The 144,179-nt window shown below is 42.4% G+C and overlaps 2 protein-coding genes across 5 annotated transcripts in view; one reads left to right on the top strand and one right to left on the bottom strand.

The window, feature by feature from the left end:
* Nucleotides 1-263, top strand: part of odc1 (ornithine decarboxylase 1) — a 5,666-nt gene extending 5,403 nt beyond the window's left edge. Inside the window, 1 exon segment of the mRNA NM_001005441.1 lies at nucleotides 1-263. This exon segment is cut by the window's left edge and continues 154 nt beyond it. The gene's annotated coding sequence lies outside the window, so the exon portion shown is untranslated.
* Nucleotides 264-24,736: 24,473 nt separating this feature from the next.
* On the bottom strand, nucleotides 24,737-87,622 carry hpcal1 (hippocalcin-like 1). Of its 4 annotated transcripts, XM_031901744.1 has the most exons (7): nucleotides 87,137-87,618; nucleotides 65,833-65,892; nucleotides 51,606-51,682; nucleotides 31,367-31,769; nucleotides 28,858-28,963; nucleotides 25,766-25,860; nucleotides 24,737-25,655 (listed from the first exon to the last, which is right to left on the bottom strand). In XM_031901744.1, the coding sequence occupies exons 4-7, from the start codon at nucleotides 31,742-31,744 to the stop codon at nucleotides 25,458-25,460; spliced, it is 777 nt and encodes a 258-aa protein (XP_031757604.1). In that variant the 5' UTR covers nucleotides 31,745-31,769; nucleotides 51,606-51,682; nucleotides 65,833-65,892; nucleotides 87,137-87,618; the 3' UTR covers nucleotides 24,737-25,457.
* Between the last annotated feature and the right edge of the window lie 56,557 nt (nucleotides 87,623-144,179).

The raw sequence follows: 144,179 nt of genomic DNA, 5'->3' as shown, positions 1-144,179 counted from the left end.
CTGTAGTTCAACTGCAACTTTAGTCTTGGGACCATTTATTTAAATTTAACTCATTCTTTTTTTCTAGATTGTATTTGCCAGCATTAATGCAACAAAATGGATGACTGTGAGATGGGGTCACATTATCTGTGTTCCTATGGAAACTTTTTTTTATGTTTTTTGAAGTATATTGGAGATGCAAATTATCACTCAAGCATTTGTAGCTTGTGTATTGCCAGTCAGCATCTTCATTGACCAGTTTTACAAATAAAGTGTTCAAACAACTTGTGTGTGGGCTTCACCATAACTGGTTTGGGGTAAGTGCCAATATACCTCTATGGGTGTGGGTGCCTACATGCACCCAGGCACATCCAGACTTAGGCACACAGCCCAAGGACTTGTGTATGGAAAGGCCTAAATTACTATTTATAGGGCAACTGCCCAAGTACACTGGGACTGGCAATTAGTTTTGTGGCTGATGGCTCAGGCTGTGCTCCATGTTAGCCTATTGTTGGGTAGTTCACTAAACATGGCTGCCCTAAGGATCACAGCCCAATGTTAACAGGTCTTCAGTAGCTTTGCTTAAGTTTGAATATCCCCCCCCCCCTGGTAATTAGCACAAGATTATCTAGTGCAGCTAAGCATGTGCTAAGCCTTGCATTTATCTGTCTTCTAATGGGGAAAGAAAACTGTCGCACAGGTATCTAACAAGCATCTGCAATATCTTTGAGTGGATGGTCTGAGGCCCATTTTACAGTCAGTGTCCCTAAACTTATGGGGAATTGAATGTTTGTACTGTTGAAGAGCTAAAAGCTTGCTGTGTGTATTTAGCAGATGTACTGTGGGGGGTGGATTACAGCTGAAAAGGGGGTAAATGCTGATACATATGTTAGAAAGGAAAAGCACAAACACACAACACTGCCTCTAGTGGCAGCCATGACTGTTACCCTGGCCCATGTTAAAGGGGTGGCTCACCTTTACAACATCTCTGGAGTGGCTAATATTTAATTTTTAGGTTTTTTGTTTTTTTTTAGTTTAGTTGCCTTTTTCTGACTTTCCAGCTCTCAAAAGGGATCACTGACCCCAGCAGCCAAAAACTATTGCTCAACGGAGCTCAAGTTGTATTGTTACTGCAACTTATTACTTATCATTCTATTCTGCCCCTCTTCTATTCATATTCCAGTCTTTCATTCAAACCACTGCCTGGTTGCTAGTTAAATGTGTCCCTTAGCAAATGATACCTACTGAAGTTGCAAACTCAACCAAAATAATTAAAAAAAGTTGTTACAAGTTGTACAATCTCAAGCTCCCCCATCATAAGTAAATTTTCAGATGAGCAACCCCTTTTAAGTAAATGTACCTGCTGGCCCAGGGCCAACACTAGGTGGGTGAACACTAGATGAAGAATAGCTAAATAGGTGCTGAAAAGCCCTGCTCTGGTGTAAGGCAGCATTAGGTTTGGGCTATAACTACAGCAGCTAAAAGCCACAGCTCACACATGTTCTTACACGCAAGCCTACTGCTATAGGTCCTGGCATTATGGGCTCTGCTGCCCCCTGGAGGCAATGTGCAGGATATCACAAACCATAGGCTTGTATTTACCTAAAGGGCTATGTAATAAGGACTGGCAACCAGTTATTTCCCTATTGCTGCTGCCAGTGTGTTCAGACCAGGATATATTATATAAATATCAGTTCTCCAATAGGAATGCCTTCCCCTGTAATGTAACCCTCCTCCCTTACTGACGCTGCTGCCTAGGGCCATGCCACTTGGGCTCCCATGGGCTGTTAAACTGCACCCAGTGATATCATGTGGGTAAAGGAAGAGGGGAAGTGAGTGGCAAGTTGCCCACCTCACACAGAAGCCAAACCCTAGTGCAGGCCATGCAAGTGCATTACAGGGACTCTGTGCTTCCATAGTCAGGAGTGCAAAACACCAGGTCCAGGTTCCATGGTATCCAAAAATAACTGCAAATGGCTTATACAGGTAACAGAACCTGGGTGTGACTGGCCTTACTGAGTTCAACCAAGATATAGGCCTGCTTGGTTGCTAGTGTAATTTGCACCCTAGCAACCAGCTAGCTCCTGACGTTCCTAGCTGGAGGGCTGCTGAACAAAAAGCAAAATAATTTAAAAATCACAAATAAAAATGAAGACCAATTGCAAATTGTCTCAGAATAGCTCTCTATCATACTAAAATTAATGTAAAGGTGAATCAATATTTAATAGCAAGCTTTCCCAGAATGAGTTGGAGGAGACAATAGGGTGGCACCAGGGCCACGTGAGCGCAGCATTCTGCGTACAGAGATCTTGGAATAAATTCTGTACTGTCCCTAACAACTTGCCCCCCCCCCAGTGATGATTTCTTCTCCTCCCTAAAATGGTTGACAGGCTGATACTTTGCTGCATTTTAACCACAGTTTAATCACTGCTAAATCCTGTACTATCCCTTTTATATGTCAGGTGTAAAAGGTAGGGAGATGCATTATTATTGTTTATTTTAAACTCACTGGGGGGGGGGGGGTCAAAGACTTGGTGAGAGAGGGCCACCCAGTGTCGGACTGGGGCCCCAGGGGCCCACCAGAAAACCTTGGACCATGGGCCCACTCTCCAAACTATTTTTCCTCCTTTCCTCACCCAACCTCTTTATTCTTCTAGTCTCTTTTATTTACATGCTAGCATCTATTCCATCTATTTCTTCTCTTTCTTCCCATTGAGAAATAGAGAATGACCATAAAGCAGGCCACTGACACCTGGGCCCACCGGGAGTTTTCCTGGTATCCTGGTGGCCAGTCCGATACTGGGGCCACCCCCCCACCCAGAAAACACTATGGCGCTTCAGATTAAATTACTGTGCTTATTGTAATGCTGCTCATGCCCACCAGATGGCGCCAGTTTTCTACCAATGTAACAGTAACACTAACTCCTCAACAACCAGCTTTCTCTATTTACATTATTAACCTGCCCCCATTGCAATGGTCCATACCATTTCGTGCTCACCCCCCAACACTGGTGGCCCCTGTTAACCAATTAACTGGACATGTACAGCAATATTATCTGCATCACAGTAAAAACATTTCATGCTGCCCAGCACTTGCTCATAGGCCTGTGACTGCAGGGAAGCACCAAACGCACTGGGTGTTTCTACCATGTTTTTAAGTCATGGCATTGGGGTGTACACACCAGTGTAGTCAGTAACCCTAATTGCCTGTGGTTGGAGGAAACCAGATGCCATGGAGGAAACCCATACACTGAAGGTCTCCTGCCTAAAGTGACAGCCCTCGGATGTCTCTATGGTACTGCTGCCTGATACTCTCCTCTGGGGGGGTGGGTACAATGTGACATGCCGCGGGCAGAAGTGACATCCTGCCCATTACGTTATGGCATCACTTGTGCGGGTGGGTTCTCAGAGGCCCAGTTACCCCCAGACACACTGCATTCTGCCCTAAACCTTGCCCACTGTTCAGTGCCTGATATTTGGGACTGTCCTGCCTAATTTGGGACCATTAGGGCTGTGGCACACGGGGAGCTTAGTCACCTGCGACAAGGGAGATTTGTGGTGCCACAGCCCTAATGGTCCCAAATTAATCTCCCCGAAATGCCATCCCACCGGGGAAAATGTAAATCGCCGCCACGATTTCCCCCGAAAACGTGGAAGTTTCCTCTCAAAGCAACTTCCGCGATTTTGGGGAAATTGTGGCGCCATGTATGCCATCCCACCGGTGATTTACATACTCGCCGGTGGGATGGTATTTTGGGGAGACTAGTCGCCCGTGACAAGGGAGATTTGTTGTGGGCAACTAGTCTCCCCGTCTGCCACAGCCCTTAGGAGGGATGCATTTACTTTAATAAGTAGCAGATATGGCAACCATACAACCATTATTATTATTATTAACATACATATTTACACACAAAGCAACCAATAACCGATACAAGCAGTGAAGAAGGCCCTGTCCAAAAGAGCTTACAATCTATACCATGTAGAGGAGTTGCCGGCCAGTCACCTACTGTCATGGGGTTTTTTTTGGTGTTGTTTTATCTTTCCAACAAAAAGCATCCCTGAAATTGTTTTTATCCTAATGCTTAAGATTGTAAGCTCTTCTGGTCAGAGCCCTCTTTACTTCTTGTATTGTCTGTTTTTGTATGTTTCTTGTATGTTTATTACAGTGCTGCATAATGTGTTGGTGTTATACATAATAATAATAGTAATAATAATAATAGTAATAATAATAATGTGCATTTGCTCTAATAGTTCAAACCCTGATAAAAACATCCCGGCGCCTGTATATCTGCGGTACGAGGGGCCAGATGTGCAGCGTGCGCAGAGTGAGCCAGACGCCATTCGTATCGTGCTTGGCAGACTGACAGCTTCTAATGTATTCGCATCAATGGAAATCTCTGGGAAACGGTACATTTATGCAACACAGTTAATTCCTCGCTGAACCTTTGACACATTGTATTCGGATGAAACACATTTGAGCAGCAAAACAAAAGCGAAAAAGAGCAGCAAGGTTAGAGGAATAATTATAATTCTTGTTAATTAATCACAACCAGGATTTAATGTGCTCTTTTGTACAATTCTACAAGCAGCTCTCGGGGGAAATATTATAAAGTTTTAGAAATCCGAATAATTCAAGAATCTTATTTGTACGTTAAAGGATAAGTAAACCTTTAAAATAAATGAATGTAAAATTAAGTGCGTTTTTGCAATTTACATTTATTATTTCTTTCTTGAAAGATTCGAAGATATTAAAGGAGTTGTTCACCTTTGAGTTAACTTTTAGTAAGATGTAGAGAAAAAATGAAGACCAATTGCAATTTGTCTCAAAATTTTACTATCATTCAATTTTACTCTTTGTTCAGCAGTTTGGTTTGGAATTTCAGCAGCTATATGGTTGCTAGGGTCCAAATAACCTTAGCAATTAGGGAGTGGTTTAAATGAATGACTGGACTATGATTAGGAGAGGGTCTGAATGGAGAGGTAAGTAATAAAGAGCAACGGTAACAATTAGATTTTAGCGTCACAGAGCAATAGTTTGTCAGCTGCCGGGGTCAGTGACCCCCCATTTGAAAACGAGTCCCAACAAGGCAAATAGTTAAAAAACTATAAAAAAAAATGAAAACCAATTAAAACATTGCTTACAATTGACCTTTCTACAACATACTAAAAGTTAAACTACCCCTACCAACCCACTGTTAATTTGAGTTCATTTTGCTATGGTGCAACGTATTGGTCAGTTTGGAAGAAAGACAGAGGCTAATCTAACATATCTGAGTTTTCTAGTACTTTTACTCACCAGAAGAACATCGGACCAGCTGCTAAAATTTCAAAGTGGAGAGTTGCTAAATAAAATGCAAAATAATTGAAAACCCACAAATAATAAACAATGAAGACCAACTGCAAATTGTTTCAGAATCGCACTCAATGCAACATATTAATAGTTAATTTATAGACGAGCAACCCCTTCAAAACCAATTAAATTCTGGCTGGGTGGACATAGTACAGTGACAACATATTGTGTTTGATCAGTGTGTCCCCCTTACCACTACCTATTTAGCACTGGGCAAGCTTGATGTGTTCTCACTGTACTATGTCCTCCCATAGCCAGGGCCAGACTAGGGGGGTGCTGGGCCCACCAGGGCCCGCAGCCCCCAAGGTGCCCTCTCCTGCCACGTCACCCGCACCCACTGCAGGGGACCCTGCCACCCGCCCGATGTCCCTTCCTGAGCGCGAGTAAGTGAAACACATCAGAGGAGGACATTGGCACCCGGGGAAGAGGCAACAGGGATCATGTCTGGGCCGCCCAGTCCAACCCTGCCCATAGCTAGATTTGAATTGGTTTTATTTGAAATGGCATTGTCCCGCGCCAGGCTGTGCTTACAGGGTTGGTGTTTGCTATCTGTGCTTATACAAGTGGTGTTTTGTCTTTGATTTTACGGAAACTCATTAAACATTAAGTTTAATCTTCCAGCAGGAAACCATTTTGGCACAATTACCTGAACTGGCCCAATGGAGGGGAAAGGTTGGGGGTTTAATCCCAGATCCCTGTTCCCTTAAAAAGTTTTGGAAATATTTGAGGAGCACAGCTTTCTGAAAAAACAACAAATACCATCTCCAAAAAGCCTGAATCAACATGGCAACATGGCATACTCACCAGTATTATATTAGTAGCTTCTCTAACCTGCTACAAAGGCAGCCACTGTGTAATGTATCCGCCAGTACAGCCGCCTCCCGGAGAGAATGAAATGGCTCTCGCTGTACAAATACACTGTTTGTTTTGCCTCCAATAAGGATTAATTATATCTTAGTTGGGATCAAGTACAGGTACTGTTTTATTATTACAGAGAAAAGGGAATCATTTAACAATTAAATAAACCCAATAGGGCTGTTCTGCCCCCAATAAGGGGTAATTATATCTTAGTTGGGATCAAGTACAGGTACTGTTTTATTATTACAGAGAAAAGGGAATCATTTAACCATGAAATAAACCCAATAGGGCTGTTCTGTCCCAATAAGGGGTAATTATATCTTAGTTGGGATCAAGTACAGGTACTGTTTTATTATTACAGAGAAAAGGGAATCATTTAACCATGAAATAAACCCAATAGGGCTGTTCTGCCCCCAATAAGGGGTAATTATATCTTAGTTGGGATCAAGTACAGGTACTGTTTTATTATTACAGAGAAAAGGGAATCATTTAACCATGAAATAAACCCAATAGGGCTGTTCTGCCCCCAATAAGGGGTAATTATATCTTAGTTGGGATCAAGTACAGGTACTGTTTTATTATTACAGAGAAAAGGGAATCATTTAACCATGAAATAAACCCAATAGGGCTGTTCTGCCCCCAATAAGGGGTAATTATATCTTAGTTGGGATCAAGTACAGGTTCTGTTTTATTATTACAGAGAAAAGGGAATCATTTAACCATTAAATAAATCCAATAGGGCTGTTCTGCCCCCAATAAGGGGTAATTATATCTTAGTTGGGATCAAGTACGTTTTATTTTACAGAGAAAAATGGGAATCATTTTACAAAAAAATGAATTAAATGATTAAAATGGAGTCTACATGGCCTTCCTGTAATTTAGAGGTTTCTGGATAACAGGTTCCCAGAAAATGGATTCCCATTCTTGTAATAAAATCTTGGTCTGTTTGGGGATCACTAATGACATGATCTCAGACTAAGGGGGAAAAGGTAATAAATGGTGCAATGTTTGGGCAGGTCTAATACCCCATACCAACCAATCAGACGTTTGCTTTCATATGGCAGATCAGTAAATATTACCTGCTGACTGGTTGCTAGAACTGGTATGAACTTTGTTGCTGTTATGATATTGTCTCATTTGAGCTCATTATTATGCCCGGAACAGAACGTGCCCCACCCTGAGTGTCCCCTACCTAGGGTTGTCACCTGTCCGGTTTTGACCTGGACAGCCCAGTTTTCGTAAGGGTAGTCTGGGTCAAAAGCTCCTGGCTAGTTTTCCAACTTAGGAAAATTGGGCAGGACTCACTGAGATTGACCTGGCGATCGGGCATCATAGCCCCACCCAGTGATGGCGGTGCTCCACTTTTTCCCCACCCTGTGATGTCACCGCCCACCTCCTGCCTGGCAAAAAAGCCAGCAGAGGTGGCAACCCTAACCCCACCTGAATGTGACCGAATGGAGTCATTCCTAGCAACTGAATGTGCCTGATCTCCAGCAGTGCTCTATAGCTCTAGTCTCCCTCTCCTTCACATTATTCACTTTTATTCCATGTACCACTGACGCCACCAGTAAATCACAGGTGAAACCTGTAAGCGGCTCATTTATTTATGAGTGAGGGCAATTGTGTTCAGGTTCTACAGGGTCTCATTGGGCTCCTGTTTCCTGCGCATTAATCCCAACTGATTACCTAAGAGCCATTGGGGGGAACGGATAAAGTCACATTAATAGTTTTCTACATTTCTGACACATGAAACAATTATTTTTGACAATTGTGGCAGCGAGAGGGAATTTATACAGTGACATTTCCTATCCCAGCAGCGAGGTGAGATCATAGCACTGGGATAAGAGAGGCTCGGCACATACCCGGGAAGTGGAGATATCACTTATTGCTGTGACCTTTCCAGCTCTATCTGCTTAGATTCATGCCAAAGAGATAACTAAAACAGAATATGGAAAAGTGAAGAAATTTCATGCAAAGGGAAAGGTTTCCATCCTGTTATCATGCTTATTTGTATAGCAGCCCGTGTCTCTTGCTGAATGAAGCAGCTGATGTTAATAAAGTGATGGCCCTCCATACTGTTACATGCAGAATATCAATATATATCAGTTTTTTTATTTTCCAGGGCTGTCATGCCTTCATTTCTAAAGGTGACCAAATATTGAATAATACGGCACAGCAATTTGATTTATTAACCATCTACGTACCACTGTACATATGTGCCCCTGGGGAAGCATATACTGTGCTGTTATCCCATTGGGCCACAGTAGGGAGATAACAATAGTAACTGATGTCCAATTTTAATATATGTTTGTAAAACTTGTCCAGTAACTTCTACTTATATCACTGGATAGCAGGGAGTCCTTTTGAATATAAAACCCAGCCTGGAGAAGCCCCCAATACAGTGTGGAAGCGCCACTGGCAAGTCTGGAAGTAGCAGGGTTTGTCCTTCCTTTGTGCATCCCTTGAGATGTTCTTGCAAAGAAGCAATCTGTGCTTGGCCCATAGCTAATGCTTTGGTCCTTGGATTCACCAGTGCGATGGCCCAAAATACAGTGCATTTGTGTCTGCCCTAACTGGTCTGGGTAGATAATGTAACACACAGATCAGTGGAACCAAAATAGCTAAATATTGCTATATGCGCAGTCAATGGGGCATGACAATGTGTTGAATATCAATAGAACTCTGTACAGCAAGCACAGCACCCTAGGGTTTCTCCGAGCCCTTACACAGCAGGCATGTATTCCTCTCTACTAAGCACAACTTTTATACCTATATATAACCTGCCTAACTGCTAGTTGATCCTGAGGATGGCAACCCCCCCCCCACCTGAAGTCTCTCTAATTTGCTGCATTGTGGGAAAAATTCCTTCCTGACTCCAAGATGGCAATCGGACCAGTCCCTGGATCAACTACTGAGGGTATAGTGTCTAAGACCCAGTCTCTGTTCTTTTATATCTTGATTTTCGCTTAATGTCCAGGGTTGACAGGCTTGTCATTGGATAACCTGTGGCTTTGTCTAGAGATAGACCGGGGATAACTTACTGGATGACGTAGTTGGCCAGCTTGATATATTGCAGTATATGGACAAACATTCGCTGTTTTGCTTAAAGGGGAGGGCATATGTTGGTAGCTTAATGCACAGAATGGCTTAATGCCCTATATATATTGATAATGGGAGAGTTCAGAGGATGTCTTGTTTCTGTCTGTATGAATCTTGAGGTCACAGCCTCATTGCACCCCCGCCTAATGGTTTAAAATATAGAGGTGAGCACAACTTTCCCTTTTTTTATATGAAGCAAATGAAAACCCAAAAACATTAACATGAATGAAATGAATGTAAAATTGTACAATGTGCTCTTCTGAGCACTTTTGCAATTTACATTAACTATTCATTTGTTACGCTTCTAATAGAATGACTTTGAAACAACAGTGCTGCTCAGTTGCGTTGAACAGTCCCGGCAGAACATTAAGTTAGTGAGCAAAGGAAAGTCTTGTGATGGTGCCCTGCTTAGAACTGGCCAGAGGAATGTCAGGCGACTCTTCCCTGCTCACCAACTTAATCCGAACAGAGCAACGAGTCTCTCTTAAAAAGAGCTCTCTGAGCAATTAATTTTGGCAAAGCATTTAATTACCTATTCATCTATTAAGTGCAATAATTCAGTACAAATGAAAGATAATAATAAGGCATGTTCGTCCTTAAAAGGACAGTATACTGACCAGGTACATATTTAGAAAATTATACATTTTTTCAAGCCCTTTGGAAACCAGCGCAAGTTTAGCTATAAAAAAGGCAATTTAACCTGTAAGTACAGTTATCAGCATTGTACATGGGGCCTGGGTGACGAAGCTGCTGAAGAAGCAATCTGCAATCTAGAGAGCCATGAAATCACAAGTCACTCCAGACTTTCATAGATTATCATTATGAAAAGCAGTTTTGGAGAGGAGTCGCTCAGATTTCATTTTCGCTAACAGCACATCAGATGCAGGAATCAATAGTTCTCTAAGGTGCAGACAGGTGATGAACATAAAGGCACGGAGGCTACTCAGCAACCTGTCATTATACTGACTAACAGAGAAAGCCCAGCACCGCTGGCTCAAGTTTATTTGCTCAATGGGTATCACAGCTTGGACATTGCAAATTATATATTAGGGTAACAGTGGGAAAAGCAGAGCTTGATTAAATGTCAGAGCATCTTGCTTTACTCTGTTCTCACTTATCTGTGCAATTAGGGACTTGTGATTTTCATCAGCGCTGTTATTAAAGCAAGGAGAGTGCAGGTTATTGCAAGACCAGCTTTTAAGAAACATTTCCTCAGGTTGGGTGGGCTGTCATTAGGGCATGCAAGCTGGGAAACATAGGAAAAGTTAGTACAGGTGCCGCCATGGGCATGGAAGGCTCGGGAATAGAAGATAAAGTAGGGAGAGATGGTGCCTATAGTAGCAGTGGGATAATAGCCTCTGGGAAGGGACTGTGGCTGTGGGATAGCAGGTATAGTAGGGAGAGATGGTGCCTATAGTAGCAGTGGGATAATAGCCTCTGGGAAGGGGCTGTGGCTGTGGGATAGCAGGTATAGTAGGGAGAGATGGTGCCTATAGTAACAGTGGGGGGATAATAGCCTCTGGGAAGGGACTGGGGCTGTGGGATAGCAGGTATAGTAGGGAGAGATGGTGCCTATAGTAGCAGTGGGATAATAGCCTCTGGGAAGGGACTGGGGCTGTGGGATATCAGGTATAGTAGGGAGAGATGGTGCCTATAGTAACAGTGGAGGGATAATAGTCATTGGGAAGGGACTGGGGCTGTGGGATAGCAGGTATAGTAGGGAGAGATGGTGCCTATAGTAGCAGTGGGGGGATAATAGCCTCTGGGAAGGGACTGGGGCTGTGGGATATCAGGTATAGTAGGGAGAGATGGTGCCTATAGTAACAGTGGAGGGATAATAGTCATTGGGAAGGGACTGGGGCTGTGGGATAGCAGGTATAGTAGGGAGAGATGGTGCCTATAGTAGCAGTGGGATAATAGCCTCTGGGAAGGGACTGGGGCTGTGGGATAGAAGGTATAGTAGGGAGAGATGGTGCCTATAGTAACAGTGGGGGGATAATAGCCTCTGGGAAGGGACTGTGGCTGTGGGATAGTAGGTATAGTAGGGAGAGATGGTGCCTATAGTAGCAGTGGGATAATAGCCTCTGGGAAGGGACTGTGGCTGTGGGATAGCAGGTATAGTAGGGAGAGATGGTGCCTATAGTAGCAGTGGGGGGATAATAGTCTCTGGGAAGGGACTGGGGCTGTGGGATAGCAGGTATAGTAGGGAGAGATGGTGCCTATAGTAGCAGTGGGGGGATAATAGACTCTGGGAAGGGACTGTGGCTGTGGGATAGCAGGTATAGTAGGGAGAGATGGTGCCTAAAGTAGCAGTGGGGGGATAATAGCCTCTGGGAAGGGACTGTGGCTGTGGGATAGCAGGTATAGTAGGGAGAGATGGTGCCTATAGTAGCAGTGGGGAGTAATAGCCTCTGGGAAGGGACTGTGGCTGTGGGATAGCAGGTATAGTAGGGAGAGATGGTGCCTATAGTAGCAGTGGGGGGATAATAGCCTCTGGGAAGGGACTGGGGCTGTGGGATAGCAGGTATAGTAGGGAGAGATGGTGCCTAAAGTAGCAGTGGGGGGATAATAGCCTCTGGGAAGGGACTGTGGCTGTGGGATAGCAGGTATAGTAGGGAGAGATGGTGCCTAAAGTAGCAGTGGGGGGATAATAGCCTCTGGGAAGGGACTGTGGCTGTGGGATAGCAGGTATAGTAGGGAGAGATGGTGCCTATAGTAGCAGTGGGATAATAGCCTCTGGGAAGGGACTGGGGCTGTGGGATAGCAGGTATAGTAGGGAGAGATGGTGCCTATAGTAGCAGTGGGATAATAGCCTCTGGGAAGGGACTGGGGCTGTGGTATAGCAGGTATAGTAGGGAGAGATGGTGCCTATAGTAGCAGTGGGGGGATAATAGCCTCTGGGAAGGGACTGGGGCTGTGGGATAGCAGGTATAGTAGGGAGAGATGGTGCCTAAAGTAGCAGTGGGGGGATAATAGCCTCTGGGAAGGGACTGTGGCTGTGGGATAGCAGGTATAGTAGGGAGAGATGGTGCCTATAGTAGCAGTGGGATAATAGCCTCTGGGAAGGGACTGGGGCTGTGGGATAGCAGGTATAGTAGGGAGAGATGGTGCCTATAGTAGCAGTGGGGGGATAATAGCCTCTGGGAAGGGACTGTGGCTGTGGGATAGCAGGTATAGTAGAGAGATATGGTGCCTATAGTAGCAGTGGGATAATAGCCTCTGGGAAGGGACTGGGGCTGTGGTATAGCAGGTATAGTAGGGAGAGATGGTGCCTATAGTAGCAGTGGGGGGATAATAGCCTCTGGGAAGGGACTGGGGCTGTGGGATAGCAGGTATAGTAGGGAGAGATGGTGCCTATAGTAGCAGTGGGGGGATAATAGCCTCTGGGAAGGGACTGGGGCTGTGGGATAGCAGGTATAGTAGGGAGAGATGGTGCCTAAAGTAGCAGTGGGGGGAAATAATCTGTTTTGAAACAAATGTTTCAATGTGAAAACAAAAATCCTTGGGAGGTTTAACTATTAAGCTTCCATGTGGTACAACACTGGGCACGAACTTCCATGTGTAAATGTACTTAATGTACCTGGCCACCCCTTAAGGCCAGAGTTCCATTTGTACTCAGTACTCAATAATTGCAGAAAAGTCACAAATGAAACTTAAGTGTATGAGTTGAAGTTAAAGCGGCTTTAAATGGAAATAAATGTTGCATGAAAACTTGTAATGGTGGATCAGGCTGGGGAACAACTATCCATGTACAAAAGTCATATGTAGCGAATGCTGAACTCATTTGAACCCCCCTCCACACCTTCCATACAGAAGCCTTATTATAAATGTAAAAACACACTCACACTGTGCTACAGATTAAAAGGTTTAAAAATGGGCAGTTTTCACACTTCAAACTCCCCCTTCTAAAGCTGCTCTACAAAAAATGTAAAACCTAAAAATAATAGTAGAGAATCCTGTTAATTGTAGTTTTGTTTGGGATACTTAGAAAATACAAGGGTCAGACTGGGGGGTGCAGGGCCCACCGAGACTACTGCCCCAGGGGCCCTGCAGGTGCCCCCAACGGCCGGGTCCCCTAACCCCCCCCACAGGGTCCCCTACCCGACGTCCTCCCCGGAGCCTGTGTAAGTTTAACGCGTCGGGCAGAGGGAGTGCCAGCAAGGGTCGGGTCTGACCCTGATAGCAAAGCCAAACTAATGGCAGAGTTAAAGGAAAAGGAAAGGCTAGTAAAGAGTTAGTGCCCTTAAGTCTCCCCATATTTCACCTTTTCAGAAGATCTGAAGCCAAACAGGAAGAAAAAACGCTGAGCTGTGTATAGAAATTTCCCATAATGCCTCACTCCTGCACAGACACAGACACTAACTGAACATGCTCAGTTAGTAAGACTATGAGGAAGCTTCCTGCTGATTGGCTCAGATCCACATGGGGGGGGGGGAGTGAGTTCTTAGCATTCTTGAGGGAGGAGAGAGCAGAGAACAGAAAGCTGTGTGTCTCTGGCCCAAGAATTACAGACAAGAAATCTTTTGACAGAGAAGTCAGTGCAGCATTTCTGTGAGTGCTTATGGCTGTATTTACATAGACCTTTCTGATAAAACTTACTTAGTTTTTACCTTTCCTTCTCCTTTAAGTGTTTGGCCGTGGGTTGTCCTGGAACAAATACAGCGAGGGGATGTTATTATAAAATGTATAAAGCGCAAAGGAGTTAACAATGTAAAGATTTGGAGCAGGGTAGGCCCTTCCATCCCACAATGCTATCTAAGTAAACAGCCATGATTAGATGCCTTTACAGCACAAAATGCCCAGAGAACTGAAGGTATGCCTGCAGCTTGAGATTAACTCTTTATTAGCCTTTCCTTCTCCTTTAAAGGCAAATTATACCTCTGAACCGCTCATATGTAAAGCTCTGTGTGCATATAGTGTGCAGGGTTTATTTGTGGGTTTCTACTGCTCCTACAGGTGTGAACAGGGGAACAATGGGGGTGATTACAGCCTGAGCCTGAGGTGTGAACACTGCAGGGGAAAAACAATGCAGGGATTGAAAGGTGTGAACAACACAGGGGATTACATGTTTAAATGATACAGAGGGATTACAGCCTGAATCTGAGGTGAGAACCATGCAGGGGGGGCAGTTAATCTCAGTACTGATACCATTTAAATCTTACATAAAGGTAAGCCATCAAAGCAGCCAGACAGGTGGGGGGCCACACAAAGGGGGGTCGCGGGCCGCCAGTTGGACAGCACTGCCCTATGTGTTACATTTTTACCTTTAAAATGTATAAATAAATAAACTAAAATCTGCAGAACATGTTGCAGAGTCTGTTGAAGAGAAAGAACCAAGTGGATAAAGGGCAGATTCCATTGTTGGGGAGATCCAGGCGTGACTGAGTGAGTGAGGAAGGCTCTGAGATTCGGTACACAGATAATGCAGATCCCTAAGGCCATAGGAAGAGAATAACAAAGGCCTGAGGAGATTGGGCTGCATTCCCAGGAGACCCCCTGCCACCTTTTACCGTGTAATTAAAAACTTCTGGGAAACTGATTCTATCATTAGACTCCTCAGACTAAACCTCCCTCGTCTATTTAAGGCCGTACAATGTATTGTCATGGTAACCCCTGTCCTTGTGGGGCAGTCCATTAGAGGAAAGCACAAAACATACCTCCATCCAACTGTAAACAAGCAAAGCCTCATATGTGGCACTGAACAAACACAGTTTGTGGGAAGCCTATCAACTCTGTCACTATCAGCCTCAGCCGGAGTTTTCTAGTATTGTCATTAATCTTTTTTCACATATTTATTAACCCGGCCTTAAGTTGAAAAGGAACTTTAAAGGGAAAACTATACCCCCAAAATGAATATTTAACCAACAGATTGTTTATATTATATTAAGTGGCCAAAGAATCTCACCAAACTGGAATATATATATCAGTAAATATTGCCATTTTAGATCCTTTCCCTTGAGCCGCCATTTAGTGATGGGCTGTGTGCTCCCTCAGAGATCAGCTGACAGGAAATAATGCAGCTCTAACTGTAACAGGAAGTAGTGTGTAATACAGGTATGGGATCCCTTATCCAGAAACCTGTTATCCAGAAAGCTCTGAATTACGGAAAGCCCATCTCCCATAGACTCCATTTTAACTAAATAATTCAGAATTTTGAAACTGATTTCCTTTTTCTCATTAGTAATAAAACAGTACCTGTACTTGATCCCAACTAAGATATAATTACCCCTTATTGGGGGCAGAACAGCCCTATTGGGTTTATTTAATGGTTAAATGATTCCCTTTTCTCTGTAATAATAAAACAGTACCTGTACTTGATCCCAACTAAGATATAATTACCCCTTATTGGGGGCAGAACAGCCCTATTGGGTTTATTTAATGGTTAAATGATTCCCTTTTCTCTGTAATAATAAAACAGTACCTGTACTTGATCCCAACTAAGATATAATTACCCCTTATTGGGGGCAGAACAATCCTATTGGTTTTAATTAATGTTTTATTGATTTTTTTAGTAGACTTAAGGTATGGAGATCCAAATTACTGAAAGACCCCTTATCCAGAATACCCTTGGTCCCGAGCATACTGGATAAGGGGTCCTATACCTGTAGTAAATTGGCCATATTCTATTTGGGATTACCCAATGGCATATTAAAAAGCTTTACATATGAGCTTTTTTATCCAATACATTTTTAAAGAAACATTGTTCAGGGTTATAGTTTTCCTTAAAGACATCACAAGGGGTCTGGGCTACAGATACACTATCCCGCCAATGATTAAGGGCAGCTCTGTAGAGTAGAGCATTCAAATCAAACATTATGTGTGCTGTGCCAGGGCAGTGATAACCACACACCCGAAGTGCAGCCCAGTTTTCGTCTCAAAATGGACTCATTCTACAGCGTTCAGGCCAGCTCTCATATCACTACGGGTCACTAAATGGGGAAACAAGTTTGGTGTTTTTGAGTCAATTAGAAAGAAGACAGGAGAAACTGCAGTCATTTTATAGAATTAAAGAGTCAGTTTCAAGGTAAAAAAAAAAGAAAATATTCCCATGGAACGCACAGTGCCAGCATAATAACAGTGAATAATGAATATGAATCACAGAATGTACTGCCTCATACGTCAGCGCCACCGCGATCAGGTCCGTCTCAGCAAATATCCAGTGTCCCACACAAATAATATGGCTGTAATATAATAATGTCATTTCCAGACCCATCAGAATAGTATTAGCATTATTATTTTGCCATTATTCCCTTTCCTACCTCACTGCTCCCAGCTAAAGCAAACTACAATATATTATTAATTAAATCTATACAGAGTCGCACTGACTGAGTACCCGGCATCTCCCGCTGTGCCCAGTCCCTTTCTCATTTCCAACACAGGGCAATGTAACATCTATAACATTTAGCACCATGTACAGGTAACTTTAGTGATGGTGGATCCTTGGTACCAGGTTCCTGGGTGGCACTAGGAGGCCCAACCCAACATCAAAAGGCTCATATACATCCGCAGACACAATGGGCAGTTTGTGCTTTACTCCTCTGTGAGTTACACCGCTTTCATTAAAGGTACTTGCGTCTAAATACACTCCATGTACGTATAATACGTATAGTTACGCTTAGCGGCAGTTCTTCCTGCCTTCCATGCCAAACTAACTACTGCTTCACCTATTGAGCAATGGCGCTCAGCGAGCCCTGGAGCAACAGTCACCTCATGACCAGGAAGTAACTCCAAGGTTTCCAATAGACACAGCGCACTTGCACCTGAAGAATCGGGCATAGACATCACAGAACCAATACTGTATTAAAAACTTGGCACTTCTATATAATTTGGACCTCTCCAACTCTTCCTCAGTCTCCATGCTGTCTCTGCCACCTGTCCACTACTTACCCTTTCTGTTGTTTTCATGTAAGGAAATGACACCAGTTTAATGCACTGGGAACTAATTGCTAGTGTAACTATAAACTCTACCCATGGTCAGGCTAGAGCTTAAGGCTAATGCCAGAAGAGGAGTAGGGCGGATATTTTCGGCAAGAGAAAATTCCACCCTACACCTGCTACTTGTGCCTGCACCCGAATGAATGGAATACGCTTGGGTGCAGGCACATGTAGGCGAATTACGCATAAAAACGCGAGACTCTCAAACTCTTGCGTTTTTATGCGTATTTTCGCTACATGTGCCTGCACCCAAGCGTATTCCATTCATTGGGGAGCAATGAGAATGATCTCCCATATGCTAAATCTATTTTTGTTTTTTATAGGGTGGTCATTTCAGTGTTTTTATTATAGTATTTTTATATTAGTGTTGTATTATATATTATTTACTAGTTCAAGCCATGGTTGGACTGGGGTGTCCAGGGTCCACAGGTAACTGTATCCTGTATCCACACTAGCCCCCTGCATGCCACATCACTCTAATATGAGGCCATGATCAGGGAATAAGCGCCTGGGCCTGGGCAAGTGGAGAGTGGGACTGGGGCCCAACAAGGGCTGGGGGCTCACTAGGTTTTTTTCCCAGTGTCCTGTCCAACCCTGGTTCCAGATGACTTTGCAAACACACACAGATTGCAGTCTTCTCCACTGACCTCTTCAGTATTTAATACAAGGGACTCAGGATGTTGCAGTTCAGCAACTGCTGTAGAACTACACGTTGAGGTTCTCTTTCCTACGACAAAAATTAGGATCTGTACAACTGCGCCGTCTTTGCCTTTCTTCTCTCCGCCAGTGTATTCCCAGCTCGCGCTTTGCTTAATGCTAATACCCAGCACCTCCTCCCTGATCTCATTAAAATTGTCAATGTCAATTAAAATGACTTCTCCAAATCTTAAAGGATTTAACAGGCCTGGCAAGCCCATGCTAAAAGTTTCAGATTAAATTAGGGTTGGAGCTGACTTACTTAGATGCCTGTTAATATCTGCTGTCCAATTAGGCATTTCGATACGGGCCTGATAAAATATGTGCCAGAATCCCTTCAGCCGCAAAGCAGAAACAGGAGAGATCATGAAAGTATAATAATATGCCTAAGAGTTTCTCTCATTTCTGTTATTCTGCAGTTATGTCCCAGTTCTATGATCATAACATTGTATGTTACAATTGTTAGATGACTTGTACATGAGATATAATGTATCCCAGGTATAATATAATCCCTTATATAATTACAAAAGCAATGTTGGGGGTTAGAATAGTGATGTGAAATTTGCATCATGACTTATTTAAACCTGTACATTATATAGAGAGTAATGTTTTAAAATAAAAGCATTTGAGTCTTAGGGGGATCATTTATAAACACTGGGCAATCTGGAACCTGGGCAGTTACCTATAGCAACCAATTAGTGATTAGCTTTTTTTTAAGCCAGCTGCGTTTATAGGTCTATAGCCTCAGTCAGGTCTGAACTGGCATTTAAAATAGGCCCAAGCATTTCAAGGGCCACAGTGGCCCAAACAACTCCCCATCAGCTTTATACAGAGACTGTCTATGGCATCTTACAGCCGCCCCTCAGGCATTTGCCTGAACCCACAGATTGCCAGTCTGGGCCTTGGCTCATCTGACCTAGTGGCTTCTGGGAGGCCAGGTCAATCTGCAGCTGCACCGTTTCAGTATATGAATTTGAAATAAGTTACTATACCAAAATTGACATGGTAAGGGTCCCATGTTAGAGCATTGACACCATCAGGCTAAAAGTGGACACGTTCTGCAACAAGTATTGCAGTACAGGTATGGGACCTGTTATCCAGCATGCTCGGGAACTGGGGTTTTCCGGATAAGGGGTCTTTCCGTAATTTGGATCTCCATAACTTAAGTCTTTTAAAAATAATTTAAACAATAAATAAACCCAATAGGACTGTTCTGCCCCCAATAAGGGGTAATTATATCTTAGTTGGGATCAAGTACAGGTACTGTTTTATTATTACAGAGAAAAGGGAATCATTTAACCATTAAATAAACCCAATAGGGCTGTTCTGCCCCCAATAAGGGGTAATTATATCTTAGTTGGGATCAAGTACAGGTACTGTTTTATTATTACAGAGAAAAGGGAATCATTTAACCATTAAATAAACCCAATAGGGCTGTTCTGCCCCCAATAAGGGGTAATTATATCTTAGTTGGGATCAAGTACAGGTACTGTTTTATTGTTAGAGGGAAAAAGGAAATAATTTTTTAAAATTAGAATTATTTGCTTATAATGGAGCCTACGGGAGATGGCCGTAATTTGGAACTTTCTGGATAACGGGTTTCCGGATAAGGGATCCCATACCTGTATAATGCAGGGAAAATGATATGGAGGAGGTTACAAGGTTCTGTCCAGAGAAGCTGCCTGAGGGACACACCTGATCCCACCGAGGAAATAACAAGCCTTCCAATCCCGAATAAAATGCCCCACAAACACAGAGCTGATCAGAGACAGATCCAACCTCCCCCACAGAAACAAGGTTAAGCAGCTTAGGTTTGGGCATCATACACAAACTATATACACAATATATTTATAACCATTAATGATAATGTTGTAGATGGAACCACTGAGAAAACTATTCGCCCATCTTTAGACCTGTGTGGGGCCCGAGGGGAAGGCAAGTGATACAGTGACCAATTCAAAAATCCAATCAACACTTCTCATGTTCAGTGAGATACAAGTCTCTCTCCTTTGTGCCTGATCTGAATGGAAACCCCTGGGGCCCCTCGAGACCAACTCATCACAAGCAGCGCACAGAGCAAACATGATATGCCCTTTGTGTCCACCGAATCTTGTTCTGCAGAATGAAGCTGCTCAGTTAATTTAGGACAAACAGACAGCAAGAGCTCACAGAGAAAGTACAGGCCTTTATTTCATGTTTTTATTGTTCATCCATGGCCACTGGAGTTGACTGTGATGCAGTTGGCCAGCCTGAATGTATTGCAATATACTGTATGGAGATACAATCTCTGTTTTGTTTAAAGGGGAGGGCATTACTCTGTCGCTTAAAAGAGAAGGAAAGGAATTTTGGCATTTTACTGCCAATAGATTAGCCACAATAATACTAGCTAGAACACTATATTAATTCTGCAGAAAGCTTTACCATATCTGAATAAACAGCCCTAGAAGCTCCCTCTGATTGTTTAAGATAGCAGCTGCCATTTTAGCTTGGTCTCAGTAGCTTCCTGCTGCAGCTTTGGCTGCTGGTAGCTCAGATCACAGAGCACAGTTGCATGGGGGAGAGAGAGATGATGGGAGGGGGAGGAGAAGAAGGAAAGGGGAGAGAGGTGCAAATTGAGCAGACTCGTGGCGTGCCCTGAAGGATTTTTCTGAGAGAGTAATTCTCACACAGAAGAACATGTTTACACAATAGAAGAAAATAAATCCTGTGTTTCTTTTGATAGAGGACTCAGTGCAGCTTTTCTGTGAGTGCTTATGGCTGTATTTACATAGACCTTTCTGATAAAACTTACTTAGTTTTACTTGGGGGGCTGAATAATAACTAAATTAGGGTGGTCCAGGCTGTGGCATTTGGCTTTCATGGTTGCTGTACCCTGGAGGTTGTATTCCTATAATGGGCAATCCTTTTTTTCAGGCACTCTCCTCAGTTCGAATTTGCTCCTGTGCTTGGGTCACTGATACCCCCTCTGTAGGACTATCCTAGTCAAATAAAGTCCATGAATACAGGATTCAATCACTGGTACTGGAAGCCAATGTGGTTCTGGATTGCTCTGTCTCCTCTTCATGCATGAAATCCCTGCCCAACACACTGGGCACCTGTGTTACATAACACGCCGGGGGTGCTCCTTAGGTGTTGTTTATGTTCTGCTGAATTTAAAGGTATTAAGGCATCAGGAGCAGCCCTCCAGCAGTGATACAATCTTAATTCTATTCTTGCTTTGTGCCTTTATTCCAAATACCTTTGAGTGCAGTGATATTCTAAGCACTTTTGCAATTTACTTCCCCCTAGATTTCAAGATTTTAGCAAATTTGACATTGCTAACATAATGAAACTGAAACAACAGCGCCACCTCCTGGTCAGTGCTCCCAACAGGAGAACATCTCAGAAGAAATGGAAACTTTTATGATGTTGCTCTGCTTAGAAATGACCAGAGAAACGTGTCTCAGAAACTCAGAAAAGTTTCTGCTGCTGTATAATATCAAGGACACTGCTGTTGTGGATACAAATATATCAAAACTTGATTATATATATATATATATATATATATATATTATATATATATTACACACACAGGTATGGGATCCCTTATCCAGAAACCCAATATCCAGAAAGCTCCTAATTATGGAAATCCTATCTCCCATAGACCCCATTTTAATCAAATATTTCAGATTTTTAAAATTGATTCCCTTTACTCTGTAATAATAAAACAGTACCTGTACTTGATCCCAACTAAGATATAATTACCCCTTATTGGGGGCAGAACAGCCCTATTGGGTTTATTTCATGGTTAAATGATTCCCTTTTCTCTGTAATAATAAAACAGTACCTGTACTTGATCCCAACTAAGATATAATTACCCCTTATTGGGGGCAGAACAGCCCTATTGGGTTTATTTAATGGTTAAATGATTCCCTTTTCTCTGTAATAATAAAACAGTACCTGTACTTGATCCCAACTAAGATATAATTACCCCTTATTGGGGGCAGAACAGCCCTATTGGGTTTATTTAATGGTTAAATGATTCCCTTTTCTCTGTAATAATAAAACAGTACCTGTACTTGATCCCAACTAAGATATAATTACCCTTTATTGGATGTAAAATAATCCTATTGGGTTAATTAATGTTTTTTTGATTTCTTAGTAGACTTAAGTTATGAAGATCCAAATGACGAAAAGATCCCTTATCCGGAATACCCTTGGTCCCGAGCATTCTGGACAACAGGTCCCCCCCCTCCAACACACAGTAGTTCTGCCACTGCCGACCTTCCTGCCCAAGACACACAACTCAAGCAGGACAAACATCCAACGGTATTTTATTTAAAACAATATTAGTTCTTGGCATCAGGCAGTTATTACGTAACACTGGAATGCACAAGACATTTGTATTTTTTTAGTTTTTTTCTCTTTTGTTTGTTAATTCTGACAGCAAGAGCATCGCGATTTAAAGCAAAGTTTATGACAGTAAAAGCTGTGGAATTGATCCAGTTCATTTCCGAGTCACAATTCATAGGGGAGGGGGGGGAGGAAAGGGGTGTAAGTGTTACAGAGAAGCACCTGGCGGAATATCTTTATATTCTCAAGCGTAATTGGCTCCGGAAAGTGACAACAGACTGTCCGTTCAGCAAAACGTTAGCATTCAGTACTGACACAAACACTCATGCAGCGATAACGGCCAATGTACATGGATCATCACAGCGACAGTGTGCGATCCCGATTGGGCTCATCATGGGAACAAACACAAGGGGGCGCTGTACAACTAAATCCAGCAGTAAAGGGAATTTTAGCTAAAAATGAATTCCTTCAGACTCACTGTACAACTATATACCTTTCTTCATTGCTCCTTGGGACTTGTTCTAGATACTTTTCTAGTCGGCATCTTTCTATCCTGGTGTTAAAACAAATGTTTGTGTCTTTAAAGGGGAACCTGTCGCCCACACATAAAAAGCTGTATAATAAGTTTTTTAATTAAATCATCTATACCTGTTCTAAATATATCTAAAAATCTGAACTGTCAATCATATATTGCCTGCCCCGCCTCTATGCCTTCGGCATAGAGGCGGGGCAGGCAATATATGATTGACAGCTCAGATTTTTAATTACAATTACTTTCCATTTAGCACTTCCTAGATATCACCTACATGGCAAATGCATGCAATTTTGGGGCGATAAAAATCTTGCCTTAATAACATTATCTTTAAAATGGCGCCGGCCTGCTGGCTATGATTGTAAGTTCCAAGACTAAAGGGAAAACGAAAAAAAAATATTTACATAGTCTAAGTAAAGTTTATTTTACTCAACTTAAGGTCCCCATACACGGGCCGATTGTAGCTGCCGATATTGGTCCCTTGGAACGATTCAGCAGCTTATCTGCCCGTGTAGAGACAGGAACGTGGGGCGTGGCCGACCAATATCTGGCCTGAAATTGGCCAGATATCGATCGGGCAGGTTAAAAGATTTAGTCGGATCGGGAACCGCATTGGCTCGTTGATGCAGTCCCCAAACCGACTGCCCCATTGCCACCATTGTAATTCGATTGTTTGGCCCCAGGGCCAAATGATCGATTTAGCCTACATTTTCCCAATATCGCCCACCTGTAGATGGGGATATCGGCAGAAGATCCGCTCGCTTGGCGACTTCGCCAAGCGAGCAGATCTTCACGTGTATGGGCACCATAACATGATAAAAAAGGATTGGGAATTATTTCTTAGGGTGACAGGTCCCCTATAAACACTTTCTAATGGGGCGCTGTCATTGGCTCCATTGATTGCTCCTTACACAGAATCACGTGCGCTACTTTAGTTACCGTTCTAGTCTGCATCTCTCAAGCCAGGCCTAACAACACTAAGTGCACATGATTTTCAGCATAAGAAGAAGTCAAGGGGGTTCAGTTTAAAGTATATTTACTCACTAACTGGGAGCGGTCATGGAATTATCCTCCATTTTTATTAATCTCGTGTTTCACTATCAAGTTTACATTTTATACATATATTTATGTTACAATTTCTGCAGGTTGATTTGCTGTGCGTCGGCTAAGGGCCCTCTCAGCTAAGTCAGCAGCAGGCACTTCCAGCCAGAGGCGCTGTAAATATGAAATTTATGAATTTCCTTGTGTCTTTAAAGGAAAAGTAACAGTAAAAATTTTTAAGTAAAAAACCTGCCCCAATAATTGCCCTATCCTGCACACCATGTATTATTTTGAATGCTTTATTAGAAAATACCTGCTAAAACTTGGCTTCCGGTCATTTGAAATAGGGCGATATGGCGATGCAGAGCAGAATCCACTATGCGACTGATCGATCCTATTCCGACTCCTTCCTATACAGAAGGGTTGCTAGGATCGATCCATTGATTGTCGCATAGTGGATTCTGCTCTGCATCGCCATATCGCCCTATTTCAAATGACCGGAAGCCAAGTTTTAGCAGGTATTTTCTAATAAAGCATTCAAAATAATACATGGTGTGCAGGATAGGGCAATTTTAGTGTTACTTTTCCTTTAAACTCCTTCCTCCCAGGAGGGAAACAGAGGCTGTAACACAACTTCTAGTAAATACAACAAACAAGCACACAATTAACCGACTCAGAAGGATGTGGTTTTCCTCCGAACAATCTACTACTCTACACATTCTCTTCCTTTTATCTCCCTGTTCTACTCTCCTGATCCTACACCAGGGCTGCCGAACTGTAGCCTTATGGGAATTTGGGGCCCACAGCCTGCACAGAGGCTCCACTGACTCCTGTATAGGACATGGAGCTGTATTATAATCCGGCTTCCCACACATGTGTTATACCTCACAGCAATACTCTACATTAGCTGCCAAATCATTTAAAATAATAAACCTTTATTTTTAGGTGAAGTTCCCCTTTAATCACTTAAAAACACCTAAAGAAATCCTTGGAGGCAATAAAAGTGACAAAGTTTACTCCATATCTAGAAACCCGAAGCAACTAATCAGCACGTAGCATTCACAAGTTAACTGTTTGAAGGCAAGCAGCTGACTGGTTGCTACGGGTTACTAGACCAAGGGCAAACTTTCTGACTTTGATTACATTACCCCATAAGCCCTGTGGCATTGAAGAGTTTAAGCATGAACAAAACGAGCACATATTCACAGGAGAAATATACAATAAACAAATATGTATAGATATATCTATTTCTATATATATAAGACATTTATTATTAAAGAACTTTGAAGCAATTTGCTTCAAAAAAGAAGCAAAAAATCCAAAACGTTATACTCTTGTGCTTTCAAAATTGAGTCCATATCACTTAGATTGGTTAATTTTTGTTACAAAGCGAAAATCACGATCTGCTTATTATATTCAGAGTTCAACGTAGTGTGGTGGCACCTCCGCCATATTCCACGTGTAGAGAATCCAGGGCAGGGGTACAAGTCCTTTGTATCTGCATGTAAACATAGGTCTGAGTGGGACGGGATGCGAGAGAAGGAACGCCGGCTACCGGAGTAATAGAGAGAGGGGAAAGGCTGTTTCCTTTCTAATACAGAGAAAACAATCTGGCGACGGGGGGGTTGGTCTCCACTACAAGTAGAGGGACGATGGAGAAGGCATCCACTTGCAAGCAAAGCTTGAATGACAAGCCACTTGGCCTGTAGCAATAGTCCGTATGGCTGGGGGTGGGTTAGAACTGGCTGGTACTGCTTGGATCACACTGTAGCAATCGTACAATCGAAGGGTCGCTCTTGGCACCTTTAATAAATTCTTCAAGGGAAAGTTTACCTAAAGTAAGAAAAAAAAACAAAAAAAAAACAGAAGCTGAATGTTGTTGTAATGATGTTCAGTTTGTCACACAAACAAGTTTAGGCCTCCTTCCCCCCAATGTTTCTCACTCTCTGCAGATTCTGCCATCCCTTGTCTCTGCCATTGTTCTTCTTCCCATAATCCTCCTTAATGCACTTTAGTCCAGTTACGTAGTATGAAAGAGCTGTCAGAGCAGAATGTTTAGGGATTAGAACAAGTATGGGCTGTGTTATCTGGAAACCAGTTATCCAGAAAGCTCTGAATTACGGGAAGCCCATCTCCTATAGACTCCATTTTAATCAAATAATTCAAATTTTTAAAAATTATTCTGTTTTCCTCTGTAATAATAAAACAGTACCTGTACTTGATCCCAACTAAGATATAATTACCCCTTATTGGGGCAGAACAGCCCTATTGGGTTTATTTAATGGTTAAATGATTCCCTTTTCTCTGTAATAATAAAACAGTACCTGTACTTGATCCCAACTAAGATATAATTACCCCTTATTGGGGCAGAACAGCCCTATTGGGTTTATTTAATGGTTAAATGATTCCCTTTTCTCTGTAATAATAAAACAGTACCTGTACTTGATCCCAACTAAGATATAATTACCCCTTATTGGGGGCAGAACAGCCCTATTGGGTTTATTTCATGGTTAAATGATTCCCTTTTCTCTGTAATAATAAAACAGTACCTGTACTTGATCCCAACTAAGATATAATTACCCCTTATTGGGGGCAGAACAGCCCTATTGGGTTTATTTCATGGTTAAATGATTCCCTTTTCTCTGTAATAATAAAACAGTACCTGTACTTGATCCCAACTAAGATATAATTAATCCTTCCTGGAGGCAAAAGCATCCCTATGGGGTCATTTAATATTTAAGTGATCTTAATATTTTAGTAGATCCAAGCATTATGGTCCCATACCCGTATCTGACAGTTTGGCCAGGGGTGAAATCATTTGATTGGCCCAGTTTAGCCCAGCCTATGGGTGTACATATATGTGAAAGATTAGTATATGGCCATCTTAAAGGGGTTGTTCACATTGAAATGAAATATTATTGTGATATAGACATTAATATTAAGAGACAATTTGCAATTAGTCTCCATTTTATATTTTTTCCGTTATTTAGCTTTTTGTTCAGCAGTTCTCCAGTTTGGAATTTCCGCCGATACATGGTTGCTAGGGTTTACCTTAGCAACCAGCCAGTGGTGTTAATAGGAGATTGGATTGGTATGAACAGAAAAATAAGGATTACAAATGAACAATAAAAATAAAATTGTAGCCTCAAAGAGCAATAGTTTTTTTGTCTGGCAGGGTCAGTGAGCCTCATGTAAAAACAATGAAGACCAATTGCAAAGGTGCTGGGAACAAGACAAGTGACGGAGCAGCATGTGCTACTACTCTCTCGCTGGGGTAAGGTTCCCACAGCATATACTGTACCTTCATTTCTACATGACTTTAATAACTGCAGAGATGTGGATATACAATATATATATAATAGAGTGTAAGTAAAAGCTGCCAAGCCCCTCCCCCTGCTGCAATGAGCCGCACAAACACTCACAGTAAATCACTGCTGAGCAGAGCCTTACGGCTGCCACAGAACATGCGGGTTTTTGTTTTTTAACATAATAAATTAGAGAAGGAAAAAGAAGTCAAAAGTGTGGCTGAACATGAGGTCCTCTCCTAAATGGCATGTCATTATCTCCCGATAATAGCCCGTTTCCATGGAAACCTGCTTATGGAGATCCAAAAGAGGATAAATGGCAAAAAATATAATTACAAGAAAACTGCTCTCCTGTAGAGGTTTATAATTACCGGCTACTTTGCCTAGCGAGTAACCAGCGCATTGCTCTTTAGCCCCCCCTCCCTTACTTGCTGAGCCCCACTGTTTGTTGTACAGGCACCTGCGAGACAGGGGCAGCAGGGAGGGCTCCCTGTATCTACTTACCCCCACACCCCTTGCATTTATCCCTAAGGAATAAGGGGGGGGGGGGGGAGGTAGACTTTGGGTTTTTGGGATCCCACATGAAGTGGAAGCTGTCAGTCAGAGCCCAGTATGGATCACTGCGCATGAGTGGAAGCCCCGCCTCCCTGGCGCACTGAGGAACAGAAAGTACACACTGCATGGGGAGAGGGTCGGGAATGTCCAACAAAAACATAGGGGTGTTTCCGTTTAGATGAAATTGGTTATAGAATGGCCAGACCAACTTTTCAGTTGGTCTTTTTTATTTTATCATTTTTGAATTGCTTTCCTCTTCTATCTCCTTTAAAAAAGGGGGTCACTGACCCCATGGGCAAAAAAAAAAACTATCGCTCTTTGAGGCTCCAATTTCTTTTTTATTGTTACTTTTGACTTAACTTCCTATTCAGACGCACTCCTGAACCTTAATCCAGTTTCTCAAACCACTGCCCGGTGCTGCCCAAACAGCTGGGAATATTCCAAACTGGAGAGGTGCGGAATATAAAGCTAAATAATTGAAAAACCACAAATAATAAAAAATGAAGACCAACAGCAAATAGTTTCAGATTAGCACCCTCTAAAACATAATAAAAGTTAAAGGGAGACTATACCCCCAGAATCAATTCTTAACCAACAGGTAGTTGATATCATATTAAGGGGCCTATTAAAGAATCTCACCAAACTGGAATACATATTTCAGTAAATATTGCCCTTTTACATCCTTTCCCTTGAGCCGCCATTTAGTGATGGGCTGTGTGCCCCTTAGAGATCAGCTGACAGGAAATAATGCAGCTCTAACTGTAACAGGAAGTAGTGTGGGAGTAAAAGGCAGAACTCTGTCCATTCATTGGCTGATGGGGCCTAGCATGTATGTGTGCCTTGGCTTGTTTGTTTGCACTGTGAATCCTATGATCCCAGGGGGCGGCCCTTAGTACTTAAAATGGCAGTTTCCTATTTAGGATTACCCAATGGCACATACTACTAAAAAGTACATTTTTATGAAAATGGTTTATTTAGATGAGGGTTTTACATATGAGCTGTTTATACAATATATTTTTTATAGAGACCTACATTGTTTGGGGGTATAGTTCTCCTTTAATTAAAAGGTGAACAACCCCTTTAATGCATGTACTTAACTAGTCAATGAAATAAAACATAGGCCCAAATAGCCAGACAGAGTAGTGATATCAGATTAGGCCCCTCCCCCCACTTACCATCATTATTTGTGTCCATTTGCTTAAATATTTTGTCTGTTCTTTTCTCTGGAGTGGATTCATCTTCTGGCATTTTCATCACTGATGAGACCATCTTGTATATTGCCTGCAGGGGATACACACAGAGTATATTACATTGAGGCCTATAGTGTGCATAAATAGCCCCGGGTATCGCTAGGGGGGTTTGTTTGTGAAAGCACTAAGCTACCTACAGGGATGTCAATGGGAATCCTTAAAACAAGAACTTGTATAATGAATAGGTATCCCCCTGTCCTGGTAACATTGCCCAGCTGAGCAGGGTGAGAGTGCAGGGGCCCTTTAATAAGTACAATCATGATATAGAAACGTGGCCCTGCAGAGTGATTCCAAGATCAGTGACTGCCCAGCCCGGACTGGAAACCTGTGCATTGTGGGAAATGCCAAAGGGGCTGCTGCTATAGACAGTCACTATTGGGCCTGTGGGGGGGAGGGTACCTATCAAAGGGCTACCAGTGGTCTGATGGGAGATGGCTAAGCAGGTAGTGCCGGGCTCAAAGAACAAGTACAAGTGGCAAGTGAGACTTCACTGATCCCTTTATATACAAACATCAGATATACAGGGAATGCTTACAGGCTATTATACTGCCTAAGGCGGATACTGGGTGCTAAACTGTACATAGCCTGATACTGGGTGCTAAACTGTACATAGTCTGATACTGGGTGCTAAACTGTACATAAGTCTGATACTGGGTGCTAAACTGTACATAAGTCTGATACTGGGTGCTAAACTGTACATAGTCTGATACTGGGTGCTAAACTGTACATAGCCTGATACTGGGTGCTAAACTGTACATAGTCTGATACTGGGTGCTAAACTGTACATAGCCTGATACTGGGTGCTAAACTGTACATAGCCTGATACTGGGTGCTAAACTGTACATAGTCTGATACTGGGTGCTAAACTGTACATAGCCTGATACTGGGTGCTAAACTGTACATAAGTCTGATACTGGGTGCTAAACTGTACATAAGTCTGATACTGGGTGCTAAACTGTACATAAGTCTGATACTGGGTGCTAAACTGTACATAGTCCGCTTGTTATTTACTCATTTGTTATTCCTTGTAATACAGAGGGGCAGAATGAGACCCACCTCCCACTGCCCTGCGCCACTTTTGGTTTAGACATTAAGGAGATGATCAGATTGTACCACTAGATGGCAGCATAAACCAGGTACTGTGCGGGCCACAAGGGTGTTTTACTGATGGGATATGCAGTGGTCCCCAGTGTTCTCTAAAAGTCATACAAGACCCCCAGCTTAAATAATGGGCGTGGCCTACTTTTAGTCGTGAGCTTGCCCCCTGACTTGTTACACTGCTGTGCACACTGATACGCCATAGCCTGACAGAAAGGAACAGACAGCATTCTATTAAATAAGCAGCCGTTCCCCAAGCCATAATATGCACAAACTGAGCCACCCATTAGAATAACATGGCACAATTATATCACATACAGGCTGCAGGCATATACACAATAATACAGCATAAGTGTTATACAAACCTTACAGGACCAAAAAGGAGAACCAGCAAGAGGTGGGACAGAACTATAACATTTTCCATAACATGTACAAACAGACCAGCCAGCTAGAACCCTAGCAGGAAGTGCATGTGTCCAATATATCAAATACTGTTCAGTGGCTGCTATTTTGCTGCTGACAAACAGGAAGTGAGAATACAACAACAACATCCTTTTTGTGGGCCTAGTCTGAAATGTGTCTACTACTGCTCCAAATAATATACACCATTAAAGGAGGCATGTTGTGTAAAAAAACAAGAATTATACTCCTCTAAATACAAAAGAAATGAGCTTAAAAAACCTTGTGTTTTAGGATGATTTATTAAGGGAATCCCCCAAATCCCTACTAGTCCCTCCCATCTGTTCCACGTCCTGCTGCTTCCTTTTCCAGTGCAGAGGAGCTGGTGGCACTGTACTGTAGGATAGGATAGGAACCAATCAGCAGCTAGGCTGACCTGATAGGGAACTGAAGCCTGTCTCTGAGTGTCTGCTGGACTGTGATTGGTTATCCCCCTCCTACTGTGCTTCTGGCAGGGACCATTAGAACACGCCCAGCCCTCATTTAAACACTGGCAGGCACTATAGAAGATCTAAGGGAAGCTCCAATACAGGGGCCATTTTTAAAGATAATGATCATTTTTTTGCCCATAGTGAAACCGGCACCATATTTTATTCATTATTGCCCTCCATGTATTCTATAGAGGGGTAAACGTGAGACAGTGGGATAAAACCAGCACCCTCTCCGCCTACAGTGACTCTGCAGAGCAGCCACTAGGAAAGCAAGTGCATACTCACAACAAGCCCTTATGAATTTATGTTTTTATTAACCCTGCTGGGCAAATGAGTGCCCTTTCCTACATATTGGGGCTCATCTTACGTTGTATAATAAAATCTTTCTAGCACATAATTGCAGCCCTCCAACAGACAAGTAATTCCATTCAATTGTTGCTCTTTACCTGCACAATTTCCAGCATCTCCCCGCGGCTGATGTAGCCGTTGCCGTCGAGGTCGTACATGCTAAACGCCCATTTCAGCTTCTGCTCCAGCTTCCCCCTGGAGGTGACACTAAGGGCGATGATGAATTCCCGGAAGTCTATTGTCCCATCCCCGTTAGTGTCGAACGTACGGAACACGTGCTCTGCAAACTTCGAGGCATCTCCGTACGGGAAGAAGTTGGCATAGATCTTTTTAAATTCTTCGACGGTTAAGTGCCCGGTGGGACAATCCTTCAGGAACCCTTTGTACCATTCCTGCAGTTCGTGGTCTGTGAACTCTGTGTTTTCCCGGAGATCCTGCAGCACCTCAGGCCGTAGCTTGCTGTTCTGTTTCCCCATTCTGCAGCTTATTTAGTGCCCAAGTCTGTGAAAGAGATAAATATAGTACTTATAGTATTTTTAAAAAATTGCCACTGTCATTCAATATTAAGCTAACGATATGCCCAGCGCTAGTTTATATATCCGTAATGTGCAATTTATGGTTCTACAGTAACCTCCGTACCACCAACCTTATGTATCTGGAGCCTTTTGCACTTACCTTGGCACTGGGGCATGGAGTATAAAGGGCACTATAGCTATTCTGCCTCAGGTTTATGGTATTATTATGTACAACACACATCCATTCTGCCAATGATTGTCCTGTTGGCCTGGCAATACCCCCAGTAGTGTGATACCATGCTCCATGTGCTCCCTTTTAAAAGATGGTAATGCAATAGGAGGTTTATGGAAGATGATAAGAAGGCTGGCCAGCCAGACTAAAGGACAATGGAGAATTGAGGCAAAGACATGAGTAGCAATAAAATAGTTTGAAAGAAACACCTCCATCCAATCTAGTGATTTACAATGGTTTTAAAAACTTGACCAGAACATCTTGAAGATATGATCCAGCAAGGGATTTAATACGTGCTTTGTTGAGTGGCCTTTTGAGTCTTAACAGATTGGCCTCTCAGCAGACATGTAAGCCATTGTAATGGCATTCCAAAAATCACCACAAATAGGCAACACTGTGAAAGAGACTGTCTAGTAGAAGTGTTATCTCTGAATAACCACAGGCAGACAGCTTGGCACCCTCCTTCCATGGAATGTGATTGGAACATGTGGTGAACTTGCACCCGGTTACATGAAAGGAGCCCCTGCACCAAAGGTAAAGGGGTGGGGAGTGTGCGCATTTGATACTGTGTTATGTTACGCCTCTCTGACATGATCTGCTTGATCCATTCTGCGATGGACATTTATGGTGAGGTCTTGTCTCTAGTGAAGAAGGTGAAGAAAATGTTGTCGGAGATTCTAAGTTGGCTTTAGATGCTACAGCGCTAGGGATGTGTTTTGATAGGAAAGAGACAAAAGTCTTCCTCAGTTTTATTTTCTTAGATTTGGGTAAAATGAAAAATCTCATAATGAAAGTCTAAAAATACTGTGGGTCTGAAGGTTTGATCAGTTCTGAGGATGATTCCTCTTGGCAGGATTTCCAAATAAAGGCCATAAGTGTGTAGACTTGGGGCAAAAAAATAAAAATGGATGGTTGAACTCAGTAGAAACATTGGTTATCGGCAGACCTCCACTAATAGGCAGGAGCAACAGTGCTGCCGCCATCATGCCCATATGCAGGAGTACTACAGAGGAAGCCCTGCCCCATGCCAATGCCACCAAAACCAGTTAGCCCACCTCTGGAGGGGTCCTTGAGCAAAACGTAGGGTTAGCTGCACAAAGCCTAGTGTGGAGCATCTACACATGGGGCAAATCATTCAAGTTGCACCCTGCTCTGCACCCACAGATATCATCATCCTGTATTATATGTGGGAGAAACAACAGAATGAGTCAAAGGGTACCTGAAGTGGGGTGGTGTTTTTCTTACCCACAGGGAAGAACTGCCTTATCCATTAGATTGTAAGCTCTTCTGAGCAGGGTAGTCCAACCCTATTTTAATTAAATAATCCTTGTTTGCTACAAATTATTTGAAAGCTCTCTTGGGACTATATATATATATATACACACACACACACACACACACACACATACACACACACACACAATGATGAGAATCTCTACGTACAGCATAAATGCTGCCAGCTGGGACATGGGGTACCAATTATTTTCTCTGTTAAAATTAAATATTATTGGCATTTCTCCCCCATGGAATTTTTTTGCTCTCTTTATTTTACTGTATTTGCCAAGATACAGAGAGAGAAGATGTAGAGAAACACGATCCGCCCTTTTTTTCTATGTCCAGCTGGCAAACAAGACTCTCTTTCGCCTGCGCTTCCCTCTCATGACCCTGCTGCCTGGTGTTCTATGAAATAATACAAGCAATGATGGCACTCAGATAAGATAAGCTGCTTACTAGGTGAGACTAAGCTGAGCCAGGGTGCCGGGGAGGTGAGGCAGGGATCAGGAGCATGCTTACAAGGGCGCAGCATGAAGCCACTCGGGTACCAAATGCAGTTTCACACCTTGGGGAACACTGGGATCACCCAGACACATGGCATTGTGCACGTGGAAGGAGAGAATCAGACGGCTCTAAAGGCAGAGATGTCACAAAACAGATGCTGAATCTTGGCAGTAACGGAAATGATGTTTCCCAATAAACATTAGTGCTGCTCATGATCAAGCAACTTCTATCGGAAGGATCCCTTCATAATCAGACGAGGCATATAGAGAGGGTTCAATTACAATGCCATAGGCACACAGTAGCGTTGCCATGATATTGTTTTGGCCATAAGGTAAAGTGGCACAATGTCAGTGTTATTATTAGAAGGAGAGATAATAGAGGCAAGAGGGCATCTGTAGCACATCGGTGTTTTACTTCAGTGTGGTATTAGGTGGCCCATTTCTGCCATGAAGCACTGTGAAAGGCCTGGAGCATAAAGAATGCAGTTGTTCCCTAAACTATTGGTGCTGCCCCACCTCACCTTGTTTCAGATGAGCACGGGGGAGTGATGGAAGGAGGCATTGGGGCTGCCGAAGCACCATTTGCACACAGGGAAGCTAGCAACCAATCAGCAACTAGCTTTGATGAGACTGCTGTAGTTAGAATAATGAAAGGAAATGTCTGTTTCGTAGCCAGGGATTGCTACACTAAGTGAAGGCTTCTGTTCTGGCCTCCCTCCCACCATGCAAACTGCACCACTGCCCCCCAAACTACCCCATTTGCCCTACCTGTCCCTACCCCTCCTGACCTACTGATTAGCCATGCCCTCTGCCTCCAGCACTAACTGCCACCTGTATAGCAATATCTTCTGCCTCTTCTTTCAGTGACCTTGGACCTCAGTATCTCCAGTTACTTGTGAAGGCCCAGAATGGGCATCATGGCACCAAACATGTTAATATGAATTTGCCAATAGTTTTTTTTTTTTTAAGATAATTACTGGAACCAATTCGCTCCCTTGCAAACATACCACTTCTGCTTGTTATACTTTTCTTTTTATGGACGCATGGAAAAACTTCCATAAATACCGCTGCGAATGCCCAGGCACCTACTCTGCGCCCGTCATGCACAAATAACGGCAGGTGCTATCACGCTTTTCTGTAAATACGCTGTGAAGGTCACATGTCAGATAAGGCCTTATGTCAACTCTAAAGCATTTTAACACCGAGCGTATAAATTGAGCTCAAAAAATAAATCCTGGACAAGATGTTGATTTCATTCTATCACCTATAAGGCTTCTCCTCCATAGCAATATAACACGGAACATTTCTCATTATGTTCCACAGTACTAGATAATTATGCATATGTAAAGGTCTGGCGCTTGGTAAGAAAAACAGAGAAAGAGGTGGATTTGCCAGGGTCTTGGATTTGAGAAGACTATGGAACAATAAATGGAACAATGGAACCCCCTCTCCTGGAAATCCCAACTGTTGATGTGTCTGAGCAGCAGGATCTGTACCCCCAGATCTGCTTGAAACCTAACAGGGAAAACTGCTGAATTCAAAGACAAGCATGGGAATATCTTGGAACCTAATCCTCTTAGTCCACTTTGATTATGCACTGTTTATTAGTCTTTGTATTTCCCAAAGGTGGCCGTACAGAGGGCAACCTCTGGGTTCTATAACTTAAGGAGGCCAGATACCAATCAACCTCTTGTTGTGGTGATAGAGCTCAGAATCGAGAAAAACTGTGGTTCCTTCCACATCCCAACCTCCTAAATGCCCTAGACTCTGTTCTGTCCTGCAACCCCATATTTAAGGGTTCTGATTTGGCTAAACACTAAGGATGCAGCTGATCCCTTCAAATAAGTACTGGAATTCAGCCAACTTCCAGACTGAATTCTGGATTTGGAGCAGGCCTAGTTTGTACTCGTCTGGGTTAAATTCCACTTCAAACAGGGAAACTGAAGCTACTCCATGTGTGGCCCTTTCAGATCATTAGCTCACCAGCAGGCCCGGATTTGTGGAGAGGCCACAAAGGCCCGGGCCTAGGGCGGCAGAAGTTTAGGGGCGGCATGCCCCTAATTTTGACTCCCATACGGAGCAGTCGGGACCTCTCCTCACTGCTCCGTATGGGAGTTTAAAGGAGCACATGTGCACTCGCGGCTGCGGGGAGGGGGTTGTCACGCGTTCGCGCATGCGTACTGGGGGGGTCGTGCATTCGCGGCTGCGGGAGGGGGGTTGTCGCGTGTTCGTGCATGCACACGGGTGGAGGGGCGACCAACAGGGCCGGCCTTGGGGCGCCCAGAAGAGAAATCAGGCCCTGCTCACCAGTGTGCAGAATCGCCCCAAAATGATACACTCCTACCTTACAAAACAGTCACATAAAAAGGGTGAAGGGAGGAGATTGTATACTGGTTTCTACTCGCAAGAACCAAACATGGAGTAGTTTAAATCCCCTGTTTAGCTCAAGAAATAGAAATCAAAGATTTTTTTTTTTTTTTTCAATAAAAACCATAAGCAAAAGGTATGTTCAGCACAAACCCTTCATTGCCCTCATGTTGAGCAAGGGGTATATTACTCCTTTAAAACTAAAATAAAATTGTAGGTACAAAATAAAGGCCAAGATAGAAAGGAAACAAAAACGCCATTAAATTAAAAGCTAATCTTAATGCCAAAACAGTTACTACTATTGAGCAGTGATTTTAAACTGATGTATTCTCTTAAATATAGGGATGCACTGAATCCAATTTTTCAGTTTCAGCCGAACCCCCTAATCCACCGTAAAGGATTTGGCTGAATACCTAATTAGAATAAGCTAAGGATTTGGAAATGGTTTCCACTTCTGTGTTAACATGACAAAAAGCCACATGATTTTTAGGATTTGGATTCGAATCCTGCCAAATACCGAAGCGAATCCTGGATTTGGTGCATCCCTACTTAAATATAAAGCCCCCATAAGTTACACAGACCAAAAACAAAAATACTCCTACTGGGCACACACAAAAGGAGCAATAAATATTTACTTAAACAAATAAAAGAGCAAAGCCGCTTGGCCCAGCCGCTCCTCCCTTCCCACATCCCCTGCATTATTTATACACAATATTTTGATGCTCCGGCGCAGCAGATTGTTGCTTGATTATGTCGTGAAAATACTCTACAATTATCCACTGACAGCTCTGAATGGATCCGCTGTTTACAGTTCCGACAAAGGATGTGCTGCCAGACTTGCGCAGCAGAGCTGAATCAATTCCCTCGCTCGGTTCAACGTTTTTGTCCCTGCAGTTTGCTGAGAAACAGGAGCGAAATAAAGAAAAATAAATTATTTTCCCTTTTCTATTTTCTAATGGCAAAAACCCTGCCAAAATGACATCCTGTTCAGCGGAGGCAGAAGAGAGAGAACCAGCTGCACATCAATAGAATAGGAAACCCACATGGAGGAAATGACACCCTCCACGGCCATTAATTCATTACAAGCAACCAGCTGTGCGTATCTATATATACACATACATGCACACTCTCATCCATGGGATGCACAGAGATGTCACAAGATATACTTACATAGGATCACAGGACAGGTTTATACAGGGTTAAACAAGGCTGCTTTGTAATGCAATTGTGTAATGCAATTGTGGTATCAACAAATGTTGGCAGTTACCCATTGTGCCATTACTACTCTCAAAACGGTTCACATTTGGCTCAATAAGACATCAGAGAACCTATTTTGTAATACGGGACTACTAGACTATACTTAAAGAAACAGTAATGCAAAAAATAAATGTATCAAAGTAATTGAATTATAATTTACTCTTGCTCTGCAGGGGTATGTTTTGCTTCAGGAAGACTACTATAGTTTATATAAATACCCTGCTGTTTATCTACAGGGGCAGCCATTTGGGGAAAAAAGGCACAGGTTACATAGCAGATAACAGATAAGCTTTGCAGACTACAATTGTATTTTATCTATCTGCTATGTAACCTGTGCCTTTTTATCTTTTTTTCCCAAATGGCTGCCCCCATGGCTGCACAGCAGCTTGTTTATATAAACTATAGTAGCATTTCTAAAGCAAACACAGAACTTTTACCAGAGCAGGGCAACAGTACATTATACATATTTTGGTGTTACTGTTCCTTTAATATTCACTAGACCACAACCCCTGCCGATTAACTGAAAACAAATGAACCTGCTGAGCAAATAAAGGTAAGTGATGGTTACAATATATACAGCTATCAGGCCCCACTGCTCAGTGTCAGGGAAATGACTGAAAATGAGTTCTGAGCCCTTGGTCTGTAAGGCGGCCCAGGAGGAGTGGGTTGTGCTGATATTACAGTATTTATACTCTTGTGTTTACTAGGGGGCATTTAAGGGTGTTAACTTTTAGTATGATGTATTATGTGTGCCGTGTTGTGGTGTATTATGTGTTTTTTTTTTTTATTATTTCACATTTTGTTCAGCAACTCTAGAGTTTGGAATTTTAGCAATGATCTGGATGCTAGGGTTCAAATTACCTTAGCAACCAGGGAGTGGTTTAAATGAGAAGAATTAAAGTAATGGAGTGCACTCTAGGCATAGAAAATGAATGTTGGCACTACGGTCACACACAAACGCACAGAGTTCCCTTGACAAAGGCGTTTAAACGGAAACGTTGGGGTAATCAGGGTCAGACTGGGGGTGCAGGGTTCACCAGGGCTGCCACCGGCGTGGACCCCACACACAGACCAAATGAAAAGTTGCTTAGAATTGGCCGTTCTATAACATACCGACAGTTACCTTAAAGGTGAACCACCCCTTTAAACATTAAGTTATAGAGTATCCAGTAGAGTTAGGTCCCCAGTAGGAGTCCAGTTGCTTAAAGACATATCTGTGCTAGATACTTTATACAATAACCTGGAGAAATAAAGTAATCACTGCCTTTGTACTGCTGTGTGTGTGGGGCATTGGCATGAAACTGGCACAGAATTTATACTGATGGGTTTTAGGGAGCATGAAACAAATACCGCAGCCAATAGCAGAGTCAACAGGTTTTGGCAGTGACCCATTGTGTCATCACTAGTCTTAAAACAGTTCAGATCAGGTGTAAAAACCCACAGGGTTTGGATGGGTCCACTTGGCTTTTCCTCTACCTGTGTTTCCATGCAGCCATAACACATCCCTGTGGCCTTACTTACTTCTTCTGTAGAGTCTGTAAGAGTCTTACATGCCCAGTGCCCCTCTTTCTGTGTCTATTTATTCCCAACAGCCAAAAAAAACTGAAATCTGTTGGTTTGCCTAAATGGGTCAGTGGCCGGAACCAACCATAATACACCTAAGGTTGACTAAGTCCCCACCGCTTAGGACTGACCATTGCTTACAGCAGAGCAGTTTGTTGCTTTCCAAGACTGCGCAAAAAGCCCATTTTGAGGGAAAAATACATTTATGCAAATCTTTAAACGGCTTAGTAAATTAATGCCCTGCAAATTGTTACTAAACATAGAACCAGTGCTCTGCCAATATGGTCCCAGGCTGCTGCACATTTATAGGTCAGCTGTTGTTTGTAAGTGGATCTCTTATTGCAAAGAAATAAGCTTTTAGGTGGGCTGCGAGCAGATTCATATAGAACAAATTAAGGTAAAGAAAGTCAGGGCCGGAGCTTCCAGCTCAGTCTTAGGCTCATGTCCCACGGAGCCTGTTAGTCGCTCCCATAGACCCCTGCTACCACGGGCAATTAGCCTCTCTGAAATGCCTTTCCATCAGTAACAATAGCAGGCACCGGTGGAAAGGCCTTCACATCCCTTCGACCATTAATTAGCCAGATATCTATTGGGCATGTTTGGAAATCCTGCTTGAGAACCATATCAGCACACAGGTCTTCTCCCAAATGGGCCAGGGGCCAAACTATCGATCAGTACGAATTGGACCAACGGTGGCCAAATCAGGTCAAATTCTTTGCTCTTTGGCGACCTTACTGCACTGCAATCTTGCTTCTGCTTGATCCTTGCTGCAGTCCTTGGTGGCAAACATGCGCAATACAGCAATATTTGGACCTAGAAAACCAAGCGTCAAAATCTTTTCTCGATTGTGCATGGCCATATCCCAGAGCAGCAGGATCACAGAGGCCCTAAGCAAAATGGCAGAACGGTGCTCCCTACAATAGTACCCTGGGCTGGTGCATTTTTCATAAACAAATTGGCACCCCCTAGTGATTAAGTCTTTCCTTCTCCTTTAAGCTCAAACACCTTCTAGTATCCAATCCAAACCCTCCAAGCCTTGCCCAGCACCCTTCAACCCTTTAGTCTTGCCAGAACCCTTGGACCCTCCGCAGCCTTGGCCAGCACCCTTCAACCCTCCATCCTCGGTACTTACGTTAGTGACAGACAGTCAGACAGGCAATCTTTCCAAAGCCAAAATTCTACATTGCATAACGAGAGAGTGATGCATTTCTCAGAGGAGGGTTCGTTAGGAAGTAGGGATGCACCAAATCTGGGATTCAGTTCGGGATTCGGCCAAGATTCTGCTTCTTCAGCAGTATTTGGATTAAGCCAAATCGACACTCCTGGCTAAAGCCGAATCCTTAAAGTCATGTGACTTTTTGTCACAAACACGCGTGGTTCTCTTTAACCCTTCCTTATCCTAATTTAGTTTATGCAAATCAAGATTTGGATTTGGTATTCGGGCCAATCTTTCAAGAAGGATCCAGGGTTTGGCTAAATCTAATTACAGTAAGAAACTCTATGGTATCACTCAGTAGTTTTTGAAGTCAAAATATAAAGCAATATGCTATATGTGTGTGTGTATAATACATAAATATTATACATAGCCATAAATAACCTGTAATTGTGTTAGTGATGTGCCTTATTGAGGCGTGTGTAGTGTGAAGAAAATAATGTACTTCCTGTTATAAAATATGAGGATATTAGAAATCCTTTTGCATTCTAAGACCTGTATAATATCCTCACACTTTACATTATTCCTTCGATAATATCTCGCTTTATCCAGATAAAAACACCAGTGGAGTATAAATACTCTTCTGCCTATTTTGGTTGTTTATTCACTGAGTATTATTCCTTCAGCTGCACATTCCCAGAGGTAGAAATCAGTCTGATATAAACAACGGAATATTCTATATTAGAACCCGCCGGGGTCACAGCAAGGCATTTACCAACCAAAAGCTGTTTTATTCTTTAACCACCCAGCAATCATCCCATTGCTTTCCTGGCAGCAGCGTGGCTACCCGGCGGCACAGCTCTGTACCAGAGAATTAAAGCCCAAAGGGAAAATGGTTACTTCGTTAGTGCAGTAAATCTCTACAATGCTAATTCCAATTAGGAGCAAACACGGGCGCCTGGGAAGCCCGACGGCAGAACCTACAGACCAGGGTTGGTGAGGGTCCGGCCTTCCCGCTGTGGCTGCATTAAAGCAGAAATAAATCCGACAATGCAATCTCTTCTTTCAGATGCCGCACTTTCTGAATTATTTATCATTCCTTCCTGTTATTCCCTCCATAAGGATCTACTGGCCCTTCTGTGGCAGCTCGCTGCAATGCAGTAGGCACAGAAACCTGCACAGGCGGCACAGGTCCAGACTGGGACAGAAAATAGGCCCTGGCATCTCAAGTACCGAGAGGCCCAAGCTGTGCCCAACCAGATTATTAAATAGCCACTCTCTATGGTCTCTTACAGCAGCCCCTCTGACTGACTGCCAGTCTGGGTGACAAACAGGGACAAATGCATTAAGCCTCAATCTCTTACCCCTAAACACCCCAAGATGCTGTTGCGGAGACCTCAACCTTCTGGTGTGATATTCTGTTTATTATGTTTTGGCAATAGGGTAAAACCCTTTAGTCTTGGCCATAATAGGGTATAGTGTGTACATGGAAGGCAGAGCTGCCCAACTACAAACAAGCAGCAATAAAGCACCTATTTGGGGTTAGCAGGACTGCGGTGCCTGGGGCACATACGATCATTATTAGCCTTTATTTTGGCAGTGCCAGTATATTCTGCAGCACTTTCATTTTCATTACTGTCTCAACCAAGACAAGTAATACAATTTTACAAAGCCCTTTACAGTGATTATACACTATTCCCACCTGTCCCTGCACCAGCAGAGCTTACAATCTATGGTCCCTATTACATCCACACACTGTAGGGTCAATCTTATCAAAGGCCAGTTAACCTGCATGTATGTTTTTGGGGGTGTGGAAACCCATAATTAAAATGAACACACTGTGCTTGCAGTATATATAATACTTACAAATGAACTGCCTGCAGCTCAGCTTTGCACAGAATGAAGCACCGGCTCTCAGCATTAATTACATGCTAATCCTCCCGGCCTATTCCTAATGCCTCTTAAATACTCCCAAAATCCATTAAAGAGACCCTGTTTAAAGAAAAGCGCTCTCCAGGCACTCAAACTGAGAGTCACAGTAATGGGCTGCAAGCCTCTGCTCTCTGTGTGGGCTCTGTACTCCGTGCCATTTCAGTATAAGGCCTCACAGCACTGCCATATGGACACGGGACAATTATTACAGAGCAACATGGAGACTGACCCACCCTAAACAGTACGGGGACGCCCATTTGTTTTGGGCCCCTGAATGCGCTTTCCTGCCGACTCAGAAGTCAGCGGTGCAGTGAGACTGACAAATGGCAGCACTGGGAAGAGCAGGCACTAAATCTGCCGCCTTAGGGGTTTGTTTTATTCAGCTCCTGCATCCTTTCCAGCATCCATGACAGCATCACACTACAGAAAGTAGTGTCTGCACAAGAGAATAGACAGGCCACAACAGCCTTATGTTCTGTCCTTTCCGTGCTTGCACCTTCCTCTTCATATACATAAGCCTGATTCAATGGAACTCAAGTCAGCTCAGAACTGCTGTTCAAAATCACAATGGCAGCAGTCTAAAACTGCTAATAATGCACAAGCTGAAGATAAAAAATGAATGCAAAGCGTAAAGGTGCTCAGAAAGCCCTCTGCACCTGTACAAACATTTTGTATCCCTTTTAGAAGACCTCTATGACTTGGCCTGGTAACCTTCCTGGATTTTTTGGGAGTTACCTATATTTATTGGTTACTACCAAAGGTGTCACACATCAATTGTCCTGGATCTCCTACTGCTTTACTCCTTATTTTGGTGCTGCAACTCCCTGCGCCTTGCCTCCACCTAATGGGCAACATGATGACTCCATGCAAACATCCTTTTGGGAATGAACATATACAATAAGCAAAGTTACAAAGGACAAGTTGGCTTGTGTGCTCATCCCTCCCCAAATGGTTTGGGGTGACAGAGCAATCAGATACATACAAAATTGTATATAATACAAAATGCATATAGTTATGGCAGCTTCTTTCTAATGCTGGTAACCTAGTAACTATATCAACTGGAGCATCAACCTGCTGTGTCCCCCCACCAAACCCCCACCATCCACCTGCCATAAAATCAAGTTAAGTATAATGGCTCACTGACAATGGGCATGGTTCTGTGCCCTTGTACTGCCCATTGTTTGTGCCGACTGGAATTTGTGGGTAAGGGGCACACTGTGATCTTGGCTGGAAGTGAAAGAACTCTTGGGCACAGCTCATTATTCCTGTCCTTATTCATACTCAGGAGCCTTGTTCTGGAGAATTCTTCCTAATAAAAATGAATAGCCCCGCATACGCAAACAACGGAAAATGAGCACAATAAATCTAAAATCTTTCCACTTGGGAGCACTTTTTGTTTCTCCCAGCATTGCTGTGTAAATAAAAATTAATACAAGGACTGAAAAGGCTGCCAAACGGCACTGCCACTTATTCCCTGAACTTGGCACGGTGAATGCTCAATCGGAGGAGCAGAACAAGCAGGCAGGGGGCAGCTAAATAGGCAGACGATAAAGGCGCGGGGGCATTCATAGATAACTCACGTCAGGGCAACATTTCCAGCACAGCAAACAAAGCACTGAGCAATTCCAAATGAATCAGCCCAAATAAAAGCAACATAAGAAAGAAGGAGCCCTAGAGGTGGAAATGCATTTAACTCTAATAGAAAAAAACATCACCCAAAGGAAGTCAATGGGAGACACTGAAATGTAAAGCGGCAGCAGAGCACCCACCCACCCACCAGATCCCCCCCCATGCAACACACTATACTATATATACTGTATATCCTGTATAATGAAGCAGTAGAATTCTTAATGAATCAGATGTAAGTGAGTGTAGGACTGGCCAGACCGGGGGTGACTTTGACGTAGTTGGCCAGCTAATTAGGGAAACTGGGCTGGACTCGCCAAGATTGACGTGGCGACCAGGCAATTGCCGATTGTTGCCTCATAGCCCCGCCCAGTGGTGTCATGACCCACCTTTTCTCCACCCCTGTAACACCATGGCCCCTCCTCTTAAATGCCCCCGTGACATCACTACATCACTGCCCACCCCCTGCCCAGCTACAATAATGTCCCATATATATTGATAATGGGTAATGCAGAAGACCTTTTGTTTCTTTTTTTTTATGGTCACAACCTCATTGCACCCCCACCAAATGGTTTAAAATGTATTGGTGAGCACAACTTTCCCTTTTTTGCTGTACATTATACTAATGATACATGAGTAACGCCCAGTGTGCCAGAAGCATTACAGGGAGGCAGCCCAGGCCCGCACCTCTACAGTCAGAATTTCATTCATACATTTTTAAATAAACTACATAGCAGGAGATAGAGAGCTAACCAGGCCTCGGCTTTTTCAAATTTCCTGCAGATTTTTATGATTGTGTTTAAGGTGAGTAACCTGCTTCTTTGTCTTTCTGTCCTTAGAACTGGGGTGGGCTTGTGTAAGATAGGGTTAATACTGAGTTGTTAATATGTGTATATATGTGCAGAGTATCCTACTGTGATATTTATCTTCTGACTTTGGGTGATGTTGGTTAATGCTTATGAATATCTTATTTCATTTATTAGACAGTATATTGCTCTTATGTAAATACATTATATGTCTATGCTTCTTATGTTGCTTGTTTTTCAATAAAAATGACAATCTGTGGGTTCTGGCAAATGCCAGAGGGGCTGCTGTAAGATGCCACAGACAGTCACTATTTATTGGGCTGCTGGGGGCTGTTTGGGCCTCTGTGTAATAACATTTTTCAATTCCAGTCTAGACCTGATTTTTAGAAGTCTATTTATCAATGGGTCAAAGTTACAGTTCCCAATAAACCACAAGTGTTCTTTACTCTTGCAGTCCAGTTTAGTTTTTATCTAACCAAGTGGAATACGGTTTTATTGATTTGCCATTTTAAAGGGAACAGAATTCTTATCAGCTTTCCATTATAAATCGATTACAAGCATTTGGGCCTGACACACCCACAATGGTAACCTCCACCCTCATGTCCCTCCTCCCCTCTGATAGTCATCTATGTATTTATGGAGTTAACACAGATTATGTAACCTACCCGGTTAGGTAACAGCACCCAATCCGGCGTCTGGAGAAGCCAGCTAAGCACATGCAATGCAAGGGAACAAAACACTTGTGGTTTAATGAGCTTTTGTAAAGTGTAAGCAGTTTGGCTTTTTAAGAAACACGTGTATATGTGTGTATGTGTGTATGTGTGTGTGCGTGTGTATGTGTGTGTGTGTGTTTGTGTGACTGCATCACAATCTACAGGGAGGAACAGTTGAGAGTCAACAATATTTAGTCATGTGATTTTAGAAAGCTAAAGTGCTATGTATGAATTAATTAGCAGTGTCCGAACTAACTGGAAGCAAAGCTCGTTAATAGCCAATAAGCACAGGGCTGGCTATATTGTTACCACCTCTCCCCTTTAATACTGCCACATATTTAATCCATATCCTGCATGGCTAGTTAGCAGTTAATTTAGATGCAGGGTCAGACTGGGCCGGCGGGACACGGGGGGAAAACCCAAAGAAGGGCCCTCTTGTCCGATTGCAGCCACCAAGTTAAGGAGGAGTAAGGAGGTACACTATGGGGCATGGGAAGCGGGGCCCTTGAGGTGGCAAGAAGGGCCTTTGGGGTCACAGCTCCGGACACCCCAGTCTGACGCGGTTTAGATGCATGTTGCATGGCTGCACATAAATCAGTTCAGTCTGCAGCATGCATCTAAATTAATTGCAACGCAGGATTCAATATTCCGTCGATAATAAAGGGGTGAGGCAGCCACTCTACCTGGCTATAGGACTATGCACCTTATGGGCATGAATGAAAAGTTCCTGGGTGGCCTGATGTCGCCCTGCATGGGGAGGGGTTACCATCAAATAAAAACTGCAGGGCAATTCACAATCTCTTTCATTCTGGATTAAAACTAGGCGGATAATGGCAATTTTGGTTAGCACTACAAGCATATTGCACGTGCCACTGCCCTATCAGTCCCCCTACCTTGTGCAGTGCAGTTGGGGTGCAATGCTCCAATAGATTTGGGTATTAGTCACATTGTATGGATGGTGAAAATTGCCCAAAATGTAATTTACAATGCTAAATGTTACATTTGGGTTTACTTTCCCTGTAAACAAAGATCAGTAAAATTTGGCCTTGCAGGAAACCAGCCTGTGGGTGTCAATTAAAAGCTATTTATTTGCCCATAATAAGGGGATATTAACAGGACTAAGAGGAGGGTATAACTCAGTTCATACAAACCCTTTCATAACCAAATCTATCCCAGGTCCTAGCGCTGCTTTCGCCATTAGCAGTGCTCACGAGAGCCCAAACCAACTGTATAATGTCCAGAACAAGCGAGCGTAATCTGCCCACTAGGTCATGTTAGCTTTGGATCCTTTTCAGAGCAGATGTCCTTTAACTGTCAGTACAAAGCCTCTTTAAGGCTTAGCATTCTCATGCCGGCACCAATTGGAATGCTTTCTTTAACCCCACGGCACAAAATGTAAAAGGGAAATTTGGAGGAATGTGAACTTGTCAAATGGAATAGGAGATAGGAAAAGGGGGGGAGACTACCAAAATTACTGGGCCTCATTATGTAACTTGGGACTGTGCAATGAGCTAAACATGGAGCAAAAAAGTGGGTGCAGAGTACCCTGTTTTATTCTGTTTCCTGTGCTACCCCATTGGACAGATAGGATTACATAAGTCAGATAATGTTGTGTTTTCAGTGAATCTGTTGCCCCTTGAGTGCACATTGGACACAACTCAAGGTTCCCTGCGCTCTACCCAAGCTATCTTATAACTACCTTACAGAAATGATCCCACCACAAACAGTAAGGTAAGTGTGGCTCCATCCGGAGCTCCTCTTTGTGCTCACTAGAGCTGGACCAGACAAGCAAAAGGAGAGCCAAAAGTTGCCCAATTTGTGCATTAGGAGCTCAGAGAACTTGAATAACAGTGAGGCTATGAAACCCTGCACTAATGAAGGTGTAGGACTGCAGGGAAATCTTCAATAAGCATGCCATGCTGTATCTTTCAAGCTCCTCCTATTACGCTACCAAGGGGCACCAGTGATCACAATGCAAGCCACCCCCAGGACTGTAATAAAGTAATTGAGATGCACACAAAAAGATCTCTTCTGTGGGTCAACCCACTACCCACGCAGGGGTCACCCTTTCATCCATTTACCATTGGTTAGACACAAGATGCTTGCGCACACTATATATTAACCACACTCTACTGACCTGTGTCTGACTGGCTAGCAAGAGATTTTGTGCAATGGGTGTAGCCAACCGTATATTCCATGAGAAGGTACAAATGGTACAATGAGATCATGAAACGGGCATAGAAAGCATTGCCCATGGCATCATAACAGGGAGGTTGGGCAATGTCCCAGAGCAGTGAGTTACCTGAAATCCCCGAGTCTTAGGGAAACCCACAGCACTACAAACAAATGCCCTTCCCCTCCAAATACCAGCAGGCCATTGGCTATTTATATTTTAGTGCTACTGGCCACATTTAATATGCAATTTCTTTTCCTCTCCGACAGACACGCTGGTATCATTTAACGCTCCCTTCTAAGTCCCCATATTAAATTGCCGGTGAGGTTTTTAGCTGGCTGGGGTGATCCTCCTGACCCTTTTTTCCACTTTCCCTCAGACGCCGTCTGCTGATGCACGGCAGGGTGAGCGCCACACGGCTGGGCCACTTAGTTGGAAATATGAGTGAAAGAAGAGGCTCTGGTCTGTACTGAGACTTAGATCAGAATCAGATATAATTTACATGGAGGCAGTGGAGCACTTGTATTGGGATTTGTCTATTGGACAAGATGAATGTGTAATTTCTCTTTTTCCCTCCAGTTTCTATGAACTTGCTGCTGCCTGCAGTTTCAGTCTGGTCTCAACTGCCATTGTACCTTAGGTCACCCAAAATTTCCTTATCACCTCCCAGAAGCCTCTTACCATACGGAAGGGCACCCCCTTGTGGTCTATGGCTTCATCTTGCTGCATTACTAGAACGGAACTCTCCATAGCAAAGGCAACCCCCTTGGTTTTTCTGCCTTATATTCAGTACTAATCACAAATCAGCAGATAAATGTGGTACAGATAAAGGACCTGTTATCCAGAATGCTCGGGACCAAGGGTATTCCGGATAAGGGGTCAATAATCAAAAATCAATAAAACATTAATTAAACCCAATAGGATTATTTTGCATCTAATAAGGATTAATTACATTTAAGTTGGGATCAAATACAAGTTTCTGTTTAATTATTACAGAGAAAAAGGAAATCAATTTTAAAAATCGGATTTTTTTGATTAAAATGGAGTCTACGGGAGACAGGCTTTCTGTAATTCGGATCTGTCGATAACGGGTTTCCGGATAATGGATCCCATACCTGTATGTATGCGACGCAGCGTACGTACGCATTCACACAGGACTTCCGCATCCCTGCCTTCATCGCGGTCCACCAAGGGAGGTCAACGTATTGGCCACTCCTGATGTAGAGTGTGTCTGAAACTAGTCTTTATTTTCTATTATTTGCTTTTTTTTTTTTTAATTATTTTAGCTTTTTATTCAGCACATCTCCAGTTTGGAATTTCGCTAGCTATCTGAGTGCTAGGGTCCAATTTAACCTAGCAACCAGGCTAAGTACTACAAATTAACAATAAAAACCCACAAAGGAATAATTTTTAGACAGAAAACTAGAAGACAGACAAGGAAGACAATTCAAAAACTATAACAAATAAAAAATGAAGACCAATTAAAAAGCTGCTGAGACCATGGAAAAAGCTGTGATAGGCAGAACAGGCATGTACGAAATACAGGTATGAAAGGCCTACAGTCGGATATTGAACAACCCTATGGTAAGTAATGTCTCTGTGCCTCCTTACCAGGGAATGGGGCAGCACGATAACAGGGAATCCATCTGGGGGTCCTGACTGATCAGCAAGGCAAGATGCAATCCCAAGCCCAGGATAATTTACCGGATGAGCATATAATTATAGGAAAGGTAATTCTCCTTGTCTGCCGCACAGATGAATTATACAGAGGTGCCGCGCAGAGGAAATTGGCTGAGCAAAAGAAGTCATTCCTTATTACGGTTCCCTGTAGATTTAATTAAGTTCCCTATGTCTCGTGTGCGGAGATTCCGACTGTAACATCCCTGCTAAATGACGCCGGGGTGGGCAGCCTTCTGTGCAGAGACACACGGCCAGGAAATGAGGGACTATTTTAAGAAATTACACATCTAACTTTAAACAATGGGGCAGCCGAGGAAATGCCTTTCATTTTTTTCCAAAGCGTAAAGTTAAAATCCCCTTGGATTCGACTAAATTGGGTTTGAAAGAAATCAAATAATGTAATAGTGGCTAGTTTCTATGTTAAATGCAAGGAATGGGTCAGAAGGAAAGATAAAGGAGTTACAAATGTGTTTTATAATATACATTACAAACTTCCTTCCTGTTTGTTTATTAAAGGACACACTGGGGCGGTTCCCTAAAGGAATCAAACATGGAAACCAGTGTCACATACTGGGCAACAGTATAGGCTTCCCCTGTGTTACTGAGGGCTGCTGTTCCCACACATGTACATTAGGCTAATGCTCTTATATACGGCCTAGGGGTCCTTGCTGTAGATTTGGATTAAAAAGCTGGCAGTGGTATAGAAATCAGGGGTACGGGTGGGGGACTTCCAGGAAGTGGACTATCTGGGGAACCTTGGCACAGTTGGGCAGCACTGATCAAAGTCATATGCAAAGCTACTTTGAAGGTAAATGTATCAGGATCATTTAAACATGTTCCTACTTTCCTGTTACACGGGAACTCTGAGGCCTATGCCACACGTGTCAGCCTGAGTAAATCCTCCCCTACGCTTGAATCAGTGCTCTTCTTCTGGGACAATTGTGTTGGATGCAGACACGGAAGAGCGCCGAGTATAGAGGTGGAAAAATGCATGCCAAGGATTCTCCACATGTGGCATAGGCCATAGAGTTCTCTAGTAACAATGGGAAGTATCTAGAAACACATGTAAATGCTGATCCTATCAAAGTAATATGAGTGATTATGCATTTGTGTGCCTGCACCTGGGCTGATACAGGGACACTGGGTGCAGACACAGAGAAGGGCTGATTCAAGTGTAGGGGAATCCACACCGTGTGGCATAGGCCTAAAATACTAATGTAAGTTATGTAATGAAAGGCACTAAGCAAACATGTTATTGGTTGCTATGGGTTACTGCTCCTGGACAAATTTAGTGGCTTTTATTACATAACCCCATAATATTTTTGCTGCATTGATAGGGCTGACTTTGCCATGTGTGTATTTGGTAAATTGTGAATGATATACAACTACTTGCTTATACCTCCAGAGAAACTACATCTCCCAGTGTAAATGCTATAGATGGCGCTGAAACCATAGCCACAGCTAGCGATGGAACTACTCATAGGGTGAAGACACACAGAGCTACTAGTAGCAGCTACTGGTTGCGGCTACTAAAATAGACAATGCTGATTATTTACTGATAATTGTCTCTATGTGTGTTTTAGCAGGGGCAATTCTCAGTATTGTCTATGGCAGGGTATTTTCTGGTGTTTAGTAGCGGTAACAAGTAGCTGCTACTAAGTAGATCTGTGTGTCTTCACCCTAATACAAATGTGTCCAACCTGGAGCCCAGCAGCTGCTCCTGGAGGCTGTAGAACATACAGAGCAGGGATCCCCGACCTTTTGTACTCATGAGCCCCACTCGGATGTAAAAAGTGTTGGTGAGCCCCACAAGCATGCGTGATAGCGATATTCATGTCAAAGGAATGCCTCGAACTGTGCCAAGCTATACAGGAAGGACAATGACAGCAAAGAAATGCTAAAAATACACTTCCTGTCTCACTCCATTACAGATAAGCACATTTCTATCACTCCGTGTCACCGCGTGCGCTTCAGCTTCTTTAGTAGAAGGATTTTCTCAAAATCCCCCTATAGCTCATTGTACAAGCGGAGCCGTGTTTGTGGTGGAGGCAGTTTATTACACGTCCTGCAAGAAGAAGAGCAAAGCCTCCCCCTGCGACTGAAAGGCTTTTGTGGTTATTTAAAAGCAGAGGAACTGAGATAGAAAATCATTTTGTGTAAGGCCAACGGCACAAGCAGCTCTTTCAGCCGACTGAGAAGCTCTCGCTCGTATGTGCCCCTGCGCTTCCACACATCTCTTACTTAACAGTATGGGAGCTGCGGGAGGGGGGATCAAGGGTGCCTTTTCAGGGTGCTAAATTCAATCACAGAAGGGAAGACTTTTCCCCACATTCTCTCTCTCTAAGAAACTTTGGGAACAGTAAAGCCACAGACTTTGGGGGGCAGATTAAGGTTTCTCGTTGATTACAACACGGTAATGCTCCCCCACCTTAGATTTTTATACTGGGCAGAACATGGAAATGTGGGAGAGATTGAAAACACCAAGCATTCCGGATAATAGGTATTTTCCCTTTTTATAGACCTGAGATAAATTGGAACGTACCTAAATGTAATGCAGATGAAGACGTCTGGTAGTTAGAAAGTTAGCTGGATGCCGGAAGGGACAATGATCCGTACATGCTGCAGGGAAAAAGCAAAACACATTTGCTTATTATTTTTCAATTACAATTTTTTTATTCATTATAAAAGTGTATTTTTTACTTATTTTATTTAACAGTTATTAGTGCTTTATTAAAAGTCTGTTGCAGGTAGTGCTTAGTGTGCCTTAAGGGTCACTTCTGGCACATTCAAAATCTGTCGTGTGTGATGGTTTTAAAATCCATCCGAAAAATGTATTTTAAATACAACAAAAGGGAGCGGCAAACAATCAAATAATCTTTTATTTGAAATAGTCCCAGATATAGATCCCACCTTTGTGGGGTAAAATCAAAATGGGGTTTATGTTACCCAATATGCTAAATATCAGTTAATTTCAATATTTAATCATATTAAACATAACCAGGAATAACCTTTTTTTTTATAGCAAACAAACCACTGAGTCATTCAACTAGTGTCATGCAGGGGACCCATCACATATGCCTGTCCCACCAACCATTGAGCAGAGCTGATCAACTACAACCATGTAGTGGGCCCTTTACTCATATCATGCCATTAAAGTACTATAATATAGTGAGCCCATTACTCAAGCCTTGCTCACCAAGCATTGTGCAGAGCCATTGAACTTACAGGTACAACAATGTAGTGGGCCTTTTAATCATGTCCGTTCCACTACCCATTTAGAAGAACCAATAATTCACAACCGTCTAGTGGGGCCATCTCCCATGCCTATTCCAACAACTGGGCCTTCCAACTACTAACATGTAAACCAAGTCTGTCCCACCAATCATCATGCAGAGCCGTTCAACTACCACCATGTAGTGGGCCCATCACCAATGTCTGGCCCATATGACATATTTGAGGGTAGAACTATAGAACTATAATGAATATCATCATATCTCTTGTTAGGTCACAAGGTGGACAGCATGAGCAGTAATGGACAGTAATGAACACCTAGATACATTAAATCACAATAAATCAGTCTAGAATATTTCTTAGGGTTTACCTTGTGCCAGAGTAGAACTCTTAATTTCCTAAATAACAGACTAAAGCAGCTGGACTCATAAAAGCAAACATCTTATAGGTAGCTCTGGAATAATGGTGTAGGGAGGGCAAACCTTGCTGGATTTGTCTGCTGAGGAATAAAGACTAAACATGGAGAAAAGTCAAGTCTGACTGATTCAGCATTTTACAGTGAGATATTTAGAAATATCCATCATCATCATAATAGAACATTCTGTGCCTCTGGCTTACGCAAATGGAGGAGTCCAGCTGCTAACAGCTGTCGCCATGACGTAGGAGGTAGCTGGAAATCCTATAAAGATCATTTCATGGTGAATTACAGAATAACAGGGCACAGAGAGACCGTTATCCAATGCTCAGCAATATCATTCAGAATATTAGAGGACCTTCTTGGCTATATATGAATAAAAACAAAAGGGCAGCAGTGACCTGTGCAATAATACCACATTTACATGTAATGTTTTTAAACATTCCAAAGTTATGAAAACATTATAGGCAAGGGCACATGGGGGGAATTGCCAGCCTGAGGATAAGAGCAAATTAAACTAAACCATCTGTATGGCCATACCTGCTGAGTGAAATAACAGCAGTCCAGGGGCTGACAGATTCTCAGTCAACATGTTATTGCTAAGTCAAGTCAATCGAGTCTCTGGGGCACGGGCTTCAATGGAAGATACGTTATTTCTCCCAGTCAAGGCAAGCAATATTGTGTAATGTAATAAGCAGTAGGCATAACACCTTGGAGCATAATATATATCTGACAAAATATTGGGAGGGGAGAACCACAGGAATCAAGCATAGACATAGACATGCCACTCAACTTTGCCAGTAACTGGGATACTAAATGCCCCCGGCAGTTGTGCCGAGACAAGTACCCTGATCAAACGCTACCCACTGCCTGGTACAACCATCCCATGTCCCTCCTAAATAAGAACAATTGGGGAAAAAAATCTGCTGTGTACATAAATACCACACTCATATCATATGGTCAGATTAATATGACCATAGAAAACAGAAAATAAATTTAGCGAACAACAATAATAAATTCACATAAATCAACATTTTCCATATTGTTTACATTTAATGTTTCATTTCATTAGGGAGAATCTCTGAGCAGACCCCACGGGGTGACTGTATTCCCCGAGGAAGAGCAGCTGTGTTTTGAACATTTATAGTCAGACAAATAGTGTACTTTGCCCTCTAGGAAGCTTAGGAGGAATCCAGTAATGTATTTTTAAGGGAAAATCACTAAAGCACAGTTAGTTGCATTCTCCAAAAGTAAGTATCAATGAGAACAAGCGTCTTGCTTCCGCAGTCTACTGTAGATGCTGGGGTAGCGGGTGTTTACCTCACAGATTTCAGCGCACAGTTGGAAATTCTCCTTATAGCAGGTGTGTGCCTATTAACAGTGCCCCAAGGTCACTCAGCTACCGATGGCCCGGGAGATACAGCATGTCTTCAGAAATAATATTCTGTATTCCAGATTATTTGGTCAGCTCAACCACAATATGTCATAAAAGGCACAAAGTTTGCCAACTTCATACCCTGCTGCCCCCTGCTCATTGCTTAAATCTACCCCCCCCCCGCTTCCCCAGTTATCACATGAACTCATACACACCCATAGGCCAGCAAGGGCACAGGGCAAGGGGAAAGTAAGAGTCCAGCGGGCACAGTATATCAGCAGAGGAAGACTCGGGTACAAGACAATTTTCTGGTCAGATGGGAGGGTTTGGCATCCTTTAATGGAATGGCCCGTGCAAAAGTGAAGAGGGGAAAATGTACTGGGTATGTTGGAGGTATGAGATGGATTGCAGGTAATAATAAACATGTTTGTAGATAGGTATCAGGGGCTTGTTAATGGGAAAATGCACCCATATACATTAAATTTTCTTTGATGAGGCTTACAATATTGGTATGTAGCCCCATGCACAATTATAAATACAAATAAATACAAATACAGGTAAGAATATTACTTGTATATCAAGTAATTGCTTTTCACTCTGTTTCACTCTGTGTTTCACACTGAAACACATATGTAGCTAGCGATAAATGACTACAATAAACAAGGGATAATCATTTCTAACAAATAACCTTGTTTTAAGCTTCCTTGGGTCTCTGCCTCTTTGATCTGTACTTTGGAAACATCCATAGGGACAGAACTCATTTTGTTACTGGGCCTTAAGACTTGGTAATGAGGATGTGCATACACAATACATTTGTTAACAGCAGTATCAGCCTTACAGCTTGCGTCTCATACCCCCCTCTCCTTTTAGACTGTAAGCACTAATGAGCATGGCCCTCTTCCCCTTCTGTATTGGGCAGTATATATATGCAATCCCTTGTGCTACACCCTTTATTATACAGCACTGCAGAATATGATGGCCCTATATAAATACATTGCTAATAATACTGTCTACTTGGTTTTATTGCTGTATTTTGCTGGGGTAGAAGAAAGTTCAGCACCATGGACAGAAGAAGAAGAGTGTTGGGATCCATCAATAGAACTGCTTTAACTGCCCATATGCAGCAAATTTCACACAATTTTAGGGTATTAATGTTTGTAGACGCCGCACCCCTGTGCCATTAGGTTACACCTCCTAGAAAATCACTCTGTGGGTTAAGACTTCACATTTCTTTTCCTGTGATGAGGTTACGGGATTATGTTGTATATAATTGCTATAGCCAGTCACTGCATGCCGTTGGGATGTTCTCATGATAATTAGTTTGGAGAATTACGTGAAGAAAGAGACTGGAGGTTCCTGAAATAATACTTTAATAAAACTAGGATTTCATTGCACCCCTGCTTAATGGTTTAAAATGTAGTAGTTGAGCACAACTTTCCCTTTTTGCTAGGATTTCATTGTGCCATTGTGCATATTTACAGGGACTAATTTTACCTACAGCTTGTTGTTCTATGGTAAAAACCCCCTTTGTATTGGACACCCCAGGAATCAACAGACAGAAGTTGGGAATGATAAGGAGCTGCAACAAGAAGCTGCCCACTGCACAACTATTTATACATTATAGCAAATGGAAAAACATTGCTTACAGCAGGGGTCCCCAACCTTTTTTTTACTTGTGAGCCACCGTCAAATATAAAAAGACTTGGAGAGCAACACAAGCACCATAAAAGCACAAGGCACTGAGATGGCGCCTACACACCAATATTACAGATAAAAACATTTGTTGGTTCCAGAATAAAATTTTAAATGGCAGAGTGAATTATTTGCTATGTAAACAGGGAAGTAAAAAGTACACCATAAAAATCACAGAATCCATTTAAAATAATTACGCAAAATGATTCCCTACAAGAAAACACATTCCAAATTAAGTCCAAATTAATTTTTTTTTTTTTTTTTTTTTATAAAATTATTTTCGCAAACACAGTATATTTAGCAAGGCTGCCCTGTGCTTAAATGAACTAATATGCAGTAATTGTTAACGGAAAGAGAAAGCTGGGACAGTACATGTTGAGGCTAGTTTATAGGGGACGTGTCACCCAGACACAAAAGCTGCATAAAGTCCTTTCCAAATGAAACCCTAATTGTTCCCTATGCAAGCACAATGTGACTTAAGGAGGGCTTGGAACCGTCTAATACCCATATCCTTGTAACCATAACGTGACCTTCCTCAGAGGAAAGCTATCCTCACAGCGTTCATAAGCACAATTACTAGAACAATATCAGGAAATGTCCCATCAGCAAAACATTCACATAAAATTATCTCTGAACTCTGAAATTAAAAAAAAATACCCATAAGGCCAATAAAGCTAGTGTAGGTCAGATAGAACAATCCATTCTACGTTAAGGGGGAACTAAAAGGCTGTACAAATGTAATAGGAAGAGCCAGCTCCTTCAGGGATCCTCAACTGTCATCTCAGGGGTTAATTCTATTTGCAGTCAGCAGCCTCCTACATAGTGAGCCCTCTCTTTCGTCCACTGCTCTTAGTTGACATTGCTGGGCCTTGGAGAAATGTCCCAAGTCCATTGCTCAGTGCTGACAGCTGCTATGGGACCAACCCCTCACTGTGTCATACCATCTCTATGTAAGTACCCACAACTTGGCAGGTATTGTGCAGATCACCAACAAGGATATGGTTTTCCCCTATAAACAGGTTATTTATTCAAATGGAATCAACAGGTTTTGTATAAACAAACCCCTCCCTTCCCCCAGCTGTAGCCATTGTTAGGCTTTGAGATAAGGAATATATTATACAAAGTGCTTAATGGCTGACTGCTATTTCACTTTCCTACCTACTTCTCAGCAGTGAATTGGCAGAACCAGGAAAAAGCTATTTCAGTTTCTTGTTTGGTGCAAGAAATAACAAAAACCATGGCAAACCAGGCAAGAAGGGTATTTGGCCCTAGTCAATGGACTCCTGTAAAAAAATAAAAGGGGTTATATTATCCCTTAATGTCTGTTAATTATTTAATGTAATTAGAAACCTCTCCCTTTTTCCCATGGTCCAAATTAGTCTTATAATGGCAACCAGTTTTTGGATGCTCATTGTTTGCCAGCTCAGTACTAAAGGCAAAGTACAATTCCCTTCATTCATTTCCCTTATTCATGAATTCAGATACAGGTAACACACCGATCAGTTTACACAAAAACACTTTTTGTAAGCAGCAAAAGGCAGCTGGCCACAATGGAAAGTGCCATGGGTGGAACGATAGTACTCGGTAGGTTAAGTGAGGCCAGGGCTGGGGAATGCTAAAAATGAAAATAAAATGGAAAGAAATTAAACTTTAAACAGCTGCAGCCCAGCGTGCCCTTAAGGTGGCTTTTACTTATCCAGAGCTTTTCCCTTTGAATATGACATATGAAACAGCGAGCCTTGAGCGGAAACCATTGCTGCCTGGTACTCATTTCTACATGAGAAAGAAAGAAAAATGCTTTATTTTACTCCGTTTTCCAAACACTGAAGAGCCTGTATCTTCTGACTGAAGGAGGCACACAGGGCACAGACTGGCAGATTCTGCAGCCATGGTTATTAAAGCTAGCTACAGCATATAAATAAGATGTATGAAATTCAATCTACAGGAAAAGGCTTTCAAGCAGGATCTATTATTAATACAGTATAAAATTGAATCGTAAGGTTTTTTTTTGCATGAAGGATATGTATGATCTGTGCAAAAGAATAGCATGGAACCCAAAGGGTTAATTCCCCCTACGGCTCAGGAAGATCAGGTTCTGTTATCTCTGCCCAGTGGGAGGAAATCTAATGACTATTTCCTGTCCAGAGGACAGGGGTACATATGTCTCTCTCTGGTCGCAACATAAGCCCCCTGGTAAGAAGCTTCGGAACCCAAGAGAGTAACATCTTTAGTGAAGAGGGAGGAACAGAGACAGACAAGTATGAATTTTTTTTTTAGCAGTCACCCTGATTTAATCCCACCTCACCCAGTCACCCACAGTTGCATGTCCTTCACCTGCTGTCAGGTCTTACCCACTCTATTGTGATGCATAGAATCATCACCCAAAGTCCTTCCATATCCAACTGAAGATCCAGAGCTGGGAGAGGGGGTTGGGGCTGTAAAAGATCAGGGTGTGGCCAATATGCTTCTGGATCCCTTTGGATCCTGGTTGGCATCTCTGCAGGGACCCACTACACCAGGTAAAGGCAGTGGATAGCTCTTTGTGTCACAGCCTGTAAAAGTTATGAGTTAGACTGGCCAATGTAGCAAGAGCAGTTTTGGGCTCCAGTGAGAAGTAGTGTGCAGTTATTTATCCATTGGGACTTGGACTAGTGTTATTCCTGAGAGGCTTCTACTAGAGGGGATCCATTATATAGAGGGGTATGGAGACTAATTCTAGACACATTCTAGCTTCTAAGTACACCTTGTGTCTCAACCCTTTCTCCGTGTAGATTGTAAGCTCTTTTGGGCAGGGTTCTCTTCACCTCTTGTATCGGTTACTGATTGCTTTATATTTTACTCTGTATGTCTCCTTGTAGATTGTAAGTTCTTTTGGGCAGGGCTCTCTTCACCTCTTGTATCGGTTATTGATTGCTTTATATGTTACTCTGTATGTCCAATGTATGTAACCCACTTATTGTACAGCGCTGCGGAATTTGTTGGTGCTTTATAAATAAATGTTAATAATAATAATAATAATAAGTAGGTATGGGAGGCACTGTAATATGCTTAACCTTTGCTATACCACTCACCCTATTGCCCCACCATGGCTTTAATCAAGATCTACTGTTTGCTATTGTTCAATAAATCATTGTTTTGGTTACGAATCACTGTCTTCCAGCCATATAAAACCCATGCAAAACAAAATTCATTCTCAACCCTTTTTTATTAAATATGTTCTTTGAAATAAAGACCATCTCTTTCTGATCAAGTGACACCTTACAAGGATATTCCCTCCTGCTCTAAAATGTTACTTTTGAATTAAACACAAAAACACAGGGAACTTTAAATGACTAATGAATTACAATTAATGCCGTATCCATTTGTCTGCCACTCTCTTGAAAGCCCTAAAACTCTCCTGTACATAAAACATTACTGCTCATTAGCAGTAAAAGTAACAGCTCCCGGGCCTTTTATGGCTGATCGGTGATTAACAGAACGCGGTTCTTTTTCGCACAAATTACCATACGGATTCTGCCAGGAAAGGAATAATAAAGCTAAATCAAAGGCGCTGCTTTCCAGAAATGCGTTTGCACTTGAATAAATAAAACATATTTACAGCCGCCCTTTGCTAAGTAAATGTTAGTGGCTTAACGGCTTAAAGGCTCTTCCTGCTTGACTAATAATTGAGTGTTCAACTCCGGCCGTGTCTGAAAGCCTAACTGCTAAAAGACCAAAGGGATCCATGACCGTGACTGATGGGGGAATGATGATTCTATTTGTTACTTTTATGGTTCTGAGATTTTCTGCTCTGGTTCTGAAGGTAAAACATTTGTTTTGCTTTGGGTCAATGAACAGAACAATGATATCCCTCAATACTGAGAATGAAAATTCAGCCAGTGTGACGGATACCTGTGCATCTTGTTACGCTGAGGAAAGATTTCTCAATGTTATTCTCCTCTGTGCCTTGTAAAGTCACAATGAAAGGTCCAAGCATAAGAGCAGAGTCAGACAATACAGTACCAGCACCTGTGGCTCTTAAAGGAGAAGGAAAGGCATTTTGGCATTTGAATGCCAATAGATTAGCCACATTAGTGCCACCTAGAACACTATATTTATTCTGTAGAAAGCTTTACCCTACATGAGTAAACAGCCCTAGAAGCTCCATCCGTTTAAGATAGCAGCTGCCATTTTACTTCCGTGCTCCAGCTCTAGCTGCTGGTAGCTCAGATTACATATTCTTTCATAGTTACATAGGGTTGATAAAAGACAACCATTGAGTTCAACCCCTCCCAGTAAACCCAGCACCCACAAACCTATACTGACCTATCTATCCACTCACATACAGACCCATACTGACCTATCTATCCACTCACATACAGACCCATACTGACCTATCTATCCACTCACATACAGACCCATACTGACCTATCTATCCACTCACATACAGACCCATACTGACCTATCTATATACTCACATACAGACCCACACTGACCTATCTATCCACTCACATACAGACCCATACTGACCTATCTATCCACTCACATACAGACCCACACTGACCTATCTATCCACTCACATACAGACCCATACTGACCTATCTATCCACTCACATACAGACCCATACTGACCTATCTATCCACTCACATACAGACCCACACTGACCTATCTATCCACTCACATACAGACCCACACTGACCTATCTATCCACTCACATACAGACCCATACTGACCTATCCACTCACATACAGACCCATACTGACCTATCTATCCACTCACATACAGACCCACACTGACCTATCTATACACTCACATACAGACCCATACTGACCTATCTATCCACTCACATACAGACCCACACTGACCTATCTATCCACTCACATACAGACCCATACTGACCTATCTATCCACTCACATACAGACCCACACTGACCTATCTATCCACTCACATACAGACCCATACTGACCTATCTATCCACTCACATACAGACCCATACTGACCTATCTATCCACTCACATACAGACCCATACTGACCTATCTATCTATCTATCTATCTATCTATCTATCTATCTATCAACTATCCATTGGCTACACTAAGACCCCTTGTTGTTATAACATTATATGTTTAAATATACATTTTATAATAATGATGATGATGATGATAATCTGTATTTCTCCAACCTAAAATGTACAGCGAGTGTGATTTTCCAGTATTCATCTTCAGCTGGCCATCATTCATACCACTGTCTGGTTACTAGGTTAAGCTAGCTTACCTAGCAATCAGACCATTATTTTAAATACATACTAGAAATAATTGCTGAACAAAAGGTTTATAATTTAGAAACCCAATGAACTAAAGACCAGTTCCTCCTTAATATGCCCAAACAACAGTAGAATAGCCTATATTACAGAAATAATATTTGTGCTGGCATTGATTAATGTCGTCTCTTTATACAGGTTATGAGAAGACTCAGGGAGTCCAGACATGTCAACCCTTGCAGATGATTTGGGAGTCACCCATATGGGACAGTGGTACATGGTCTGGGCAGAATGGAAGTGGTCCATGTGGAATGGGTTGTTGCCCTGTCAGTTCCTAATATATACATTAGTCAACCTCATATAATCCAAAAAATTGTACTGTGGCCCTTAATGGCCAGCTCCAGATGGGAGCCTCTCTCCCCTTATATAAAATTAAAACCCTATATAAATACCCTACACTAGGTTTATTGCTGCTTTTATATTGGGTTTAAAATGAGTACTGTCTAGGCTTGCATATAAACTTTGTCCGTCATAACAAATACATTCACCCCGGACGCATGGAGTGAAGCAAGAACCTAATATTTATGGTCGGTGATTATTTACAGTCAAACAAGCAGCATAATCAATAACAGAATATAAATAAACCAATGGAACTCCATGTTACAAAGATACCTGTCAAGATATCTGGCGAGTTATGCCTCCCTAACAAATGAGAAGCTAACGAACCTAAGGAGCAGATTTATGCAGTAGTAAAACACAGCGACTCGGCACCAGGAGTCATTTATACAGAGAAAGGAAGCATAGTAAATAAAATAATATTATATAAAACTGGCAGAAGGCTGGATTTCACACAAACTAGATTTGGTTTTGTAAAATAAACTCACATTTATTTATTCCCATGGAACTGTTATTATTTATAAGGTAGACAAACCTTCTGCCTGTGCTTCTTGTAGGCACACAATGTGTAATACAAAGTAGGCCAAACAATGTAAACTTTAGGACAAAGTTTAAAAAATACGACAAAGTTAACAAGCCTCCTTTAAAGAAGAAAGAAAATTTTACTGCCAATAGATTCACCACATTAGTGCCACCTAGAACACCATATTTATTCTGCAGAAAGCTTTATCATACCTGAGAAAACTGCCCTAGAAACTCCATCCATTTGTTTAAGATAGCAGCTGCCATTTTAGCTTGGTCTCAGTAGCTTCCTGCTGTAGCTCTAGAGGCTGGTAGCTCAGATTACACATTCCTAAGGGAGGGGGAGAGAGTTTTATGAATTCTCACGGGAGGGGGGAGCAGGAGAAGGGACAGAGCTGCACAGACTCTGGCCCCCGGGAATGATGGATTTTTCTGAGAGAGGAAGTCTGATACTGAAGAACATGTTTACACAAAAGAAGACAAGAAATCTGGTGTTTCTTTTGATAAGGGGGGGTCTTTGCACTGTTGGGCATTAGAAAGTCTATCTTTGACAACCAATTAGTCAAGGGTTCCATTAATGCTCTGGACCCTTCCACAAATTATTTTGTGCCAACTAAGAGCACCAAATAAAAGGAAACCAAGGCGTCCACTGCCCCATGACTTCATAATGCACTGATGTCCATGTTCTCTGTTTGCAATATGTAACGCGCCTCACCACTGCAGATGCATTGTTTGTACCTAGTGATGCCACAATGACACTATGATTAATGTTTTCAAAATTCAATTTATTATTGACATATCCTTGTAAATTTCACCTTATTCATAAGAAACAATATCCTTTCCTCTAATTAAAGGAACCTGAACACTAACATGTATGCATAAATGCTGTAGCCGTACTACATCTTTGGAAGTTGCCTGCCTAAAATGTAGGTTCATGAGCGCAGTAAATCATCAACGTACCCAGGTTGCCTGCTAGACTGCTGTGTATGTCTGACAGTACGGCGCTTCTCTCTGCCCGTCCAATGAATCATTGCTCTGCTGTTTGTGCCCATGACAACCTGTTAAATATGTTTTATCACCACCCAAACAAATGCTCGGGGGAGAGGGTCACTATGGTAATCAGCAAATTATACAGGAACACTATAACTAGAGGTCTGTACCTAGAGATCATATGATTATTGCTCCCCAACATATCATTAGCTATAAACTGAGGTTTTGCATGATTATACAGGAATTAGGTACTCTGCCATGTTACATTTCCTAAGGGGAAGCTACACCTACACACCACATATCGTAGAGGGAATCTGAAACCCAACGAAAAAATTGTGTATGTGGGTGTTTGCAAGTTATACATATATAGCCTCTGAGCCAACCCCTGCCCAGCTCCTTCTATGCAGAGAGCATTGCTGGGGTGCAGGGCACCCAAAGTTACAGATATACACAATATCCCCAGGGGCAGGATAAGCCAGGCGCCAGACTAGTGCAGAAGGGACCAGTGGGCCTAATATATACACATATTAAACTTGCCCCTGCAGGGTATTTTACACTAGGCATGCACAGAATATAAAATCTGACTTAATTACAAACCAAATATGAACCCTAATTTGTACTTTATACAAGAAACATTCAAAAAAAGTGAAAAATTATTAAAAAAAAACGTTGTATTCAGCCAGTAGCTTAGAGTCATGGTTCTTCAAGGGTTTGGGTTAACTTCCGAATTCTGGATCGGACGCATCCCTACAGAGCAAACACACAAAAGGGCTCATTCCCACCCGCAGACCCAGTGGGCAAAATGCATTTTCATGCATAATCAGTATGTTTTTTTTCTCACAATAAGGCGTTCTTTCCTAGAATGCAAGCATTATTGCGGCCGCAAGCAGGCGTCGTGCTGCATCTGACTGTGTCCGATTTGGTAAAATCGCAACTGTGCGAGTTTGATCACAACCTGGAAACAATTGTGTGGAAATCCATCTGGCATAATTCCCACTGTTTGTATGTCTGTCTGTTTCTTTAGGCGAGTGTGCTGTGCCTACTGAGGGCGCAAAGGGAACCTTGGAGTACACACCTGTGTGGCTCTGTTTTTTCAGACCCGTGCCCAACCCACACCCACTACCCACTTACCCTAAAGCCTGACCCACACCCGCTTACCCACATTCTTATCAACCAACCAAAAGTGACGTCACATAAACAGGAAGTGATGCTACACATCAATCATTTTTATGTTGCAAAAAGTATACTGTCATTTGTTATCCCCTAAATATCCACCCTACTGCAGCGTGTTGGGTACCCGTGGGTTATCTGCACAGTGAGGACATCAAGTAGATTACAACCTCTTTGTGGGCATCCCAAGGGTACCCAACCCGATGCAGGACTCTACCCTGGTCAGGAGGTGGTGGTAGCTCCAGGGTTCCCCTGTGTCAATAGGCGCAGCAGCTCTTGAATTGAAACAGAAGGATTAAGTGGCGCCAAGCACAACTATATGTGGCACATACCTTTAATGAAGGGTACTTGCGTCAAATTGCAAAAAAGTGGTTTTACGAGCATCTCATTACTGGGAAAAATGGAAGTTGCCCACTGCTTGTGCAGAACTAAATGAGCACTAAGAACAACATGGATGAAAAGGTTTTTCTTTGCACAGTGTCGCAGTTCTCCCGTACACATTTTTGCTCCCCTGCTGTCCATATATTAGACTTTTCTATCACTAACAAAACATTTGGTGTGGCATCCCTCGCCAGCTGAATGAAATTGTATGACCCAGTAATTCCAGCAGGAGACAGGTAGTGCCCCCCCATTCACTCGGTGTGGATTATTACCCAGCTCCCCTCAGCTGCACCGAGAACACTCTGTCACTCACAGTTTCAATCAGTCATTCGGCACCGGCTCAGGATTCATTAAGTGCAAAATGGGGGAAATAAAAGTGGAAAGCACCAAATATTTCCAATACTAGCAGCCATGCTTTTAATTCTCCTTGGCTTCTTAGATGAGTCTGCTTATTAAGCTTGAACATCACATTCAACACAACGAGCTGTAACAGGCTTGTAGCACAATGAGCGGAACCGGTTACCGATAGTATCATCTCTGTGTTGCACAGTAATTAAGCCCAGGGGCATGAATATGTCACATTAACGTCATTTTAATGTCTACAAGTACAGGTATGTCAGCCTTGTCAGTGGCAAGCAATTAGTGTCATTTGTCAGCTCTCGTATGCCGATCAGGGGACATAAAAGGGAACTTGCTACTAGGTCCAAATGAGTCCAATAAACCATGAAAATGTTTGATTTAATAAAAATGTTTACTTAATGCTGAAGATACAGGATGAAATCTGTACACTAACCTCGGCTTCACAAGGCTAGATTGCAGCATCGGTTAAACCATGGGACTCCTGGCACATTAACCCCCAATGGCACGTCAGCCTTCAGCTACTGCATTTTAAAGCCACTGATGTTGAGACCATCAGTTGTATAAATATATGGCGCCGGTACCCCCGCAAAATAATCATCAGAGGGGCCTGGCACACTGTAATCCCCACACACATCTTGCCCCCCAGCTGGTTGTGCCCCCTCTCCCTGCCTGCTGGCTTTTAGGTAGGAGAGCGTGGATGTCTCTACAGCTATAGAGGAAGCAGACCCCACACTCTTGGCCCAGCCACACTTGCAGGTTCTGCTTCCTCTACATTTACGCCACTGGCGTCAACCATATTTATACCCCCCATTGATGGTGTAGCATGGGCATAGTCCAGAAAGGAACAGGTCATGGTCTGGGCAGAGGGCCTGATATGGGAGCAATGGGGTTTGGCCTGGGTGAATAGGGTGGCCCATGGGAGCGAGAGGTCTCAAGCATATACTGTCACATTAGCAAAGTCCAAAGTTCTCACAGCAAAGAAAATGTATGTTCTTACCAGATAGGGTGCTCTCATGCATTAGAACTCAGTTCCCTCTTGTAAATAATGCGCTTATGTCTATAAAAGAAGAAAAAAGATATATATATATTAGCACCTACTAGTACCAAGTTAATAACTCCTTTATTAAGCTGAGTATGCCGAGGGCCACCCGCTTTTGGTAACAAGTGCAGAGACAGAAGACCGGTAGCACTGCTTGTCAGTATGCGACGGACTCGACTAAACCCTGCCAGCTGAACTGCAATAATGTTTTATTTCCTATTCACACAGTTCTGGCGGGGAGCCCACTTTAACAGATAAATATTTAAGCAGAGGTGGCATTAAGCCTTAAAGTGCTGGCCGTCAGGCTTTACTATGCAGCATGTTTATGTAGAATCTACATTCTGTGGCACTCGAAATGCTAACGGGCATGCACTGCAACCAGAGCAATAAATCGATGTCTGACGATCGTTCTGCTAATGACTGTTATTGGCTATTTAATTAATATTTACAATTAGCCTTTATTTATATAGCAACAACATATTACTCATTACTTTAAAGAGATTATACTTTATTCCCATCAGTCCCTGCCCCAGTGAAGCTTGCAATCTTACAAGATCACATTCACAGACACTATGGTCAATTTAATTAGGAGCCAGTTAATCTGCCTGCATGTTGGGGTATTTTTCAAAGTAATGTAACCCCTCCTCTACCTTGTTCTATTATAAAGCAATGGTTTCAGGGACTTGAAATGGGTGGTTCACCTTTAAGTTAGGTTTACTAGGTTATAGAATGCCCAGGTCTAAGCAACTTTTCAATTGGTCTTGGGGATCACTGGCCCCAGCAGCTAAAAAATGATTGCTGTTCGACGCTACAGTTTTACTCCAAAACTATTTTTTTACTCCAAACTGGAGCCCTGCTGAACAAAAACTAAAAATTAACTGCAAATAATAATAACCAATTGCAAATTGCCTCAGAATATTACTCTCTACAGCATACTAAAAGTTAACTCAAAAGGTGAGTAACCCCTTTAAGGGCCGTGGCACATGAGGGAGATTAGTGGCCCGCGACAAATCTCCCCGATATGACATCCCACCGGCGATTTACATTCTCACCAGTGGGATGGCATACCGGGGAGATTTGTCGCGAGCGACTAATCTCCCTCGTGTGTCACAGCCCTAAGTCACTCTGTGCACCACCCACTACAGAAAGCAAAAGGACATCAAGTCCCACAATCTATCACTTCACAATGGAAAAGGCCAGGTAAGGAAGGGATTGAATGACACTGTAAGCCTAAGGGGTGGGTCAGAGGCAGACTATCATGATTTTCTCTCAATCTGAAAGATCTCTGTAGAAGCGCTACAGACTATATTGGCAGGATATAAAGCATAATAATATACTACTACAGGTATAGAACCAGTTATCCAGAATGCTCAGGACCAAGGGTTTTCCAGATAAGGGGTATTTCCATAATTTGGATTTCCATACCTTAAGTCTGCTAAAAAATAAATAAAATTTTAATTAAACCCAATAGGATTGTTTTGCATCCAATAAGGATTAATTATATCTTAGTTGGGATCAAGTACAGGTACTGTTTTATTATTACAGAGAAAGGGGAATCATTTAACCATGAAATAAACCCAATAGGGTTGTTCTGCCCCCAATAAGGGGTAATTATATCTTAGTTGGGATCAAGTACAGGTACTGTTTTATTACTACAGAGAAAAGGGAATCATTTAACCATGAAATAAACCCAATAGGGCTGTTCTGCCCCCAATAAGGGGTAATTATATCTTAGTTGGGATCAAGTACAGGTACTGTTTTATTATTACAGAGAAAAGGGAATCATTTAACCATTAAATAAACCCAATAGGGCTGTTCTGCCCCAATAAGGGGTAATTATATCTTAGTTGGGATCAAGTACAAGGTACTGTTTAATTACTGCAGTGCAAAAGGGAATCAATCTTAAAACTCTTTATTATTTGATTAAAATGGAGTCCATGGGACACAGGCTTTCTGTAATTCGGAGCTTTCTGGATAGCGGGTTTCCTTATAATGGATGAAACAAATCTTAACACCAGCACACCCTTACCTCCTCCAAAAAAATTATTTATTTTTTTCCTCACACGATCGATACACATGAAATAACAAATAATGGGCAGCACCATACAGGAAGGGACATCTTATTGTGCCACATTGCTGTTCCCTCGTTCTTTCTAAGCCCCTTATGAACTACATTTATTGAGAAATTCTTCTTATTCTGAAAAAAAAATGACAAATGGAAAAAAATTCCTCTGCATAAGGTCCCTGCCAAATACCTAAGAGAAGCAGTCATTTCCTAACCAAGTCGAGCCTGGTAATGATTAAATGCTGGCACTGGGTTACACTACCAGGCACATCCTACCTTATTTATAACTGGGGAGATGAAATTCTGCTTTCCCTGGAGCCATGCTCTACAATTATAACTTGCACACTGTACATTATATATATATATATATATATATATATATTATATATATATATATATATACACACACACACACACACACACATACTGTATATTCAGTTCATACAGTAAAAGCGGCCAATACTCCCAATAGTGCCCAATACTCTTTGGTAACTATGTATTGTTTTGTATAGTGTATTTATGAATTTATGTTTGAATATTGAATTTTGTATTAAGAAAATGTTTTTTGTTTTTATTTTACATTTTTTTAGGGTCACATTTTTTGTCACACTTATGCTTTCCTTTCTCTTTTTCCTATAATGCCCTGTGAGGTGAGGGCTATGCGTGTGTGGTGCACTTGGGCTTGAGCCTGTAAATATTTATTGAGATTTTTACTACCGTATGTTGTATCGGGTGGGGATGGAAACACTGATCCAATAAAGATGAGCTGAAATGGAATCCCTTGTGTGCCGCAGCGTTTATCTATTTATATTGCTAATACTCGGGTAGCCCCGGGGCACGTGGCTATGCAAGACGTACGCACACACAGAAAACAAACAAACAATGGTTTGTTTAGGTTTTGAGAACGTGAAACTGATGTCTTTAAGTGCAGCAGGGACAGGCGCAAACACATTTTGTGCAGAAAAAGAAGACTTAAGGCCCCCATACACGGGCCGATAGAAGCTGCCGATATCGGCAGCTAATCGGCCCGTGTATGGGAAGAAACAAGCGGCCTGGCCGACCGATATCTGGCCTGAAATTGGCCAGATATCGATCGGCCAGGTTAGAAAATCCAGTCGGATCCGAAGCGGTCCCCGAACCGACTGCCCATGGCCGCAAATGTAGTAGGTGGGGATATCGGGTAAAGATCCGCTCGCTTGGCGACATCGCCAAGTGAGCGGATCTTATAGTGTATGGGGACCTTAAGGGGGCTGTTTACAGTCCGGGTCAGGATATCTAAGAGCTAAAAGTCACAGAAAAAGAGCTGCTAATTTTTCAAGATTTACTATGCGTTAAAAACAGCTCGAAACAGGAATCTAACAAATGCCAGGTAAAACCTGATCACGCAGAAGTCAATGGCAGATGTCCATTCCCTTCCCTGGAGGATCCTTCTATTGCTTTAAAACTTTGGAGGTTTTGTTTTTGTTTTGTATGACAATTCGGAAAATGCAGACAAGATAGATAACAATTGTGGCACTGTTTGTAATGTAGGTATATCCACTTCCAGCCTCAGATAAGGTCAAGTACAAACCGACAATATGTGGTAAGGCGAGTGCGCACAGCCAGGCAGTATCTGTGCAGCCATGGAGTAGTAAAAGTTCACACACTTGTATACCAAATTCAATTCATGTCTGGAATTGCCCACATACAATCTCAATGCAGTTTTTCTTAAAGAATAAAATTTAAAAAAAAATCTATGGCTTCCAGGCTTCCATATGCCTTAAGCTGGCCATACACACACCAATTATATCGCATGAAACCTCGTTTCGTACGATATTCGGTGCGTGTATGGCAACTCGTTGAGGTGACCGATATTGCAGAAGGCTGCGGATATCAGTTGACACACCGATCGGGCGGTTTAAAAGATTTTGATTGGGTGCCATTGAAGGCACTTGAGCAAAATCTACGTTCAGGGCTGAATCAGCAGAAGGAGGTAGAAATCCTATTGTTTTTACCTCCATATCTGACGATTCAGCCCTAAACATCTGTGGAGGATGGGAACGATCTTTTGTGCGACCATCGTGTGTGGCCACCTTTACTGGGACAAACCTTCTAAAGATGCACAATACCAATGCAAAGATGTGAACAGTAAATATATGCAATATACATGATTTTTAATGTAATAATATGGTTTGGAACAGTTCCCTAAGCCCCGCCCCCTGTTGATCTGGCTGACTACTTTGAGACTCAAAATAAAATATAACACTAGTCGCCTGTCCTCAGCCTGCATCCTCCCAATCCCACAATTCCCTGCACATGTGATGTCAATAAGGAAAGGAACTTCACAGTTCAATTTAGTCCCTCCTCCCCTGCCAGGAATTCAAATGATGCAAAGAGAGAAGAGAGAAGAACTGTTTTGCAGTTGGATTTCAGCATATAAAATGGTATCTATTCATACATTTTGAAGGAAAAGATTACAGTGATAGGTATATTAGGGGTTTCTGTGCTGTGTGGGGCTCTTTGACAAATTTTGATTCGGAAGGCGGAGTTTACCTTTAAACAGTATCAGTGATGTAATGCACACAGCCAAAAAGGGACAAATAAGACAATTAGCATTTTATTTTAAACAAAAAAAATATATATATCTTACTTACACTTGCCTGTACCCTCACTCACCTTACCACATACTACGTGTGTTTTTAATTGCACTTATCCGAGACTGGGAGCAGATATACTTCCATTACAGACAAAGGCTTCTATCTGGGAGTCCTTTTAGTCAATGTCAGTTTATAAGGAAAGGATCAGAAAAGGTTTGTTATTTCCCAGAGGTTGTTTTGCTTGGGGCTCTTTTCAAGGCATGTTTCCTACTGATAATGGCACAAGGGTAACAAGAAGGCAGGTTCAAGCACTCAGCCAAAGCAAATGAAGCCCGGTCATCCCTCATTCCAGCTCTTTCTCTGGAAAACCCTAAATGACCGTTATAAAAGCAGCATTCCAGGTCACAAAAACAAATGGATCAGTACACGTTCGGTTCTTACAGCCATCATATATGTATAGGCTTTAGCCACAAATGAGTATTTCAGGGGTAATTCCCTGTGTGCAGGTCACGTAGCGCCTACCCATGCACACAGGCCAGGAGACAGCACTCTGTACAGCAGCGATAGGATCTCTGACTGATTTACCCCATGGGGCACAAACATGATGAGGCAGTCGGTTATATCAGGCAAGTCAGGAATCAGATGATGGGATAAGCCACCACAAGAGAATAAAGGCTGAATGTTAAATATAACTAAAATCATAAAATCCATCCTGAAATATTTGTATAATAATATATTTGTATAATAATATATTTTATCACAGTATTTTAAGGATCAAATCTGCCCTTAAAGTGGTTTTTCACACTTAGGCTGATGTCTGACAGGGAGATTAGTCGCCTGCGGTTAAATCTCTGCTACCGGGGGCATCTCCCCAAAATGCCTTCCCACTGCAACAAAGTGAACAACCAATGGAAACGCATACGTGTTGCTTCATTTTTCTGAAGTCACTTAAGTTTCCTCCTGCAGGCAACTTCATGAAAACAAAGAAAAATTGCCATTTTAAAATTAGGGGTTTTTAAAAAACCCCTAATATACCTATCACTATAGTCTTTTCCTTCAAAAAGTATTTCCCTTTCCTCCGGTGATTCACTTTATTGCTGGTAAAAAGGCATTCCGGGGAGATTAGTCACCTGTGGTAGCAGAGATTAGCCGCGGGCAACTAATCTCCCCATGGGCCATAACTTTAACTACGTTATGAATGGCCAATTTTAAGCAAATTTTAAATTGGTCTTCATTATTTATTTATTTTATTTTTTTTTAATTATTTGCTTTCTTCTTCTAAAACTTTGCTAAATGGGGGTCACTGACCCCAGCAGCCAAAAACCTATTGCTTTGTGAGGCTACAATTTTATTGTTGCTATTTACGACTTATCTTTCTATTCAGGAGCTCTCCTATTCTTATACCAGTCTCTCATTCAAACCACTTCTTGCTTGCTAACATAATTTGGACCCTAGAAACCAGATAGCTGGTGAAACTCCAAATTGGAGAGCTGCTAAACAAAAAAGAAGAAAAAAAAAAACTACAAATAATAAAAAAATGAAGACCAGTTGCAAATTGTCTCAGAATATTACTCTCTACATCAGGGGTGGCCAGACTTTTCCATTCCGCGGTCAACTTATAACCGCGGAATGCGGAAGTGTGGCGTGAATTCATATGTATGCATTCATGCAGCACTTCCACATCCCTGGCTTCATCGCGGTCCACCAGTGATCCACGGGGGAACGACTGGTGCACCGCGATCAACGTATTGGCCACCCCTGCTCTACATCATACTAAAATTTAATTCAAAAGGTGAACAATCCTTTTAAAGTGTCAGTATACCCCCTTATTCAAAATGAATGCAATGGAACATGCTTTTTCCCTATTGTTTTAATCATTAATCACAATCACATGATTTTTCTTATTTCCTGAGCAAAACAGGCCAAACAGCAAAGCTGCAGCTACTCCATGTAAGGTTGATAGTTAGATTAGCAATGCATAGATAATCCTCTAGCATAATGGGTTAAGCTAACGGTCACAACAATGGGTGATGAGAGGGGGTAATGCCATTACAGCTACCCTTCCCACTGTATTCCAGCTAGCCACCATACGGGGTATGGCCCCTGAATGGTATGCATTTGTTGAGCCCAGGGGGTTGATTGGTTGGCTATAGTGTATTCTCCGCCCATGTATACCCATAACCACCTAAAATTGTGCCATCTGCTGGCTGGACCTTCCACCTTATCAACTTTGGTGCAATTGCATCACACTGCCTGAGGGTCATACAGTTTGCTTGGATATTAACGGATTTGTATGGAATATAATAGGGTGTAGCCGGCTTAATGGGGCTGCTGGAGTTGCGGTCATGTACAAGAGCCCTGTGATAAGTAGCCGCACAGGGAAGTGTACTTTCAGTTCTTGGTTAAAAGCTGAATGCAGAATGAGTCATTTCGATGCCCCCGAGCTTTATCTCTTTATTGGCTAATGTTCTAGCGAACGACTGATGTTTCTCAGGAAATCAATACTCATTTAGGCTGCAATGCCAAGTGCTGTCAGGGTGCAACACCAGGCTACTCCAAGAAATAAAAAATAATAATGATCTTTGAAATGAAAAAGAATAGGACTGTGCTAAAAGCAATTAGCGCATTGACTGGCAAATAGCTGGACCTCATCCATTCAAATTAGCCAATATATGGTACTGGTATATGGTAATGGTTAAAGGAAAATGTGAGCGAGGAAAGTCCATGGAAAAACGTGTTGCTAAAGGGAAGCCAGGCATTAGTGCTTTGTATGGCAGAAAGCTCCATAGCGATGGAAATATATTTTTCCTTAGAAACCGAGTAACCGGCAGAAATATTCCTAATTGTGATTTGTGCCAATGATATCAGAACTGCACATAGGTTCTAGTGATTAAAGGGAGATAAAGGTTTCTTTGTTTATAGGATTGGAATGGAAAAAGTTCAGTTTTAAATCATCAAGTGTCATCAGTGCCAGGCCAAAAGGTAATGGCACCCAAGGCAAGCTCCCTGCCATAATGCCACACACCCCCAAGCACAGAAGGGAGCTGGAACCAATTTTTGAGACCCGGACCCACGGGGCCGCTATCTGTGACCTGCACCCACAACCTGCCTTTTTACTCACATTGACCAGCTACCCAACCCGACTGTGGCCTAGCCTTATACTCAACCTGACCCATAACCGCTGACCGCAATTTAACAGGAAGTACTGTTAGTGCACCAGGAAGTGACATCATTAGAAGTGGGCAAGGGAAGAAATTTTTTTTTTCAAAGATGTATAAAGGAGTAAAATATATATAATACAGGTAATATAAGAAATATGCATAAGACCCATGACTGTGGGTCTGCATCTATATCTGCATCCAAAAAAAATCTACCTGCAACCTTCAGGGTACCCTCTTTTCTTGTGGGTAAACCGCAGGTACCAGACCCGCTGCAGGACTGTAGCCTAGGCTCCTAGCACCACCCATAGTTCCACCCTAGGCCTGGGCCTCTTCTGCCTACCCCTAGCTCGGGCTCAATCTGTGTTGTGTGTTTACCAGCAAGATGCAGTACAGGTATAGGACCCGTTATCCAGAATGCTTGGGACCAAAGGTATTCCGGATGAGGGGTCTTTCTTTAATTTGGATCACCATACCTTAAGTCTACAAAAAAATCAATAAACCATTAATTAAACCCAATAGGATTGTTTTGCATCCAATAAGGGGTAATTATATCTTAGTTGGGATCAATTCCAGGTACTGTTTTATTATTACAGAGAAAAAGGAAATCCGTTTTAAAATTCTGTACTATTTGATTAAAATGGAGTCTATGAGAGACAGGCTTTCCGTGATTCTGCGCTTTTTGGATAATGGGTTTCTGGATAAGGGATCCCATACCTGTATAAGCCTCCATTGCATTCAAGCGCACAATCCCTGCTACAGAGGAAGCCCCGGCCCTTACACAGAATATAAATCTCTGAATGGATAAGTATCCGGTTTATGAGGTGCATAACTTTGATTTACACATTATCAGCCTTCGGCTTCATGCTTGTATATAGTCATGGAACTCCTTGGTGACTTTAAATATCCTTATATGCTTAACGCTTCTATGTTCAAAATGGGTTATGGGGCTAGACCTTATACAACTAAAATATGACAAGACAATTCCCTCTCTCATGCTAGATGAGGAAGAGGTTAATAGACAGCCACTATAAAAATGACCAAGCAGCATAACTGGATCAATTAAAGAGGAGGAGCCTCATACAGACACAGGCCAACATGTAATCTGATTAAAATAAGCTGTAATAAGATCTCTCTTATGTCCTCAGGTCCAGTTCCACTGGGAGTGTATCACTGAATATTCCATTGTAAACTCATTCACTGCACCAATACAACAGATTGGGATATCACTATATCCTTTATTCTGCTCTAACGATATCAGTTGGATTCTTTGCACATATACTACAACATGGGTTCTTCAAGGAGACCAAAACGGATCTCCCTGCTGCTTAGAGAATTTGGCTAAAAATACTATATTTTTTTTATACTGTACTTACTAAGCCTAAACTTTCAGCATCTCAGTAGCAGCAATGATCCAGGACTTCTCACATCTTGGAAAGTGTCAGTGACACTGCACATGCTCAGTGGGCTCTGGGCAGCTGTTAAGAAACTAAGCTTAGAGGTTGTTGCAAATTATCAGGCAGAAAATTAGGGTTTGTCTGTCATATAAGCTGATGCTACAGGGCTGATTATTACATTCTGATGCTAATTGCACTGGTTTCTGAGCTGCCATTTAGTAATTATGGGTATTAATTACAGCCATATATTGTGCACAAGGCTAAACTTGCTTACAGTTGAACAAGTAAACAAGAGTTCCCTGGCAGTTCCACTATTGGCTGTTTCTGTCTCTTTGCCACCCTGGGCAGGGTGGTTGGTGCTGAAGTGCTTATGGTAGGGGGCTCAGTAGTAGTTAGTGTGAGAATAGATCCATTTATAGCTAGAACTGAGAGTATGGCCAGTCATGGGGCCCTTCAGATGGTTAATTGATCCACCAGGGACCCAAAAGAGTGTTGCTCTAATTCAATGTCTTCTGAACTGACACTATAGCAAACGTGCTTGGCTGCGTTTATGCCAGGTCCCTTTAAAAGGACCACAGTTCTATTTTTTCCTATAGAATTGCACTCAGTCCAAGGGACTAATTATGCTGGAAGAGACTGATGATATCGCTATGAACAGATTATTAACAATCCTGTTACTGAACAGGCCATTTACAGCTCATTTGGTTAAGCTGTCCCCCTGGGCTGCTAGACTGCTGCCTTGCTCGATATGAAGGCACTGTAACACAATAGGAGGCCTGTGGGAGGTAATGAGGATACATATGGTCAGCCAACTTAAGGGATGAGGGTTAAATGGGTAAGGCTAAAACTGCTGTGCCAGTATCTGCTCTGTAGAAATATAAAGGAAGTAATTAAACACTTCCCTGTTCATATTACATCTAAATTACTTCAAATAATAAAAGGATGCCCTGTGTTGTAGTTGCTATTTACATTTTTATTAACATGAAAGTGATGACAGTAGTTGAAGTTCAACAACATCCTGCTGGCCCCCCCATCCTTCATCAGACAGTATATTCAGTAGTTACTTGACAGAATGATAGGAGACACCTCCCACACCCAAAATCTATTTTCTCTTCCTTCACTCTGCATGACTTCATTATAGGTTATCTGCCAGGATCTTCATTATTAACAGCTGGCTTCCTTCTGACCCCCGTTGCCAAGGTAATGCCGGATAGAAACACACAAACAGAAGCTGTTGCCCGGGGGGGGGCATGCATCAAAATATGAACATGCAGAATATAAATACTGCCCCCTGTCATTTTCTTATGGCTTTAAAAGCCCCACGTGGCAAATGATTAGACTTCTCCTGCCCATGTTCAGCGCTAAGCACACACACCAGCAGATTGCTTACTGATAGGGTTGCCACAAGCCCGGTATTTGACCGGCCTAACAAGCAAATCATAAGCTAAGGCTGATGATTGCATTACAAATTATGTGGCAACCCTACCTATAAGTCCTTTCCCTGACCCTTATTACCCCTTATAAGCGGAGGGCTGCCTCTGCCCCACCCAGCCCACCCATTTTCCCGGCCCAAGCACTGACAGGGCAGCTAAGAGGGTTACCCTTCAGTTTCCTTACCAGTGGATACCCACTAACAGCTGCTGCCTAGTTGGGAGGGTAAATTGACCATTGGCAACCAGTTGGCTGAAGAAATTCCATACTAAAGGTCGCCAAGCGAGCAGATCTTCTCCCGATATCCCCACCTACGGGTGGGCGATATTGGGCTAATTTGGTTGTTTGGCCCTGGGGCCAAACGATTGAATTAGAACGACGGGTATAGGCGTCCGTCGGTTCGGGGACCGCATCAACGAGTCGAAACGGTCCCCGATCAGACTAATTTTTAAACCTGCCCAATCGATATCTGCCCTATTTCAGGCCAGATGTCGGTTGGGCAGACCCGTCTGTAGTGCCCATACACAAGCCAATAAACTGCCATATCTGTCTAAGGGACCCATATCGGCAGCCAGAATCGGCCCGTGTATGGCCACCTTAAGGAACTGCTGAACAAAAAGCTACAACATTCAAAAACCATTGTCTCATTTTCTCTGCATCATAGTAAATGTTTAATTTAGGTAAAGGATTCTTTTAATAATCTCTTAATCAACATTTGTCAATATGTTATTTATAAGGTGCATAATAAACAAAGTACAGAGAACAAATGGCAGTTATTGCTGCAGTGCTGGCACCAAGGGACAAAAGCAAGGAAGAAAAGTAACTTTCCAGTTAATAAACAATTGCACAGGAAAAACTTAACAATTTATGCTGAATCTGTTAAAGGGCAAGTACAGCAGTTTTGCACAGCATTCAGGCCACAGCCTGTCCTAACCACCAGTGAGCAAGATATTTTAGATATTTATCATTTCTTCTCATTGGCGTTCTTTATTAAATTTTCTTTTAAACAAAGCTGCTGAGGTCCAATTACACCCTATGGACATATCAGCGTCTGTCTGAAAGTAAACCTTTCTACTACTCCGCTCATTGAGGATAATAAATAATAAATACTTGGGAAAGAAAAAAAAGATAGAAGCATTATCTCAGAACAATTTTCCAGTTTTGATAAATCTGCCTGTAGGTTTGAGATGCTGAATGCTGCGGTTAGAATGCTCCTGTATAAAGGCAGCTAAAGACGTGGAAGGAAACTTGACAAGTTGCTTATACATTCCTATGCAAGAACATAAGAAGCTGTATACTAATAATATACTAATCGCACCTCTGAAGTAACACCTCCCAGGCACATATCTGCGGGCGGTTTATAGGAGCCGATGCATTCGATTCTAATGGGTAATCCTAATTGGATTGGAAAAGATATATAGGAAAGACAGTAGTTTCTATTAACCTATTGTCCCCTTAAGAACATGGTGACTTCCACCTGTGGCTATTTTTGGACTTAAAAGATGGCCATAAACAATAAGATCCTCTTATTAGGCAAGAATGACAAAACCAGCAGATCATTGCCCAATTTGGCCACCTACATTTTGGGCCAAAATGGGCTGATCCAATTGCTTGGCCAAGGATAGGATCAAAATGGGTGACTATGTGGCCCTTGTTCTACAGCTGCCAGACAGCTCTCAGAACAACTATTTGGTGAGATATCTATTAAACAGGTCTTCAGAGCAGGCTCATACATGAGCAGATACGCTGCCGCTTCGTCTGAAGGGGTCAGATTGCCTGATTAATTCTTCCTGTGTATGGGCTGGTTTAGTTTCAGGTCACACATGAGACCCCAGGGGCAATCCCAAGACAATCCATCAATGACAAAGAAACAGCTTCTGAAGGCCAGCCCCAACCCAGCCCGACCTGGCTTCTCTGGCACTTTGTGTCAACAAGTTACTTTGGGGGCCAATTAATGAGGGCCTATTTTTTGCATAGGGTTCTCTGTTGGCTGCCCCATGAGTGCACTCTGCCAGCAGCATTCACAATACAGTGTCACCCTGACACGCGCTCAAAGAGAGATCTTTGTAGGTGAAAAACCAAAGTTCCCAATAATGGCAATATTCCCAATAATGCATATGCGTATTAACAATTTGAGGTCACAAACAAAAGCAGTTTTTTGTTTTGTACACATCACAAAAAGAACCCAATGAGCACACAATAACATTCCCAGCATCACTTGTCTCTCAGTACCCGTTACACCCTGCGGTGTAGATTACCTACCTGTTGACCGCTAAGCATTTAATTTCACAATGTGACTATGGGATTTTAAGATTAACAACCACATCAAGGTTCTTGGTACTGGCACGCCCTGCCTCTATGTGTAAGCCGCTAGCTCTACATTGTACAGAAAGCCAGAAATTCTCTCTCAGGCACAAAAAAGTGGCCAAAGAACAATAGCACTTGGCCGTGGCTACCGTGATTCCGTTGGCAAGTGTAACAAGCATAGATCATATGACAGATGCAAATCTGGTTTTATTTCCTATATACAAACACACATTTATTCATTGTAAGAATAGGCCACAAAGGCACCAACCAACCATGATGGAACAGTAGAAGTCTGTCCAAGCAAACAGAGCTATTTAAACAAATACATTCCAGCCTGACTTGATATGGACTGAAAGGCTGGGACACACATCCTACTGGTGCATTTACCATGGCCTGAGGCTCTTATGTTCATTGACAGCCCCATAATTGGGCTTTCTTGTCTGTCGTAATTCTACCTTCCAGCCAACAGAAAAAGAAGATTCTCTATTTTTTTTGCTGCAGTTATTTGAATTTGTGCATAACGTTATGAACACAGACTTTATCAGGGGAAAAATTAGCAGTTAGTAACTACCAAGGAATACTCTGAAGATAAGTTCTGTATCAATCAGCACGGGAAGACTGTGTTGCTAGTGATAAATACATGGATGGGTGTCCCCAGACACTCTCACATATCTTAAGCAATTTCCAAAGTGCAAGGCAGGAGCGCCAAGGTACAAGGTATTAGGTAGTCCTGTACTTACCCCCTTCTTATGCATTTAGGGCTCCCCTTCACCTCTTAGGTGAAGTCACACAGAGCTACATGTCATGGCTACTGAATGCCAGAAAATACCCTGCCATTTTTTGCCAATTGCCTCTGCTAAACACACATAGAGACAACTATCAGTAAATGATCAGCATTGTCTTTTTTTAGTAGCCACAACAAGTAGCTGCTACTAGTAGCTCTGTGTGTCTTCACCCTTACCCTTCACTCGTGTGTCTTCGCCCTTAGTACTGCTCAGCAGAATGGATGAGGATGGAGCATGGCAGGTATATGGGCTCCAAGTGGCATAATTTGCCCCTTTGTTCTGTATTAGATAATCGGTTTTGAGTTAAAGTAATCTACTGGTACTGTCTAAAGAGTCACAGAAGTGACATCTCCTCCTTAGCATCATCTAATTCTTGTATAAAATGATTTTCTCAAACTGAAATAATTTTAAAAAGTTAGAAGTATTTGCTTAATATGGACTCTGTGAGAGATGGTCTTTAAGTATTTCAAGCTTTTTGGGTAAAGGGTGTCCAGATAAGGGATCCCATACCTATGTTGGGTTAAGGATGTTAACCCTTCAACTTATACTACAAGTTACAGTGGTTAGATCGAACCAGAATCCCACCAGCAGAAGGTGGCTACAAGTCACCATATGATTGATATATATGAAAAAATAACTGTTTTTTTATGTACAAATGTTACGTAACCATTGCATCTGCAGGCAAGCCAAGCGCACAGGAGCAGAATCCAGAAACTCCAGCTGCAATAAATAAATGTGGGGGGAGAGGCTAAATGAGTGATGGCTGCTAGGAAGTATCTGATAATAAATAGCCCTTAATCCCTAATGCTTTGCAACTGCTTATGAAACTGGATAAACAGAAACCTGTAAGTGATGGGATTAAAAACAGCCATGTAACCTAAAGAAAAACATTTTGCAGAATGAAAACAGTTGGTTCTGAGTGGAAATACAGAATGTAAGTGTCTAGTAACCTGTCTATGAACCCATAGCAACCAGTTGGCAGTTCTTTGAAAGACACTGCACTAGAAATAAAGTTATGAAACGACATGCTGTTTTATGCTGTATTGTTATTTTATCAATCCCCTACCTGCTGACAGAATGCCAGACATGTGCATACGTGTAAAGGGAAATCTTTGAAACAGAAGCATTTAAAGTATTTCAGTAAAAGTAGAAAACTCATGTTTCAAAGAGACTTGGTCCCTTCCTCTTCCAGTCAACTATATCCCACTGGCTGTCTGAGAATGTTATATTCCTTGGCTCATGGGTGGGTGGGGGTGACTAACTGGAAAACCCATCAGTTGATCCTTCCACGTTCTACTTCTTTACACATGACGAAATTAAATGGCCCCAACCCCACGTATCTGGTCCCAAATGCACAAGTGCATAGCAGAGATGGTGTTCACTTTCAAACCCAGGCATCGTGGTCATGATCACCAACCTAGGATAAGGTACACTGGATAAAAATCTACAGGTAATGGTTTAGTTCCCCTTTAAGCTACTTATGGTCAGGCTAATCTGAGCGTAACAGAGTCAATACCGTTCCTAGATGTAATTTTGTACACCTTCCACTGCTTCCATCACAGCAAGCAAAGTTGTCTACTAATCAGTGTGGATCCAGGTACAACATGCAGAGGAGACAATTGAATGTATGTGACAAAGTGTTTCAGGTGCTAAATATTCTGCTTTTGCTGTGACCAATTCACATCTTCTTTGCCCAGATAAAAAGCTCAGTAACCAATTACAATAAAGTGATGGAAGGGTTAAAAATAATGGAATATACCGTCAGGGTCAGAATGCCTTTTAGACCATCCCTATAGTAAACACTGGAGTACACATTCAGTATCAGCAATGCACCCTTGGCACCCAGGCAGTCGTACCACATTTAAAGATACAGCACCGACAAACAGATGGATACACATATGCCTTAAACAAAGAAAAAATATTGGAATCAACCGCAGTATGCTTGAAACTCATTGTGAGGCAGCCAATAAAAGGTGCTAATAGTAACGCACACCACTCGCTGGGCGATTTTTGTTTGATTTAATCCATGGGCTCACAGCAGTTAATAGCTCTTGCTGAACTGTCACTTTAGGTACTGCTGCTATTGTCCCAGCTGATTTAACAGTGGACAGGGCTTTCATAAATCTGCAACCCTGTTATATGCAAAAGGCCATGGGGGCATTAACACAATTTAAAGTGCAAAAAAACCCAAAAAACGTTAGTTACAGCTAAAATATAAAAAACCGCAGATGATTAAACTTAAGAGCAGGGAGACCCAATCTGTGGAAGGATGCAGACCAGGGGTAGGGTGGGTCCAGCCTGTAGGGTAACATTTGGAGAAAATGCCTCTATTCAGATGTTACAGTTAATACACAAGTGGAACGTCTGTGACAGAGCTTTTCCCCTTTAGGGGCCTGGGGACAGGACTTTAGCAGAGCAAAGGTTCAGGCTGCTGAGTAGAATGCAAAGGGCTGAGAGCTGTATGGGAGTGGGTGGAGTTTGGGAGGGCGGTGGGTGTGATTTGGGTACAATCGGGCAGTGGTCAGGCAGTTTAGGAGCCTGGGCATGTGAGGGGCATTTTCTTCCCACTGGTGCTCTCTTGTACTTGTTTACAGCCAAGGGGCAGAGGTGACCACTGATGTTATAATTGATGACCCCTAGAGAGAGTATGGGGCCCCATGAAGCCATAGTTCTCCTCTCATACTACTGCATATGAGATCAGTTATCTGAAAACCAGTTATCCAGAAAAGCTCTGAACTACGGAAATGCCATCTCCCTTAGAACTCATGTTAATCAAATAATTCTAAGTTTCAAAAATGATTTCCTTTTTCTCTGTAATAATGAAACAGTACCTTATACTGCAGGAATCCATATTGGCAGCAAAAAATCATGTAATATTTAAATGATTTTTAGCAGGCTTAAGGTATTAGATGTTCCAAATTAGGTAAAGACCCCTTATCTAGAAATCCCCAGGTACCAAGCATTCTGGATAATGGATCCTATACCTGTACTGAATGTCAAAGGGGAACTTATATCAAATCAGCAAATTGCATAGAATTTCTGTACAATGGAACAGAAAAAGCCACAATTTACAGCAAACTTTGTTACAAAAACAATAAAATCTCACAATATTTTGCCCATTGCTAAAGAGAAGCATCAATATCACGGCTGTTTCTTATCTGCACGACTGCGCAGCGACTCTCTGGTGCGACTGATACCAATGCCGCAGAATATGTTGCAATGTCTGTAACACTCGGCTTCTGCTTTTATGGGACAGAAAGGGTTTTGACTCTGTTTATAGCTGCCACAAGCGCTGCACTTCTCCCAGCAAATGATGGAAATGTTTAGTTAATAGAAAACATTGCTTTAATATAAAGAGTTGAAATTGAAACAATGTTTTCCTCCTTACAAAAGACAATTCCCTGGTTAGACTGTAATATTGATTGGATTTTGAAAAAGTCATCTCTTTTATGTGTCCTGCCTGAATCTCTAGAGGCTGTTGGGGAATTCTGGGAATTGTAGTTAATGAAGAACTAGAAATGCACACGTTGGACCAGCTTCGCTCAGACGGTTTCCTTTAATCAACAACCTAAGAGGCGGTTATGCAGAACATTTCCCCTGTGCCAGGTACCCAGAGTCTCTCCCAGAGGAGGGCAGGCAAGGCAACACAAAGCCACAGCAGATTCATTGCACAGTAGGCTTATTTCCAGTAACAGCTGGAAGATGGGAAGCAGCAGCAGCAGCAGCAGCAGCGCAGCGTATTGACTACACTAAAGCCCAGACATTCAGAATTGTGAGCCACAGAGCCAGACACTCCCATAGGCAGACTGGCTGCTGGGTATATCTCTGCCCATAGTGGGAAAGGCACTTGTCTATATGGGCAGAAAAGCTGCAGACACATGACCCATGGCTACAGCTGCTGCAGAACCTCGTGGATATGTGTGGGGTTCGGTTCTGCTTTTTACTCATCTGCATTGCAATGCTAAATGGGAATAGACAGCTAATTAGCCCATAACGGTTTGAAAATGCCATAGGGCAGGGCTCCCCCCAGGACAGATTTGGCCCCCAGAGAATTAATTTTAATATAACCCACCCCTTAAATGTGCAGCGTGAGAAATAATCAGCCACTATATGAAAAGAGCTGAAAAGTACAATACACAGAGGAAGGGCAAGGGCACAACTACAGATTTTCACGTATTTGCAGTAGCCTTATACCCCCATTTAAATATCTGGCAGCAAAAGTGCAGAGGGATAGGAAAGTGAGTCTGTGTTACCCTATCCTTTCCCAGGATGCTCAGTGACTGGCTGAGCATCCTGGGAGTTCACTAAAACCTCACATGTTGCATCTATTTTCAAGATACTTTATTTTCTGGGTTGAAAAAGAGTCACGGATAGGCACCAGAAACCCAATTTCCATTATATGTGAATATACTCAGCAAAAAATACACAACCCAATCAACCTCACACTTATAACATTATATACCTTTTACATAATGACAGATATAATGGCACCTAAGGGCACACTGAAGTTGCACAGTACTACTGGAGCCCCCCAGTATATCCCCACCAGCGTGCCTGCTGCAGAACTACAATTCCCAGGATTCTTGCAGCAGTTGAAGGGATAAAAATTGTCTAACCCCCCTATTCTACCTACAAGGACCCGTGCAGTAATACATAGTAATGTGACACCCCTTTCTGTCCTGGCCTGTTACCTAATTACCTGCAGAGAAACCAGGTCACAAACCCTTAATGAAAGAAAGATCAGCGCTGCTAGCCTCCATTTCTGTGTAGTGCATGCTGTAGCCTCTTTAAAGCACCGTGCCCTGACAGATTATTTAATAGAGGCTCTAGAGACCTGAAGGCAAATCCCAGTGATCCACAAACAGGGAATACCAAGGAGAGACCCAGCCAATTTAGCAGGCACTGGGGCTGGGTATCCCCGACAGAAGTCATTCGCAGTGGATGTTGCCTTTATTCTCTCCCTGTAAATGTAAGTGCAAGTCGGCAGCCAGAGCACCTCCTAGGTGCCGGTGAAACATTAACAGACCTCCTCACCACAAATCACTTTCTTCTTGCAGGGGGTAAAGGTTGGGGAGATAAACTTTAAATCAGACCCTTACATTGTTAAAGAGAACTGGGGGGCACATAAATACTCTCTAATGCTAATGTAAAGGTTTTATTTATACACAGTATAGACCTAGTATGGGCACCCTGGGGCAATCTAGAAATCTGTAACTTTCACCATAACCGGATAGCCAATGGTACTGAACTTGACATCTGGGAGGGCAGAGGGTTACTTGTCTGGTTGCGCAGAGACAGGACACAATGCACGATTCCTCTGATGGAAAATGCATGAGTAAATATTGGGCAGGTCATATAAGGTTTCTATGGGTAACCAAGCAGTTACATATAAAGAATGTTAAAGGCAATGCCTGTAGCATAAGGAAAGAGAGGGGCTGAGCAGGTCTCCATATAATTCCCTAACCTACTGCAGCACCACAACTCCAGTACGTATACACACCCACCCACCAGCTTATAAACAGGTTACTCTTATTTTAACAGAATAGCCCTGTACATTATGCTGTAACATGCTGCATTGCACTTGCACTATGCCATCTGGGCATGCAGGGAAGCAATAGTAAGTCTCCAGCTTAAACACAGGGGGCTGAACAGATCAACAGCTTAGATGTAGAAGGGTTCGGATCAGATCTCCAGCTTGGAGGTGAAGGGGTCCGACCACATATCTTGCTTGGAGGCGCAGGGGTCCAGTCAGATCTCAGGTCAGATCTCCGACTTAGAGGCACAGGGGTGAGGTCAGATCTACGGCTTGGAGGCACAGGGGCGAGGTCAGATCTCCGACTTGGAGGCACAGGGGTGAGGTCAGAGCTCCGACTTGGAGGCACAGGGGTCCGGTCAGATATCAGGTCAGATCTTCGACTTGGAGGCACAGGGGTGAGGTCAGATCTCAGGTCAGATCTCCAACTTGGAGGCACAGGGGTCTGGTCAGATCTCCGGCTTGGAGGTGCAGGGGTCCGGTCAGATCTCCGGCTTGGAGGTGCCGGGGTCCGGTCAGATCTCCGGCTTGGAGGTGCCGGGGTCCGGTCAGATCTCCGGCTTGGAGGTGCCGGGGTCCGGTCAGATCTCCGGCTTGGAGGTGCAGGAGTCCAATCAGATCTCTGACTTGGAGGCGCTGGGGTGAGGTCAGGTCTCCAGCTTGGAGGCACAGGAGTCTGATCATATCTCTGGCTTGGAGGCACAGTGGTCCGGTCAGATCACCGGCTTGGGGGCACAGGGGTCGGGGTCAGATCTCCGGATGGAGGCACAGGGGTCGGGGTCAGATCTCCGGCTTGGAGGCACAGGGGTCGGGGTCAGATCTCCGGCTTGGAGGCACAGGGGTCGGGGTCAGATCTCCGGCTTGGAGGCACAGGGGTCGGGGTCAGATCTCCGGCTTGGAGGCACAGGGGTCGGGGTCAGATCTCCGGCTTGGAGGCACAGGGGTCGGGGTCAGATCTCCGGCTTGGAGGCACAGGGGTCGGGGTCAGATCTCCGGCTTGGAGGCACAGGGGTCGGGGTCAGATCTCCGGCTTGGAGGCACAGGGGTCGGGGTCAGATCTCCGGCTTGGAGGCACAGGGGTCGGGGTCAGATCTCCGGCTTGGAGGCACAGGGGTCGGGGTCAGATCTCCGGCTTGGAGGCACAGGGGTCGGGGTCAGATCTCCGGCTTGGAGGCACAGGGGTCGGGGTCAGATCTCCGGCTTGGAGGCACAGGGGTCGGGGTCAGATCTCCGGCTTGGAGGCACAGGGGTCGGGGTCAGATCTCCGGCTTGGAGGCACAGGGGTCGGGGTCAGATCTCCGGCTTGGAGGCACAGGGGTCGGGGACAGATCTCCGGCTTGGAGGCACAGGGGTCTGGTCAGATCTCCGGCTTGGAGGCACAGGAGTTGGGGTCAGATCTCCGGCTTGGAGGCACAGGGGTCCGGTCAGATCTCCGGCTTGGAGGCACAGGGGTCCGGTCAGATCTCCGGCTTGGAGGCACAGGGGTCGGGGTCAGATCTCCGGCTTGGAGGCACAGGGGTCGGGGTCAGATCTCCGGCTTGGAGGCACAGGGGTCCGGTCAGATCTCCGGCTTGGAGGCACAGGAGTACCCTGACCAAAGGTGCCGGCAATGGAGTACCTAGCGTAAGGTGGTTGGCTTGGGGGCACAAGATATACACGTATCAGGGATTAGAAAGCGCTGGACCTGAGCTCCCAGCATGTTAGAAGCCCCTACGGGACAGAAATCTGTACTTGTATGACTACTGTTTTTTTTCTTTTTACTATAAACATCACAGAAGCCCAACCTGTAACTTCCAGCTGTTGTTAAACTACAACTCATGAATCCCCTGTTTCGCCCCTAAGGAGCCCGGCGGCCCCCGGACCGATGCTTTCTCTGCCTATAAACCAACCGTGAGGAAAGTAACAACAATAATAAACACTCCGCTCTCATTAATTCTAAAGCATCAGTTGTGCCCCTGCTCTCTAGCGCCCCCGGGTGAGGGAGAATGTAGGCACAACAGAGTCACTTACCAGTTGCCGGTAAGTTCACTCGTCCCTCCAGCAGTCACTGCGATGTGTCTGACTTCCACTCTATGGCGCCCAGAGTTCCACCTGCGGTCGGACAGGCTCCCCCCACACACCCAGAGGCAGGCAGGCAGGGCTGGGAGAGTACAGGCGGTACAGGCAAGTTTGCAGCCCGGGTGTCAGACAGTGCCGAGAGGCTTACACGGAGGGTCCCCTGCTGGCTGGCTGCTCTCTCTCACTGAGCACATAGTTCGTACAAGCGCTGGCAGCGGCCAGTCCGGGCACTTTGCATAGTGAGGAGGAGACACCGGAGCGGACCAACAGCGCCCTACGCGCAATGGAATATTACAATAGTGCGTCCCAACCCCAATGCCCAGCGGAGGGGGGTAAATCACTTGTAGAAATAGCCGCCTTCCTCCTGTAGGAGGTAACTAGACTGAAGCAGCGCTCAGCGATACCTCCCTGTGTAATTAGCCCGATAGCATTCGTGTTGTTTCCAGCTAAACTCATCTTGTTGTGAAGTTTAGAGGCGTGACAGTAGCACCCCCCGCCGGTACTTACAGTTGGTATGTCCCATGGTTTTCTCAATGTGCGGCTCCCAGGGCTCAGGAAGTGGCGGAGGGTGGAGGTGCCGAGTTGGGTGCTGTCCGTTCCTCATGTAGTATTACTGTATCTCAGCAGTAGGACTTAGTTTTCTACTGTTATTCCCTGACGCCTCTTTGCCTATAGACTATTATTACTTTTACTTGGCCTTAAAGTGGGGGCACTGTTTATTTTTCATTTGTGTTGAATGATTTAGACTTAAAGGGGAACTAAACACAAACAGGAACCTGATGTAAATGTATTGTGAGCACCTCTCTCAGGGCTTTTGGCAATTTGCATTAACTTTTTCTTTTTTTTTAGTCGTTTCTAAAATCTTAGCAGTTTTATAATCCTGTCTTTTCATTATCAGGCTTTGAGCTCATCGCCATTATTCAGAGTTGGAATGTAAGTATTCCTATGGTCAGTGAAGGACATGGGCATGTCATTGGCATTCTCAATCTAAAAAGCCTGGTAAGAGCAGTCTAAAACTGCCCCTGTCGTAGAAACCACAAAAAATGTATACTGCAACAAATCATATTCATTTTTAGTTTGGGTTTAGGTTCCCTTTAATATTATCAGTAATGGACTGGGTAAAGAGCCATCAGTCACAGCCATAAGTAGTGGGCAGCTGATTGGCAATCACCATAGTCAGTAAGGAGGTGTGACTGCATTGTATCTGAATAGTAGGATCCCAATACGGAGGGGGAGGAAATTAATGCACGGTGGCGGATAAGTTGATTAAGCTCTCAGCTGCAGGGTCTGGTTTAAATTAAGTCACAAAAATTGCAATAGCTTGCTAAGGATTTTATGGTTTGGGGACTGTAATTATGTAGTAAAAAAAAAAAAAGTCAGACAGTGAAAATCCAGGAATAAAAGGATTGTTAGAAATGTAATTACTTGTACATGTCTGTCAGTAGCTGATGCAGCAAATAGGTGGCAGTGTGTGTCCTTGTGAGATAGGAGTACAGCCGGAGAGTCGCACAGTACAGAGTATACAAGGGGTATCGGGCTGGTTGTGCCATTCGGGGCCTGCTGGGAGGCAGATTGCCTGGCCAAAATGTTAAAGATATTAAGCTGCTTTCCTGGCAATTATATAAAATCCATTTGTTGAGCTGAAGAGAGCAAACTGTATATCTCATTACTGTCCTGATGTATCGCACCTGCTTATAGGGGTTTCGTATTATTTAGCACTTGGAATACAGACACACTGCATCTATATCTGAGTAGTGAAGCCAAACCCCTACAATGTGGGCAGAACTCAACCCCCCCCCCCCCCCAAAAAAAAGTCATCTGAAACAAATAGTCGCCTTTGGTTGTCCATCACATCACAATAAGAGGTGTATTTATTGGAGACAAACATCACTGGTAATGTTGCCTATAGCAACCAATCACACCTTTGCTTTGGTTTTTGTTGTAGGTTCAAATCGTAGGGGGGGAATTTACTAAAGGTCATATTTTTTTTCACGATTCTTATCCTTATGTGCAAAAGTACGATTTTGTTGTGGGAAAAAAAAGCACAATTTTGTTGCCATTTATTATGCGACAAAACTGCAACAATTCCAAAAGAAAAGATACGCCATCTATAGGCTGTTGAGGTTATGTAGAAGTCAGCGGGGGGGGGGGGGGGGGGGGAGGGGGTTCTTTTTACAACTGGAAGAACTTTCTTTGTTTTTGGGTTTTTTAGATGCTTTCATTAGTGCATAAAATGATACACGTCTTTTTTTAAAAGGCTGTTTTAATAAATCACTTTGCAATTGTAATTTTGGAGAAACTGAGTTTAGTTGTTGTTTCAAAAATCTCTAAAACCACAAAAATCAGAATGTTAACAAATCTGCCCCTAAGTGCTGATTGGTTGCTATGGGCAACATCACCTGTGATGTTTGACTACAGTGTTAATAAATACACCCAAAAGAGTTGGTTTGGCCAAAAACTTTAACTGCAAAGTATTTTTAAGGCAAAGGTCCCCAGAACCTTCATATAAATACTATGTAGCTGAACACCGACACGACACCAGATCTCCCTGTGTATGGAGCACCAAGGGATCCATTAGGATGGCTAACTGCCCATTGTACGCGTTAGGCTTTTGGTGTTTTTCTTTTCACCACTAGAGGGCAGCAGTAGGTTTTAATCTTTTTGCCACTCAAATTTGCACATCAGGACCATTGGTATGCAGCTGATCTACATAGAAGCATGATTTATGTTAACTGTTGACAGGCATATGGGTGATGATGGTGTGGTAATTGGTTATGGTCTTGGTGACCTATAAGATAAGATAAGGTTAAGGCAATACTGTATACGCCCCACTATGCATATTTTATTGGCCTTGTTCGGTTTTTCCTTGCTGAATGCCTAATTAAAAAGTTTATTTTTGGCCAAATAATTATGCCGTTGCCATGGTTGGGTATGCTGAGATTTAAGGTCAGAAGACAACATTATTGTACCAGAGCATAGATTATTATGCGCAGCTCTAATTTAAGCACTCATAGAACCAATTAAAAAAATGATGTGATTAAAACAAACCTGTAAAACACTGTGTGTGACATGGCCCTTAGTAAAAGGGTAGCTTCTTTGCTGACTTAACTTTTTTTAACCAGGGTGTGATTTGAATGAACGACTGATATATGAAAAGAAAAGGACCTAAATAGAAAAATAAGTAATATAAAGTAACAATAACAATGAGACATAGTAACCACAGTTATAAACAGAGTATAATATGCCTTTAAATAAATCTCTGTTGGCTGTGACAGCCTGTCGCTGGTATCTATCTGCAGTGTAACCTGGAGGTGAAGAAGAGAAGCAGACCTGCACAATGTGCAGTGTTTGGGATTTAGGTTACTAACAGACACCCAAATGCAGAGAATCTCTCTCCCACTCGCTTTATCTCCCTCTATTTGGGATTTGCTGTCTCTGCCCCATGGCACAGCTTATCAGCCGGCAAGCTTGTATTGCCTATTGCCTATTGAGACATCATATTAACCCAGAACTTCCAACCACTGCTCTGTGGACTTCACTGTCATTTCCAGGACATGACCCTCTGACTGTGCCTCGTTGGTGCTTTTGTGTGCGTTTTACGTTTTATTATGTGATTGTTTTCTTTATTTTGGTTCCATTGGGATTATTGTTGTTTAACTTTTACATTTGGGGTCGGTTGATTCGTTAATTATTATCAGGTGATATAAACTATTTAAACCTTTCGTTCTGACATACGGGTATGCCTATGACTAAGTGCGCACGCGCACGAAACGCGTTAGGTACCTGTATCCTAATGGACTAATAAAGATGAAGTTTTATCCTTTTTAATCCGGTGTGCTTGGAGCTTCTTTCGTTTGAACTTTAGGTCAGTATGGGTCTGTATGTGAGTGGATAGGTCAGTATGGGTCTGTATGTGAGTGGATAGATAGGTCAGTATGGGTCTGTATGTGAGTGGATAGATAGGTCAGTATGGGTCTGTATGTGAGTGGATAGATAGGTCAGTGTGGGTCTGTATGTGAGTGGATAGATGGGTCTGTATGTGAGTGGATAGATAGGTCAGTATGGGTCTGTATGTGAGTGGATAGATAGGTCAGTGTGGGTCAGTATGTGAGTGTATAGATAGGTCAGTATGGGTCTGTATGTGAGTATATAGATAGGTCAGTATGGGTCTGTATGTGAGTGGATAGGTCAGTGTGGGTCTGTATGTGAGTGGATAGATAGGTCAGTATGGGTCTGTATGTGAGTGGATAGATAGGTCAGTATGGGTCTGTATGTGCTGGGCTAACTTGGAAGGGTTGAACTTGATGGTCTTTTTTCAACCCAACTTACTTATGTTACTCCAAACAGTGTGCAATCATTGAAAAGTTTTGAAATTAATTCTTACACATTTCAATCCAAAATTGCCTCAAATAGACACTGCCTTTGAATGCTTGACTGAAGTGGCAGCCAATCATGTGTATGGGAACTAAACGCTAATCGATCTGATACATATAAGGAGGAAAATCCCCTCTATCAGGTACTGGTACTGCATTGGCCCATGCCTGGGATTTGTGGTCAGCTGTTCTTCATTAAATCCCACCAATGTGATCCTATCATTGATCTGGGGTATTTGGCTGGGTAAATAAGGAATCATTTGCTATAGGGATGCACCAAATCTACTACTTTAGGATCCAGCTGATCCCTGAAATCCTTTGGGAAAGATTTGTCCGAATATTGAACTGAATCCTAAATTGCATGTGCAAATCAGGGAAAGGAAGGGTTAAAGAGAACTGCGCACAAAGCGCACGGAAAAAAAATTTCACCTTGTGTGTTTCTGTCACATGGTTTCAAATTTGGATTCAGTTCCGACAGAGGCATGCATTTGCCCGAATCCTGCTGAAAAAAGCTGAATTTTGGCTGAATCTGGAACAGAATTTGGTTCAGGATTCATTGAAGATTTGGCATTTTTTTTTTAGCAGAATTCAGATTCGCCCGAATCCATGCGCCTGGCCAAACCAAATCCTTTAAACAATGTGACTTTTTGTCACATAAAAACGGAAGTCACCGCACACAAAAGGGCCGATTCACTAAAGTGCGTTAAAACGTACGCTATTTATAGCATGTGTTAAAATTTTTATTGTGTCTAATTTTTCGCGTTTTAACACACGATTCACTAAAAGGATACTTGCGTTAATTTACACGCGATGCTGCTTGCGTTATTTTAGCCGCTAAGACTATTTTCGTGCGGTATTTGACGGAATGAGCGCTAATCAATGCACCGCATATAAATAGTTGCTGCGTGCGAAAAAACGCACGCCATGTTAGCCATACACGCCAATACTTACGGAAAATTACTGTACTGAAAATGCCCATTTCCCTGCAAACTGGCGGCTGCATCACTCTGGGGCCAACACAGACTTGAATAAATAACACTGCAAAGTCCATATTGTGTTGCCAAAAGCTCGTTAACTGTACTTTTCTATAATTACCGCCTGCCCCAAGTAGGTGTTAATTTTGGGAAAGACTAATGCAATATTTAGCGCATCTAAAGCTGGCCATACACGGGCAAATCCGCTCGCTTGGCGATGTCGCCAAGTGAGTGGATCTTCACCCAATATCCCCACCTACAGGTGGCGATATCGGGGAGGCATGTAGGCGAATTCGATCGTTTGGCCGTGCGGCCAAACGTTCAAATTCTGCACGCGGCAATGGGGCAGTCGGTTCGGGGACCGCGTCAACGAGCTGATGCGGTCCCCGATCCGACTGGATTTTCTAACCTGGCCGATCGATATCTGGCTGGCCAGGCCCCTCGGTTCTGCCCCTACACGGGCCGATAAGCTGCCGAATAGGTCCAAGGGACTGATATCGGCAGCTATAATCGGGCCGTGTATGGGGACCTTAAGGGGGAGATTTACTAATCCACGAACGGTCCGAATGCGTTTTTTCGTAATGATCGGTATTTTTGTGACTTTTTCGTCGCCGTTGCAACTTCTTCGTATGTCCCACGATTTTTTTCGTTGCCATCGCGACTTTTTCGTATATTTTCTGCGACTTTTTCATCGCCGTCGCGAAAAAATCGGATTGGTTTTTCCGCCATTTCCTATCGCTCAATACGAAAAAATTGCGACGGCGGGCGAAAAAATCGCACAAAATACGATAAAGTCGCGACGGCGCCAAAAAAGTCGCGACAAATACGAAAAATCGCGATGGTGACTAAAAAATCGCAAAATTTTTGTTTCCAATACGATTTTTTCCCTTTCGGGATTCGGATTCGTGGATTAGTAAATCTGCCCCTTAGTGTTTGTGAATCATGCGTTAGTTTTATTTCGGCGTGCAAATTAACGCATGTGGTAGCGCAAAATTTATCACATGCGATGTGCGACTTAACGCACGTGGGAATACTATAGTGAATGGCGCGTTAATTTTCGCGTCTATTTTAATGCAAAAAAGCGTGTGATGAAAATTAACACACTTTAATGAATCAGCCCTAAAGCATCTTTAACCCTCCTGTTTGGTATTCATCCGGATCTATCACAAAGGATTCAGGGTTCGGCCGAATCTTAAAATAGTGGATTCAGTGCCTTCCTACATTCCCTTGGTCAAAGTCTCATTTGGGGTTCGGACCCCTAATTTCTATGTAGTAATCATGCCCACAGTCAATATTAACTATACCACGAGGGGATCTGTGATAATTCCTGCCGTTTGGCTCGGTTGCATTTTCAAGAAAAATAGGAGAAGGCATCTTCATACATGTAACACTAGTTACTATGTTAGTAAATCTCATCAACTTAAACATGCTGAAAGGTTTCCTGAACAGATTCTTTCGTGAGTATGGCTGCAAGTAATTCCTGACCTTCCTTACCTGATGCCGGGAAGATGCAATCAGTTGACTTTGCTTTGCCAACCATAGGTCAGAAGTCATATTACATGTAACGCCTGTTACTCAGGGAGATTGCAGGTCAGGTCCCTATTGGAATCAAACTCAAGTCTCCTTGGGTCAGATGATCTTTGACACGTTTCTTCATGCTACAACAATTTTCAGAATAAAAATAGTAAAGGCAAGCAAGACGGATGATCGGGGTCTAGTTCCAGTGGACACTGAAAATGCGTAGCCTTATAAATAGTGTTATTATTGCATGAGAAAATGTCATTAAATACATTTTATTTAAGTTTTTTTTTTTTTTTTAACAAGAAACCCAAAGATTTAACATTTATACTTTGAATATAATAAAACTATGATATTTATTTTTATGCATTTATGTGTATATATATATATATCTATATATATATGTGTGTGTGTGCGTATGTGTGTTTTGTCGTTCCATGATCCTTTTCTCTCTGTTCCTGCAAACTTGGGTTACAGGTGGAAAATGTAGATGGTAGGTCATGTCCTGGATCATGAAAAGTATTAAACTGATAGACACTTGGTAAGAGGGGAGGTAGTATTGACACTGGCAAATATAATTGGCTGCTGAGCAATGTGCATAGTTGCAGAGCAGTGTGGCTAGGTACTGAAGAATGTAACTGGTCTAATAGATTGACTTTCAAAGTACAGGAATGGGATCCCTTATCCGGAAACCCGATATCCAGAAAGCTCCAAATTACGGAAAGGCCATCTCCCATAGACTCCATTTTAATCAAATAATTCAGATTATTAAAATTGATTTCTTTTTTCTCTGTAATAATAAAACAGTACCTGTATTTGATCCCAACTAAGATATAATTAATCCTTACTGGATGAAAAATAATCCTATTGGGTTTAATTAATGTTTTAATGATGTTTTAGTAGACTTAAGGTATGAAGATCCACATTCCGGAAAGACCCCTTATCCAAAATACCCTTGGTCCCGTGCATTCTGGATAAGGGGTCCTATACCTGTATATCAAATTGTCCCTTTTCATCTCTTCTGCATTCACATCTTTATTGTCTGCAGAGTAACAATGGCACTTGTTATCAACACTTTCATTGGTAGCAAAAAGATAAATGGCCCAATAGAAGTCCTTGTTTAAAAAGCAATTTAGCTTGTTGGAATGCTCCAGGTGTCAGGAGATGATGCTAAATGTTGATCAAATTCAAAGGAAAGAGTGTTATAATAAGTTATAATGTGAGTTATTTAGGACCTCATTGCTTATCTCAAGCTAGCTAGTTAGACAAGTTGTTATACGTGCTGAGATTTGCCCAATCTGGTCATCCAGGTGAACAAAAGATTGGGATAACAATAAAATCTGCCTAATAAACACTGTATATGGCAAGTTCTAAAATTGATATTGGTCATTTTAGCTCCATACATGAGTAGAGCAGAGTTGGACACTTCTAAGCAATATCCTCTGTATGGGGAGGCTTTATCCAAGTAAAGCGTTGGCATTCCAAGAGTTTGTTAAATAAAGAACAGCTCATTGGGCAGCTATGAATGGAATGCACGTCTCTGTCACTACAATGTTTGGCATTGGTTATTACTTTTATTGTGCATAGAGAATGGAAGGGTGGTTACATCCAGCTCAGTTATTTCCCCTTGTCCTCTTGTAATTTGGTTTTCTTCATCTTGTAACTTAGATGATTTACCTTGTACCTTGCGTGTTTTCTGTCATATTTGAATTTAAACCCACCGGGGAATTCATTTAAAAACACGTTAGGCTGACTTTCCAACGTCCCTGCTGGAGGTAAGCGCAATAAGGAGCTGTCGAGCATACAACAACGGTTCCCTTGTGTAATAAAAGCACAGAAAAGTGTCGGGAGGCAGTTGCTTGTGAATGGCTCTTTGTAAATGTTAAGGCTGTGTTTGCCTCAAATATTTATTCCTCTCAATCTAAGTGCAATCCTGTGGGCACACACACAGCAATATTTGCTCATGGAGTCAGCAGAGGCAGGGGTTAGTGTTTTGCACTGATGGCAGGTAGTGGGTGGCCTACTGGAGCAGAATCCCTGGGACAGCAATAGTGCAGCAGCGACGGAGTAAATATGCTTTCAGTGCCGGGCTGGGGCACCTGGGGCCCACCAGAGAACCTAATCTCAAGGCCCCCCCATTTACTCACAAAGGCCCACAAGGGAAAATAAAGGAAATGGATACCCATATAGATACTATATGGGATTTAACTTGATTTCAGTATTAGGGGACATAAGACCCTACTTTTTTTTGACAATGCATGTAGTTGCAGAGAATGGGTTTCTGGCAGAACGCGAGGAATGGGAATGTACATTGATCAATGAATTGGTTATTAAAGACAAGAGGGCTCATTTACAAATAGAGGGGAAAGTGCAGCAGTGTCTCTATACCTTGTGGGGCCGATTGTAAATTGTGTGCTGGTTAGTACAACTTGCGCCATGTAAGGGGACATGTGGACGGGATGTGAATAACCCCTTAACGCCCCTTACTTGTGATTTATTCACAAGGTAGTTGCCGAATAAAATACTCCCTTTGCTCCATGCAGTGGCTTGTGCCAAAAGGTGCATAGGGCATCGCTAACAATGTGCTTAAATGCAAAGCATATTGCATCCAGATATTCACCCCTTAGCAGAAACACATGAAAATAAGCCCCAATGATTATAAGTCACGTCTATCCACAAAATAAATATCCTGCTCTTTACAAAAGTGAGGTATATTAATTCTGTATATGTTTTTGTGCCAGAGATGCAGAAGTTCTCCCGCTACATTTCCCTGTTGTAGGAAACCTAAAGCTTGCAGACTTGATTGATTTCCTGTGCAGTACCAGAAGTAGTGGCAGAATTCCCAATCGCCAGCCACTCCCTCCCCTATGCACCTCTGACTCCCACGTAATTGACGCCAGTGCCAGTGATATCATTGGTAGGTCCTTCTGGCATAAGGCTGCAGACCCCTAAGGTGAATTACTGTGAAGGCTGTGTGATTGGGTTGGGCCAGTGCATGGAACTGTCAGGTTGGGGGTGGACTAATTTACTGTGGCAGAGGGGCTGGACCCACAAGTACCAGGGACCAAATGGGATTTGTCCTGGTGGACCAGTCCGAGTCTGTATGCAAGTCTGTATTCCCCAACCATAGACAATCACTATTTATTGGGCTTGTGGGGGGGCTGTTTGGGCCCTTGTGTACTTGAAATGCCAGTCCAGACCTGGACTTAGGTGTCCCTTCAGAACTTACTCGTCAATAGTGAGCATCCCCAACAGCAGCCACAAGGAGAGGTGGCTGGCATAAACATAAACACGGCCTATGGAAGGGTAGAGGAGGTACTGAGTCAGAGCAAGCAGTAGGGGCAACATCATCAGTATGATCAGCTTCAGAAGGACTGCAGTTCCCATAATGCATCAGTCCCTTTAGTTAGGAAGTTGAGAAAGGCAAACATTTCTTTTTACCCAGTAGCCTAATGATTTGGTCACAACCAGTGAATTTTCTCAAGAGAAACAGACAAACGCTGTATGAGAAAGTTCACATGGGATGGCAGTGCTAAGATGTTTCTAGAGATCATTAATGATGCAAAAAAACGCATCCCATTGTGAAATTATAAACAGGGGTAAAGGCAACATTTTGATAGACAAACCCATAAAATGGCCTTCCAAAGCCATCATAAAAATGGATAAACCATATACTAACAGCGGCTCATATGGCAATGGCAGCAAAATGGCAAATGTCTCAAATACCAACTATAACTGAAGCCCATAAAAGAGTCAATAGTTACATGTCTCAAGAGAAGGATTGCTGGTGAGTAAAAAGGAGTAAAAAAGAGGACTGTGTTTATGAGCAGATATATATATGGGGAATTCAGCTAAACGATTGAGAACATGATCGGCCTGGTTTGCAAGGGAAAGCTATTGAAGGTTTTCCCTGCAGAAAGAAACAGTTGAGAAGGTAAACAACTGTTTCTAGTTACCCCCAAATATAGCTTGACAAAGGGTCAATGTAGACCTGAAACATTGCTGTACTGGTTTGTGCCAATTATGTGAATAAAGGCGTTTTAAGAAGATTGGAATATGGTTTGCCATTTATAATTTGATGATTATTATCCCCAAATATAGAACAGCCCCTTATCTGAATTGTTTGTGCTGTTGTGGAGTAATTAAAAGAGAGAAAATAGGTGCATTCATAATGCCCAAACAGTGTACAAAGTGCAAAAAAGGCCACAGTCAGGGCACTTGGTGGGCAAGTGCTGTTGGATGAGCACTAAGGGTGCACCCTTGTGCCCCTTAGGGTTGTAAATTACCCTTAATATATTATCACACCAAGAGGTAAAAGTGTCCGCTTAAGCGATTAGCCACATGTGATGTGAAATAGGTTGAGTAAATGCTTAAGGTGTAAATGCTTAAGTGCCCATATGCTACGGTATATGTGGAACAAACAAAGTGGCCACAGTAGAGAACATAAAGATGATAGCATGAATTTTAAGAACAAAGTGGCAATCATACCCCAGTAGCAAGGTACTTGGAAGCGTTTAATTACAATCAGTCCCAGTTATGGTGGCTTGTACTTAAAACCCCAGAGATAGAGGTGGAGATATTAACAAACTGCCTCTATAAAGGAAAGTGAGAAGCATATTGGATTGAAAGGCTGGATAGCATGGTGCCTAATGGGCTAAATGATGCCTGGAGCAGTACATGCCTTTTGTCATTTTCTGTTACATATTCCTAATGCCTTTCCCAACATTACCTGCAGATATATTGTAGCTGCCCTAGCCAACCAAAACGCCACATGTTAGATCCTTTATTGCAATTGCAGTTTGATACAGTTAAAATAATTATTTGGGCAGTTACATGTAATATATTATATTATTTGGGAAGTTACATGTAATATATTATATTATTTGGGAAGTTACATGTAATATATTATATTATTTGGGAAGTTACATGTAATATATTATATTATTTGGGAAGTTACATGTAATATATTATATTATTTGGGATGTTACATGTAATATATTATATTATTTGGGAAGTTACATGTAATATATTATATTATTTGGGAAGTTACATGTAATATATTATATTATTTGGGATGTTACATGTAATATATTATATTATTTGGGAAGTTACATGTAATATATTATATTATTTGGGACTTACATGTAATATATTATATTATTTGGGAAGTTACATGTAATATATTATATTATTTGGGAAGTTACATGTAATATATTATATTATTTGGGAAGTTACATGTAATATATTATATTATTTGGGAAGTTACATGTAATATATTATATTTCTCATGTTTTTTTCCTGCATTGGGCAGTTTTAGGATCACAAGGACTAGGATTGAATTGGACCTTGTGCTGTCCAGTGGAGGTAGGGCTAAACTACACAGGGGATTTTGTAGGGAGGTGTTGGATTGACAGATTGCATCCTACAAGTCTGATGTAGTTGCGTCAAAATACAGTGGGACTGGTAGAAAAATGGGTATGAACAACATGGAAGATTTAAATTCCAATGTGACACGCCTGTCATAAGGGAGCTCTGCATTCCACGTCTAGATGAAATCTAATGGTGTCTGAATCACTTATTTTCCTTGTGAGCCCTAACTTGCACGTCATTCAGGCACACACGTTATGGAGGGCAGAAGGCACACACTGCAATTGGGCCCTGTCTTTACCACATTTCCTATGGCAGGCAGTAAGGACAGGGCACACCTTGTGCTGCACTCTGCTGCTTGTGCCTGATATTCCAGGGGGTGCAAGGGGAAGAGTGCAACTTTCCCCAGGACACAAGTGCTTGTGCCCCTTGGCACACTAGAGCTAGAACCCTGGGCAAACATAATGATCCTTGTAGTGTAGTGTCACTAAATACTACATGCAGCACAGAACTACTTGCCAGCTCTCTGTATTTTTTTTTTTTTTTTCATTTTTGCTTTGGTGTCTGGACACCAAACTAGTTATTTCTGATATGTTATCTTTAAGTTTAAAGAGACAACCTTCCTCGCTTGGCATACAGTATGCATACAGTATGTAAAAAAAAAAAGCAGTGATCGTCTAACCTTCCTTGTCAATCTATATCCTGGGTGCTGGGTTCACTGAGCCTTGCAACCAAACAGCATTTTAAATTCCATATTGGAAAGCAGCAGAATTAATACAGAATAAATAACTTAGCCCAACCTTACAATGATGCTCGGACTAAGCTGCTTGGCCTTACTAGAAACATAGTACTTTACTTGCTACAACATGCTACAGACATAGCAATTGCTACAACATGCTACACACATAGACCTTGCTAAAACACGTTACAGACATAGCACTTGCTACAACACGTTACAGACATAGCACTTGCTATAACACGCTTCAACCATAGCACTTGCTATAACACGCTACACACATAGAACTTGCTACAACACGCTACACACATAGAACTTGCTACAACACGTTACAGACATAGCACTTGTTACAACACGTTACAGACATAGCACTTGCTATAACATGCTACAAACATAGCACTTGCTATAACACGCTTCAACCATAGTACTTGCTATAACACGCTACAACCATAGCACTTGATATAACATGCTACAAACATAGTACTTGCTATAACATGCTACAAACATAGTACTTGCTATAACATGCTACAAACATAGCACTTGCTATAATACGCTACAACCATAGCACTTGATATAACATGCTACAAACATAGTACTTGCTATAACATGCTACAAACATAGTACTTGCTATAACATGCTACAAACATAGTACTTGCTATAACATGCTACAAACATAGTACTTGCTATAACATGCTACAAACATAGTACTTGCTATAACATGCTACAAACATAGTACTTGCTATAACATGCTACAAACATAGTACTTGCTATAACATGCTACAAACATAGTACTTGCTATAACATGCTACAAACATAGTACTTGCTATAACATGCTACAACCATAGCACTTGCTATAACATGCTACAAACATAGTACTTGCTATAACATGCTACAAACATAGTACTTGCTATAACATGCTACAAACATAGTACTTGCTATAACATGCTACAAACATAGTACTTGCTATAACATGCTACAACCATAGCACTTGCTATAACACGCTTCAACCATAGTACTTGCTATAACACGCTACAACCATAGCACTTGATATTACACGCTACAACCATAGCACTTGATATAACATGCTACAAACATAGTACTTGCTATAACATGCTACAAACATAGCACTTGCTATAACACGCTACAACCATAGCACTTGCTATAACACGCTACAACCATAGCACTTGCTATAACACGCTACAACCATAGCACTTGCTATAACACGCTACAACCATAGCACTTGCTATAACACGCTACAACCATAGCACTTGCTATAACACGCTACAACCATAGCACTTGCTACTACACATTAAAAGTGAACAATGAAATACCAAGCAATTTTATTCTTAGCAACACTGGGTTTACATAGCCCTAATGTGCTCTCCAATATTCTTCATGCACTCACAACACACTGAACCTGATTTATGAACATAGGTGCTAAATTGAAGAAGTACAGTTGTCAATAGCAACCAATCATCAATTTGTTTTTATCAGCTTACTACAAGTAACAGAATGAAAGCACAGACCTGATTAATTATATTACAAGGCGAGTCTTTGAGGGGATGGTCCCTGCCTCTCCTGCCTGCTGGCTCTCATACAGAGACTCGGGCACCAATGCAGCACTACAGATCCAGAATAAAATATTTTTGGAGACCAACAGGCAGCCAGAAGAGCATCCAACTTCTTTTGCACATTACCTTCACTAGTTTTTGGTCAATAAATACCTATTTTTTAGTGAACTATTAGTGGTGTAAAGCAAATTAACACCCATACTCTATGCTTAATAAATATTTTGCTGTGTTGTCAAAACCCAGTGTCGTCGAATACAATACAAGATATGATGAAAGCTTTCTTGGAATAGTTTGGATATAAAGTTTCAACTTCAACTTGTTACTTTGCTTATTTTATTTACTTTGGCTGAAACAATCACAAATCCTCCAGGATATCGGTTCAGTTTGGTTCGTGATGGTACATTTAATCCCTCGACTGCCTCCATAAATCATTCAGTAGCGTTCGGATTAAACAAGAAGCGTTCAAATAAAATGTAAAAAGATTGTAACAGGGAGTAAAAATCACAATCCAATTTCCAGAAGGAAGTCGACCTTGGCTAACGTGCACATCGTTCTCATCAGTATATTCTGTTTCTATTGTTTGCAGTCAATAAATGCAAGCCAGTAAATGTAATAAATAATATAAAATAAAAATAATATGTATGGTGGGAGACAAGGTGACCAATATCAGGAAAAGCTCGTTCAATCAGCCACTAACCGTTCAGGGCTGAAACGGCAGATAAGGAGGTAGAAACAATAGGATTTCTACCTCCTTCTGCAGATTCAGCCCTGACGGCAGATTTTGCTCAGGCGCCTTCTATGGCGCCCAATCAAAATCTTTAAACCTGGCCGATTGGCGAATCGACCGATATCAGCAGCCTCCTGCGATATCGGCCGACTTGCCATACACGCACCGAATATTGTACGAAACAATGTTATCGGTGCTTCTATGGCCAGCTTAAGTTGCCATCAATTACAAGGTGATGTTTTATTATTACAAAGAGACAGGAAGTCACAGATTAAAGAAGAAAGAAACATAAAGAGACTGGAGAGCGCACAGAAGTTTTTAACAAAATTTGATAAGACAACCCATATGTAATTTTGTGCATTCCTGTATATATGTGTATATATATATTATATGTAAGGCCAGTGCACCTCTCCCAGCAGAGCAGCAGCTGTTTCTCGGCATCCATAGCTTTCTCCTTGTAATCCTCAGCCAATTCTGATCTCGTGAGTCGGAGGCAGGCACTGTGCGGCAGCTGGGAGTTTGCCTGGAAAGAAGTTTTAATCTCTGTTTGTTGTTCTTCTGAAAGTATTTTAGAAAGGAAAAAAAAAAGCCCTTGGGTGTTCGAATTTTTCTTTTCACAAATCAAAGTTTGCAAAACTTGAACTCCAGTTTCAGTATTAAAGGGAAACACACTCATTTATAATATATAATATAAAGTATAATATAATATACAATATAAAGTAATGATCAGTAAATGAGGGAGAATATCAGATGAACGGCAACAAAAAGCTTGAGAAATTGGCTGAAAATGGGGCAGCTTGCGTTTCTGGTTTACTGTGCAAGCCTAGAGGTGCATTAGCTTTATGACAGTGAAGAGGCAGATATTGTTTATGGCCAAAAGCATGTGGGCTCCCCTTTCCAATATTTGAAGTGACAGTCCTGCCAAATCCATGCTTCCTACTTTGGGGCAACAGTTTGGGGAAGGCCCTTTCCTGTTACAGCACTTTAATGCCCCCACGCACAAAGTAAGTTCCATACAGAATGGGTTTGCTGAGATGGGAGTGCCATACTTGAGTGGCCTGCAATGAGCCCTCAACCCAACTGAACCCCTGTGGGATGAATTAGAATCCAGGGTCGGACTGGGTCAGCAGGACACCAGACTGATACCCAACATCAGTGCCCAACCTTTTATCTATGAACAGAAGCAAATCCCACCAACAGTGTTCCAACATCTAGTGGATGGGTAATAAAGGCTGTATTAGCAGCAAGGATATATATGTAATAATGTGTGAATCCTACTATAAATTATAAATATATTACAAGTCCGTGAGGAATTCTTCAACTGTATAAGCTTTGGCAGAGGCAAGCAATATTGCATGGCCCCTCGTATGTATATATAACATATCTATATTTTATTTTGCTTTTGAATCATTTAGCTGATGTGCAAGAAGATGCAATTCGGTGATTACAGTGGAGCTATCAGAAAGCAGAGGTCCTGAGGGACACTGGGTGTAGATAATTAGGGAAGATCTAAGAATAGCTCCAGGCAGGGCAGCCAGCCGCCTAGAGAAGCATCTGGAAATGGAGCTGACACTACAATTTCTTTTCTTTGATTATTAAAGGTCTCAAGGTCATTCCACCATTACAGGAACCTGGATCTGCTGATGAGACTCTTATATAATGTGGCTGACATTGGCCATTGAAGTTTTATCTTGTTATGCATTGGTCAAAGGGGAGATTGATCCTGAGATGTATTTTTTAGGTGAGCCCCTAACTGCCGCACAACTAGAAGGAGTCCGTTTAGAACAAGAAGGAAACCATTCAAGGTATTTAACTGTTATGATCTGCCAACTTGTGGCATTATAACACCCCTTGCAGTGGAGTCACACAGATACCTAGCATTGACATAGGCTTACCATGTGCTGCACTTTGCACTTTGCACATGAAAGCACCTCAGCACATAGCACATGTAGCAGAAAGAGTAATAAAACAACCTGGTTTGTGATCATAAGGTTTAACCCTTCCAAAAACTCTATAAAGACTGATCCAAAGAAAGGCAACTGTACCTTCACTTCATAGAAATACTCTGACCCATTTGTGTACTCCATATACCCCATATTTCAATTACTCATTAGCAGTAAAGAAAACCAAACCATTCTGCTAGTTTCCTTGAGTCTCTATCTACAGTGGCTTGCAAAAGTATTCGGCCCCCTTGAACTTCTCCACATTTTGTCACATTACAGCCACAAACATGAATCAATTTTATTGGAATTCCACGTGAAAGACCAATACAAAGTGGTGTACACGTGAGAAGTGGAACAAAAATCATACATGATTCCAAACATTTTTTACAAATAAATAACTGCAAAGTGGGGTGTGCGTAATTATTCAGCCCCCTTTGGTCTGAGTGCAGTCAGTTGCCCATAGACATTGCCTGATGAGTGCTAATGACTAAATAGAGTGCACCTGTGTGTAATCTAATGTCAGTACAAATACAGCTGCTCTGTGACGGCCTCAGAGGTTGTCTAAGAGAATATTGGGAGCAACAACACCATGAAGTCCAAAGAACACACCAGACAGGTCAGGGATAAAGTTATTGAGAAATTTAAAGCAGGCTTAGGCTACAAAAAGATTTCCAAAGCCTTGAACATCCCACGGAGCACTGTTCCACCGATCATTCAGAAATGGAAGGAGTATGGCACAACTGTAAACCTACCAAGACAAGGCCGTCCACCTAAACGCACAGGCCGAACAAGGAGAGCGCTGATCAGAAATGCAGCCAAGAGGCCCATGGTGACTCTGGGGGAGCTGCAGAGATCTACAGCTCAGGTGGGGGAATCTGTCCATAGGACAACTATTAGTCGTGCACTGCACAAAGTTGGCCTTTATGGAAGAGTGGCAAGAAGAAAGCCATTGTTAACAGAAAACCATAAGAAGTCCCGTTTGCAGTTTGCCACAAGCCATGTGGGGGACACAGCAAACATGTGGAAGAAGGTGCTCTGGTCAGATGAGACCAAAATGGAACTTTTTGGCCAAAATGCAAAACGCTATGTGTGGCGGAAAACTAACACTGCACATCACTCTGAACACACCATCCCCACTGTCAAATATGGTGGTGGCAGCATCATGCTCTGGGGGGCTTCTCTTCAGCAGGGACAGGGAAGCTGCTCAGAGTTGATGGGAAGATGGATGGAGACAAATACAGGGCAATCTTGGAAGAAAACCTCTTGGAGTCTGCAAAAGACTTGAGACTGGGACGGAGGTTCACCTTCCAGCAGGACAACAACCCTAAACATAAAGCCAGGGCAACAATGGAATGGTTTAAAACAAAACATATCCATGTGTTAGAATGGCCCAGTCAAAGTCCAGATCTAAATCCAATGGAGAATCTGTGGCAAGATCTGAAAACTGCTGTTCACAAACGCTGTCCATCTAATCTGACTGAGCTGGAGCTGTTTTGCAAAGAAGAATGGGCAAGGATTTCAGTCTGTAGATGGGCAAAGCTGGTAGAGACATACCCTAAAAGCCTGGCAGCTGTAATTGCAGCAAAAGGTGGTTCTACAAAGTATTGATTCAGGGGGCTGAATAATTACGCACACTCCACTTTGCAGTTATTTATTTGTAAAAAATGTTTGGAATCATGTATGATTTTTGTTCCACTTCTCACGTGTACACCACTTTGTATTGGTCTTTCACGTGGAATTCCAATAAAATTGATTCATGTTTGTGGCTATAATGTGACAAAATGTGGAAAAGTTCAAGGGGGCCGAATACTTTTGCAAGCCACTGTATGTCCTAATGGATTTATCCATTATTTATATAGTGCAGACACATTTCTTTAGCGCTTTACGCAAATTCAAACTGGACCCTACCCAAGTGGGGCTTACAAACTAAGATCCATATCACATCCACACACACATTGGTCAATACTTACTGTACATACAGACACAGGGAGAGCATACACACATATTGTAATTGTGCCCAACCAGGAACTAAACGCAAAAAAGCTTCCCCTGAGCCACCGTACTGTACAGACTCTTTATCTTGCATGCATAATTGTTCATGTTTATAATATCCCCATGTAGGCACCTTTTGTCCAAGAAGTTAAAAAGATACATTGCCTGCATGCTGTACTATATGTCCCTTAATGTAGTGGCTCATTTGTTCAAACTTTTTCCAGTCCTTCTCTTTTTTTTCTCCAGATAAGTGCCCAAAACTGCACCCCTTACTGAACGTCCGGTCTAAACCTTTCTCCATTTTCTATTACCAGTTATTGATCAAAATATTGACTTTGCTAATGAGCTTGTTTGTAGCTGTAGCCACATGGCTATAATGATCGACATCAAACCTCAGCTGCCAATACTCCTCGCAGTCTCCAATCCTTTTTATAGTGATCAAATGTCAAGTTTCCCCTGAGATTAATGCCGATGCTGTGGAGCCATTGCTGTTAACATCTCCATTAGAGATCGCGCTTCCAAAGGACATGAGATATCCAGATATTCAGATTTGTCAGACAACAGCATGAGAAATGCTGCTGCTCATTTAATACAAATACTATGGTCCAGATTTGTCAAAAAAAAAAGATGTTAAGAATGTGATGAGACCACAATTTCTCTACCGTTTATTTCCTGAGATCTTTATTGGTGAAACTGGAACAAATCCATCAGAATTTGACGTAAGTTTGCAAGTTTTTCTCCCGTAGCAGAGAGTCCTGCAGTGGGATGGGTATTGGTGGATTTAGTGCTAGAAAAGCGGGATCCCTGTGGGTAGAATTTACGCGGATAGATGGGGGTGGGCCGGTCACAGATTGAGTTGTGGGACTTATACATGTTTCTTATATTATATTAACTAAGGGCATACTTATTATGCTGTGTAAAAATGGCAAGAAAATTCGCCACACATCGCCAGGCTTCGCTGCATAAAAACGGTGTAAAGTCTGTGTAATTTTTTTACGCGCTTTTTCTTCCACAGGAACTTATGGAAAATAACGGCATAATATCTGGCGTTCAGACGGCAATTTTTTCCATTTATTTTACAGGGTTTTTACACCGTTTTTTTGGCAAATTAGTTTTACACAGCATAATAAACACGCCCCTACTTAAGCTTCTTTTAATTCTTTTTTTTTACCCCCGCCCGCTATTGGTGATGTCACTTCCAGTTTGCAGTAACAGCACTTCCTGTTTAATGATGGTCAGTGAGTCAGGATCAGGTTGTGCATAAGGCAGTTGTGGGTCAGGAAGCGGGTCAAAGTGAGTCAAAGCGAGTAAAAATGTGTTTTGGGTCTGGTCGTAGGTCGTGGGTCGTGTCCACATTTTAAAAATTGGTTTTGCGCAGGACTCTACCATAGGATATGATGCTTCAAATACTCCAGTACAACATTGTTTTTGATTGAGGCAAAAAACATGTGATCAGCATCAGACTGTTTCACTGCAGTAACATTTGCGACTGGGGGGGTAATGGATGGCCGATTCTTGTTTGCTGAAGTGTTGGGCATTTGTGGTTGGGCCCAGTTAATGGTGGTTCTGACACTATGTTAATTCTAGGCTAAATGCTAGAAATGACCGTTGCTAAATAGTATAAACATTTGATACATTTCCATTAGGAACTTTAGTAAATCTTCCCCTATGGTTTTTATCACTGTAATTAAGCAAAAGGAATTACAGGTATCGGACCCCCTATCCGGAAACCCATTATCAGCTATCTCCCATAGACTCCATTTTAATCAAATAATTCACATTTTTAAAAATGATTTCCTTTTTCTCTGTAATAATAAAACAGTACCTTGTACTTGATCCCAACTAAGATATAATTACCCCTTATTGGGGGCAGAACAGCCCTATTGGGTTTATTTAATGGTTAAATGATTCCCTTTTCTCTGTAATAATAAAACAGTACCTGTACTTGATCCCAACTAAGATATAATTACCCCTTATTGGGGGCAGAACAGCCATATTGGGTTTATTTAATGGTTAAATGATTCCCTTTTCTCTGTAATAATAAAACAGTACCTGTACTTGATCCCAACAAAGATATAATTACCCCTTATTGGGGGCAGAACAGCCCTATTGGGTTTATTTAATGGTTAAATGATTCCCTTTTCTCTGTAATAATAAAACAGTACCTGTACTTGATCCCAACTAAGATATAATTACCCCTTATTGGGGCAGAACAGCCCTTTTAGGTTTATTTAATGGTTAAATGATTCCTTTTTCTCTGTAATAATAAAACAGTACCTGTACTTTATCCCAACTAAGATATAATTACCCCTTATTGGGGCAGAACAGCCCTTTTAGGTTTATTTAATGGTTAAATGATTCCTTTTTCTCTGTAATAATAAAACAGTACCTGTACTTTATCCCAACTAAGATATAATTACCCCTTATTGGGGGCAGAACAGCCAATGGTTAAATGATTCCCTTTTCTCTGTAATAATAAAACAGTACCTGTACTTGATCCCAACTAAGATATAATTACCCCTTATTGGGGGCAGAACAATCCTATTGGGTTTATTTCATGTTTAAATGATTCCCTTTTCTCTGTAATAATAAAACAGTACCTGTACTTGATCCCAACTAAGATATAATAAATCCTTATTGGAGCCTAAACAATCCTATTGGGTTTAATTACTGTTTAAATAATGTTTTAGCAGAGTTTAGGTAGGAGATCCAAAAACCCCTAGGTCCCGCACATTCTGGATAATGGGTCCCATACCTGTATCTATACTAGGAGTGGGATAGGTGATTTGGTTGACCCTGATTTAATAACTTTACTAAAAGTAGCCCCCACATTGCTAATGTTTGGGTCCCCCCTTCTCCCACAGACAGCTCCTAACCCATGCAACTCTCATAACTGCCCAGGAATTCTACCCTGTAGGAAATATGAAGCTTCGTTTTGAAGTTTAGTTACTGCATCTCAAAATAAATGACACATTTACATGTTTAAGTAAAAGTTCATTGGAGCAGAAGGCAGTAGAGTGAAAAAAAATCCAAAGAAAAAAAAAAAAAAATCTTTAAAAGAAGACATTTGTGTGTTGAAGTCATTCCTGCGTGCCGTCTGTTCCCAAAACCTTGTTTTAAGGCTTTTATTATACTGAGAATGACTTTTAGAAGGCAGATAGCTGTAATAATGTCTGATTTCCCCAGTATCTATGCAGGCTGTGCTGTCAGCGCTACAGTCGGATCCCTTTCTGCACAGAAAGTCTTGAGTTTCCCAATCCCTGGCCACCTGCTCATTATGAAATGTTAAAGATGTAAAGACAGAATGAGAGCATATTGCCCCATTTGTATTCATTCAGCTCTCCTTTTATGTTCCGCCGACACAAGGCTTGCTGCAACAGGGAACGACTGGGAGCATCTATTTCATTGTAACCCAGAACCCATTTAGCTTGGGGCGCCCCAACCAGCAGCTGAGTTTGCTGTCACCTTCATTCCAGAGCAGGAACTTTAATAAATGGGTGGATTGGTTAATCGCACAGGGACCCCCTGATAGGCTGTGGGAGGAATATGAGCTAGAAAGGTCCAACTTCCTTTCTACTTCAGCAAATGGAGCAATATGTGATATAGGAGCACTGCTGGCAGATGGAGCAGACCTATGTTTGGGTAAAGAGAAAGTTCAGGGGGTTCATGAAGCATTGGCTGGGGGTACATTACAGCAGGCATATGGCGAGGGATGGGCCTGAAACAGATTCATTGGCAAAATGCAAGAAAAAAATGCCCATTGACTCCAATGTATTTGGCACAATCTGAAATGTAGCCAACTCTTTCTTTGTTTTGCAAATTATATCATCTGGGCAGTTTTGCTCATTACGACATAGGGCATATAGTGGGGGAATGTAATAAAATTAATAAACGAAAAAAAAATTGTGCACAAATAAGAATAAAAATGTACATGAATGTTTAAGATGTAGGTGAAGATAGAGTAGTTGGAGCAAAAATAATGACTTTTATATTTCAAATTGTATTCGCTATCCTACTGCTGCATGAAAGGAAAACGATTCCCCAAAGGTATTTTATATTTGTGCAAAGGCAAAATTGTTCGCGATGCAACTTTTTAGTCCAATTGCGCATTTTTCCGTTAGTGAGGGTTTTTTTTCCTAACACCAAGCATTTTCCTACAGAGAGGACTTGTTAATAATGATAGATTTATTGATTTAGTAAAGAAGGATCTGGGGAGTTACATATTAAGATGTTGGCTGAAAAGAAGCATTTCTGGGGAACATTATGTATCTGACAAAGATCGTTTGAATATGCATGAAATATTATCACTGACAAACTCTTTAATAAAGAAGCCGCTTTAGATCTCTCATCTGAGGTCTGTTGGGCAGAAATGATTGAAGCCGATGTTCCAAAATGCAAGTTATTTGCCATTAAGTATACAAATATTGCTGCAGTCTTTGTAGATTTTACATTGCTGTTCAGTCTCATAAATCTCGCTTTATTTTGGACTCTATCCCAGTTCTCAAGCCATAGGGCCTCATTCACCTTTTTTTTTTTTTGCATTCTGCACCTTGCCTTGTGGTTTACTCCCTAAGTTGCAACTTTTTAGATTTGGAAAATTAAGTGCAGACTGTTGCACCAGTCTAACCAAATCTATAACAAAATGTGCTGCACAAAGCCTTGGCAATATGCTTGCCGCTCTGCAACTCTCAAACTCCTCCCCCACCCTGCCACTTACTGCCTCCATTCTGCCACCACTTACCCTGTCTCTACCTAAATCACCAACTAAGACCAGGGCTAGAGTTAGAAGCAGAAGAGGCATGAACCTAGGGTCCCATCACCCCTGGGCCATTGCGCCGATGCACGTGCCTCTTCTGCCTATCCTCAGATGCATATTAAGGATATAAGCACTCAAGGGCCCATGCCAAGGGCGGCAGCCTTAGGGGGGTGGCCCACAGATGCCAATATGCCTATATGGTTAGACTAGGCTTAGTCACTATTAAGTAGAATGTGTTGACTTATTACTCAGAAAGAGCAAATCAGTCATCCAGGGAAAGACTAGCCTACTGGACACCAGGAGAGATCCGGGTGCACCCAGTCCTATTGGGGGCCGCTTGTCTGTGTGTGTATAGTTGGGGCAGTCAGTGGCAGGGGGTAGGTGCATAAGGGCACTAGGGCTCTGTGGGGCACTGATGTGTGACCAGGGAGTGTAGTGTGGCGAGGTTGCAGGGGACTGGGGTTGGCATCAGGCTGGAATGTGTGGCATGGGGCAGGGTAGAAAGCCAGTGGTGTAGATAGGAGTGCTGTGAGGGAATTGGAGTTCTGTTGGCAGTTATGTGCAGGGAGTTGGGGCGGGCTGGGGTGTGGCTTAGTTTTCAGGGTGGGGGAAAAGGGGTCTGTCGGGTGGTGGTGTGTGGCAGTGGAGGCAGATGGAGGTAGCGGTGCAGTGAGATGCATGGGGGGACTGGGGTTGGTTATTATGCCAGTGGTGTGTGTGAGTTGGGGGGGTTGTTGGCATTGGAAGCTGGGGCCCTTGGGGTCAGGTGTACTGGTGGGCCCCACATACACCAGTCCAACATTGCAGTCATCGCTTAAGCATTGCACTATGGGAAATAACATTAGCAGCAGCAGCCAGAGCTTTCTGGATAATGGAACAGATCTAATGACCATACTGAAAATGTACAGGACCATCACAAAATCCAGAATTCTTTGAACAGTAGCGGCCCAGGCACTTATTTAATAAAGCTTCCACCCCCAGACAGTGTTAGTGCATTAGCACAGTGTATTTGCATTTGCAGCCAAAAAAATAACAACATACTAAGTTTTAGTCAAGTTTTACATGAGCCAATCAGAAGTGAGCTGTGCATTCCTCGGCCCCCCAGCACCCGGAGGATGAGGAGTAGGCTCATAGCATGGGGGAATTCCTTCCATTGGGCTGAGGGACTCACAAGAGGCTGCCAGATGTTGGGTTTGATTTGTAGCTAATAACTCACCTTCCCACCGCCTGGGCGAACTGGGGGTGTAAATGTTTCACGTTTTCGTTGGCATCAACCGCGCAAACAGATTTTTATTTTATCTCTGCCAAGCAAGTTCTTTTCCTCCGCTTCAGTCATATTTCATTAACAGAAGTGAAATTCTTGGCACTCACGTTGTACCATCTACTGCCTATTAAAGCTGCATGCTGGGAAAGCAGAGCCAAACCCTCACAGAGACACGGAAAGAACTGCTTCGGGCCAGTAACTCCTGGCAACCAGATATTCAGCAGAAAGTTAGCATTCTTACTAGACTAGATTGGTTGGTTAGTGTGAATACTGAACCAGGGTAACTGCCCCAACTGATTAAAGGGTCACTGCACCCTTTGATACCCTCAGATTTTTCTGCGGAACTGTGGAAAGTACCTACACGTGCTTCATTTTCTGTTTTTTCTTTTTATCCCTGATGTGAGAAAATATAAGAAGTTTCCATTGAGAATGTCATTCAGTGTCCTACTTGGCTTTCACACACCATTAATATTGTACAGATGCCCAGACCACTCTTTATGCTTCTGGTAAAAAGATTATAACACAATAGGAGGCCTATGGGAGACAATAAGAACACTTATGGCCAGCCTGACAGACAGATGGTTAAGGTTTAAACTGCAAGCTGAACCAGTAATACCACCATGCAAGAAAATAAAAAAATAAGTATTTGATTCATCTCTTAATATTTTTATCCACAAGGAATATACATAAATGAAAATATTGTGACCCTTAAATTAAACCATTTAGCACTATACTTACCAACTGTCCCACATTTAACAGGGAGCAAGTTACGAGCATTGTTGACCCTAGGGTTCCAACCATTGTGCTCCATTAATATTGGCCTTCAAGATGGGGAGGTGAGCTGGTGATGTAATAGGACAGGCTGGGAGTGGAAATGGGTGGGGAATGTGTGGTCTGGGTGGGAAATGGGTGGGGCATAGGCAGGCTTTTAATTAAAAAGGGTGACGGAGAGTCACAGAGAGGGTCAGGGAAAGGTAGGTGCCAATGGAAGGGTTGTTGCCAGCTACTATATTGCCAGTAAATTTGTAATACCATCACCAGCCCTAGCTGGCTATTTGCTCACTAGGCCAATCAAATACCAGTTGGGTGGCAACCCTAGTAGACCCCCTGCCCCCTTATGGGTAGGGTTGGGGTGATTCAGGTAACTAAATATGACTGCTCATTGGTTGCCATGGGTTACCAGATCAGGTTCCAACTTTGCTACTCCAGTTACCTTACCCCTGATATGGCACTGTTAAGTCTGTTTTTTTGTTTCCTACCATCCTTTTTTTATTTTATTCTGTACCAATTAATGTGTTTTCCTTTAAGCATGCCAGGAAATAATTGCTATTCTGTCACTGTGCTGAGCTGCGCCTGTGGCCATTTAGCATATGAGCACAGAATCGTTGCTTAATTGCAGTCCCCAGGTAATGATACTCTAGGAACAAAACAGTGGCAGCAGTTGCCAAAACAACTTATTATAAAATCTTTATCCGAACTCTTATAGAACTGGGCACCTCGTAGGCATTAGTCAGCCCAGTGTGCCTTGGCACAGTCCTGCGTGGTGTCTGTAGCCAGACTCTTGCCTTCCCACCGGGGCAGTATTTGTCACAAAGATGTATATAGATTGGGCCACATATGATATTCTCTGCAGCCTGTCCCTATCTATACATTAGCTAGAGTTGTTCACTTTTAAATTATAGTTTAATATGATGTAAAGAGTGCTATTCTGAGACAATTTGCAATTGGTCTTCATTGGCCACAGCCATGTGACCTGTGCTCTGATAAACTTCAGTCACACTTTACTGCTGCGCTGCAAGTTGGAGTGATATCACCCCCCCTCCCCCAGCAGCCGATCAGCAGAACAATGGGAAGGGAGCAAGATAGCAGCTCCCAGTAGGTATCAGAATAGCACTCAATAGTAAGGAATCCAAGTCCAGCTTGGGACTCCTCCAGTTACATGGGAGTAGGAGAAACAATAGGTTAGCTGAAAGCAGTTCTAATGTGTAGCGCTGGCTGAAAGCTCAGACTCAGGCACAATGCACTGAGATGGCACCTACACACCAATATTACAGCTAAAAAAAATACATTTGTTGGTTCAAGAATAAAAGTTTAAATGGTAGAGTGAATTATTTAGAAATAAAAGGTACACCATAAAAATCATGACAGAATCCCTCATTAAGTAGGCTATAAATGCCCAGATTTGTTAAGGCACTTTGGCCAGCCATGCTGCTTGAACTATCTGTACAAGTATGACAGGTTGGGTTTGGTTTTAGTGGACAATCCTGTCATTTTGTCTCAGATATTCTGTCCAGCTAAAAATGTAATCTGAGGCTGCACTTTGTCTACGGATGCATGGTACATTGGCAGACTTACTGCAGTCCCAATCAATCTGGCTGTCTGACTTTCATTGCTCTGTAGGACACCAACTAATGGCTATTTGGTAGGTGGCCAACCAGCAGCTAGGCAGACCTGACAGGGAACTGTAGCTCATCTTTCCCAGTACAAGGGAAGATCTGTGATTGGCTACTCTCGTCTTACTGTGTTTCTGGGGGGAAGGACAATTCGGAGACGGTCACTGCTCATTTATAACACAAACATGGATCTGATCACTGTAGATATGACTTGTTCAAGAAGATGATTTTAAAATTCCCCCTCTTAAACAACTACTATTATTTGGGTGCCTGATTACAGAACTGTCTCCGTCGTTTGCATTCTATTTACATTGCAGCTGCCTTAGTGATTAGTTGCATATTTAATAAAAGGCTAAATGCTTCCGGCTTGTTTGCCAATATCTGTGACAGCCCTTAAAAACGTGTTATGGAAAAAAAAAGCCTTTTGCGCTTAATGAAATCATGGACATAAATGAAGCAAAGCAGCGTGTGGGCACAGTAATGCGTTACTAAGTCATCCTGCCCTTTCTGGCCTAACATCCATCTTGTTTGGACCAATAGGAAGTATTGTAATAATTGGAAATTAATATGATTTAGCCATGAAGAGTATACTAGCCTCCCACAATATGTTATTTTTAAACATCTCGGTTTTTATTTTCTCAAAGCCAAATAAGTTCATTTGTGAGACATGAAGGGGAATCCTCATGGAATACAAAATGAATGTTAAAAACATTAGGCATGTAGAAGCATTTTCTTCATCATCATCATCATCATCATCATCAAACAACAAATATCATATAATTAAACCTTAGGATTAGAGGTCTCTGCTCACGTTCTAAAGGGGCGGCAAACAGTGATAGTGATGATTCTTTATGGTATATTTTCTCCTGATAATTCAGGGGGCATCAGTATTGTTCTTTATATGGTTCTTTAGGGAGTGTTTAGAGGAAAAGAGTCAGGTAGGTTATGGAAGGGAATCCAAGAGACAGGCTCAGGAGAAGCCTTGAAGTAAAGTCTAACAGGGGAGGACTAATGTCAAATGGAGAAGGGCTGGAAGAAGACTGAAGGCTGATGGAGGATGGCTGAATGAGAACAGAGGAGGACTGGAGGGGGATGATGGAGGAATAAATGCTTATGGAAGGCTGAGATTGGACAGAGCATGGATGAGACCTGAGGGCCAGCAGGGGATGGCTGAGAAAGGATAGAGGAGGACTCATGGCCTCTGGAGGAGAGTTGAAGGAGGATAGAGGAGGAATGAAAAAAGATGATAAAGGACTTACGGCCTTGGAACATGGAGGAGGCCTTCTGGCCGATGTGAGAAGACTAATGGCTGATGGAGGAGGTGGCATGGTTCATCCAGTATGTGTTCAAGGAAAATGGTTACAGATTTCAGAGTAAGATTGCGTGGCAAATTGCTGTAATATTTGAGGACTGATAGACTCTTATCTAATTACAGCACAACTATTACTGGTCTGGCTGTCCTAATACGTACTCCATACTGAGCAGCTACAGCTTGTGCTTTATGGACATAAAGATGTGGGGGTGGAAGGCTGATAATGCAGCTTATGCACTGGCATTCTCACTAACATTAAACAGATTGACCTCTTCACTGGGCCGGCAGCCAAATTACAAGTGCGACCACTTCACTCCCAGAGTAGGGAAAGTTTAAGCACTTTACTCTATAACCTAAATCAGCTCTATAACCCCTTCAATACCAGGCATAATTCATTCAGCATAGGGCTCTCTAATAGTGGGCTGCAGGCAAAATCAGCTGGGGGTAGAGCTTCATGATATTCACATGGCGGTGGGGCCACTTCCCAGCACTTACAAAACGGGCAGAAAGAACTACATTGCTGTTAAAATAAATAACACGTTTTTCATAACTATGACATTGTGTACTTTGGTTCTATATTTGTAATATTTCCCCTTTAAGATCTTCTGTTTTGCTACATGTTTGAAAATCTTATTTGTTTACTTATCTGTCCGTACTAATACAATCTGAATTTGATGGCAGAAAGAAACAGATGGTCCATCTTGTGGGGAAATGATGTCCTTAGGGGCAGATTTACTAAAACTCTGACTTTTATCTTTTTTTTCACTTTTAAAAATTCAAACAAACTCATTTCCACAAATGTCTGAAATTTGTCAAAAAATCTGAAATGAAAAAGCACGTGAGGGGAAAGTTGCAGAGAAGTTGTGAAAACTGCAACTTTTCGAATTGTTGCACAAGAACCATCATCAAAAATCTGAGAGATTTTGAAAGTTTTGAAGTAAAGAAAGATCTTCCAGGGAAGGGACATCTGCCACTGACAAGTTGTAGACGGTGAATTGTCAGATTCGGAATTGTTCAATATTGTCACATAGTAAATCTCGGTTTCGGATTTTTGATGCTGGATTTTGTGCGACAAAAAGATGGCTTCAGTTGAGATTGGAAGAAAGGAGGTTTCCTCTGAAGGGGCAAATAGTATTTTTTACAGTGATCTATGAAAATCTGCCATTATCTGTGAGTGAACAGGCAGATAACACCAGAGATACAATAGATGGCTTTATCACTGAGTTGGATTCATTTAGTGCAGCAAGTGAGCTCCTGCTATGGATCCAAGGTCACAAGCACATTCCCCCGGATGCGGTTAAAGCCTCGGCCTTTAAAGCAGCCTCTTTAGATCAGGCTTTGTGGTCAGCTGAGGTATCAAATCAAATCATAAATACAGCAGGACTCAATTACAAATTAGGTTTATTGTGGGAAATGAAAATACATGTATCATATAGAATGTCATGGTTCTTCTACCCTGTGGAGATCTGTGGAATATTCCTTTTTACAGTAACCCAATCTATCAGTATGGCAAATGCATGTGTACTTTGTAGCCTGAAAGCTAAATGTATTTTGAACTGTTCCTCATGAAACATCCTTAGCTTTCCTTCATCTCCTCAAAGGGAGTGACCCTCAGACTGGTTCATGTGTGGCCCAATACAGATGCAAGCACTTTAGCCTATCAATACTGCAGCAATTTTGCAAATGAGTTCCTGTCATTGGCAACCGTACAGAAAGAAATATGGCCACAGTGACCTTCAGCTTTAGCTCCAAGATGCCTGTCTCTCCCTTAAGTGCAGCCATCTTTAAAGGGCTGTCGACTGACCATACAAATGGCTGACTGTCAATCAGGATTCCCACATACATCTTTGGAAGGAGAAAAGACGCAATACCATCTCGGCTTCAATGTCTGATTAGGAATTCTTTGTAAAATGCACCACATTTCTGATGCTTTATTTTAAACTCTTGGGCTAAACGGTAGTGCATTAGTACTAGTAAGATTTGATATAATAATAATAATAATAATATTATTCACCCCTCTTACGAGTTCTTTTGAGAAGCAGACAAATAATTCACACCATAAATGTATAAGGAATATATTGAATAATAAATCAAGGAATTGTTACACATAAATTATTGTTTAAAACTAAAACAATACTTACACTATTTACATTTACAAATTATATATAGTCTACATCACATTATAGCTACCAACAAACACAGAACATGGTGGTCTGGTTCCTTTTCTCCAGCAAGTCAATCATGGCTTCTCTCTGTGGTCTCCAGAAGCCCTGCTCTGTCTCCAGAAGCCCTGCTCTGTCTCCAGAACCCCTGCTCTGTCTCCAGAAGCCCTGCTCTGTCTCCAGAACCCCTGCTCTGTCTCCAGAACCCCCGCTCTGTCTCCAGAACCCCTGCTCTGTCTCCAGAACCCCCGCTCTGTCTCCAGAACCCCTGCTCTGTCTCCAGAACCCCTGCTCTGCAGTCCTCACAAGCTGTCTCGTAACAGGAGCCCCCGTCTCTTCAGATGCTGTTCTCCCTTCACTCCTGTCCAGTTGATAAAAACCACACCTTGCCCATTGTTCAAAGACTGTTGAGTGAGTTTCTTGCATACATAAGGGCAGTGACAGACGGGGAGATTAGTCACCCCACGACAAATCTTCATTGCCACCGGCGACTAATCTCCCTGCAATGCCATCCCACCACCAAGAATGTAAATTGCCGGTGGGATGTCATGCACGTTGCTACGATTTTCGGAAGGCAATTTCTGGAAATCACAGCAACATGTATGCCATCCCACCGGTGGTTTACATTCTAGCCGGTGGGATGGCATTGCGGGGAGATTAGTCGCCTGCAGCAATGAAGATATGTCGCAGGCGAATCCCATAGACTCCTTTATAATCAAATCATTTAAACTTTTGAAAATTATTTCCTTTTTCTCTGTAATAATAAAACAGTACCTGTACTTGATCCCAACTAAGATATAATTACCCCTTATTGGGGGCAGAACAGTCCTATTGGGTTTATTTAATGGTTAAATGATTCCCTTTTCTCTGTAATAATAAAACAGTACCTGTACTTGATCCCAACTAAGATATAATTACCCCTTATTGGGGGCAGAACAGTCCTATTGGGTTTATTTAATGGTTAAATGATTCCCTTTTCTCTGTAATAATAAAACAGTACCTTGTACTTGATCCCAACTAAGATATAATTACCCCTTATTGGGGGCAGAACAATCCTATTGGATTTATTTCATGGTTAAATGATTCCCTTTTCTCTGTAATAATAAAACAGTACCTGTACTTGATCCCAACTAAGATATAATTACCCCTTATTGGGGGCAGAACAATCCTATTGGATTTATTTCATGGTTAAATGATTCCCTTTTCTCTGTAATAATAAAACAGTACCTGTACTTGATCCCAACTAAGATATAATTACCCCTTATTGGGGGCAGAACAGCCCTATTGGGTTTATTTAATGGTTAAATGATTCCCTTTTCTCTGTAATAATAAAACAGTACCTGTACTTGATCCCAACTAAGATATAATTACCCCTTATTGGGGGCAGAACAGCCCTATTGGGTTTATTTCATGTTTAAATAATTTTTAGCAGACAAGGTATGGAGATCCAAATTAAGAAATGTCCCAAGCATTGTGGATAATAGATCCTATACCTGTATAAAGATTAAGGCATAGAGGGTCACTGTTAATACCAAAGCAACCATGTCCAACTGAAATGTACAGAAAAAAGTAAGAAAATACTTATTTGTAAGAGCTGTTTAAGCCTCACAGCAGGATCAAAACATTTCCAACTGGCTACGTCCATGTCTCGGTCACAGAGAGTAAATATTTCCCCAGCTTTACCAATAAATTGGCCTCCGGGAATCTTCAGATTCTTCAAATCTTCTCTTAAAACGATTTCACATTGCGCAAGCAAACATTCCTGTTCATTTAATTGGCAAACTGGAGTGCACTGTAGGGCCTGAAAAAAGTGGAGTGAAGAGGGTATGGAAATAGAAAAGGAGATAAACATCCACAGAAGATAAAAATGAAGAGGGCTGAAGCTGATTCATTCAAGTTAATGGCCGCGCTTAGACTTGGGCTGTTTTATCGCGCTGCCTGGAATTCTATGTAGAGCTATAAGCAATCTCACTCAATCTGTTCATATCTTTTGGCTTATCTGTTTCAGTATCAAGAGGCAAAACCAATTGTGGCCTTATCTAAACTGAATTGGAGCGTGAATCATGTAGGCAATTATACATTATGTCTCAGATGGGAGTTTTTTAGGTACTTAAGGTATCATTTTACATTGCAGATTAGTATATTGTGTGTTGTAGATGCCCATAACCAACAGCAAAATGGCCTAAAAGCACAATGCAGGTATGGGATTCCTTATCTGTAAACTGTTATCCAGAAAACTGAATTAGGAGAAGGCCATCTCCCATAGACTCCCCATAGAGTTCATTTTAAGCAAAAAATTGAAATGTATAAAAATAATATCCCGCCTTTCTGTAATAATAAAACAGTACCTTGTACTTGGTGGTAACTGAGCTATATGAATCCATATTGGTGGCAACACAATACTGTTGGGTTTATTTGGTGCTTAACTGAGCTTTAGCAGGTAGGTACAGTGATCTCACGTATAGAAAGATCCCTTACCCAGAGAACCCAAGCATTCTGGAAATAGATCCTATACCTAAACCCCTGTTGTTATAATACTTTCAGTGTGGACTAAGGTGGAATCTGAAATATAGCATATATATATATATATATATATATATATATATATACAGTATATATGAATATTTATGCTATACATTTAACATTTCAGGTGTCTTCTTTAAAGCACTCTAAAGCTTAGCCTAAATCTGCAAATTCCCATACATCCTAGGTGACAATAAAGGAAAACTATACCCCCAGAATGAATACTTAACCAACAGATAGTTTATATTATCTTAAGTGGCCTATTAAAGAAAGTCACTAAACTGGAACACATATACAGGTATAGGACCTGTTATCCAGAATGCTTGGGACCAAGGGTATTCCGGATAAGGGGTCTTTCTGTAATTTGGATCTCCATACCTTAAGTCTACTAAAAAATTAATAAAACCTTAGTTAAACCCAATAGGATTGTTTTGCATCCAATAAGGATTAATTATATATTAGTTGGGATCAAGTACAGGTACTGTTTTATTATTACAGAGAAAAGGGAATCATTTAACTATTAAATAAACCCAATAGGGCTGTTCTGCCCCCAATAAGGGGTAATTATATCTTAGTTGGGATCAAGTACAGGTACTGTTTTATTATTACAGAGAAAAGGGAATCATTTAACCATTAAATAAACCCAATAGGGCTGTTCTGCCCCCAATAAGGGGTAATTATATCTTAGTTGGGATCAAGTACAGGTACTGTTTTATTATTACAGAGAAAAGGGAATCATTTAACCATTAAATAAACCCAATAGGGCTGTTCTGCCCCCAATAAGGGGTAATTATATCTTAGTTGGGATCAAGTACAGGTACTGTTTTATTACTACAGAGAAAAAGGAAATTGGTTTTAAAATTCTGAATTATTTGATTAAAATGCAGTCTATGGGAGATGGGCTTTCCGTAATTTGGAGCTTTCTGGATAACGGGTTTCCGGATAAGGGATCCCATACCTGTATCAGTAAATATTGCCCTTTTACATCCTTTCCCTTGAGCCGCCATTTAGTGATGGGCTGTTTGCCCCCTCAGAGATCAGCTGACAGGAAATAATGAGGCAAAAGGCAGAACTCTGTCCATTCATTGGCTGATGGGGCCTAGTATGTATGTGTGCCCTCAGTTTGTTTGTTTGATCCCAAGGGAGGCGGCCCTACATTTTTAGATGAAGCAGGGTAGACCTACATTGTTCGGGGGTATAGTTTTCCTTTAAATAACCCTGCAAAATTCAAAAAGGCATAAATGACACAACTGGTTGCTATGGGGATGCAATATTCACATGGAAGCAGCCCCATCTATTTTTTTACCTCATTAGCCATAACATAAGCAAGTAACCTAAACAAGCATGTTAAGAACCAAGAAACCATATATAAATGTATAACTATTATTATAAAACAATTTTACCAGGAGGTGTTCAAATCAGCTGAGAGTCCTATCCCCCCCCCCCACACAGTGTTTGGATACAGGCAGCGCAAAGTTCTGCACATTAACAGTCGAGCTATGTCGGCAAATCCCTGATGTACAGTACAATATTTATTTAGCCGAGTGCTGCCCTCAAATGAACTGTTTGTGATGTTCAGAAAATAAAAGTTGCTGGAAGACACCATATCCCAGTGTTCCATAATGAGCAATAAATAAAGAATAATCCTTTATAAAATGTACAGTGTCTGCGCTGCCTGGATTATTTTATTACTAGCAGATATGAGACCATATTGATACTGGTGTTTGCCAGATGCTGCATCGCTTAAATATTTTACATGTGTCTGTCTCATTTCAGAACCCAAGATTTAACAAAAACATTAACGACATGCTTATGGAATTTTAGAGCGGGCCCATTAGGCTGGTTGAAACACATTGCAGCTTTTTTTACTTTCAAGAATATGTTGTCGGACCTTTGGCTTTGTAGTTAGCGCTATAGCTGTGCAGGGTCTGGGTCCTGAGCAGGGGCAAAACTACAGAGAGGCAGACCCTGCAGTTGCAGAGGGGCCAGTAGGGCCCTAATTCATGAGCAATTTTAATGTCTTGGTAGAATATGTCATTGTATTAATGTTTTGGGACTCTAAATTGGGGCCCAATAATATCTAGTTACACCACTGGTGCTGAGCTTGACTCCAACCAGGGCATGACCACATAACTGGTTTCCTTCCACACTCCAGATACATACAGACATGTTAATTGTGAATGTTTGCAAGTCACTACAGCAGGTAAAGGTTTCCAGCCTAGCATCTTAGGGGAGTCTCACTGTGAGTCTATGAAAATATGTTCAGCTAAAAAGAAAAGGTAGAGCTAGAGTAAAGGGTGGTAGCACCCAACATCATTTTATGGCAAAGGGTTTGGGAATATTCTGAATAGGGAAGATATATAAAAGACTGGTTGCTGTAGGGCAGGGGTCCCTGTGAGCCACATTCAAATGTAAAAAGAGTTAGAGAGCCACACAAGCATGAAAAATGTTCCTATGGGTGCCATATAAATGCTGTTATTGGAAGCCCCTATGGGGACTGGCAGCCTACAGAAGCCTCTGTTTGGCATTATATCTGGTTTTTATGCAACCAAAGCTTTCCCCCAAGCCAGGAATTAAAAAGTAAGCACCTGCTTTGAGGCCACTGGGAGCAACATCCAAGGGGTTGGGGGGCAACATGTTACTCCTGAGCCTCTGGTTGGGGATCACTGCTCTAGGGGAAACAGGGTTTGGAAGGTCATTGGAGAATTTCTGACCAAACATGATGGCTACCTGTATGGTTTATGGCAAATGCCCATCCTCCCCAATTCTCCCCCCTTTTACTGTTCCAAGCTTTTAGTCACTATATGGTGTGGTTACATGAACACTGATTAGCCAATATGGTTTCAAATTACTCATTGTTAAAGAAAGTCTCCTGAGAATCCTTTGCATTTTGCTTACATCTAGAAAATACCAGATTTTGCGGGGAAAAAAGTTGAGAAAAGCCATAGGTATGGCTGTAGTTATGGCTGTAGGTATAGCTGTAGGTATAGCCATAGGTATGGCTGTAGGTATGGCTGTAGGTATGGCTGTAGGTATGAATGTAGGTATAGCTGTAGGTATGGCTGTAGGTATAGCTGTAGGTATAGCCGTAGGTATGGCCGTAGGTATGGCCGTAGGTATGGCTGTAGGTATGGCTGTAGGTATGGCTGTAGGTATAGCCGTAGGTATGGCTGTAGGTATGGCTGTAGGTATGGCTGTAGGTATAGCCGTAGGTATGGCTGTAGGTATGGCTGTAGGTATGGCTGTAGGTATAGCTGTAGGTATGGCTGTAGGTATGGCTGTAGGTATGGCTGTAGGTATAGCCGTAGGTATAGCCGTAGGTATGACTGTAGGTATAGCCGTAGGTATGGCTGGAGGTATGGCTGTAGGTATGGCTGTAGGTATAGCTGTAGGTATGGCTGTAGGTATGGCTGTAGGTATGGCTGTAGGTATGGCTGTAGGTATAGCTGTAGGTATAGCCGTAGGTATGGCTGTAGGTATGGCCGTAGGTATGGCTGTAGGTATAGCTGTAGGTATAGCCGTAGGTATGGCTGTAGGTATGGCCGTAGGTATGGCCGTAGGTATGGCCGTAGGTATGGCCGTAGGTATAGCTGTAGGTATAGCCGTAGGTATGGCTGTAGGTATGGCTGTAGGTATGGCTGTAGGTATAGCTGTAGGTATAGCTGTAGGTATAGCTGTAGGTATGGCTGTAGGTATAGCTGTAGGTATAGCTGTAGGTATAGCTGTAGGTATGGCTGTAGGTATGGCTGTAGGTATAGCTGTAGGTATGGCTGTAGGTATGGCTGAAGGTATGGCTGTAGGTATAGCTGTAGGTATGGCTGTAGGTATGGCTGAAGCAGAGCTATGCTGGGTTGGTAGTGCCGTGGCATTGGCAGGGCAGATGATATTCAAGTAAATGGAAAGTGCCTGTTGGTGGGGATGGGCATTTTGACTGCCAAGACCACAGTGATCTAAATTTCTACCTTTAGAAATATTAATTTATAGCACATCAAAGGCACATTTCTTTCATTTCTTTTTATTCCAAACAGACAAGGCAAATTTACCATCATTAGGTGCTTGTGTGCAATTTATTATATCATTACATTGCATTTAATTTCAGATTATTACACCATTACTGTCATAATCTTTCCTTTTTTTTTTTGCTCATCTAGACTTATCATGTATTATGTATGATCCTTATATTTATGTATGTAGCAGAAGGGTTCCATTAGCAGGCATAGGGATGAATGGTTAAATAATTATAAATAGAGAGGCTGCAGGGGATCATATAATTTGCTCTAATTACGTTCATATCCTGTTACAAAGGGGTCTCTTTGTGTTGGTAGGATGTCCAATTGTCTTCTTTAGGTCCCAGTTTCCAAAGCAACATAACTCAATTACAGAGATAATTCCATAAGGTACTTTAATATCCATTAACCACTAATGGTAATTTATGATAACACACTATAATAACTGCTAATAGAGAAAAGGGATGCGCCCTGGCCATGCACGCTCAGGCCCTCTGGCTGTTGCTAAAAATACAATTACCAGTATTGCCCGGCAAGTTCTCTTACCATAGGAGATGTTTATACTGGTTTTGCTATAAATTTATTTATAGACACAAAATTATTATGAAAATGTCATTAAAAACAGAAGAGGGACAGTACAACTCAGTTAGCTGCAGGCCGTATTCACAGCCTTGTGCGTTGCCCCATTTTTCACCCTAGCCCAGTCATTATCTGAATAAGCCCAAGCGGGGGGGGGGGGGGGGCAGTGGTTAAGGTAATAAAAGGCACTAAGTTTGCCCAGGAGCGGTAACTCTCAGCAATCAATCAGCAGGCGGAATTAACCTGTTTAAAAGCAAACATCTTATTGGTTGCTATGGGTTACTGCTCATGGGCAAACTTGGTGCCTTTTATGACATATGGGGGTAAGTATTCTGCATACAGAAGCTTTATTCTTGGGAAGAGGAAAGTGATTTAGTTGCAGCAAACAGGTTTCAGTCTCCTGTAAGGTTAACTTAACCCTTCATGAGCCACCAAGTTTACTAATTTAATTAGACCATATTGCTTGCACTGAGGATGCTGTATAAATATATATACTGTATAGATATAGACACTGCACTCTTGAAGTTTACTTCTAAATCTAAGTCCTTTCTGAGTCCAGTGATTCCATCACATCCATGTGACCTTCACCATGGCCATATAATTATATATGTATGAAGAAAGATTAACGCATCAGAGGGGAACTTATTAAAACTGAATTTAAGAATATAAGTGTAGGGTAATGAAAAAGATAAATCCCCTGCTAGTTCAGAAAGTCACGGACTATCTGTAGCCTATGCCCTGGGGAGGGATGGGTTCCCATAGAGCTAAGGGGAGAGTGAGTTGTTCCTGCCCATAGTTAATTTAAGAGGAGAGAGCATGTTGTTCTAACCCTTTGTACCCTAATTCTCACCCTGGGTAGATGCTGCTGGGGAGCCTGGAGCCTATAGTGCCAGTAAGAAGATCTGTGTTCAAAGTGATGGAGGGCCCTGAGAGAAGGAGACCAAGGGAACAAGGTATAGATAGCAGAGAGCAGATCCTATTATAGCCCCCTCCTGGGAGAGGTGAGATGGGTAGGTAGATAAAGCACCGCTCAGTTGCACATAATGCCCTTGGTTGCTGGGTGCTTAGTGACTGTGATGCTCCTCTGGCTTCTTAGTATAAAGGGTAAGTGAGCGTAGTTCTACCTCTCAGGCACATATAATGCACCTTGTTGCTATGGGTTTCATGTTTTTATATGCACTTCAATGTTACATACACATTAGGCAGCATAGGACTGATGTAAAATCAGGGGCTTTGACGCGGCACGTACATATTTTGACCAATGAGTGGTACTAACACCTCAATTTTTGCAAAACTCATTTAAAGAGATTCACACAGGTTATATACACACTATATATCCTTTGTCTCTTTTGTCTGTACAAATAATAACTGGAGATTGATTGTAGAAGCTGGTTAACTGCAGAGTGTAGGTAAGTCCAAGCGCTGGAAAAATAGTAGCTGGTCAGCACTACAGGGTGGGTCCCACCAAGCACTCCCCATCCCTTTTCTGTTTGGTGTAGCTAGAAAGAGCACTACGTTATATGTTAATTATACTCAAAAATTTCCTTATTGCACTAATATGAAAGTCATTAAATTGTAACGTTTCCTATTTATGAACTCACCTTTAAATGCCACTATAAATAATACAAGAAAAAAAAAAGTGGCATAAAAATGAACCGGTTGTCATGGTGACATGTTTTGTAAATGTAGGAAACACAGTGTAACATGCATCTTGTTATATATGTTATATATCAGGGCAGCAGCCAAGGGGCAGTGATATCACCATTGCCCTTAAGTCTCCTCATTATCAACCTGTTTTCCTGTAGTGGCCTGAATCACCTCAGGGAATTCTCTATCCTGATTCCCTATCCACTGGGATCTCTACACTACAGGCAATATGGCTTGAGGGAGATACCTTCAATCTGCCACTCCTATGTAGGAGCTCAGAACTGCTCTTTTTAGGTCAACCCTAACTGCCTTACACTCCTAGAGTGTACTAGCATGGGAGCGACACCTGCCCTATCTAATCCCTCATTCACGGGGTCTTGTTCCCCCACATTAACTGGGCCCTTGCCCTGGGCTCACAGCAACACCTACCCTGTTCCTCATGTGGAAGCAAAGAGGAATTGCCAGTCCTTCACCAGCACTATATCAAAGTGAGGCAGGAAGTGGTCACCTTACCTGCCAGCCAATAGCACACATGTTTGCTAACTTACTTAGATCCATGCCTTTCCGCCCAGCAACTAATGGAACTGAACCTGTAGGGATTTAAAGCCATAGGAGACATTTAACCCTATGAGTCCCTACAACTATGTTAGTGGAAGTCAATAACTCCCCCTTCACTAGGCTTTTGGAAAAAATTAATAAATGATTCTTTGCCCAAGCAAATAAATGTGAAGAGATCTGGGGTCCCTGGAACATAAGGCCCTGGGATCAGAAGGTCCTTAAACTAACTTTTGACTTCTGGGCCTAACAGGAACAGTTGGGCTCATTGTCTACTTTTTTTTCCCCTTCTTCCTTCCTCCTTTCTTATCATTGTATCAATGTATGTATGTTAAATTGAAATACTGTTAAATAAACTTAAAAAAAACAATAAAAAGGATCACTAGAGCAAGACAAGATGGTGTTGGGGAAAGAGACTGCATCTGTGGCTTAATGTTTATAGTAAGACAAGAAAGTATTAGGGGAAAGTACAACTGGTTGCCAGGGAGGTGAGTTCCTATCAATACCACTAAAAATCATCAGTTTAAGCTGCAGCTTCCAGCTTCATCCATCAGAAGCCAAAATTGCACCTAAAGGGTTAACAAATTTCCCAGTAGGAGTTTATTTTCCAACAGTCCAACGACATTTTCCTCTGTTTATTTCCCAACAATCATTTATTTATTTTTGCTACATCTTCACTCCTTTGCCATCCTTTTTCTTTGAACAGGGATAGCTTTTTATGAGCTTGTGCATTGTGCCTTCCCACCGCCATCTGCTGCACTTTAATTAAAGAAATTCATCTCTTTGCATTTTAATTAGGGTTTATTTTTCACAACCGCCGAAGTCCTACCATTATTTGCTGGGATTTAGACCTTCTAAGAAATCTTTCTTTGTAAGAATCACCTGTGCAATTAGAAAGAACTGGAAGGCCAAGAGAGGAATAAAAGAGTTCATCATTGGTGCAAGGGAGCAGAGCTCACATCCCCTAAGACAGAGATCTCCAACCCTTTTTTAACCGTGAGCAACATTTTAATGTACAAAGACTTGGGGAGCAACACAAGCATAAAAAAGTTCTGGGTGTGCCAAATAAGGGCTAAGATTGGCTATTTGGTAGCCCCTATGTGAACTGGCAGCCTACAGGAGGTTCTGTTTGGCAGGACACCTGGTTTTGTGCAACCAGAATGTGCCCCCAAGTCAGGAATTCAAAAATAACTCCCTGCTTTGAGGCCACTGGGACATGTTGCCCCTGAGTCACTGGTTGGGGATCACTGCCCTAAGAAATGCTGAGTTTTAGGATAAAAGGTGCTTAAATAAATCCAGTTATTAGTGATGTGCAGTTCGAGAAAACCCCACCCTGAACCCAACCCTAACCCACCCTGCACCCAACCCTAACCCACCCTGCACCCAACCCTAACCCACCCTGCACCCAACCCTAACCCACCCTGCACCCAACCCTAACTCACCCTCTCCCAACCCTAACCCACCCTCTCCCAACCCTAACTCACCCTCTCCCAACCCTAACCCACCCTCTCCCAACCCTAACCCACCCTCTCCCAACCCTAACTCACCCTCTCCCAACCCTAACTCACCCTCTCCCAACCCTAACTCACCCTCTCCCCACCCTAACCCACCCTCTCCCAACCCTAACTCACCCTCTCCCAACCCTAACTCACCCCCTCCCAACCCTAACCCACCCTCTCCCAACCCTAACTCACCCTCTCCCAACCCTAACTCACCCTCTCCCAACCCTAACTCACCCTCTCCCAACCCTAACTCACCCCCTCCCAACCCTAACCCACCCTCTCCCAACCCTAACTCACCCTCTCCCAACCCCAACTCACCCTCTCCCAACCCTAACTCACCCTCTCCCAACCCTAACCCACCCTCTCCCAACCTAACCCACCCTGAACCCAACCCTAACCCACCCTCACCCAACCCTAACCCACCCTCACCCAACCCTAACTCACCCTCTCCCAACCCTAACTCACCCTCTCCCAACCTAACCCACCCTCTCCCAACCCTAACTCACCCTCTCCCAACCCTAACTCACCCTCTCCCAACTCTAACCCACCCTCACCCAACCCTAACTCACCCTCTCCCAACCCTAACCCACCCTCTCCCAACCCTAACCCTACCTGACCCAGCTTCTCCCCTTAATTTATAGACCCACAAAAGAGGCCCTTTTATGTTTCACTTCTAACCTTACTCAGACTCCTATACATATAATTTACGCCCTCCACATTGACCCTCACTTACCCTATACGTGTCACTTCCGCCCTAATACAGGTCCTTACATGTGTTACTTCCTCCCTCACATGAGGCCTTAAACACATTAGCTCCGCCCCCTAACAGGAGGTCCATATAAACTTTAGGTTCAAATGAAGGGATCACTTTACTTTTTATGTACTAATTTTTGTTCCTGAGGAAGTGTGACGCACATCTCACGAAACACGTAGAGCTGCAGATCTGGACTGAGTTACCAACTTGAATTATTTTATGCTTTGTGATTCGTCAGAAGCTTGTGAGTAGCCTGCATTTAGCAGGGGATTTTATTTTATTTTAATAAAACTGTATCACACTATTGGTGAATCTTTTTTTCTATGTAACATACTGAATGAGGACTTGTGTTCATCGAGAAGCCTCTGCGTTCCCGCTTTGGACATTATTTGGCATTTACCTCTGTGTGTCTGGTTGGTAGGCATGCTTACCATATGATGGGCAAAATTATTCGCCAGGCATGGTTTCACAGCGAATTCCTGCATTTTGCCATTGGCAGCAAAAAATTGTCACCCATGTCAAAAAATTTAAAAAAAAATGCCCATGTCATCCACATTATGGTGGCTACAGAACTAAACGGATATTCTATAAATTCATATGTAAAATAGTAAGAGAATCAGGAGGAGCTTAGAGATCACATTGGCATTTATTATAAAGCCAGTTCTGAAAGGCAAAAGCTTCCTCTGCCCCCTTGGTATAAATCACAGCTAGAATGCTATTTATATACTGATTATGTACATAAAAATGTATGTAATCTTGGCAGGGAATATATCCCAGTGTGTCCTCTGAGTAATAAACCTGCCAAGTTCTTATGGAGCCTGCGGCAGGTTAAACTGCGCCTAAGTTAATATATGTATTTTCTTCTTTTTACAAAACCCATCAGTTAATAGAGCTTCTCCTGCAGAATCCTGCATTGAAATCCATTTTCAAAACAAACAGATTTTTTTATTTAATTTTGAAAATTGACGAGTGCAGACTTATTCTTTGTTTCCCAGGTGCCGTCAGTCATGTGATTCGTGCTACAATAAACTCCATTCAAACTTTACTGCTGTACTTCAAACTGGAGTGATATCCCCCCCCTCCCAGCAGCCAATCAGCAGAACAATGGGAAGGGAGCAAGATAGCAGCTCCCAGTAGTGTCTATGAAGATTCTCATTCATACAGGTCATGATATACAGTATCTAGTAGAATTAAGTCTAAAACAACTGGACTTTTCTGAGTTTTTTCTTGAAAACGTTTTCACCACACATCCGAGTGGCTTCTTCAGTTCTTCAGTTTTGAACTGAAGAAGCCACTCGGATGAGTGGTGAAATGTTTTCAAGAAAAAACTCAGAAAAGTCCAGTTGTTTTAGACTTAATTCTACTAGATAGCTCCCAGTAGGTATCAGAATAGCACTCAATAGTAAGAAATCCAAGTCCAGCTTGGGACTCCTCCAGTTACATGGGAGTAGGAAAAATAATAGATTACCTGAAAGCAGTTCTAATGTGTAGCGCTGGCTGAAAGCTCAGACTCAGGCACAATGCACTGAGATGGCCCCTACACCCCAATATTACAGCTACAAATACATTTATTGGTTTAGAAATAACATTTTAAATGGTAGAGTGAATTATTTGCAATGTGAACAGTATAATATAGTAATAACATTTTACCATAAAAATCATGACAAAGGGTGTTCCCCTTTCCTTCATTGTAGCCTATAGGGCCCCTGTACTTGCAAATGCAATAATGGGTGCAAAACTGGACCTATTGCACTATATATATTCAGTAAATATTTTGTTTTCTTTAAACTCAAACCTTGACAAAAGCAGTCAGATGGATTGGGATAATTCCCAGTGTGGAAGCGTTTGCTCTACGTGTATCAGTGGATTCTTAGTAACAGACATGAATCTTGTTAGAGCTCAGTTCTCCCCCTGACTTCCCATGGAGTCTAATCATGCATGATAATGATGATGACGATGAGGCAACGGGCGCAGTAGATTATAAAAAAGATATAATAAGCAGAGTACATTATATTTATAATATCGTTCCATTTGTGATTAACACTGTGCTGGGCAAACTATCCACCCATGAGTAAGATCTAGGGTTGAACCAATATACAAAATTGGTCACTGGTGCTCCAGCAGATTCAAGAATAAAATATGCATACAACCAATAATATGTCACTGTAATATGTTCAGTGAACTACAGTATATATTCTGTACTTGGGCTTTATCTTGCATGCAGGCCTGGGCTGGGATTCAAAATAGGCCCCGGCATTCCAAGTACACAGAGGCCCAAACAGCCCCCCACCAGCCCAATAAATAGTGACTGTCTATGGCATCTTACAGCAGCCCCTCTGGCATTTGCCAGAACCCACAGATTGCCAGTCCGGACCTGCTTGCATGTTGTCCCCACTGTAGGAAGAACAACACTGGAGCATGTAGAGTAGGCAGGGTGTTATGCCAAAGGGGATGATGCAAAAGCCCAGCCCTGAGCATTCTCCTATGCTCTGGTACCACTTTCTATATGGCATCTTGATAATGACCTGTTTCCTGTGAAAGGGGATCCCCATATATGGAACAAACCTGCAGGGAGACACCACCTCTCAATTCATCACCATCAGAACCACAGGGGATATCTGGATATCACTGTTTGTAAATGATGGATATAAAATAGTTTTAATAAAGTCATAATAGGGGTCATTTACTCATCGAACTGCATGGTGCAGGGTTCCCACAGCTGCCTGAGTCAATTGGTGCAACTGCCCTCAGTCCAGAACTGACTTGGAAATATATTTTCTCCATAACCAGAAATTCTGTTGCTCTGTAGCCTGGTGGCTGCTTATTGTGAATGAACTGAGAGAGTTGTGCTGATAATAAAGCTAAAAGTTTTATACTGCAGCTATGTAGTATTACCTGTAGGGCTTATCCTAACAGTGCGTGGCTTTAATGCTGCACTGGGAATAAAATACTTTAGGGGTCCGTGCTTTTCCCCCATAGCTCCTAGTACTGCCCTGAGGAGGCCTATGGAAGTCACCCCCTCTCCCCTCCAAGCTGCCCAGTGCCCTCGCTTTCTGCCCTGGAAGAGCTGAATTTTTGATTTAAATAAATCAGAATTTCGGTTCTTAATGTTACCAGAAGCAGCTTGAGGTGAGTTTCTCCCTACAGGTGCACTTGGCATTGCTCAGTCCTTCTTGCCTTCCCTTCTGAACTGGGTGCTCCTGTGCCAACTGATGCAGAGAAACCTCCAGACCAGGCAGTAGCTCTAGGGTTCCCTAAGTGCGCTGCATGAATAGTTGCAACACACTTGCGCTGAAAACATAGGGTGCACATGTCTCTCACAAACCTTACACCGGAAGTGACACCAGCGAACACTGGAAATTACACCAGGCAATATTTGGCACAATTGCAAACACTTTGCGACTAATCTCATGTGCAGCTGCATCCATTTTGGCAAAACATAAGCCACTGCGGTAGACACAGCACAATGGCAGAAAGAAAACCCCCTGTTCTGCAGTGATGCCACTGTCTATGATAGATAAGTAATGTCTTTTAATTCTCTTAGCTGTACTGATTACGGGATAAATCCACATTTGAGGTTGAGGTGCATTACTTATCTATCATAAGCAACTGTCTTTTTATCTTTACCTTTTATCTTATATAGGGTTTAAGGAGCTTGAAATGTGTGGCGGCACCATACTCACTTGGGGCTTTGCCTTTACTGCTCACTACTGTCTCAGTATCAGGAATATATTCATTTTAGATTTTTATCTCAAAGGGATTTGGGGATTTTATAAAGAGAGACTGGAAGCACATGACTAGAAGGAAGCAGAGCTGTGCACCACATGTTGGATAAAAGCTAGAAATAACAACAATAAGTTGTAGAGCTACATTTCAGGTTGTGTGTGCCCTTTTCTTGCAGGAAAATTGCAATACTTGATATATGCTATATAGGGTTCTAGGCAAATGAAACCTATAGAGATCAATATGGAAGCTAGAAATATCTCCCATGAATGAACAAAGGAGCCCCATGGCACTCACTTGAATAGGTGGGAATATATAAAGTATCACAAAGACTGGAGACAGGTGAAAGAATAGTAGTTACCCCAAATAACAAAGGAGCAGAACTCATGTACTGAACAGTTTTGCAGCAAAATTCACAGTTTAACAGGTGATAATTTTGCAAATCTGTGCTAGAATTATACTATGGAGTATATTTATCATGCTCTGTAAAAAGTGGAGTAAAACATTACCGGTGATGTTGCTCATAGCAGCCAATCAGATGCTTTGCTTTGGTTTTCTAACTGTTGAAATAGGTGATTGGTTGCCCTGGGCAACATTAGTGGTAATGCTTCACTTCACTTTTTACACAGCATGATAAATATACCCCTATGTGTTTGCTTTGCCAGGGAATAAAACACACTCTTTTGTGCCAGAAAAAATGCTGACATTATTAATGTGTGCCCCTTGTCTTGCACATCAGCCAATTAAATCGGAGTGCTCCTGAGCCCTCCCCTTGTCCATCTAAGGAGCTGTCCAGGCAGCGCTGCCATTTGCAACTTTGGGGCCCTGTACAAGTTATTTATATGGGGCCCCCCATTAAAATAAACATGCAACAGAAACATTTCTTGTATGCGCTACACAAATGATCAGCTAGCAGTTAGGTAGGTTTTTCTGAGACCAAAGGTTAAACTTGTTGGGTGTATTTTATTAACCACAGCTACTATGATACAAACTCGCCTCGGAAAAATTAGCCGCGCATCCAAAAATTGTCCAGGGGCAAGAAAACAATAGCCGCGCAACAAAAGAATAGCCGCGGGTGACAAAACAATAGCGGCAGGCGACAAAACAATAGCGGCGGGCAACAAAAGAATAGCCGCGGGCGACAAAAGAATAGCCGGGCAACAAAAGAATAGCCGTGGGCAACAAAAGAATAGCCGCAGGTGACAAAAGAATAGCCGGGCAACAAAAGAATAGCCGCGGGCGGCAAAAGAATAGCCACGGGTGACAAAAGAATAGCCGGGCAACAAAAGAATAGCCGGGCAACAAAAGAATAGCCACGGGCGACAAAAGAATAGCCGGGCAACAAAAGAATAGCCGGGCAACAAAAGAATAGCCACGGGCGACAAAAGAATAGCCGGGCAACAAAAGAATAGCCGGGCAACAAAAGAATAGCCACGGGCGACAAAAGAATAGCTGGGCGACAAAAGAATAGCCCCGGGCGACAATTTTTTTGACGCATGACATTTTCACCATTTTTTCACTTTTTCTCAACTTATTCATGAAAGGGCAACAGGACAAAAATATTCATGGTTATTTATATAGAAGCCACTTTTTTAGATATTAAAAAATGTAGATTTATTGGTGCAGGGACTTTATAGGAGCTGTCTCTGGTGCTCAAATAATCAATAATTGTGGGTGGATGGTGTGGGGCAGATGTGTGAGGGTGAATGCTTCTTGCTAGCACAGACTGACTAAGGGGAAAGAGTATTGGGCAGGTAAAATGCAACACATAAATAATAAAAGCAAAACAAAAAACCATCATCATTCTGTCTGTATGGGCTCTGGTTTGTAGCTATAGAGTAGCCAATGTGTTTGCATTGGGCCATTACAGGCGCTGTCTGTGGTGCTGAAATAGTCATTGTGGGTGCAGTATCTGCTGCAGCTTTCGACTCCAAATGGAAAACTGAAGCTGCCACCAACTCTGAGGCAGTAACTCCCAGGTTTCCCTGCGTCAATAGGCACGCAGTGCCAGGCCAAGCCAGCCAGGTGCCCTGGGCAACCCATATGTCCACCTCGTCCTCCCCTTCCATGAGTGCGGGAGCATCTGGGAGGGGGCAGGATTGACAAGCAAAAGAGGGGAGCGGACAGCAGAGGGCAGCATGCACAGGACTCGAGGGCCCAGACTAGGTGTTGGGAGACAAAAGAGTCACGTGACTATTGTCCCCTACCATTTCACCTGCATGGGTACCCGCTTACCCCAAGCCCAACCCATACCCGCTTACCCCAAGCCCAACCTGTACTCACTTACCCTAAGCCCAACCCATACCCACTTACCCTTAGCCCAACCCCCATCCACTTACCCTAAACCCAACCCATACCCACTTACCACAAACCCAACCCGCACCCGCTTACCCCAAACCCAACCCGCACCCGCTTGCCCCAAGCCCAACCTGCATCCGCTTACCCCAAGCCCAACCCATACCCGCTTACCCCAACCCGCAACCGCTTACCCCAAGCCCAACCCGCACCCGCTTACCCCAAGCCCAACCCGCAACCGCTTACCCCAAGCCCAACCCGCAACCGCTTACCCCAAGCCCAACCCATACTCACTTACCCCAAGCCCAACCCATACCCGCTTACCCCAAGCCCAACCCGCTTACCCCAAGCCCAACCCGCACCCGCTTACCCCAAGCCCAACCCGCTTACCCCAAGCCCAACCCGCAACCGCTTACCCCAAGCCCAACCCGCACCCGCTTACCAGGTACCTGACCCACTGCGGGACTCTACCCGAGGCCTCTTCTGCGTAACACTAGTTAACAGCGCTGTTTGGGCACAGTCCATAGGAGGCACAATGAATGCTGCAGTGCTAAGTGCTACTATGTGGATGTGCACACAGCGGTTTCAGTTGTAGATGTAATCAGAGCTGATGTTTTATTAATAGGCAAAGTTTTAAATATGGATGAAATAAGCAAACTTCTACAGATTTACCTCCTCTGGCCATAAATGCTTTATGCAGATAAAGAGTAGCAGCGAAAGTCATAACTAAAGATTTGATAGATATTAAGTGTTAATGTGCAGATAAAGTTCCGTTATTTAAAATGGATTTGATAAAAAGTGACAAGTTGATGTTCCCTGCACTGAACCCATAATATTGGCAGTAGTTCTGTGCCAGTCCCTCCGAGCTGGAGATTAGCCCTGAGACATAAGGCCATAACAACTCCCATCACCAAGGTGATATCAATACTCTCATTCCCCAGAGCTATTTATACAGTATATAAACAGGCGAAATGATGGCATGAAAGCAGCGCAGCGTTATTTAGTCCTCTGTAAGGTTGCATTATTAGCTCTGACCCATTTGACATTTGAGAGAGACATTTATAATGGGTTCCGGGAAGGCAAGTTTTAGAATTAGTTGCCGAATGTTTTTTGAGACTTGGGGAAGCGAGCGCCTGCGTTACTGTTATATTTGCACATCATTATTTGCTGGGGAAACAGTTATGGGAGAGAACTTGCATTATTAAAAGCATAATATTAACCAATTCAGCTGATGCGACAATTCAGAGCTAACGGGACTTAGAAAAATAATAAATGTTTCCCTTCTGTAAAGAAGTAAGGGCTACAGCTGAAGTTGTGGTCACACACAAATGGCAGCAGTCAGGGGTGGGCCAAGCTGACCGGGTTGCCTAGGGCGACCTCAACCTTGCAACCCCCCCCCACCCCCCGGGTGTGCGCAATGGCGTCGCATGGGGGTCATTGCCCCCACCTTTTGCTTGGACTAGATGTAGGCAGGAGAGGTACCTTCCTAGTGCCCCCCATCATTGTGCCATAGACAGGTGCATTTCTGCCTACCCCAGGTTCCAGCCCTGGCTACAGTCTTTATGATAACTGACCACAAACACACTTCCTGCACCTATATATAGTTGTGTTCAGTGCTGGAGCTTCTGTCCCTCCTCCTGTTGTGAATCGAGTGCGAGTGTTACCAGAAAACTTCAGGTATAAAGAAGGGACAGACTCATTAGTAGGGGCAAGTTGTCAGGCACTCCCAGTGTATTTGGCAATTTCTATACTGTGTATACCCAAGCACAGAGGATGCCTGGGGGGTGCATAACAACATTATACCCCCAGGTCTTCTACCTTTCTTTTGTCCTAACTAACCTTAACTGTGATACTAACTTCAAAATGAGATTAAAAATGATGATCACATTCCTTTTAATGGCTAAATGCACCCTTACTATTTTACACTTAGAACACACATTGGGCAGTTGTTTATCTGCAGGTTGAGAAACTGCTCTAAAAATCTTACTGATGTGCACCCTTTGCTATTGTGTTGGCATGGGTGCAGGCACACGGAGTGGATTTCAGGGGAAAACTGTATAATTGAGCAGGTTTGTGCCGAAATATACCCCATGTACCTGCCCCCAAGACAAGGCAATAGCTCCAGTTGCAATAAGGTTTTTGGAGCATAGGGGCTTAGTCTTCCCTAACCACAAATGTACAATATAACATCAGTACTGCAAACGAAAAACTGACTTGGTTGCTCTATAAAAAACATAATTATCCTCCTCATCCTCAGTTTGTAAAGGTTGAGAGAAAGAGATTGAAAAGAAATCAATATAGAGAGTGCAAGTGATTATGGTTTCATATCACATAGCTTGGGAAAGATAAACAGATTGCACGAGAATCCTGAAGGGTTTATCTGGGTTGCTGCCATTGTTTGCTGGAAGCAGTGCAAACACACTTACCCCGGGTCTGTAACGTAATTCCCATCCCTGGGTCGGCAGCTAAACCTCCAGACTGCCTGAGCTCCTGATATCTGTTCTCTCTCTCTGTTCTAATTATAGAAAGAACTTGTTCTTAATTTCCATACAATAATTGCCATGGAAATGTAAAACACAAGTAGATTGCATTGCATTAGTGATATGTTAGGAGCATTGGGTAGCTGCAAGTACATGCACACTCTAGTAGTGACCTCTAATGTTCTTCAATTGACCCTGTATTTTGATTGGTACAGACCTATATTCTTTAATGTGTGAATTCCATAGCACTATCAACTTCACAAACCCCCATATGTATTTGGGGGTCCAATACCTTTCTCCAACTTTCCTCTCTGTCTGGCTGAGCTGTAGCTACAGCAAATAGCTGCCTATAATATCATATGTCCCTCCGACCCTGGCTCATATATGTGCACTGGGCACCTACACTATCCATTGGCACTTCCCACATGAGTATGTGCCCTAATCTGGGAAAGGACAGGACAAAATGCAAAGAACTCACACACTGGGACATGGGGGTGAGGCCTTTGGCTAAAAGCTAGAAAATACATACAGCAGGTAAAGGCAGACACTGAAAACCATGTTGGGCTTTAGTTACTAACTAGCAAGTACAGGTATGGGACCTGTTATCCAGAATGCTCGGGACCTGGGGTTTTCTGGATAAGCGATCTTTCCGTAATTTGGATCTCCATAACTTAAGTCTGCTAAAAATCATTTCAATATTGAATAAACCCAATAGGATTGTTTTGCCTCCCATAAGGGGTAATTATATCTTAGTTGGGATCAAGTACAGGTACTGTTTTATTATTACAGAGAAAAGGGAATCATTTAACCATGAAATAAACCCAATAGGACTGTTCTGCCCCCAATAAGGGGTAATTATATCTTAGTTGGGATCAAGTACAGGTACTGTTTTATTATTACAGAGAAAAGGGAATCATTTAACCATTAAATAAACCCAATAGGGCTGTTCTGCCCCCAATAAGGGGTAATTATATCTTAGTTGGGATCAAGTACAGGTACTGTTTTATTATTACAGAGAAAAGGGAATAATTTAACCATTAAATAAACCCAATAGGGCTGTTCTGCCCCCAATAAGGGGTAATTATATCTTAGTTGGGATCAAGTACAGGTACTGTTTTATTATTACAGAGAAAAAGGAAACCATTTTTGAAAATGTGAATTATTTGATTAAAATGTAGTCTATGGGAGATAACCTTTGCGTAATTCTGAACTTTCTGGATAACGGGTTTCTGGATAAGGGATCCCACACCTCTATAGCTTTTAACCCCAAAAATGATCTCATGAATAATTAGCCTCCCACAATTAATTGCACAATGAGCCTGTCAGGGTGACAGCAGTCAGGTCTGGGATTCAGAACGGGCCCTGGAGTTTCCAGTACACAGAGGCCCAAACACTAGCCGCCCACTAGCCCACTAAGCAGTGACTGTCTATGGCATCTTACAGCAGCCCCTCTGGCATTTGTCAGTCCAGGCCTGACAGCAGTTCTTTTTAGGATTCTTCGCTTGCCCCCTAGCAAATATCCTGCCTCTGTTCCACCATGGTCTCCCACAGGCTGAAAGTGTAATGAAATGCTTCTTATACTATCATAACAAGGCTCAAACATTGCCTCATTGGCTTTCTTTACCATCTTTAGTTTTATAGAAGGTTATGTAAAAAAAGGCACTAAGTATGCCCAGGAGCAGTAACTCATAAAGCCAATAAGATGTTTGCTTTTGAACAAGTAGGCAGTTAATGCTACCTGCTGATTGGCTGCTATGGGTTATTGCTCCCGGGCAAACACCTGGGCAGTCCAGCCTCCAGCCCAAAGGAATAGTGAAGCCACAGTCAAGCCAATGCCAAGACCCTGGGGTGTTTTACATTATACAGGTCTGGGGGTATTATACATGGAATTGACTGTGTATTTATGATGCCATGTGTTCAGTTCCAAACTGCAGAGCTGCTGAACATAAAGCTAAATAATGAAAACATACTCGCAAATATTAAAAAATGAAGACCAACTGCAAACTGGCTCAGAATAGCACTCTTCATCATACTAACAGTTACTTTAAGGCCTCTGGCACAGGGGGAGATTAGTCGCCCGCGACAAATCTCCCTTGTCACGGGCGACTAATCTCCCCAAACTACCATCCCACCGGCGAAAATGTAAGTCGCCGGTGGCATGGTACACGCTGCGCAGGCGATTTCGGCAAATCGCCGAAAATGCCTCGCGAGGCAACTAATCTCCCCGTGTGCCAGAGCCCTGAAGGTGAACAAGGGCAGCTATTTGAAATCTTTTACATGGGTCAGGCTCAGGTGTTAATTATGGTAAGTCAGCCAAGTGAGGGTAAAAAAGATTTGAGAATCACTGTGGGGAAGGGTAAGAGAGAAGATATAAATATATATATATATCAATTAGCGGCTTATAGAGCTGACTACAAAAGTTTGATTTTCTGAAGAAAGTAGTATGTTTGCCAGTTGTGCATCCCCAGTGGCCCCATTAGGTGCATCACATGCGGCTGCACAGATAATACACACTCTGCACAAAACAAAGGAAATATCTCAGCTCTTGTGAGACCAACATTTCTTTCTAAGTTTAAAAAAAAAAGGTACAAACATTGCAAGTTACATAGCGCACTTTGCACTGCAGATGGGTTACGTGCAAGTATTAAAGGGGAATTCCACCCAAGCTCAACTTAAGCTTTATGAAAAGTAACTGTGCAATATACATCAGTTAAAAAAAATGTTCAGACTTTTCATGATTTTAATGTAATAATGTGATTTGGAACAGTTCCCTAAGCCCCGCCCCCTGTTCCCCTGCTGATCTGGCTCCTCCAAATCCCAAAATTCCCTGCACACGTGATGTCAATAAGGAAAGGAACACCACAGTGCAATGCATTGTGAGTTATGTAGTTCCTGCAGACTGTCTGTAAGCTGTGGAGAAGTTGTTACAATTTGTAACATCAATGTTTTAGTCCCTCCTCCCCTGCCAGGATTTCAAATGGTGCAGAAAGAGAAGAGCTGTTTTGCAGCTGGATTTCAGCATATAAAATGGTATTTTTCATACTTTTTGAAGAATCAGATTACAGTGATAGGGATATTAGGGGTTTCTGTGTTGTGTGGGGCTCTTTAACAAATTTTGGTTTAGATGTTCGGAGTTCCACTTTAAGTAAGGAGCACAATTTTGTTCTTCATAGTGTGCCCTGTATATAATATATACTGTATACTGTATGTGTGTGTGTGTGTAGCCCTGGGGAGCACTAGCTTACAATAAGAAATAAGAAAGTATTTTAGAAGGCAATGTTTTCAGAGGGAAAAATGAGGGCAACTTGGAAAAGAAAGGAGATACAGAGGACAGAGATTGTTGTTTGAATTTTTTTTAAAAAATAGAAAAATGAAATAAAAGGAACTTGTTTTATTGATCAGGAACATATATCATGTACACTGCACTCGGAACATTTAGAGGGCATAGGGGACAGCAATTTTTAGCATTTTACAGAGTAATATTGGTACAGCTGGCCGGGAATGAAAGACCAAGGAAATTATTTTAGGTCATTTTTCTTGTTACATAAATAAGGCATAGCTGCCCAAGCGCAGCCCGTGTCAGGATGCAGGCTTCCCAGTGTATTCTTTGGCTCCCAGCCTCTACATAGCGACAATGACCTTTATGAATCATATGAAATCCTGCACGTCTACCCATAAAGTGACACAGATGGGAGCAGGAATAAGGGAGAGAAGACATGGAAGAGAGACCGAGAGATAACAATAGAGACTTCATACCCAGGGTCTGCTGGGGGCCCAAAGTATAACTTAATCTTACATGTGGTTTAACTTCAAGCTACACTTATGGAAGAGACTGCAGGCTTGGCACAGAGTCGACATGGGCAGAGCTGGCATTAGACTGAACTAAGAAACAAGAAACACCACTCTTTGTATTTTCTTGCTTTAATAGCTATCCTATTTTGACTTGTAGAGTTAACTTTATTAAAGTTGGTAGGGAATGCTTAGCTGCTATTTCTGGAGGCCTAATATATCATGCTTTTGGCCCACAATGATGGCCTAGAGGTTCTGGACACAAAATGCACAGCTGGTGTTACTGGAGGCCTAATATCTTATGCTTCTGACTTATAATAATGACCTAAAGAGACTGGGCACATAATACCACACATCACGAGCACCATTTGTAAGTTAAAAGGGCAAGTAAAGTAAAATACTTAGAATGGCAATATGAGCTGGTATACTTCTTTTTAATTACAGAAACCTGTTGGGGTACTATGCTATAGTGTAAAGTGACACCATCTTTCCTGGGCACCTAGCGCCTTTGCACCGGCCCAGGGTAAAACATTTCCAATACTGGTCACTAGGGGGTATAACCCCCAGTAGTCTTTTCTTTACTTGTCCTTTCAATGACACAGCGGTGAGATTCTGATTACTATTACTTGTGTCAGCATTTAACGTATTCCACTGTTCATGTGCCCAAAGCAGACAAAGCCACTTATTCCCCTAAGCGATGAAGACAACTGTGCTGACGTGGACTTGCAAGAAGGTGACTTCCTAACCAGACAAATGCCTCATAACAAGTAAAATTCCGTTTGTGCTTCGGCCCAGTCCAGACACTCACGCAGTACCGCCCGGCTGAGATTCTTTGCCTTGGGCAATGTTTGCTCTTATTAATATTTGGAAAGGTAGATGATATTTTTAGCAAGTCTGACATTTAGAAATGAGTGAGGGGCAAACAATGGAGTCTCTTGTTTGTTTATTAGGGAAGGTGGCAGCCCTGCTGGGTTTTATCTGGCTGACCTATCCCATTTAATCACAGACAACATCTACATTTCCCCAAATGATATCAAGAGGAGGTTTTATTAACATTCAAACTGTTGTGTTTTATATTTTTTTTAAAACCATGACTAAAGTTATTTTACACAAATTGTCATTTATCAAAAAATATAAGTGAAAAAAACATTAATGAAAAAAGTTGCAAAAAAAATGCGAAAACCGCAACTTTTTTTGTATTGTTGCGCAAAAGCCAATATAAAAAACCCCCAAAAACCTCTAAAACCACGAAGCAAAGAAAGATCTTCCAATCGCAAAAGGGACATCTGCCACTGACTTCTCAACAGGTTTTAGCTGACGTATTTTTTTATTCAGATTTGTCGTGTAATAAATTGCAAAGAAATTGCGTTTCAAAATTGGGTTTTTGCCGACGAAAAAGCTGAACCAGAATAATTGAGCAACAGTAAGTGCCCCCTCAAGTAATCACATTGTAACATGCTTCTTCTTTTAAACTAATACTTTTTCCAACTCATTGGCCACATGGAAAATATACTGAATAATGTACCTACTTTTGTAAAATATAAGGATATCAAAAGTCACAAAGGAGCTCCAGGTACAGGTATGGGATTCGTTATCCAGAAACCTGTTATCCAGAAAGTTCTGAATTACGGAATGGCCATCTCCCATAGACTCCATTAAAAGCAAATAATTCAAATTTTTAAAATGTTTTCTTTTTCTCTGTAATAATAAAACAGTACCTTGTACTTGATCCCAACTAAGATATAATTACCCCTTATTGGGGGCAGAACAGCCCTATTGGGTTTATTTCATGGTTAAATGATTCCCTTTTCTCTGTAATAATAAAACAGTACCTGTACTTGATCCCAACTAAGATATAATTACCCCTTATTGGGGGCAGAACAGCCCTATTGGGTTTATTTCATGGTTAAATGATTCCCTTTTCTCTATAATAATAAAACAGTACCTGTACTTGATCCCAACTAAGATATAATTACCCCTTATTGGGGGCAGAACAGCCCTATTGGGTTTATTTCATGGTTAAATGATTCCCTTTTCTCTGTAATAATAAAAC

Source organism: Xenopus tropicalis, chromosome 5 (assembly GCF_000004195.4).
Source record: "Xenopus tropicalis strain Nigerian chromosome 5, UCB_Xtro_10.0, whole genome shotgun sequence".
In the NCBI taxonomy this organism is placed as follows: Eukaryota; Metazoa; Chordata; class Amphibia; order Anura; family Pipidae; genus Xenopus; species Xenopus tropicalis.
This window is presented reverse-complemented; position numbering and strand designations above follow the sequence as displayed.

What these genes read in the sequence shown, in the direction of transcription:
- hpcal1 (XM_031901746.1), bottom strand. Translation starts at nt 31,744, where the DNA reads ATGGGGAAACAGAACAGCAAGCTACGGCCTGAGGTGCTGCAGGATCTC. An exon ending in AGATGCTGGAAATTGTGCAG is followed by an intron (nt 28,964 to 31,366) that starts GTAAAGAGCAAC and finishes TATCCCCTGCAG; the next exon opens with GCAATATACAAGATGGTCTC. An exon ending in AATGGACACAAATAATGATG is followed by an intron (nt 25,861 to 28,857) that starts GTAAGTGGGGGG and finishes CTGCTCTGACAG; the next exon opens with CTCTTTCATACTACGTAACT.